The 123131-nt window shown below is 40.4% G+C and overlaps 2 protein-coding genes across 6 annotated transcripts; both read right to left on the bottom strand.

Moving 5' to 3' along the window:
• Positions 1 to 49636: 49636 nt before the first annotated feature.
• On the bottom strand, positions 49637 to 118027 carry LOC147449451 (uncharacterized). Of its 5 annotated transcripts, none has more exons than XR_015189434.1 (4): positions 116868 to 118024; positions 112560 to 112694; positions 110402 to 111136; positions 49637 to 50153 (listed from the first exon to the last, which is right to left on the bottom strand). XR_015189434.1 is itself a non-coding variant. In XM_086521900.1 (3 exons), the coding sequence occupies exons 1-3, from the start codon at positions 117839 to 117841 to the stop codon at positions 110491 to 110493; spliced, it is 1755 nt and encodes a 584-aa protein (XP_086378026.1). In that variant the 5' UTR covers positions 117842 to 118024; the 3' UTR covers positions 102837 to 110490. The 5 variants fall into 5 exon arrangements, 1 of the variants encoding a protein (XP_086378026.1); XR_015189433.1 differs by lacking the exon at positions 49637 to 50153 and adding an exon at positions 65714 to 66877; XR_015189435.1 differs by lacking the exon at positions 49637 to 50153 and adding an exon at positions 102001 to 102357.
• LOC147449452 (uncharacterized) lies at positions 71218 to 73078 on the bottom strand. The gene is made up of 2 exons (XM_086521567.1): positions 72653 to 73078; positions 71218 to 71280 (listed from the first exon to the last, which is right to left on the bottom strand). Exons 1-2 carry the CDS (start codon positions 73076 to 73078, stop codon positions 71218 to 71220), a joined length of 489 nt encoding a protein of 162 aa, XP_086377693.1.
• Positions 118028 to 123131: the final 5104 nt, after the last annotated feature.

A 123131-nucleotide genomic window follows, 5' to 3' on the forward strand; every position in this document is an offset into this window, starting at 1 on the left:
AGGAGGCCCATGGAATAAACAATATCATTGGAGTAGATAATATCATTTATAGATTGACTTGGGAATATATAGGTCATGTTTCAAGGAGATTCATAGGAAATTATGCAAAAGAATTGTAGATGACAAACACTGATAGTGCTATACACAACGTACCTTCACAACCCCAAAAAATGAGATCAAACTAGAGCCAAGCAATCTTCATCCTAGCTCATGGATAAAACATTAGTGATCACTGTAGAGAGGGGGATCTACAAACCCATCAAGCTTAGGTAGTGTACGAGGAATTGCAACATCACTTAAAAGCCCTAGAATTTCTAGCCAACCCTCTTCAAAGCAAGAGCCATCAAAAGATCATATGGTTATTGAAAGCTATCGATTGACCCAGATTCCATCACAATCTGGTGTTACAAATGCCTATATGAAGAATGTCAAGCATTGGGGCAAAAAATGACTCAAAAAAGGCTATGTAAGGAATTGATCGTTCTGGGTATTTAAGCATATCTATGCTATGTAAAGTGTATCTAAGTACATATCTCTAAATATTCAAAAAGATGTCATTTTCAAGCTATTCTGTTGCGGCTCACCTCGAACTTTGTTCTCATTTATTGGACTTGGTAGCAAATAGCTGTTTCCACTTTTGAATGACTCAATCCCTTTTTTTTTTCTCTTACTCTCTTATGACCTTTCACGAGCTTTCTCTCTTCTTTTATAATGCTAGCAGCTTTGATAGTACATTATCTCCATTTTACTTTCTATCTGCTCTTCACTACTTACAATGAGTAATACATCTTCCATTAGTGATAATCATAAGTTTCACTTGAACATTAAGCTAAGACAAGAATATGCTACTACATGGAGTGACCAGCTACAAATGCAAATGAAGCACAACAAATTCACAATGAGGGTATGAAACACATTGATCTATGGACATATCGGATCTTGTATCTACCGGATCCCAGCACTAGAAGGTAACTATCTTCTCACACACCTCATGATTTGATGAGATTGTTGGAGATGGGGCTGATGCCTTACTAGCATATCCTTCTAGGCTATCTCAGTTACACATTACATTCAATATCTCCAAAGCTCTTTGTCTTCAAATGCAACAAGAATTTTAGAACTTGAAAACCAAATAGCGTTTGTAAAACAAGAAAATCATCAGCTTTAGACTTTAAAAGAAACTCCAATATGATTAAGAGCATCAGTAAAATGAATGAGAGATGTAGTAAACTTAACAAAAGGATCTGAACAAAAGAAAAAAAGGTTAAGGACTGCCAGAGAACATGTTATCAGTCTCTTAGGATTTGGTATGTCCAATGCTATGAAAAGGGTGAGATTCTTGAATGAGGTAATGAACAAAAGTGACATTTTGAAACTTCCCAAAAATCAAACCAGAGTTAGAAATTGGTATCTCATAATTTACTGAAATATATGGATTTACTTGTTCAACCTTCTCAAATGCAAGAAGTTTGTGACACAGTGGGAGTGAGTAGAAGGGTCTATAGGGCCATCTCTAAAACTTGGTTCCAGGTCCTTAAGTATTACAAGATTAAATCTTTTGTATTTCCTAAACCTCCTCACAATGTTGGCAAAGTAAGGACTTTGCTAAATAAAAAAAATACCCAAACATTTTGGAGAATACTATCATATAGAGAGAACGATGCCACATGAAAAACAGAAGAAGAAATCTTCTTTTGTATATAACATTTTGGATGAATATAAAAAAAGCTCAATGTGCTATTGTGAGATACTATAAATTATGAAAAGTAGGTTGTGAAGGAAAAATTATATTTGTTATGGAATTGGATGAGGCTCAAATTAAGAAATGTCAAAAAATGGAAAGAGTATCTATATCCCTAATGAATATAGCATTGGATTATAGCCAAAGATAAACTAGAGTCCCCATACCACAAAACTAAAACAGAGATGGAGCTATGGAAGATTGGAGCAACTTAAATACCAATAGAAAACCATGATAGATTGAAATGGCTCTTTTTGCAGACCAACGTTCCTTTTGTTATATAGGACCAAAATGCAGGTGAAAAAGTCCATGTAGGTGGCATGGGTCACTTCATTGTAGAATGGTACTTGACTACCAAACTTAAGGCATTGAAGTGCATGTTTGGTGTATGTGGAGGTACCAATACCAAGTATCCATGTATGTATTGCATGGGAAGCACTAGAAACGAAGGATGGATTGCAAAACATGAAGTTGATAAACCACCATGGAGAAATAGCGTGAACGCCATTAACTAACCATTGTCTTCTATGATTTGGGATCCAGCTCTAGCAATAGATTTAAAAAATCTACATCTATGTTCAATGCATGTAGAGATTAGAATCTTGGACACATTGCTTCTACCTCATCTTGATTATACATATTCTCTTAAGCCGAGTACATTTGCAGATGAGTGCATAGAAAAGTGCAAGGCTTTTCTCTCGCAAATGGGTTTTCATGGTGGTCAAGTGCATCTAAAAAAAGATCCTACTCTTTCAAAAGGAACGGCTGATGTTTTGCAAGATGTTTCAATGGGTGGAGTAAAAGTCAAAATATTTTTGAGCAACCATGACAACAAGTGGATGTTATGTGGAACTGCTGGAAGGATCATTGTGTAATAACAACCAATGTAAAAAGTAGACCAGATGTAGCCAACAAACGCATGAAACTGTGGAAGAAGCCCGACAGTGTTTTGAAAGACTTGAGACAACAAGTTATCTCAACTACTTATGCAAATGACTTTAAGAAGACAATAAAGCTTTTAATAATTGCTATCACAGATGCTTGGGGAGAAAAATACATCACATATTTTTTGGTGAGTATTCAATTACTTCTTGAAGTCTGGATAGTTTTTTACATTACATCCCATTGAGTTCAACCAACATTTTAATCTTATTTTTTAGCATATTCTCTATGTGCATGGACCATATTTTGCAAAACAAGGACCCCTTGCAACATGGAATACTCAAGGAATGGAAAAATCTCACTATCAAAGCAAGGACTTCCTTTTCAGAGGGGGGCAAAGAAGAAGCAATGCAATAAATGAATTAGTCAATTGGTTCTATAGGAGGCATTACAACAGATGAGATCAAACAACCATGCAGCTCAACCACAAATCGAGACTAATTTCTCATTTTGAAACTTTGTACCGAGTCTTTTCAAAAGGATTCAAATTCAAAAAATATATCTTTACCCAAAATATTGTCAATTTTACATCAGTTTTTCATTGTTTTGGTATCACTAGGCATGTCACCCCTGTATCTCAAAAACTTTCTTCTTTATAGCCCCCAAGAAGGTTGACATTTGTCTCCTATAGTAACTAGAATAACAAAGAAAGTATCCCGCTCTTAACGCATTGAATCTTGCAACATACCCAAATACTCTATGTGTTGCATCTCTCTCAAGTAGCATGATCTTGTTTGCATTGATTTGAAGGGGAGTGTACCCCAAAATCCGTGACGTTATCTTCAAGGAAATATTGGAAACTTAGGATCTTCAGAATACTACATGTGAAAATCACAAAAGGTGGCACTATCCAATGTAGGCTTGGAGTGCATCGGACTAGAGACATCCCTACTAGAAGTGCCCTATGTTGCTTTCCCTCTTGAGCCTTTAGCTCTCCCAAGAAAATTGTCCTTGTAATGTGTCAAGGAGTTCAATCTGCAAAACAAGAAGTGATAATTAAATTTTCAAAACTTGAAAACAAAAAAGAAGATTGTAGGAAGAGAGATCAAGGTGAAACTAAATCTACCTTGTGCAACTCATCCTTGGAAATGACTTTTTCTTGAAGGGGATTGCATGATCCAAACTCTCTTTTGTCAAATGTCCTTTTGAATCTCCTTTAACTTAAAGTCTCTGCCAAAAGACTAGATACCAAGCTCAACAAGTTTCCTCTCAAAATCCTCGTAGACTTAAAGAGTATGTTTCTCCTCTTCCACTCTTTTCATGCATAGAGCAAGTGCATCAGGAGCAGGAAGAAATAAGTTATTGGATGTACGCAGATCAAGTGACCTCTTGTGACTCTTCTTCTGTATCAAGGAAGTCATTGGCCACCTTAGAAGCTTCAAAAATGGTTGCAATACAGTAGTCCTCCCTGATATTAAACAGGCATTGAGTATGGTGGAGAGGGATATACTCTTTCCATTGATATAAAAGTAGGGAAGGTGTAAGATCCCCAAATTTTGGGTCTCTTTAAAAAAAAGAGAAATAGATTCTAATGTATGTTTTACCACATTTTGATTTAAAAATGCTTGTTTGACAGTATTGTAAGGTTCTAAAGTGAAAAGCAAAGTCGTTTCCAAGTGCAAGTAAGTCAGACGGTTCAGTTTTGGAAAAAGCCATTTTTTAAGCTTTTTCATGCTTTTTATGCTTTTCGGTGTCTTTTTACAAAAAGCAGGCCCGGATCCTTAGTCTATGACCTTTCGGGGAAGCTATGGTTCAATTTTGTAAAAATCTGCTTTACGAGCGCTTTTCATGCTATTTTTAGCTTTTCATGATTTTTAGTGAAAAGAGTCCACTTTCTTATTCAAGTGGAATGGGAACATGTGGTTTATTTTTAGAAATTTTTTCTTTTTACTCTACTTTTTGTTTTTCGTGCTTTTCGATGTTTTTGAAAAGGAACGTGCTTTTTGGGATGACCTAAACATAAAAATATTATTTCTAGTCTGCGTTGGATTTAAAAATGACCACTCGGTGAAAAACAAGATTAAACTAAATTTTTATGGGAATTAGTTTTAAAAAACCAATACTAAATACGTCGGGGTAGTACAAGAAAGTCATAATTGTGTCGGGGTATCATGGTGCAACATAGTCTAGTCTTGGTTTCATGAATTGCAAGCATACTAGCCGGTTAGTCAATTTTTACTGCAAAAATTGAAGGGTAAGTGGAAAAGTTGACCAGGAAAAGCCAAGCCATGTTTTTAGCAAAAGTTCCAAAAAGTAGAAAGCTAATCCACGCTGAGGAGGGGGCACTAGCTACTGGCTTGGGACTCACTCCAGCTTTTTGCAATGCCTATAAAATCACATGCAAGCCTCAGTTTTCAGTGCCGTCAGTTGTATCCACTACCGTAAGGCTATACATACCTATTATATGGAGTGGTGCAAGCTCTTTATCACCATCTCCATAAGCTCTTATCTTTCATTTACAAGAAGAAGAATACTCTTTCTCTCTACTTGCTTACTATTTCGTCTCTCGTTTCACTGTGTACGCGTCCTCTGAAGGCTCTCATTGTGAGAAACTGTAAGTAGCTCTCATCACCGCTCTCTTGCGGAAAAGCAAGAAGCCTTTACACAGTCCCTAATCAATTCTAAAGCACGGTGAGAAGCTCTAAACTCCATAGCCATAATCTCTCTATCTCTCTGTATGTTGTTTTTCTGAGTACATACCCTCTCGGTGGGCATTTCATATAGGAGTGCATGTATGGACTTTCCAAGTGCGTATGAGTTTCTCCATAATTATTGCATCATGTTTAACACACTGCATAAAATGCACTTTTCGTTTCGCGTTATGTAAGTGGTAGAAACAATGTTTTGGTCATAACTCACAAACCGTTATGAATCAGCCCACTGAATCCTTTAAACCAAAAACAAAACACATCATTTTCAACATTTTCTCTCTTGGGTGTCATGTGAAAATCACGCACGAGCTAAGAGTTATGATAAAAAAAATAGCTTGCTGCCCATTACACTTAGTCAAATTTTTGGACCCTAGGCTCCTTGAAGGACCACTATATAGATTCACCGGATGAGAAAATCCACTTAACCAATTAAATCTTGATTCACATTTATGATAAATGTATTGAGGTCACCGTTATCACTTCGGGAATGCAAGTTATTAACTATTCCATAACCAGGTTTACCTAGGCGTGTAGAGGTTCAATTGAGGGGGAGTACCATATGACATCGTGAGTTGACCGAGCTATTTATATATGATTTATGGTTTATTTTTGTGAGTTTATTTCAAGTATTAGATGTCTATAAACTTATGTGAGGGTATATGGTTAGTCAACCCAAACCGTACAGGCAGCTATGAATAAAGTGGCTTTCTTTTTGTGTTATTGTCTATTGCATGAGTATTATATGGGCAAAGCAATGTGGTAAGGTGTTAGTCTATAATATGGAGCTGAGATTGATGCATTGATTTGAGGTTTAAAAAATTCATTTTCATGTTATGTATGGATCCTTAGATCCAGATGCCTCATGTGCATGTGAGGTCAAACCTAGCTCTATGTGCTAGAGGAGTGCTTTTTGCAAATATGATGCATCAATTATACATGATTTTATGGTGTCAAAATTGGATTTTGATATCATTTTTAGTTAATGGTTGGACTTATTTTATGCATAAAAGGTTCATGTCTTAAGGGCCATGTGTGTTGGGATCAGTGTGATTGCAGTGGATATGACAAACTCCAAGTGTGGGAGTTGGTTTAGTCTGAATATGGTTGAGGGTGGAGATCCCTCATGGATTATGGTTGTGATTTTGATTGTGAAAGCATGTGTGGCTCTTGGATTTTTTTATGGATATGGTTATGCTGCCAAAATTTTTACAGCCATGTTATGTTCTGAAGTGGTTATGGAGGATTGGTTGTGCCTCACCCAGAGTTGGGTAGAGTGCTCACCCATATGATGTGACTGGATTATGGTTTATGGTTTTGCGATTGGATCATGAAGTGATTTGGATGGTTTATAGTGGATGTGTAAGGGTAGAGGCCCTATACAATTTGAATGCTTGGAAAAGATTGTTTGTGCATATGGAAGATGCTATTGTGATTGGACTCATGTGTTATGTTTCTCATGGTAGCGTCGCTACAAGACTAGGATCACCTACATTTCTTAGCCTTAGAGAAAATGGTCATTGATGGCTTTGATGGATCGGGGGTGTTTCATAGGTCTTCTTTTTTGTTAGTCTCATCTACACGGCTAGTACATCGGGGGTTAAACAACCTACGCGGTATTGGGCTCAATTTTGACACCTTGGTTTTTGTAAATTTGTACATATGGACATGACGCTTGATGTTGAAAGGATATGTGTGATTTATTTTTGTGGGTTTTTTATCTTACTTTAGCAAGCACAGGTACATGCATGGCACTTCACTAGCATAACGCCAGCTGTCAGTTTACTATAAGTGCGCGGTAGTAAGTTTTTTGAATTGAGACTTTTATAGGAAAAACTCATGTACAAGAATTAAAAATTTCATCCAAAGTCCAGATTTTTTTAGGGTCTCTCTTGTTGTGCCTCCTTGATGGTTTCTGATGCAGCCCTCGCCTTGCCTTCTATACATGTAGTCATTCTCGGACATCTGTCTCTTTGCGTCAATTTTTCATGTAGAGGCCAATTTTTGTCGTCTTTAGATTTCTCGTCAATCATTTTTCAATATTTCTTTTAAGCTTTAAAGTGCCCCAATTGGAATTGTGCTCTTCAAGCTCTGCCTAGTTCTCTATAGGGTTATGGCTATGGTAGCTTAGTGTAAAATTGTGTGCAGACAGATTGGGAGGGCATGTATCTACTAGTTGTGGAATTGATGTTGAAGTTGTGTATTTTTTATGTTCAATTGTGAAATGGGAGTCCCTTTTCTTCATATGCATGTTAGGAAATAGGAAGTAGCTAAAGAGATAATTGAGTAGCTTACTTAATGGAGAGAGAGAAAGATTTTCACACACAAGAGATTATAGAGTAGAGACAGAGAGAGAGATAGAACACACAATATACATGGTTCACCCAATGTGGGCTACATCCATGGGAAAGCAGCCACTCAATGGCTTTAGTACTTCAAACAAGAAGTAGGTTACAAAGGAATTATACCCTTAATAGAGCTCCCACCTTGCTTCACTCTTACCACCTCACATCCACCTTGTTGCATCAACTTCACACTCCACCACAATGCTTCAGAATCCGTTTTTGTGTGTAGAAGAGTCCTCCTTTTATGGGCCAAAAGGTTTGTCCTCTCTCATGACAAGCAGCCACGTGTAGAAGCCCTTGTGTTGACAAGCCCGACTTGGACTCTCCAATGTCCCATGTGTGGCTGCCCTTGAGAAGACAAGTCCCCCTTTGAAATCGGCCACTAGCCATTGAATTGGGCCATCGACCACTGGCCATTGACTTCCGACCACTGGCTATTGACTTTTGACCACCGGCCATTGAGTTCCGACCACCGGCCATTGACTTATGACCACTAGCAATTGACTATTGGCTATTAGCCAATCGGCCAAATGACTAGCCGTTTTCCAACCTCTTTTTAACCGCCGTCCGGCCATAATATTCCGATGAAAAGGAGTATTCTGGTGGCTTCTCCTCATAACGGGGGCCTTACAAATGTGCGTTTTTTAACACAAAAAATTATATGGGTAAATCAGGCTCCATACTTAACACTAGGTTGGTAACCTAAAAGGACATAAAAGTGTCCTTTCAAGGTTTTGAAAAAAACCTCCAAAACCATAGTAGATCCACTCATTTTGTAAAATCCTTTCATGAGGTTATAGTTCAAGGCCTACTACAGATGGAAAAAATAAGAAACTTGTAAAATTTCTCATCTTTTGGTCACACCAAGCCTCCAAACTTGACGGATTTTCATCAAAACAGTCATTTCTTATGTTTTGTTGCATAAAAATAAGATTAGGGATTTTTGTAGGACTTGAGATAAATTCCCTAGTTAACTTCAATGGGTTGGTGATCAGAACATATGATTGCTTCTCACTCACTATTTTTTGTTTTGCCAAAAGAAATAGGTACCAAAAAGTTGAATTTTTACCATTCTGCAAACCTATCATCAAAGTTTCTATAGCCACGCTCAATAAAAATAATATATGCATGTTTTCTTAGTTCCCTATTTTCCTTTAGGTTCATAAGGAGCCATGGAGCATGTCAAAAGAATAATACATCTCTTACCACGGGGAATCTTGGGGACAAAGATGAAGTGCTAAATACAGCAAACATGAAAAAACTGGGAACTATTCAATATCTAGCCAAATTTGATCCTTATGACTAGATATGGTTACTACCTACAAAATGCATGTAGCTGTCACAAGAAACTAACAATATTAAAAAATCTATACTTGATATACTAGAATGTTTCGTTTTCTTCTATATATAATTGAAAAAATCAACCATCATTGTCTACTATGCAAAATAGGGTATTAGGTGCCCCAAAACTCAAGGAATATTAGCTTTATGTCACAATATGCGACATAGAAAATCAAAACTGCATTTGGATATCATGAAAGCCACCAAAAAAATCATAGAAGAGCTAAAATTGGCTAAAAAACAGGATTTGACAATTTTTGTAATTTGGTCATAACTTACAACTTTAACATTTATTTCTCCCTAGAAGCACCAAGACATGCTGAGGACTACTAAAGATAGCTCTCTAGCATTATAGACCTCACAAACATGAATTCTAGAGTGGTATAGTTGCAAAAATTTGAAAAAAAGCCAAAAACAGGACCCGTTTTTTCATACAGTTTAGGTTGTGAAATGTTGTGCAAGGACAAGGTTAAAGATGGAATTGATATTCCAAAAAAATGACGAGTTTTTTTCAGCTCATGAGACAACTTTCTAGATAGATAGCACCTCAAAATCCATTTTGAAACTCTTGACATAATTCAAGGAAAATGGTCACTTAACATGACATAAAAGTGTCCCATTACCAACCTAGTGTTAACAATCTCCCACTTGGAGACCAATCTCGAAACCAAACATGTGACTACTTTGCATCCTGGCTTTTTATCCTTGAATGCCGATTAAAGATGATCAAAAGCTCAACTTCTCCTTGCTGAGCACCTTTGTAAACATGTTTGCAGGATTTTCACTTGTATGCACCTTTCCTAGCTTTAGCTGTCCCTCTTCCAAAAAAGTGCATATGAAGTGATATCTCACCTTAGTGTGCTTTGTCCTTGAATGAAAGGTTGAGTTCTTTACAAGATGAAAAGCGCCTTGGCTATCACTCTACAAGACACAATTGTCTTGTTTGAATCCAAGATTTTCTAAGAATCTGTGAAGCCACATAATTTCTTTGCTTGCCTCTATTATTTCTACATACTCTCCTTTCGCGGGTAGAATGTGACACCACTTTCTACAGCTTTGAAGCCCACCTTATTGTTGTGCCTCCAACCATGAATACATAGCCAGTAGTGCTCCTTTGAGTATCTTTGTCACATGCCATATCAAGATTAGCATACCCTTGAAGAAAAATATCAGATTCTCCAAAATACTAAGAATTTGTTGTTGTCCATTTTAGATACCTAAGTATCCACTTCACAGCTTGCTAGTGCTCTTTATCTGGGTTGTCCATGAGCCTACTTACAACTCCCACTTCATCCAGACCAAAGCATACATAAGAGAACCTACTGCTGCAGCATATGGAACTATAGACATATAGGCTATCTTCTCTTGTGTCTTTAGACATATATCTTTGGTTAGTTTAAAGTGACCAGCCAAAGGTGTAGAAACCATTTTTGCATTTCTCATTTCAAACCTTTCTAGTACCTTTTTGATGTAATCCTCTTGAGATAGATATATTGTCTTCTTCGTCCTATCCCTTCTTGATATCTTCATACCAAGTATCCTCTTTGCAGCACCTAAATCTTTCATCGAAAAATATTCAGACAGCTCCTCTTTTAGGTCTTTAATGTCCTGCATGTTAGCACTTGCAATCAACATGTCATCAACATACAACACTAGGATGATGAACTTCCCATCTCCCAACTTCTTTGTGTAGACTCAATGATCTGAGTTGCATCTTGTGAATCCATGATCCAACATCCATTGATCGAACTTTACGTACCAATGTCTTGATGCTTTCTTTAAACCATACAAGCTCTTCTTTAATGTGCAAACCATTTTCTCCTTACCTTTTACTTCATACCCCTTTGGTTGAAGCATGTAAATTTCCTCCTCTTCTTCCCACCTTCTTCTTCCTTCAATTTACACACCCATTTCTTATGCAATGTCTGCTCACCTTTAGGCAACTCAATCAAGTCCCATGTTTGGTTGTGATGTAATGAGACGATCTCCACTTGCATGCTCTTTATCCATTCTTCTTTAGATTCGTGATGCATAGCTTCTTTGTATGATTCTGGTTCTCTAGAATCTGAAATCAAGAGATGGTTGAGGAAGGAATAAACCTTTCTGGAGGTCTACTTGCTGGTGTAGATCTTTGGGGAATAGGTTGAGGATCCTCATTTGATAACGTTGTTGGACGTTGTCACTGTTTGCACTCCTTGAGTCTTCACCATTCTCAAGCTCCATGTACTCTCATTACCTATTTCTTTCATTTGTTTTTTTTCTAAGTAATCTTTGTACATATTTTGTTCATTGAAAATTACATCACTACTTCTAAAGATTTTACCATCTTCAGGATTCCATAGGCGATACCCAATAAAGAAGTACTTTTTGGACTTTGCATCTAGCTTTGATCCTAGTCTTCTATCTATGTACATGAAATCCTCACACCCAAACACTTTGAGGAATGAATAGTTCATCAATTTACCTATCCATGCCTCCTCTCGAACTCCCCCATCCAATGCCGTTGAGGGTGATCGGTTGATCAAATATGTAACTTTTTTTGTTCATTCTTTTGGAAATGCCATTTTGTTGAGGTGTCCTTGGGGTTGTTCTTTGCCTCCGAATGCCATTGCTAGCACAAAAGCTTTCAAAATCTTGGCTGCAATACTCACCTCCATTGTCGGATCTGAGGCATTTAACCTTGGTACATGTCTCATTCTCCACAAAGGCTTTCCACCTTTGAAATATGGAAAACAAATCAGATTTATTCTTCATTAAATAAACCCATGTTTTCCTAGCTGCGTTGTCAAGAAGTGCGTAGTGCGACTAGGAAAGCACCGGGCCTCTGAGTGTCTGTGAGGAGTCGTAGCAAAATCAAGCAAGGAGTAGATGATTTGAAGCTGAAAACACACTAAAAAAGAACAAAACTCCAGCCATGAAAGCTCCACATTGAAAAAGAACGAATACTAACTCAAAACTCTTGTGTGTGTGAAGATTAGGTGTAGCCTCGCTCCCAATTGCACAGATGCAGTGCTCATTCGACCTATTAAAAACCCTAAATATATGCTTCGATTCTTTGTCGTGACCATTTCATGGAAGCTTCAATACTTCATTGGAGAAGCCCAAGTAGTTGTTTGAGGAGGGGAAACCCTAATTGGAGGCCTCACAGCCTCAACCATGTACTAGAAGCAGCACGGGACTACACTGGCACCCTCTAAAGGAATGGCTGTATCTCCTTGCCCATGTGCCCAAATGAGCTCATTCTTGGCTCTAAAATTTACCGCACAGATTGAGAAATAACACCAAAGTCATTGATGTGGAATTTTGAGCTATTTTGAGCATTATTAAGGCTATTTTTGACCATTTTTAGGCCATTTTTTGCCCAAAAATGTCACTTTTTGTCCGTAAATAGCCCAAACGGGCTAGGAAAAATCCCTACAATTGTGGGAAAATCCCATTGGGATCAAATTTCATGTTGAACCTCATTTTCCCACTTCGTAAGTACTTTGGGCACGTCTTTTATGCCAACGCACGAAACCTGCTATTTTTGACCGAGATGGCCCGCATTGAACTTTCTAGGCAAAACGAGCGTGCCACTTTAAAACACTTGACATTTGTATATTAATAAAGAAAATTAGGCATATATTGATGTGAAAAAGCATTACATAGTGCCACGTGTAGGGTCTCGCCCGCCCGACAAGGTATGTATACGGCTGCAACCGTGGCATTCATTTTTGCATATATCACACTATGTACATTATAGCATTTGGTCCCACACATCATAAACATTAAGAGTGAGGTATATAATTTAATTTCACATTATGAATGTGCCATGACACGACATCCACCCCCTCTAAACCTGCACATTCTCCGGCATGTGCCACACATATCTTTTGCAGGTTCAGTCTTCATTTAAGTCTACATACATATCAATTTAGTTATCACTTGCAACGAAACCTAATGCATAATCCTCGTGTTATTCATTCACATCCATAAAAATTTTCATCAGATCCTACATTCTAACTTCTCTGTGAATCAAAGGAATCTGTATCACCTCTTCTTTTGAATAACTTGATTCTTTTCCATACGATGGGAATCTTCATTTTTGTCCCATCTAATTCATGCAAGGTATAGGTCGCATTCCCATGTACATGTTGAACCACATAAGGACCAAACCATCTCTTCGAAAGCTTTCTTATTGTTGAATGATGGTTGTGAAGACTAATGTCACACACCAACACCCAATCACCTTCCTCAATAGCTTTAGGTCTGAGCCTATGTCTCTTATCATAACTGTCTTTATTCTTTAACCTTGCATCTTTCAATCGCACCACTGCAATCTCAATATCTTGGGGACTTCCCTACTCATTCCATCTTCCCAAGGCAATACATTCCATGTGGGAATTACAACCTCAATTGGCATTATAGGTTTCTGACCATACATCAACTCAAAAGGCATATAACCAGTAACTGAGCTATGAGGTGTACGATCAACCCATAAAGCATAAGGCAATAACCTAGGCCACTCTCCCATTTTACCTTTGCAGGCCTTATCCAAAGCTTTAATGATAGGAGGATGCCCACGCTCTGATTTACCATTTCCCTCAGGATTATATGCAGTAGTGAGAGCAAGTTTAATGCCCAACCTAGAGAAAATCTCCCTTGCTTTGTCAGCATCCAACTCACCCCTGTCCGCTGTTATTTTTCCAACACAGCCATAACGGCTAACTACATCATCCAAGAGGAACTTACATACCCCTTCTGTGCTTTTTGTTCTTAGAGCACGACCTTCAACTTGATTGGTTAAGTCTTTTCGTGCAAGCACTATGTATCTCGTTTGCCATAAGCCCAATGGCATTGTAACCAGATCTACTACCCACTTATAGTGCATGGCCAATGGGTAAGTAGGGTGCAACCCATCAGGATGACGTACATTTGAATACATTTGATAGGTTTCACATGATTTCACAAAGTGAGATACATCTTTATACATACCTTTCCACCAATACCTCTCTTTAATTTTAGTGAAGGTGGCCCATACACCTCTCTGTCCAGCATAAAGACTCTCATGAAACTTTTTCATAAGCTCATTTTGAGCGTCCTTATCATTCACCACTCTCATGGGCATTCCATTTCTTTGTTTTGGACGCTTCCATAAGTACGCATCTTTCAAAAAGTATCCATAGGCCTTTCTCCGTATTCTTTTGAACTCTTGATCAGTCACCCCTTCTTGCCTTGTCAAAGTGCTCAGATAGCATCCAATGAGCAACCAGTCACCTTGATATAGGTCCTCTGTAAATGACTCAAGTGAATTTGATAGACAAACATGATGGAAATCCATCTCAACATAGCAATGTTGGGAGTTGAGCAACTTGTGATCATTCCAAGAAGGGGTAGACAATCAGTCTCCACTATTACATTTGCTCCTATCAAATACTCTTTGTCACATTTCAAAGCTGTGACTACTCCCCATAACTCTCGTTTTACCTGTGGCCGATAGTTGCGTTGACGAGCACTTAGGACTTTTGCTCTAAACCTCACTACATATCGCTTGCCATCATCATCATCTTGCCTAATCGCCCATCTAATTCCTGTGGGGCTAGTATCCACTGTTACAATTACATATCTTCCACATTCGTAGTTTGCTTTCCTCAAAGTTGGAGACATAAGCAACAACTTCTTTAATTTCCTCATGGAATGTGTATGCACTTCTTCCCATTGAAACTTTTGGTTCTTTCTCAAAAGTTGATACAAAGGCTTTGCTACATGCATGTGCATAATGCGGAATCCAATTAACATAAAATACGCATGCACCCAAGAACCTGCGAACCTCACTGACATTTATACATTTCTCTTTCATTCTCTGGATTACATCAATCTTTGCAGGACAAGGCCTTCTACCATATGGCCCGCACATATGTCCCACAATAAGAACTTCATTCACACCAAACACTAACTTTTGGCCAGACAAGGTAAGGTTCACCTCTTCTAATCTTGACAAGATCTCATCACAATCATGGATATGGTTTGCCACATACTTGCGGCACCCCCTCGAGTCCATAGCAGTCCAGAGCCACATCTATATCACTTACATCACATCCTTTGATTGCCACATCATCAAGGAAAGGCATTGTAGTTTGCGGTATGAAGTCACGTAGGATTTTGTTCATACCATTCATCATATGTTCAACTGAATTAGTTGCCCCCTGAGGTAAGGTGCACATCCTTACTAAATCCAAGGGTGTCCTCATGGTAGTTAGGTCCCTACTTTCCATTGCTAGCAGAAATTGATCATACCCTGAGTACAAATCTCCCATAGAATATATTGCCCTTCCTGCAAATTCCTTTGCAAACTCATCGACAACTGGCCCTATACCCACATTTCTGATTGTCACCTTGTTTAGAGGTTGCATATCCTGAATAAAGCGTAAAGAACCATTTTTCTTCGGAACAGTGAACCACTTGTTTGAATATGGAGCACAAGAAGGCTCCAAGATACCCATCTTGATCTTTTCTTTAAGCAACTCAATGAGTTTTGGCAAATGAGCCTTTGGAACAGGAATAGGCCTCAAGTTCCAAGGTACATGAGGGATAGTGAAGATCACCATAGAAGCAACAATGGATGGATCAACGCACCCTATCTCATAAGGCTCAAATGCAAAAGCTTTTCCGTGTTTGGCAAGCATGTCTTCAAAGCATATCTTTTCAGTTTTTGTCAAACTTTCCTCGCAACCAACCTATAACTCCTTCAAAGAATCCTCTGTGAACTTGTGTCCAATCTTGCTTGGGTCACGAAGGCTAGGTTGCAAAGCAGCTCGTTCCATCTTATCCGTATAGTCCTTTGGTAGAGGTAATGCCACTGGTTTCACTTTCTTTGCCACAGACTTATACGTGTTCTCCACTCGTGCATCAACACTTTGAGAATTTTTTAAATCCTCAATGACTTTGTACATTTCTATTGAGCATACTTTCACGACCTCACTTCCCATATGCAAATTGCAATCCACTAAAGACTCCAAATCTTGCATAGTATCCACAAAAGAACACTCATCAAACACACCTACAATGCATTCTTCATCTTCTAGCAAACCATTCTATCTTCGAAAGTCTTTGTACATTATTTACATGTTTTCGTTCTTCCCGCTTTAAGTCCTCACACTCTGTAAAAGCAATAGATCCATGGTATGATAATCCTACAAAACCTGTAGAAAATGTTTCCTTTGCATATACATCATGCGACAACCTTTCTCTTCTTGTACCACTGCAATCCTGCTCTACAATGGTACATGGCCAAAACCCCTCATATCCTTGTAGTCCTTAAACTCTTTGTTTGTCTTTGGAAAGGGTTGCTCTCTAAGACCTTCACGGTTCCTTTCATGGTCCACACAAATAGTAAGGAATTGTATTGCACACTTCCCACCCCTGCTCCTTATTCTTGCATAAGCTGACCCATCATCCATCACCTTGGTTTCCATGCGAGTAGCTGTGATGTATGGCTGTCCAAGAATAAGAGGATATATAGACATCTCCTGTATAAAGAAATTTTGGTCATCTTTCACATCCCCAATAGTCACCGTTACATTTGGACAAGCTCCGTACAGCTCCCCTGATGAGTTGTTTGCTGCACGAATCATCCATCCATGATTTATATCAATTGGCCATTTTCCTTTTTGATAAAGACTTTGACATTAGGTTAATTTCCGACCCATGATCTATCAACGCAATGCATGGCTCTTCTAAGTCTCCCACTTTTACCAACGTCTCAGTAGTTGCTCTTGCCCAGTGACTATTCAAGTAGTAGCTCTTGTAAGTGGTCTCCACTTTGTCTTCATCATCCAAGAAGGGAACGTGTTTTACTCCTCCCCTAGACTTGTAGCATCCAAGAATAGTTTCATCACCTTGTTTGCCATAGACTTGTACACCCTGTGCATTTAAAGTCTCTTCTTCACCATGTACATGGATAGATTCAGTAAGAGACTACCACTTCCTCTTTATGATATCAATTATTTCTTCATGGAATTGCCGCTTTGCTATACCAAGGACCTCACCCAAGGTAAATTCCACCTTACTGTTTAAAATCCTCTCTTCCAAAACCTTTTTGAGATCCGTTGCTGCCACTATATCGGATTGGAGTTTGTAGGCCGGACCCTTTGTTTAAATTTTGTTGCTTCCTTCTTCTTGTCTTTAGAGGACTCTTGCATAGGCACTTCGAGGACAGGAATCTGTTGCGGGGAAGGTGATCTAGGAGGAACTGTGTCATTTCTACCTCCACTCCTTGTTTCCCGCTTTGAAGGACCTTCATCCCCATTTTGGCGCCTATGTTTCTCTTCAACAATGGCCTCATTTGCTTGACATTTGGCAATATATGCATGCACTGACAAAGAGTCCACAGGGTCATTCCAACCTGTTTCAAGCCGAATGCAATCTCTAGCTTCGTGTAAAACCTCTATAGTCATTTTACCCTTCATAGAAGACTCTATAGCGCATGGCCATAGCTCTCCAATACCATTAGATTCCTCTTCTCCAACCTTGACTGATCCTTTTTTCTTAATAGGATCCACCTTCAACCCATAGGCGGCTGCCTCAACCATTGAGATGGCATGGCTAGTAGCCATGTCCTCAACTAGTTTCTTCATCCCCCTTTGCCAAAGTTTGTTCCCAAGAGCTTACCTGTTTCACTTAAGTAAAATTTTCCATCTTTAAAGAAAACGAGCTCCTTTGTCAAAGCGTCTTTAAAACTTTCACAATCGCTCTTGCATTCCTTTCACAATATCATCTATGATGGATTTTTCACTCTTTGGAACCACAATCACAGGCTTTATAGGACTCTCACGGACACTTGGGGATTGAGTAGGGTTGACTATCATCTTGTCTCTTCATCATTGTCGCTTAGCTAGCAGTGAAATGGCGTCTTCGACCTCATTCCAATCATTCTTCAAACCCTGTTCTGCATCCTTATCCTCAAGTAGTAGCTCTAACTTCTCTTGAATCTCTTTACCTGCGGCTTGCAAAAAGAGATCTGTCTTCTCCGAGTTTAGAGTAGCCTTTTTAGTTCTTGAAAGTTGATCATAACAGTGTTCAAATTCCCTAAGCAGTTCGGTAGGCGAGAGCCCCTCTTTTGGCCGAACTACCCACTCTAAGAAAGTCCTCTTTGTTACCCTTTCGGAGTCCTCCATGAAATACTCTTCCTTCAAGGATAATTTGAATGCTTCCCAAGTTGCCCCATGATCATTTCCAATTCCCCTTACATGCTCTCTGATCTTAGGAACCAAAACAAGTTCAAAACTTTGCACCATCTCTACTTCGGGCACTCGATGAAGCTCCATCTCCTTTACATACCCACAAAGATAATTTGTTATATCTTTAACTTTAAGTTGGTCCAACTTCTTCACCACAGATTGAAGCGCTTTGGCTGAGGAAAGCTCCCTCCTTTCCACAGCTTGCTGCTGGTGCATAAACACTGCAAAAGCTTGAAACATTTGCATTGTGACTGGACCAAACCGCACCCCTTGTTGCTCTTGTTGCTCCATAGCCTAAAGCTTTGGTTTGAGACCTTAAATGAATATTTTGAACCCTCACCCTAGCCTACTTCGCGCTGGGTTCACCAAAAACGTGTCAAGAAGTGCACAATGCGACTAGGAAAGCGTCAGGCCTCTAACTGTGAGGATTCGTAGCAAAATCAAGCAAGGCATAGATGAGTTGAAGCTAAAAACAAAATAAAAAAGAACAAAACTCCTGCCATGAAATCTCCACTTTGAAAAAGAACCAATACTAACTCAAAACTCTTGTGTGTGTGAAGATTAGGTGTAGCCTCGCTTCCAATTGCACAGATGCAGTGCTCATTCGACCTATTAAAAACCCTAAATATAAGCTTCGATTCTTTGTCGTGACCATTTCATGGAAGATTCAGTACTTCATCGGAGAAGCCCAAGTAGTTATTTGAGGAGTGGAAACCCTAATTGGAGGCCTCACAGCCTCAACCATGTAGTGGAAGCAGCACAAGACTGAACTAGCACCCTCTAAAGGAATGGCTGTATCTCCTTGCTCATGTACCCAAATGAGCTCATGCTTGGCTCCAAAATTTCCCACAGATTCATAAATAACTGCAGCATCGTTGATGTGGTGTTTTGAGCTATTTTGAGCATTTTTAAGGCTATTTTTGACCATTTTTTGCCCAAAAATGTCACTTTTTGTTCGTAAAAAGCACAAACGAGCTGGGAAAAATCCCTAAAATTGTGGAAAAATCCCATTGGTCTAAAATTTCATGTTGAACCTCATTTTCCTACTTGGTAATCACTTTGGACACTCTCTTATGCCAGCGCACGAAATCTGCTATTTTTGGCAGAGATTGACCGCATTGAACTTTCTAGGCAAAACGATTGTGCCACTTCAAAACACTTGAATTTGTACATTACTAAAGCAAATTAGAAATATATTTATGTGAAAAAACATTCCATAGCGCCACGTGTAGGGTTTCGCCCGCCCGGCAAGGTATGTACACGGTTGCAACCGTGACATTCATTTTCGCATATATCACGCTATATACATTATAGTATTTGGTCCCACACATCATAAACATTAAGAGTGAGTTAGATACTTTAATTTCACATTATGAACGTTTCATGGCATGACAGCGTCGCCTATGAATGCTACATAGTACAATGAGCCATCAAGTGATGGTGAACTTGCAGGAACCAAAACATCAGAATGAACGAACTCAAGTTTTTTTTTCCTTTCATTTCCTGATTTTTTTTTTTTTTTCCCTCTTTTGTTTACCATAACACAATCATCACAGAACTCAACGTCCACTTCTTTCAAACCTGGTAGAAGCTTCTTTGATTGAATGATTTGCATTCCTTTGGCACTCATATGCCCAAGCTAGTAGTGCCACACTGCACTATCGGCTTTTGTATCACAAATAAAGTGTACCAACCTTTTCTCCTTTGGCAACCACCAAAGACCCCTTTGAGATCTTCCACCGTTTGTTTCTGAATGCAATGTTGTGACCTTCATCGTCCAATTGTCCTGTAGATATTAAATTCTTGCAAAGAGAAGGAATATGCCTAACATCTTTAAGCTTCCATTCATTTTCGTTAGTAGTCTTGACACAAATTGTACCTTTACCGACAATTTCACAAGCTTCATCGTCTACCAAGTATACATACTCAAAATTACCTTTGGTGTAATGTTGGAAATGCTGCTTGTGTGGTGTCGCATGGAATGAAGCCCCGTAATCTACAATCGAGGAATTAGACACATTGTTTAATGAGAGAATTAGAGTGTCTTGATCTACTTTATCTGCCACATTGGCCTCCGATGTTGGTTTGTTGTTTTCAGACTCTGAATCCTTCTTCTTCTTGGCGCAATCCTTCTTGATGTGGCCCTTCTTTCCATAGTTCCAACATTCAAGAACAGACTTTATGCGTGATTTGCTCCACCTTGAGCGATCATGACCCTTCTAGTTTTTGAATCTCTCCTTAGGCCTTCCTCTTGTTTCCACTGACAATGCAGCACTTGACGATTCTCTTGTGCTTCTCCTTCACATTTCCTTGCTTAGGAGAACAACGCCATCAAACTTAAGATTATTTGTGCCAGATATAGAATTACATAACCATCACAAGGTTGCTTCAACTATCCAGTGGAGATGATAGTATAAGGAGAGCTTGCACTTCGTCATCAAAATTTATTTTCACCGATATTGAAGTTGATTTATGTTGTTATTAAAGTCATTTAGGTGTTCTTCAACTGAACCATTCTCTACCATCTTTAGATTGAACAAGCGCTTCATAGGAAATACCTTATTGGATGCCAATGGTTTCGCGTGGACTCCGTCAAGTGACTTCATCCAGTTCTCCGTGGTCTACATCTCTAAAACATTGAAATCCATCGTTTACGCCAAGCTTAGCCGGATTGTTCCTAATGTCTTTTGGTCAAGGACAATCCATGCTTCATCAACCATTGTTGCGAGCTTCTTTGCAAGACCACCTAGTGGCAAATAAAGGTCCTTCTGGTAGAGATAGTCTTCAATTTGCATCTTCCAATACAGTTGGTATTTTTTGCCATTCAACTTCTTGATCTTGAGCTTCCCTTTCTCCAACATTACTCCCACTCAATTCAAGGAATTCTTTCCTTGAGATACTTTAGCTAACAGCAAACCTTGCTTTGATACCACTTTTTAGAAGATAGGATGTAGCTAAATAGATATTTGAGTAGCTTACTTAACGTGGAGAGAGATATTCACACACAAGAGATAATAGAGTAGAGTAGAGAGAGAGAGAGAGAGAGAGAGAGAGAAAGAGAGAGAGAAAGCATGATATACGTGGTAAACCCAATGTGGGCTACATCCATGGGAAAGCAGCCACTCAATGGATTTAGTACTTCAACCAAGAAGTAGTCTACAAAGCGATTATACCCTTAATAGAGCTTTTTGCCTTGCTTCACTCTCACCACCTCACATCCACCTTGTTGCATCAAATCCACACTCCACCACAATGCTTCACAATCCGTTTTTGTGTGTAGAAGAGGCCTCCTTTAATAGGCCAAAAGGGCTAGCCTCTCTCATGAGAGGCAACCATGTGTAGCCATCCTTGTGTTGATAAGTCCAACTTGGACATGCACCCATGTGTGGCCGCCATTGAGAAGATAAGTCCACCTTTGAAATCGGCCATCGGCCATTGAATTCGGCCACCGGCCACCAGCCATTGACTTTCGACCACTGGCCAACCGGCCAAACGATTGATCTTTTTCCGACCACGTTTTGGCTGCCGTTCGGCCATAATATTCTGACGAAAAGGAATATTCAGGTGGCTGTGTAAATTTTGTTTTTTGATGAGTGATTTTTCTTCACGCATGATCGCTTCTCTTCATAACAGGGCACCTTACAAATGTGCATTTTCAACACAAAAAATTACAAGGGGTAAATCAAGCTCCATACTTAATAATGCATTGGTTGGCGTGTGCTGTAAATCCATGCTTTGAGCGGGTTTTACTCATATGTGCTATGGTCCTTTGGGCGGACGTGTGCTCGGAAATTCCCAAGGGAGCATAGGCCTTTTGGTTTGGATTTAGTACGAGTGGTTTGGTATACTTTTTGGTGATGAGGTTGAGGGTTGAACGGTCTTGGGCTATAAATTTATAGAGGTGTCCCACTTTTCCTTTTACCCAACAGTGTTTTGGTGCCCGCCGTTGAGGAATTACTGTAAGATACCTTCAATTTATAGGTTTTGGAAGACATGGCATTTAGTTTTTTAGAATTTAGTGGGCAATCAAATGAAAGTGCCAAAGGTTTGATTGAGCAAATGGAATTTTCTTGCCTTCTTGCTTACAAGCAAGACCCAACATTGGTGCTCCAAATATTCTACTTCTGTTTGAAGGAAGATTCTAGGAAATGGTTGGAAGGCCACAAAAAGGAGCTACAATCAGCCCAACCTCCTCAAGTTATGACTTATGAATTGGTAATATGTGCTTTTGTTGCACACTTTCAATAGGTGGGAGACCCACACAACGCATGACAATTTATGCAAGACTTGATATAGGGTGAAAGCCAGACAAACCATAGAGGACTCTGTGAAGGCATTCAATGCATTATGGAAAAAGTGGTGTACATATTTGGGGGCTGAAATTCCTCCATCCATGTTGAAGAAGGATAGTTTACTTGCAAGTTTGAGGAGTAGTATATGCTTGAAGGTAGAGATTAACAGCCAATGATCTTTGAGGAGGTAGTTGAAATTGTAAAGATAATGGGTAGAAAGTACAGTGTCTTCATCAACTTGGAATCAATGTCAATCCAAAGGTTGAAGTGAAAGTTGTAGAGCAACCAAGTGTCCTTATCATGGATCCAAGCTATGATCCACAAGCTTCTCATGATGTGAATGCTTTTTGCAAAGAGATACTAGAGGTTGTAGGTCTTATGAAGAATCTTAGTCTACCTATGATGGGAGGTGAAGGAGGTCAAAGCTATGGATATGTATATGGCTATGGAAGCAAGGAGGGGTTTACAGGTGGTAAAGGAAGAGGCATGGCTAGAAGAGGGATATGTTTCAATGTTATAGTTGTGGTGAATGGGGTTATAAGACCTCCATGTGACAAGCCAAAGATATTGGGTGGTGACATATTTCCTCTTCCTTCACAAATTCCTTATCAAGCTCACGATTATGGTATTGAGATTAAAGGGGAAGCAGGGCCAAGTGGTTTGAAAGTTGAAAAGAAGGGCAAAACAAATGTGGTAAGCAAAATCCAGTTGGAGAAGAAAGAGGATGATTTGGGAGCTATGGTCATGCCAAGGGATCATGACATGAGTGATGCTAGTCCCAACTATAAAAGAGGGAAACAGGTTGAGACAGGTACAAGTAAAGAGAAAAAGAAGAGAAAACCCAAGCAACACTACAATGCATCCGTGAAAGGGCAAGGGAACTGGAACATGCTAATCTCCACCCAGCCATGCCCTATATAGGCCCTTGGCCGTGACTGGTCCTACCCTTGTCCTGACATTACTCCCCCCTTGGAGAAGCGTTTTCGTCCGCGAAAACACAAGTGATGGTATCTTCATAAGAACACTAATGTTTTCTACCGTAACATCCCTCATGGATCCAACGGTTCATTTGAGCGGAACCCGGTTCAGTAAAAGGTTCAATGAAATCAAGAGTAACATCTTGATTTTCTACATTGTTGTCCATTTGTAACCATCTGATGGTACCAGTTCCTATCCAAATATAGTGTAGACTCCATTTAGAACACTCATCAGCATGGTAAATGAGTTTATCACAACAAAGGTGTACCAGAAAGAGTACCTCTTGTCACTTTCCATGAAAGTAACTTGCTGACATAACTCATCAGCCAAGTTTTAAGTCCTTGACTTGTTCCCAATTTTCATCATCAGTAAACAACCCCAACCTAACGAGTGTGCAAGGTTGAGAACCTGAGTTATACATGAGAGACTACACCTAGTTGCAAACATGCTTTAACTTATAGTAAGCAAACTCTAAGTAGAGCAATAAATGCTTACTGATTGAATCGCTTGGTGCTAACTTACGCACTTTGCATATCCTTCAACACCAGATTACACTTTATAATCTGTCTATCCCCTTGGATAACTGATAGTATTGAGGTGTGTTCCCTTACACTTTGTAATCTTCCTATCCCCTTGGATAACTGACATTACTGAGGTGTGTTTCCCCCACGATTTATAGACAGTCTTCCTGGACGACTGGTAAACGGGGAATCACAATAGCGTATAACATTGTTGAGGAATCAACAATGTCCAGAATAACCATCGTGGTTAACTTGAAAAATCCACAAACACCCAAACCGAGACATGACCTCTATTGTGATTAGTAGACCCAAAAGTAATCTCATAGAGATACTGCACATAGAGTGAAAAATGCTTCATAAGCAACAACTTGAGGAATATGCATGCCGTTCCAAATTAGGCTTTGCTAAACACTAGGGCCCATAACACCTAGTGTGCATGCATTTAGCAAAAAACAGATCCAAACCTATATATCCATGGTAATCCTTGCCAATACTTATGGCAAATGTGATGCGCCTAGCACACATTAAAAAGGAATGTAAATAGTTCTGAAAAGAAACTAAATACTTTCAGTTGCAATCTTTTGCAAGCCTTGCTGAAATGTCTGAACCATAATAGAAGGTGAAACATTGATCACTTCTAGCTACAAACAATGAATTTTTTTATTAACAACCTAGAGCCTTTCTATATGTATAAACAACCATCTGCAATGTTGTTTAGCAGTACTTGTACCTGAACAAGTCATTCTAGGTATCCGAAAATTTTTGGCCACCGAAATTGCTCCTGATACGTCATGCTGAAAATGGTCTAGAAAACATATTTGACCAGCACCTAGGGACTTTGTCGTGACACATATTGAAATAATGGGCGCCAGTGTCAGTCCAGAGACTCATATTCTCCACATGTGGAATATGTCTCATGTAAGGATGTTTAAAAAAGAACATCCTGCAAGTACAAGATGTACTTATGTGTGAAGGTAACTCTAAACACTCCATGACAAGAGTGACAAGGACCCTCATTCATTGCTCCACACTGGCATAAACCGAACTCCTTGAGTTCCTAGACCATGTTGTATCCCATGTGACAACATCTGCCAGCGCGAACCCGACAAGTGGGTTCATAACAACATAATGTATGCTGGACACTACGGCCCCAAAATACTTTGTTCCGACATGCCCTTGGCATGGCTCAAAAATATTCAAGCAGACTTATACGACTTGAAGAAACCAAGCAAAGCATACAAAAAAATGGAGTAACACCAAATCAATAGATGCGTACCTGCAGATTTGAACTTAATGGTCACTTACCCGTATACAAATGCAGAGGAGCACGTTGCCCACCTGAGAAAAAACCAAGCAACATTGCACTGGAAACCCTGGGTGTTGCCTTCGCAACTCAAACCCATTGGTTAGAATCTACGTAGTCCAACCCCTTGGTAAGACCCTTTGTAGAAACTACTCAATGAGCAGATAATGGTAACTAGCATAGTCAACCGTGTAGAGAATGATTGGAATCAACTTAAAAAGGTGAATTTTTCCGCTACCGCATGGTATTTTATTGCGGACTTCTTTCCTATATAACGAGAATAGATCAAAGTAAATCACCCGCTGGGTTTTACCCCAAAACTGTACTACCATAGACACTCATAGTGCTATAGCGAGAGCAAGAGATCTACACAAGGGAGATGCCTAGCTCTTATGGACAGCCATGCTCGCTCCACTGATTGTTGCATGTATACTCCGTGGTAGAGATCAGCTGATGTGAGTTTAAGATTATCAAAAACTCAATTCTAGCATCGCACTAAAAACATGTAGTGCGTATAGAACACTCAAAAGATCTGGAATGGCAAGACTCTTGATTGGCCATTACATCAATGGGAAATCCATGGGATGGATTTGTTCAAGCTAGAGAACAATCTCCCAAGAAATACCAGCATTGGGTCTTACCCTAGGTCTGACAATGGCTCTTAGCCTGTGTGGCTTATAGCCCTTATGCCAAAAACAAATTAATGTCAATCGAGAAATCGATGAAGACTAATTGCACTGGCGTCTTGGGAGCTTACTTGCTGAGAGTTAGAGCACCTTGGCTCAGGTCTGCCGACTCACGAGCAAAACATGTATCAAAATATTATTAGCAAGTTTTCATTATCCTTAGAGAGAAAAAAGAAAGAGACATAAGAAGAGCATGCTGGGCTAAGGAACTTTCCTTAAATTTCTAGAGTGTGTGCCCAACTATGTTTTACTCATCTTATGCCTGACTTGTAGCTTATCCTATAAGCATTCCACAGTTGTCTAGTATGACTCTCTCACCAAGAGAGGGTAAAAAACACAAACACATCTTGACCTACGTACCGTGCTGGGGTCGTGATTGTATGAGAATGACTTAGCATTGGCACTTTTGCCTAGGAATGAAGTCCAAATTTTAGGTTCCTTTTAGTGTTGTTGTGTGTTGACAACAGTCAACAAGCATGTTAACACTAGAATTGCAACAGGACACTTTTATGTCCTGTTAAGTGACCATTTTGCTTGAATTATTTGAAGAATATGAAAATGAATTTCTAGGTGCTATATATCCACAAAGTTGCCTTATGACCTGAAAAAAACATAGCATTTTTTTGGATTATCGATCTCACCATTAACCTTACTCGTGCACAACATTTTTGAACCTAAATTGTGTGAAAAAACGGGTCCTGTTTTTGGCTTTTTTTTTTCAATTTTTGGCAACTATACCACTCTAAACTTCATGTTTGTGAGGTTTAGATGGCTATAGGTTAGGCCTTCATAGTTCTCAACATGTTTTGATGCTTGTAGGGAGAGCTAAGTGTTAAAATTGAAAGTTATGACCAATTTACAAGAATTGCATAATCCAGTTTTTTGGCCAAAATTAGCACTTTTATGATTTTTTTGGTGGCTTTCTTGATATCCAAATTCAATTTTGATTGTGTAAGTGTAATGTATAACATAAAGCTAATCTTTCTTGAGTTTTGGGGGACCAAATATGCTATATAGCATAGTATATGATGATGGTTGAGTTTTTTGATTTGCTGAAGAATACGATACATTTTAGAGTAGCAAGTATAACTTTCTCAATATTGCTAGTTTCTTAGGCCAATTGTGTGTATTTTGTAGGTATATCTAATCATAGACTACAAACTTGGCTAGATATTGAGTAGTTTCTATGGGTTTTTAGAGGTCATAATGCTAAACCCAGTTTTTTCGTGTTTGCTATATTTAGCACTTTATCATTGCCCCCAAGGTTGCAATTGAAAGAGATCCATTATCCTTTTGACATGCTCCATGGCTCCTTTCGGATCCACAGGCCCAAAGGGAACTAAGAAAACATGTATATAGTATCTGTATTGAGCGTGACTATAGAAACTTTGATGATAGGTCCGCAGAATGGCAAAAATGCAACTTTTTTGTACCTATTTTTTTGCCCAAAAAAATTAGTGAGGTAAAAGCAACCATATTTTGGTCACCAACCCATTGAAGTTAATGAGGGGTTATAAGCTGGACACACCCCACGGCATCTAACTACTCGGTGGATTATTATTTTTTTGTAATTAGTCATTCATTGAGGAAAACCCGGTTTTTCACCTTGTAAATATTGGGACTTATAGAAGTTTCCAGATTGTATCCCAGTTTTGATAGTTAGATGGACTAAATGGATGATTTTGAAACTTTAGGGTTTGAGAAGTTGTAAGGTATATATATCACTTTTTGACCTTAATGAAAAACCTTTTGTCATTTTAAACAAGTTTAAGTTTGTGAGTGAGCGTACTGTGTACGTGAGAGAGAGTGTGAGCTTTGTCTTGACGCTACGTGTGCTACGGTGGTCGGAATTGAGTGCGGAGAAGTGCAGCATGTTGCCCCCGACTAGAGTTACGAGTCAATACCAACATTGCGCGTGTACAGCCCGGCTTTGGGAGCTCCTTCTACGAGCTTTATCAGTTGTTTGGGTGAGCATACGTTGTCCGATTTTGCATTGCAGCATATCCACGCGTTCACATTGAGTAGAAATACACATTACGCACTTCATATTTCGAAAATGAAGACCTGCAGATTTCGGCCAGACATCCTACGTATTTCTGAACCGGGTGTTTTGGGTCGTGATTTTGGTGCACAGACCTTAGGGAGAGTGGCCTATAGGTATTAGTAGGGTCTCCTTCAAGTTCTATGGTGTTTCGGAAGTGTTTGATAGGTATTCGGCTCTAGCAAGCGTTGTAGGAAGCATCCTCTTTCGTTCTCTTGAAGACTGTGACTTAGACAAGTGGTAGGAGCCTCTGTAGGAATTAGTTAGGAGTCGGTCGAGTGTAGGTTGACACCTTATGCTTTCTTCCACGCGCCTGCGGGTCGAGCTTCGTCCTTAGCTGACATTACTTGTTAGGTGAGTTCTCACTGTGCTGACGTCCGTCGCGGCGTACCCGTCCAACATTGGCGCCGCTGCCGGGGACGAAAACCTTAGGTAGGTGACCGAGACTAATCCTTGAGGATTGGGATTTTTGGCTTGTCAAGAGTCTCGCTTTACATTTAGATAGGATCAGAGGGTGGAGGACTCTCTAGGTCTTAGAGAGAGTCTAGGAAGCGTGTGTCTGGCCTAGATCCTTCGACTTATGTAGAGGAGGTAGACTTAGGTAGTTTTAGGTAGTACTCAAGTCTAGAGTAGGAGTGGGAGTGGTAGAAGCGGTGAGAGTAGAGCTTGAGAGTCCGGAGAGGCCAAAAAAGTAACCAAAAACACCATTATCACCATTTCCTCATGGTAGGTAGGAGTAGAGTAAGTAGAACATCATGATTCAGATGTAGAGCATTTCATGCATGTATACTTGCTTGGTAGAATCATTACAAGTTTGTAAAAGACGCAAAAAGATGCAAAAGCGTGGTTGAAAGCCTAATTGAAATCCAAAAGTTACTGTGAGTGTTTCTGATAGGCCTACAGAGCATCATAAGCATTTCTGTCCAAAAAAAAAAAACTTTAATTTTAAGGCAGGAGACATCCTACGCGTAGGACGTCTACAGGCCAATCTGGGAGGGATTTTGGGATTTTGAGTTGACCAGTGTGTTCTGAAGGTAGGGTTTACCCTAATTTCAACTGGAAAGTGGAAACTTGGCCATCTCTTGACAAGATAAGGCCAGATAGACTGAAATTGCTAGACATCCTACCCAATTAGTGCCAAAAAATCAACTTGAAACCAAAACCATAAGATGGTTGCATGAGTGTGTCTTTCATGATATATTCAGTGACTGAAAGGGGTTTCACCTCAGTCGGGTAAGAAAATTAGGTTCAAAGTGGACTTTAGCACTTTTGACTGAAAAAGCAAAAACAGCTGAAGTTTAGGACTTTTGACATCCAAATCAAGATCTAAGCATACCACTGGGATACTGACATCAGGGGGAAGCTGTGGAACGAATCTGGGGTCAAACAGACCAAATAGACATCCTACGTGTAGGATGTCTTCTGAGTGATTTGGGACTCCAAACTGAAATCTGAGTATACCAAGGTGATCATCAGCTCAAGGAGAGCTTAAGTCTTGAGTTTAAAGCCATTCTGATAAAAAAGACATCCTACGCGTAGGATGTCTAATGCAAGAAAATGAAGCCATAATTGGACTTTGAGCATTGTAAGGTGTTATATAGCCTAAGGCAAGCCTGCTAGTCAATTTTGGTCCAATTTGGAGTTGATTAGACTGATCAACACCATCACCAGGCCATCGGAACAAATTTCTGACTCATTGACCAGCTTCTAGAAGTCTAAATCAAAAAGTAAAAACAACTGTAAGCTCAGCACAACGAGGGGAAAATACAGTGCATAAATCCAGGCAAAATGCAGCAGGAGACATCCTACGGGTAGGATGTCTATTGGGGCATTCTACAGGGAAAATTTGACCTAGCCTAGACAGTGAGGCTCTATTTGGCTTACGGGTTCCAGAACTCCTTTCAGAAGTAAAATTGGACCTTGGTTGCCCATTTGACAAAGCAAAGACTAAATTCAAGCTTTTTTGCTTAAATTGGCCAACATCAGAGAAAAGTACTGTTTCAGGTTAGCAACCTAATCCGGAACATCAACAGTGTATAAAATATAGTAGTGATTGAGATTAACTCTCTAGTTATACCAATCGTTACTAAGATAACCTCTAGCAAATAAGAGCAGTGATTCAATTGCCGAAATTAAAACTCTTGTATACAGGTCTATTCGGCAGCAAAGCAAGAAGTTGTGCAGAAACTGATCCATTGCCAGGTTAGTGGTTGAACTTGTGATAAGTTGCATTGATAAGTTTGATGAATTTGAGATCAGGAAGATACATTGTTAGAGACTAGAATGTGGCAGGTGACCAAGGTAGTGTAGTGTCCACCGAAGAGAGTGTAACTCAGGCAAGGTTAGATCCGCTAGCACCGATTATTGAGGAAGGTAGTGATACTGACACTTCGTCAGACAAATCTTTCTTCATGATGGGTAGCCAACAGCCTGGAGGTTTCACCTATGATGGACCTATGCGAGGAGGAAGTACCTCCCAAAATCCTTTGAATGATTCCAGGCTTACGGTGATCTTCTTGGAGGGAACAAACTCAAGAGGAGCCCTAGTCTATTCTGACTATCGAGGTCGCAAGTGCATTTGCATTGAAGAGAAGCCAGCACAAAGATTGGAGATAATCCACGTGTATGATGATGGAGATAGATTCAGAGACGAAAAGGGGAACCACTATTTAATAGTTAGCAACCCTGAAGATTAGAATAGATATGGAGACAACATGGCTAAAGGGAAAATGGTTTCAGAAACTCAAGAGCTGCCACCAAACATTGATCGGCACGGAGCTATTTTCATGTATGATAAGAAAACAATCAGGGTTCCAACTTATAACGAGAATGTGGGAATCTACAAACACGAGAGCGAGGGTATTGTCTCTTACTTTCGTAGTAAAGAACCATACATAGACGAACTAAGAAAAGACAAGGTTCTTTACTTATTCTCTTATGAAACTGCTATGGGGAAGGGCATAGTTTTTGTTGATAGATATGGGCGAGAATACCAACGTATTCTTCCAGAGGAAGTAGAAAGAACAACAGGTCCAGGAGCATCAGCATACGCCCCTGAGGAAATACCGAGAGCCGTCCACACCCCAAGCAAGTCAACAAATCCGTTTTCAGATGAGTATGATGCTACATCACATTCCACCAGACCACAAGCATTCACCAACTAAGACCAACCAACAAACCAGCCATCATTGCAGGCATGGCTTCGACAAAGTGCAACAATGAAACCAGACCAAAACCGAGAGGGTTATCCAGCTGCACGAGGGCTCAAGGATTTGTAAGAACCCCCACACTATTCAAGGTATCAAGCAGAGAGTAATCCAAATACATAAGGGTCGATCGAGCTTGGAGGACCACCCATGGAATGAGTTCGAAGAGAAGGACCACCTCCGGCGAGAACCGTTAGAAATTATGGCTTAGGAGCACCGTTGGGCGAGGAACCAGCCTATTACAGAAGGCCTGAGCAGGGGTATAGACTTGGAAGGGGTGATCCAATGATGATGTTTGTAGACCATTGCAGAATTAGACCTTCTCAAGTGCAAAAATGGGTAAATAGGAAATACACAGAAAACAGAGACCCAAGAGATCATGTAGCAGCCTTTGTACGTGTGATTAGAGCCGAAGAGGTGTTAGACTTTCCTACCCAATTCGCAGGGTTTGGACTAACCCTAGAGGATGATGTTGCAACTTGGTTTGACTCTGTGGAGCGTAGAGACTTTGAGTCGATGGAGGAAGTGTTTGACGAGTTTATTGAGGAATTCTCTCAAAGGGGAATAGCTCATAATACCGTCTCACAAATCCATAAATGCAAACAAAAAGATGGAGAATCTGTACGGAAGGCAGCCCTAAGACTAAAGAGATATGCTAAGTTCTGTCCTGTTGAAGAACTACCAACTCAGTCCAGACTTATGCTGATATTCATCCAAGGACTAAGGAATGCAGATCTCCAGAAAGACTTACATATGAAGAGGAGCACTACATTGAATGAGTTGACCAAGTAATCTTTGTACCTTGTGGACAATTGTGTTGTCTACAAAGAAGGGGAGTTCAAGGACCTTGATGACGATTCATCTTCACAGCAAAGTGGGAGCAAGTCCTCCAAGACAAGACTGAAAGGAGAAATAGCGGTAAACCAGGAGCAACTCGTAGATGAAGTGCTAAAAAAGATCAACTTGTACGCCAAACCCCAGGCTAAACAGCCCAAGTGGTGTGCTATTGAACAAAAATGGACAAACCATGGGACCGAGGAATGTCACTATAACAAGGGATATGTGAGTGAGAGACCTTATGCTCCCCAAGCTCCTGTAGCTTCCCCTCAAGTTCCACCTATGCCTAGATATCAAGTAGGCAACTTACCAGGACCTATAGGTGTAGAGAGACCACAACCAGTCTTGGGGCAACAACCACCCCTACCAGGATTACGACCAGTAGGTGTAAGATACACCCCAACGGTAACTGAATCAGAAGAAAAGGCTTTGGTGCCTATGCATGCATATTATGAGGATCCCAATGGATATGCAGCAAACCCTGTCTATTATCCGCCGGAAGAACCCTCGACACCAAATCCATGGAGCATGATAGGGAATCAAGGACCTCCAACTGCTGCACACGTCGCAGGAGAAGGAAGATATAGCTTAGATGAACGAACACTGTTGTTCATAGCCAATGGAGGCATGGGCGGACAGAGATAGACTTACCAGCAACGAGGAGCTCAAGGAGCACCTCAACAACCCAAGGGCCCCTGTTACAAGTGTGGCGGAGACCATTGGCTGAGAGACTGTCCCCATGATGAAATCATTAGAGTCAATGCGTATTGCCCAGAATGTGGGATTACTCATTTGATTCCGGATTGCCCTAAAAACCTGAGTAAAGGAGTAAAAGCCACCTTGAACCTGTTGGAAACAGTACCCCCCAATGGAGTATCAGAAAATGAAACAGTCATACCTGTTCAGGCGGTGACACGGGCCCAAGCCCAAAGAAGGACGAACGAACCCATAATAGAAGAACCCAAAATAGATGCCCAAAGTTCAGAAACGAAAAATCCGAGAAGCACTTGGAAGGCAAGAAAGGCGCGTAGGAAAGCCAGGAAAGAGCGAGAGCAAACAGCCCTATCCGATGAGTTGAAACATACAAAGAACAGGTTGGAGCGGTTAGAAGATCTAGATAGCCTAAGCTCACACACCACAACAGCCATAGCACCAAAGGAATTATCTGAGCCCAAAAGTGCAGGATCAGGAGGATTTGTGCTGGCAAACAAGGTAAATGAGCAGATGGATGCGCTTCTAAAAGCCTATGAAGCTCGACTTAAAAAAAACCAGACCCAGGAGCAAAGGTGGATGACATATCCATATGCGGAAATAGAAAAACAAAGGTTGGATATGTGTAAAAAGATGATCGAGACGACTCAATCATTGATGGAAGACCCGTTGGGAAAACCGGCAAATTGCCATGATGCACCAGCTCCAACCCCTATCCAACCAACATTGGAGAAACATGAGGAAACAAAAGAAAGACTCACTAATAGATATGAATCCAGGGGAGAGCCTATCATAGTGCCCAATACCACCGATGAGGCAAGTGACGGGGTCCATCCTAAAATATTGGCAGAAATGGGAAAGGACGGTAATGGTCTAGATGATCTGTGGAAGCAAATCCAAGAGGCCAATGAGGCTAATAGGATGAATGACCACATGAATAGCACGAGAAAAGAAAAGAATGTGATCCTACCTCCTATTGAAGAATTTGAGGCAAGATCACAAATAAACTTTGAGATACATTCACAAGGGGGAGACCAAGGATCTATTAGTTCGGGGAACAGCCAACCAGACTCTTTGAGAACCTTACCCTCTTACCTAGGAGAATATGAAGCTAAGTCGGAAGTGAGAGCAATCCCATCTCAAAGACTTTCGTCTAACAAGGTGATGGATTCACAAGGATTGATTGAGCTGTTATCCACCCCGGTGGCATGCACAATCACGTTAGCAGAACTCCTAGGGCTAAGGCCAAACATGTGGACCACATTAGGAAAATGCCTAGAAAAATTTGGAGTGAAGGACCCCACCTTGACACTACAAGAAGGAATCAGGGAATTGGACAGACCTAACCTAAACACTAGGCCAGTACCATTGAATAAGGTTGGAGAATATTGTGAGGGAGAAGACGAAAATACGACGCTACCTGTAGAATTCCAAGGAGTAGTTTCCAACGCCATTCTTGACAGTGGAGCTGGAGTTGCTATCGCCACCAAGGAAATCTGGAAAAAATGGGGAAAACCAGCTCTGAGGGCTACCAGAATGAAGCTGCAGTTGGCAGATGGTTTCATGGAAAAGCCTCTCAGACTCTTGGAAAAAGTAATTGTCACTTGAAAACATTAGGGTGGATTATATTGCATATACAGTTACATCAATATATTTACCCACACAAATTCTATGTGGTGACAGATGAAAGCACACAACAACCAATGATGCTAGGACAACCTTGGCAAAAAGCATACAATGTCCAAATAGACTGGAAAGCACAGGCGGTCAAAATCCAGCACGAACACGAACAGCAGGTGATAGCTTTTGCTCAAAAGGACCATCAGGATCAAATGCAAGCCATGAAATCACTGGCAACAAAAACAAAAGAACACATACCACCAAAGATCAACATGAAACCTGAGACAAACAACCAGGTAAAGGCCAACCATGCTCATCACAGACAGCCGAAATCACCAGCTACACTGCAAAAATCTAGGCTACCAAAACAAGGTAAACAAGTATGGCTGCGGAAGGATAGAAAAGCCATGGCGGGAAAAACACAATGTGACAACCGGATTCCAACAAAGCAGATGGTGCAACCCAAAACCAAGGTAACCAAGCAGATATGGATTCAAAAGAAAATGCTTAGCCAAAACCCTAATATCACTCACATTTCGATACCAAAGCAAAAGACAAAGCAAATACCTACGGTACAAGCAACAATGGAAAGCAGACATCTGCAGGTCAACCGGGAAAACAGATATAAGTGGGTGCCGATGATAGAAAAACCAGTGGCAAAGTTGGCAGCACCAAACTACCAATGGAAAGCCAAGGCCATACGGCCCATAGCTATCACATCCCAGCCAATTCCATCCTCAGAAACAGCTACGACTCCATCAACAGTGTCGGCAAAGCACTTGCCTCTGGCCAAAAAGACCATTAAACAAAGAGCAGTAGAATTACAACTGCTACTTGCAAAAAAAAAAGGTAACCTCGACGGTGAATGCCAATAAGCATCTTGCTTATTCCCTTCTCTTGCACAACATTAATTTTTCCATGCATTGACCGAGTATGAATAAAATAGGGCCACATTAATCGGCCAGGCATTAGCACGACTTTTTCGACCTATGCATGGCACATACTACGAGGTGAGACCTTATCGTCCGAGAGGACTCCGACTAGGAGGGGGGGAGGCATTCTCAATGAGGAACCAATAAAAGAAACAACAAAAAAGGGCATGATTTTTGACTTTTTAAAGGGTTGACGTTTGATTGCGAAATTTTCTAGAGTAACCCAAGTATATATGCCCTTATACAGGATGAAGCTACAGGTATATGGGGCCAAACGCCAAATCAAGCCCTTAGGTGTGTGTATATAAGTAGAAATAGTCATTTTTCAGGCAAAATACTGGTAAAACGGAGAAATCCGGCCATAAAAATTGCATGTGAGTGTATATAATGTTTTGCGGCGATGTTTGTGATCTATTATGAATTCTGGGGATTTTCTGGGTTTGATTTTCTATTTTCTTTTTAATTTTTCTAATTTTCGGCAGAAAAACTTCAAAAATACAAAAAGCAGGTGAAAAACAGTCGTAATGAAAAACAAAAAATATGGGGATGACCAGTGACTAAAAGAGAACCTATGGTACGGTGGGGGTGCAATTATGAGACTAGAGCGGAAAGCGTGTTTTGGCCAGGTTTTGACCGAAATGATAAATTTCTGGTAAACAGAGCAAATGGAGTCCAAATCAAGAAATTTTTGAGCCTAAACCGCATCTTGCAGAAAGATAGGAGCACATGTCAAATTTCATGAAAAATGGTTCAGGGACCTCCATTATAAGAATTTTTCACCCCATTTTTAGCTCATTCTCACTATTGACCTTGTGGAGAGAGCTTCTGCCACCTAGAGCGGATCGATCTTCCAGCAGCTTCTACGACGTGCACGGCTACCCGACCAGCTCCACACATGAGAGGTAGGCTTACCACCTTGAGCTTTTCGCGCATGTTTGTCATTCTGTCGCGAGAACTAGCCTAGAAGTCACACATAAAGCGGGCGGTAGAGACCTGCAAGTAGAAACGGCGGCCAAACGGCTAAACCAAAAGCAACAAGACTTCATAGGCAACTTACCCTAGTCTAGGAGACCAGTCGTGGATAGCCAAAGGCAGTGGGAAACCATCGGGAAAAACCCTAATTTCCAGAAACCCGCAAGAGGCCACCAAATGGGAAATCGGCAAAACGACGACCAAATGCTACCAAAATTTATGGGTAGGAGCATATCGACATGCTCGACAAGTCCATATGACCCGCATGACCAAAAAGTGACCCGAAGCGCTACTAAACCTCAGAAACGGCATCAGACAGACAAAGCGTCAAAATGCACTTGCGGCCAAACCGCAAGTCCGTTTGCCACCAAACTTCACGAGCGGATTTCCTAGACCATCAACAACCAAGTCCTATCGTGGTGGACCACCACAAATCATCAAACGTATGTAAACGCAGCCACGGGTGCTTCTAGAGCGACAAATTTCCAAATGAAGCTCCGGTGAAGCCGAAGTAGAAAAAAACCATACGGCAAGGATCCCCAAGGGATTGGGAAGCTATGGAGACCAACATCGAGGAATTTCATCGCCAAAAAGCACTCCAAAAGTCAGAAAACGTCTCGGAGGCTCTGAAGTCCACACAGGGAGTTATACTCTATCCATTTGACTTTTTTGTTGAAATTAAGCTCAAAAGGGACTTAGGGGGGCAAAGGGCAAGCACTGGGAGCACTAACAAAGGAAAAATCACTAGGAGACATCCAACGCATAGGATGTCTCAAGGGCATTTTTTGGCACAAAACCCAACAATTCTTGTCATGCACATGTTCTGAATGACATTTACAAGCCATACCCCAAGTTTCATCACATTTGGATGAGATTGGACTTCATGTGCATGGAAAAACGCAAAGTTAGGGCATAAAAGCACTAATGGGCCTTCGACCTACCAAATCTTGTCCAAATCTCATGAAACTTGCACAACACATTCACATACACATCAGCTAACTTTCTGTGTGGTCTGGGAGTTAAAATGAGGAAATAGACATCCTACGCGTAGGATGTCTTATGGACCATCTGGGCATGAAGGAGAAGTTTTGTCATTTCAGAATTGATAACCTTATCAACAAGAGCCCATATGTCAAGCTTCAAGCCCTTCTAATCACTTTTGACCCCCAACACCTTCAAGATACACTTTTTTGAGCCCAAAACACCTCACAGAGCCCTACAAGCATCAATTATTATCCAAATGCAAATCCAAGAACATGGCTATGTTCCATAGGTCAAGGACAACCCAAAAATCAAGTTTCACGCAATTCTGATGAAAAAGACATCCTACGCGTAGGATGTCTTAAGCTTAGATTTAGACTTCTGTGCAAGAAATGACATCATAGGAGCTAATACCATGATGCATTGAGCCCATATACCAAGTTTTAACCCATTTGGACATCAATTGCTTCCCATGATGGACAATCTACCAAAATTGTGACCTAAAGCCTAAATCAGCCCAAAAATCCACTTTTTGACATCCAAATTCAAATCCAAGCTTATAACCATGTTCCATGAGCCTTACACTACCTACATGTCAAGTATGAACCATTTCTGAAGAAAAAGACATCCTACGCGTAGGATGTCTAGATGGATTTTTTTGGTCAAATTTGCACTGTGAGCACATGCACAGCTTCACAAGTTCCTTTTAGGCTATAATTTCAATTTTCAAGTCATTTGGATAAGTAAAACTCAGTTTAGCAGCTGATATGGAAAAAAACGCTAACTTCGGATTGTTGAGTGCAACAGGGTCTATGGCAGCCTCGAAGTCATCGGAAAAGAAGAAGAGAATGACAATCAAAGACTATCTGGACGAGGTGGAACCATTTGTCATTCCAGAGGGAACATTAAAGCCCACAAGCACCTGGATACAGGAAGATCTACTAGAGTCAAACGACCTAAAGATCTACGAAGGTGTGTTCAAGGACAATGACGAAAATGTAATAGAGCTGCCAATGCTGCCAAGGGAGCTCAATGAATTTTTCTAAAGCAAAATGGCCGGCTACTTGGAGAAAATTGACCTCCATAACTATTTCGAAGCAATCCCAGCAGGGGTGGACGTCAAAAGGGTATGGGAGTTTGTGACCAGCATTAAAGAAGATGGAGTGGCCAAGGTGACTGATTTGCATGGAAGACCCAACATAGAGATCATTATCACGAAAAGGGTTGTTGCCCATGCACTAGATCTCTCCAATCAGGTAGACAGCGTGACAAAGAGAAGGGATGAAGTAAAGGTGTACAAAGAGAAAAAGGCTAATTACACTTTTGAAGACATCACCAACCCAAAGGTGGCGATTATGAGCCAATTGTACAACTAATACTTCCACATGTGCACGAAGAGGCCGCAGAAGTACAGGATGCCGCCAGATGCAATTGCCACAACATTTACTTGGGCAATGACGAAGGGCACCCCAAAGATAATCAATTATGCGGCATACATACATGACAACCTGGTGAAGATGGGAAACAAAAAGCCAACCTACATAGTGCCAGGAGAGATGATAACCAAGGTAGTTTATGCAGCACTGCACGCCAAGGGAAGCTGGCCTGACCCCCCATCTCAGAATGACTAGCTCAGGGTGAAGGAAGACAAAGAAGATGAGCCACAAAGAGCACCAAGGGTGGCTACAAGGTTGAAAAGACGACTAGAGCCAGTGGAAGAGGAGCAACCTGAGCAGAAGAAAGGCAAAAAACAATCTGCTCAAGTGCCGGTCAAAGAGACTCGATCAAAAAAAGCGGCTAGACTCCAGAGGCTGATGGAGAGTTTTCGAGCAGAAAGAGCCCTCAAGGGCGATTTAAACGAATTATGGAAGTCATCCCTCGAGTCTATGTCCGGATCCTCAAGAAGAGTGCAGAGGGACCACTTTGAAGACTACATCAAGAATTTCGAGATTCTTGATGAGGCAGCGGAAAACATTCCCCACATCCCTTTCACCGAGGAAGAAGTGGAGTAGATACGACAGACGTTGCTAGATGAACAAGAAAACCAGGAAAGGGAAAGAAAGACGAAAGCAGATAGAGATATAAAGGGCAAATCTACATCTTTACCAGATAGCCCTAAACCTAGCCCACAGCCATCATCATCACCATCACCACCTCCTAGCAGCCCTCCACCAGAAGATAAGGAGGCTGGAGACAATCAAGAAGAACACCGGGCTGAAGAGCAAGAGAAAAAGCCAAAACCTGAGCCCAAGGAAGAGGCCAAGCCTGCATCTGAGCAAAAAGAACTTGAAGAAGCATATTATGCATTTTTGGACCTGCTAGCTGCAGGTTATACAAGGGAAGAAGCCGCCACAACCGCATTCAACTTGGCAAGGACAGGGCATGAAGAACAGGTCCTAGGCATCCGGCTAATTTAGCTAAAGGAGATTTCTACTGACACGGTAGACCTGCACCCACCCTCGAATGATTGGGATGTGGTGATGACAATGCTAGCTGGAATAAGGGCACAATCTGTGGCATCAGACGAAGAATTGATAACTCTAAAGGCCACTGAAGTAAAGACCAAGATGGAAAGAGATCTACTGCAGACAAAAAGCCAAGGACACAAAGAAAGAGAAGCTGACCTCCAGGCCAGCCTGGCCACTGCTCTACAAAACTGCCAAGCAAAGGAAGAAGCAAATGAGGCAGTGGCAAAGAGATTGCAAGCAGCTGAAGAAGAGTGCCTGCAACTCAGCAAGTCATTGCGAGATGCAGAAAAAGAAAGTGATAATCTGATACTTCAGCTAGCAGAAGAAACTAAAGAAGTAGAGGCCTTGAGGAATGCTAAAGAGAAGGCAGAAATAGAACAAGAAGCAAGCCTGGATGAAGTCCTTGAGCTCAAGGACCAATTAAAAGTCAAAGATCAAACCATCCAGAGGCTGAGAGCATCACTTGTGAGAGTTATAGCTACAAGCTCAACTCAAGTTATTTCGGAGAGTCAAATGTATGAAGAGCAGATGCAAGAACTCCAAAGGGAGTTGACTCTTGAGAAGAAGCAGAGGGTGATCATGGCTGAAGGTTCTATCGCAATGCAAACCAAATTGAAGGACAGCCAAAAGGCCCTACAAGAAGAGTTGGAGAGCCTAAAGATAAATCTTGAGGAGGCTGAAAAAGTAAATGCTGAACTCAATGACCTCCTCGTGACTATGGGCGAACAAGCCGAAGTGGAAAAGCAGACGCTCCTCAAGAAAATTAAGGAGTGGAAAGGCCGACAACAAGCAAAAGCAGAGAGCTAAGGGCCAACTGCCAATGAGGGCATCAACCTCGCCAATGTGGCAGATCCTGTGGACACACCCATGCCAGAGAAAAGCATAGCAGGCTCCTCTCAAGAGCCCTAGGATCTAACACAAGAAGAGGAGGAAAAATTGCAAAAAGCAATAGAGGTAGAGCTCAGAGAAAGCACCAAAGAGGCCTTGGAATGGGAACAGAGGGTTTTCAAATCAATGACAATTCAGAAAATCGACGTGAGCGATCTCAGGCGTCAATGGCTACAACCCTCTCTCCCATACCCATTGCTTAAATATGAAGCGGCAACAATAAACCAGCGGATCAGAGAAGAGCCAACGGTCCCTCTCTACAATGTAGACACCTTGAGGCCAGAAGGAGTAAGGCTGATAGTGGATTCTTAGCCCAAGTGGATGAAGGCTTGGCTTACCAAGTACCAGCAATACCTAATACACTTGGTAGAGGCACCTAAACACATCAGAGACAACCTCAGCTTCTGCCCTCTACCAAGGGTTAGGACGTGGAAAGCACACGAACTCTTACAGAGAAGCCAACCCACTTGGCTGAACTACCCAAAGCTGCCAGGCGTGAAGGCAGGTGAGAGAATAAGTGTACAATACATGGTGAAAACCCTAACGGGCGCCATAAAGTTGTTCACTGGCTCACCTGACCTTACATGCATCATGATGAGAAAGATCTGCAGAACCATCCTAGCAGTGTTTGAAACCTTCAAGCCAGGACAGGTGACTGACAGCATATTTTTCTTCCAGGACACATACAAATGTGCTTATGATATGTCAGGTCCGCCTACCAAGGAGGTGATACATGCATTATACCAAAGAATCATGTTCCTCCCATCTTATCACCTCCAGGCGTTTGAAGAAGCTTTCTACACGGGATTCTTTACCATGCATACAGACATCTTTGGACCAACAATGCTAAATCTACATGCACGGTACGAATCACTGCTAAAGATGCGGGAGACCATAAGGTGAAGCAAAAGATCAAGGCCATGTCGGGGACGACATGAACAAGGAGGGGGGGGATGTTAGAAGCTGGACACACCCCACGGCATCTAAGTACTCGGCGGATTATTATTTTTTTGTAATTAGTCATTCATTGAGGAAAACCTGGTTTTTCACCTTGTAAATATTGGGACTTACAAAAGTTTCCAGATTGTATCCCAGTTTTGATAGTTAGATGGACTAGATGGATGATTTTGAAACTTTAGGGTTTGAGAAGTTGTAAGGTATATATATCACTTTTTGACCTTTATGAAAAACCTTTTGTCATTTTAAACAAGTTTAAGTTTGTGAGTGAGCGTACTGTGTACGTGAGAGAGAGTGTGAGCTTTGTCTTGACGCTACGTGTGCTACGGTGGTTGGAATTGAGTGCAGAGAAGTGCAGTGTGTTGCCCCCGACTAGAGCTACGAGCTGATACCAACATTGTGCGCGTACGGTCCGGCTTTGGGAGCTCCTTCTACAAGCTTTATCGGTTGTTTGGGTGAGTATACGTTGTCCGATTTTGCATTGCAGCATATCCACGCGTTCACATTGAGTAGAACTACACATTAGGAACTTCATATTTCGGAAACAAAGACCTGCAAATTTCGGCCAGACATCCTATGTATTTCTGCACCGGGTGTTTTGGGTCGTGATTTTGGTGCACAGACCTTAGGGAGAGTGGCCTATAGGTATTAGTAGGGTCTCCTTCAAGTTCTATGGTGTTTCGGAATTGTTTGATAGGTATTCGGCTCTAGCAAGCGTTGTAGGAAGCATCCTCTTTCGTTCTCTTGAAGACTGTGACTTAGACAAGTGGTAGGAGCCTCTGTAGGAATTAGTTAGGAGTCGGTCGAGTGTAGGTTGACACCTTATGCTTGCTTCCACACGCCTACGGGTCGAGCTTCGTCCTTAGCTGACATTACTTGTTAGGTGAGTTCTCGTTGTGCTGACGTCCGTCGCGGCGTACCCGTCCAACATGAGGCATTTTATCTCATGTCCTACAAAAATCCCCACTCTTATTTATATGCAATCAACCGTAAGAAATTACTGTTTTGGGCAAAATGCACTGGTCCATCAACTTTGGAGGCTTGTAGTGACCAAGGGATGAGAAAAATTACAAGTTTCTCATTTTTTCCATATGTAGTAGTTATTGAACTATAAGCTCATGAAAGGATTTTTCAAAATGAGTGGATCTACTATGGTTTTGGAAAATTTTCCCAAAACCCTGAAAGGACACTTTTATGTCCTGTTAGGTTACCATTCTAGTGTTAAACAATCTAAAACGTATCTTGTCCTTGACAAAGTGTTTGGTGTTTCGCGAGGCAGTAGAATTGAATCAACCTAGCTAGCATGCCTTGCATGCGGAATTGTAAGCCCTTGATGAGAGTGATGGCCTCAAAAGTGAGTGCCCAAAACAAGAGTGCCTTGCACAGTAGCTTGTACTACTAGGGAGACATCCTAACTCGATGCCGTCCCACGGAAAATTAGAGCAGATATTCGTATTTTACCAGTTTCGCAAACGTGTATACCAATGCCCTTGATTTGAAGTGAATAGGTTGTATCCGTGTACCTGTCAGAAGCCTTGCTTCAAGTGAAACTGTCAAAGCACTTTGCTTTGCACATCATACACTATTTTCCAAAATAAATGTGAAAACGTGGAAAAAACAAGAAAAACTTAAAATTGTCTAACTTGGTCATCCTGCTATTACCAGCTACCTTGAAATTTTGAAGGACAAATGTGTTGGAAGATGGCTCATAGCCATAGTTGCTGTGTGAGAGAGAGTTGTCGCATATATCATATACACCCTTGTTGCATGTAATGAAATAACACGCAGACAAACGGACAAATTTCTCCAAGTTTTTTATGCTCATAGCATAAGCCAGACGGGAAAATATCAATGCAAGATGCCCAACTGGAAGTCGTGCTTCCCTTAACAACTTATGGAGTTCCTAAGAGCTCATAGTCAAAGGATATTTATGCTAACAAATAGATGTCATAGCAAAAGAAAGTCGACCGTGTTGATCATTCACAGATAATCGACCTTGTCAAATTGTACTCTATAGTATAAAACCAAAAAAAAAAGATACTAGCAAGAGATCTACCTTGTATCTGCTTGGTGTGATTACTGGTATTCTGAGGATTTGTAGATGGAGCCTTGCTCCCATGATGTCCAATGAAGCTTGTCTGATTGTATGAATGGTAGACAACTGGCCTAGAAGTCAAGCTCGAGCTAGTTGCTTGATATCTGCTTGGAATTGCGGTTAATGATCGGTCTGGCCGAGTACTTTGATCATACAGTCAGAGGTGTATCATTCAAGCCACATGTTGTGCATGTGCATGCATGTACTACTAAACAACTATGTTGGCACTTAGGGTCGGTCATACTTACACCTTGACGTTTGTCCTTTGACAAACATCTCTTGGAACAACTGTCCTTCCACCAGAAACAATGTTCTCGGAGCTTGTGTTGACTAATGCAAAAGCTTCTACAAAATTGAAATGAATAAGAAACATCAATTTCAACTTTATTGTACTTACCGGCCACTGGAAATGTCTAGAGCGCCATCTCCATCAGATATGAAGCGATTATTGATAAGAAGGTCATGGCTCCACATTGTTGGCGATGGTGGATAACCAAAAGCCTTGCTTTCCTTGAAGCCAATGTTGGGTTGAAGCTGATAATAATTGTCTCTGCATGGCCAATGCATGCCACCTTGATGGTCATCACTCTTACATGAACTTGAGTGGTTGTTTGCCGCCATGGTTGCCGACCATTGAGCATTAGCCTTACAATCCCAAAAGCGTCAAAAGTTTTGTGTTCTGTATTGCACGAAAATTTTTCGTATCGAGCTCTGCCGATCAATCAAGAAGAGAGTAGGGGGCCAATCGTAGGCACCTCCCTTAAGTGTAAGATACCCTAATTTTCTCTTGGGCAGCCCAAGTGGGTTAAAAAAAAAAAAATCTCGAGCTGCAGCGATGGCGGCAGCGAACGTAGCAAAATCTCATCCTAGCACGCATAAGAGGCCGCTAGGGCACATGTCAATGTGTTGAGTCTTTCATCCCTCTGCAATGAAAACCCGGCAAGCCCAAGTTGGTGCGATTTTGTTCAACTCGATGCTACCCCACTCCCGGCTAACCTCCCCTACACACATCGTTCTCAAATTGGCCTCCCCGCCTAGCAAGGGATTTTGCACATGCATTGTGCCTCGACCCCGATCTCCTGCTTAGCCGCCCTGCATACCACATGCAAGACCATGCACCCCAAATTTTTCAAACAAGGGAGAGAGAGAAGACTCCGAAGTGAATTTGACGCCATGTCTCGTACTGCATTCCACAGAGAGAGACCTAAAGAGAGAGAGAGAGTTCCTTCCCCTCCTCCATAGCTCTCCCCTCCTCTGAGCTTTGATACCAGTGAAAGGGCAAGGGAACTGGAACATGCTAATCTCCACCCAGCCATGCCCTATATAGGCCCTTGGCCTGCTAAATATAGGGACCCCCTTGACTGCATGTCCATCTTGGCCCTTGGCCGTGACTGGTCCTTCCCTTGTCCTGACAATCCAACTTTCCTTTGGGAGAAGGGCAACCAAATTATAGTCTAAGGGCTGATTTGGTCAGTAGAAAGGATGATATTACCTTTGGGAAACTCATGGATATTTCTTCTAAGTTAAAGAGGCAATGGAAGTATGTAGTCAACCCCATGAAGAAGGAGCCTCCAAGGGTTCAGTGAGAGTCCTGTCTTTGAATGATCTACTTGATATATGCCCTACTATGGATGCATGTCATAATAGAAAGTGCATTTTAGAGGCATATATTGATGGAGGTGCACAAATATGTGTTATTACTCAAGCTTGTGTATCAAAGTTAAGACTCAACATGAGGAAGAATTCAGGGTTTTGCAAATGTTATGCCCATGGGTATTGGTGCTTTCCCTCTCATCCTGGGATGACCATGATTACGAACAACAAAAGCTCTACAGGATTGGGGACATGGTATTATCACTCTCTACAATAGAAGGGGTGATAAGAAGAGGTTTAACATGGCTAGAAATAACTCTTTGGATGCTGATTTTGATGATCAAAGTGAGTAAGAGTACACAAGTGAAGAAGAATAAAATGGGGATGATGGCAGCAGTGAGGTGGAAGATAGCATAGATAGTGATCTAGATGTTTTCTCCATTGTTTCTTAAAGAAGAGCATGATGAGAAACAAAGATTTCTTGTCCTTATGGAGAATGAGGATATCTCTGGTCCTTATGAAAAAATTTAAGATATGATGCAACCCAAAGTTCAACCTAATGTGAAACAGGAGTTGATACAAGGTATGTTGTCTCCTGACTTGACTAGTCATTAGAAGGGTGAGTACCTACATATGATACAATAATTTTCCAATTTATTCATCACTTCTTATGAGGAAATAAGAGTCTTCAAAGGCGAGGAAATCCACATTCCAATCAATGAAGGATCTCAGCTCGTACGCCAAAAGTTAAGGAGAATGGGACATATACAACTTAATGCCACTAAGGAAGAGGTAGAAAAACTTCTCAAAGTAGGTTTCATATGTCTTGTGAGTACTGTAGAATGGGTAATTCATATTGCTATCACACCCAAGAAGGATGGAAAGTGGAGGATTTCTGTTGGCTTTAAGCCTCTAAATGCAGCCATGAAGAGGGATAAATACCCTCTTCCTTTCATAGACGATATACTTGATTCTATTTCAAGGCATGAGATGTATAGTGTATGTGATGGATTCTCTGGATATTTTCAACTCACCTTGGCTTGAAAATATTGAAAGAGGACCACATTTATCACACCATGGGGATGCTTTTGTTATTGTGTGCTTCCTTTTGGTCTTATGAATGGTTGTGCACGGTACCAAAAGCGCGTCAATAAAGTGTTCTCTCCCTTTCTTGGCAAGTTTGTGAAGGATATTATTGATGAATTTTGTGTTTATAGCTTTAGAAAGGATCATTGTGCAAATCTTGGGATGGAATTGAAGCAATATGATAAAAGTGGAGGTCAAATCAACCCAAAGAAGTGTCACCTTGCTAAACCAAGAGTGAATTTCTTGAGGCATATGATCTCAAAGAATGGGATTGAAGTGGAAGGATACAAACCAACTTGTCACTTTTATTCAAAAGTTGAAGTATCTTTCAAGGTTCATTCCTTTTCCTCAACTTCTTTATCCTCTACAGAAAGTAGCAAGGTTGAATCCTCTACAATGGACACATGAATGGCACGTGGACAGGTCTCAAAATGAAGAAGCACAAGGTGCAACACAAGCTTCAACTGGCTAATTGTATGTGATAAAGGATGATTCTGCTCTTTACTTGGGAGGAGAAGCTTTGGAGAGGGAGGAAGAGTTTCTATAAATAGGTATGTTTCCATCAGAGTAGGAGAAACTAAAGAAGTATGCCTTCCTTCCTCGTGTCAAAAGGTATGTGCTACTTGGTGATGCCTTTATATGAAGGGGGCTGATCTTGTGATGATGAGAAAAGTGCCTTGGAAAGAGTAAATCTATAGAATTTTGGAGGAGAATCGTGAGGGTTCTTGTGATGGTTACTTTTCTTCAAAGATCACTTTGCATAAAGTCTTGCAGGAAGGATATGTGTGGCCAAGCATTCAATGTGATGTTCATCATTGGCAAAAGTCATGTAAAGAGTGAAAGCATGGAAAATAGGGTTCTCAAATCAAAAATTAGAAGCACCATTGTGGATTATGATGAGTTTGAGAAGTGGTGTATTGATGCAAATAGGTTCTCTAGTTATGAAAGCTAGTGGCAAATGTTACATGCTTACTGTTGTTGACTATCTATCTAGGTGGACCGAAGCCAAAGTTGTTAAGAAAATCACAAGCAAAGAAGTCTCCCAATTTATATATGAAGATATTTTATGCAAATTGGGCATTCCATTAGAGTTACATTTTGACAAGGGCCGGTGAATTATCTATGTGAGAAGCTTCATGTGCATCACAGGTTTACTACTCTATAATATCCCCAATGCAATGGAATGAGCTAGAGGTCTAATGGAGAGCTCATAAGGATTCTTACAAACATAACAATTAAAGACTTGGAATTTAGAGCTATCTTGTGCTCTATGGGCTTATAGGACTTCCATCAAATCAGCACCTGGTTTCTCTCCCTTCCATGTAGTTTTTGGCAAAGAGGTTTTACTTCCTGTTGAGGTGGAGATATCAGCTTTGAATCTCATCTAGAGCTTGAAGAGGAGCCTAATGATGCACTCAAGGAGAGTCTTTTATATTTTCAATGTGTACAATTAGATAGGTTGTTGGATTTTGATCATTATGAGCATGTCTTGAAGAACAATCAAGCAAAGGAAAAATGAGAACGTGAAGGATAAAGACATCAAGAAGGGTGACATAGTTCTTTGTTACAATGAAAATATTGATAACACTTTTCAAAATAAGTTTCAAACCAAGTGGTACGGTCCTTTCTTGGTCTTAAAGAAGTTTCCAAATAGCACATATCAGCTTGTTGACTTGGATGGTACCCCACATAAAGCATGTGTGAATGGCTACATGTTGAAGAAGTATATTGCAAGGCTGATGAGTGTGATTTAGGATGAGCCTTCTTTTGAGGAATGTTTTGATCATGTGGTCAATGATGAAGAGAAAATGAAGACTTCCTCATCTCGTTTATAAGATCTCTTTTTTGTTGTTGACCATGAATGATCTAGCAGGCTGGGGTGTGGCACACTATGTTGGTCTTGACACCCCATTTTTTGTAAATTTGTACATGTGGACATGATGGTTGATATCAAAAGGGTATGTGGAATTTCTTTTAGTGGGTCTTTAGCTTTCTTTAGGCAACACAAATACATGTAGAGCAAATCACTGGCATAGCGCCAGCTGTTGAGTTAATGTATGTGCTCGCTAGTGAGTTTTTTGAAGTGAGACTGTATATAGCTAAAACTCATGTAAATTTTTTAAAAAGTTCATCCAAAGTCTAGATGCCTCCTTGATGGTTTTTGATGCAGGTTTTGCCCTCGCCTTGCCTTCTCTACACGTAGTCGAGCCACGATTAGTTCCCTGTTTGCGTCAATTTTTCATGTAGCACTGTGTAGATTCAATTTTGGTCATCTTTATATTTATTTCCATTCATTTTTAATCTTTCTTCCAAGATTTAAAGTTCCCCAATTGGAGTTGCTTTGTGTCTCACAGCACGCAGGGATAAATTTGCCTCTCTTTTGCAGTTGTGTGCATGCCGTAGAGCAAACTAGAGAGAAAGGGCTTTTTCCCTCCCCCCTCCTCTACAGTCGTCCTTCTTTACTTGTTCCTGCACCTTATTGCTACTCCTCCCTCCTTCCCTTCTCATGCCCTTTTGCCTCCCTCAAAGGGACACACAGAGAGAGAGAGAGGGGGGGGGGGGGGGGGTCAAAATGGCGATCACTAAAAATGAGAGGGAGAATACACCCATTGACCATGAGCAACATAGATGATGCACACTGCAAACAAAAACAAAACATGCTAATAAGAGCATATAGCACCAAAAACATTTGATTATAAGAACTTCACTTTTGCATGGGCATCTACCTATAGCTAAATAAAACTACCAAGTATCCCCACATGTTTTTAATTATTGTGGTGAAGAACAGAGATGTGACAAGTAATTTCCATGTATGAGACTCTGCAATATCTGTTGTGGTATATTTTACCAAATCTGTCTGTTGTGGTATATTTTACCAAATCTGGTTTAACTCTGAGCATGTGGTAGATTCTTGGTCTCCTATGAATGACCACATGCTCAGAGCTAGACCAGACTTGGTAGAGTATACCACAACAAACACATATTCTATGAATTTCCACATTCTTAGAGCTAGACCAATCTTTGGTATTCTGTACAAATTTTCTTCTAGCTCTAAGCATGTGGTCATTCATAGGAGACCAATATAGATTCTTCCTAGAATCTTGAAATACTATTGCACTGCTGACATAATCTCACACTAGTGGGATCAAAGGAGTGTCAAAGGTAGGTGTAAAAGTAGACAATGCACAATCACAAGTGGACATAATATAAAACTTTTTGTAGTGACATTTTTTCACGACCGGAACCTTCGATCTTTAGAGTCATAAGTTGGATCTCAATATACCTACAAAAAGGTTCAAGTTGATTTCTAGTCAATCATAAATAACATAGAAGCTACTACCTAAATCTGAGGGCAATGAATCATCACCGATGCTACCCTCAAGACTTCCTTCCCTTTGCAGGGATCAGGATCCCCTAAAACATACAAGGACATGTAATTTTAGAGTAGTAATAATAAGCTAATGTGCTTCAATGTCTATAGCATACTTACGATGATATCCTATGATCAAGTATTTGTAGTATTTTGCGTCCGTGTAACTGAAGGTTCCATATCCCGAGTGGCCCTTTCTTCATTTCATCTTGAATCTTTCTTTCACGAGAACGAACATGGCCACAAATTATATCTATCCACCAAGGACAATTCTCCATCTCCCAAGGAGTCAATTTACACAATATAGAGTACATAGTTGTATCCTTTGTTGTGGCAAGTGTCCAGTGCTTTATCAGGAATAGCATAGCAAGCAAGAAACCCCTGGTCAATAAAAAAATAGAAAACTACCAATGAAAAAAATTCATTTAAATTCCAATAGTCAAACCAAAGTAAAATCTAACAGTGATTAAAAAATGTATATCTAGAAGAGCGTGTATACCAGCCTCTTAGTTTCCATACGCATTCCATCACCTTCCTTAAGAGACTACTTTAGCATGTCTACCTATGTCCTTGTGGCCTACTTGAAGCCTTGTCTTATAATCCATCTCCTAAATATAGTAAGAAATTGTACATTCATGAGTGAACACAATCCCCTTGGGTAAATCAATAAATCTAGAGACCAAACTTGTATCTCTTTCCTAAATATGAGAAAGACTACCCTCTTGAAAAAATCTAACTTCCATTGAGAAATTCATGTTCCATTATTAATCCAAACAAAATTATGTCTCCCAATGGATCTACTACAAGAAAATGACACACTTGCAACATGTGATCTCTTTTTGTAAGTTAATACATGCAATGCCCTTATAATAGTACCTGCCTCAAGCAAAGATAGCTAAATGATCTTGCTTCCAATTGGGGCCTCATAAGAAGAAATCAATTTAAGATTTTCTAAGCATATCCCAACATTTCTCTCCCTATTTCAAGGACAATACCTTATCCATCCACTTAGACCGCAAGTTAGGATCCGTTATATTTATCAATTGCACATCAAACAATGAATCTTAACTTTTCTCTCCCCATTTCAAGGAAAACACATTATCCATCCATTCATACCCCAAGTTAGGATCCATAATACTTATCAAATACACAAGCAAGCACAATGAACATAATTATACCAAAACTGCAATTGATTACTGCAGAATAAGATACATTTTAGAGTAGCAAGTATAACTTTCTCAATATTGTTAGTTTCTTAGGCCAATTGTGTGTATTTTGTAGGTAGTAACCATATCTAATCATAGACTACAAACTTGGCTAGATATTGAGTAGTTTCTATGGGTTTCTAGAGGTCATAATGCTAAACCCAGTTTTTTCATGTTTGCTGTATTTAGCACTTTATCATTGCCCCCAAGGTTCCAATTGTAAGAGATCCATTATCCTTTTGACATGCTCCATGGCTCCTTTTGAATCAAGAGGCCCAAAGGGAACGAAGAAAACATGTATATAGTATCTGTATTGAGCGTGACTTTAGAAACTTTGATGATAGGTCCGCAGAATGGCAAAAATGCAACTTTTTTGTACTTATTTTTTTTGCCCAAAAAAAAATTAGTGAGGTAAAAGCAACCATATGTTTTGGTCACCAACCCATTGGAGTTAACAGGGCATTTTATCTCATGTCCTACAAAAATCTCCACTCTTATTTATATGCAATCAACCGTAAGAAATTGCTGTTTTGGGCAAAATGCACTGGTCCGTCAACTTTGGAGGCTTGTAGTGACCAAGGGATGAGAAAAATTACAAGTTTCTCATTTTTTCCATATGTAGTAGTTATTGAACTATAAGCTCATGAAAGGATTTTTCAAAATGAGTGGATCTACTATGGTTTTGGAATTTTTTCCCAAAACCCTGAAAGAACACTTTTATGTCCTGTTAGGTTACCATTCTAGTGTTAAAAAGACACATATGAAGTAAGAAATGTCAACCTCTGAAGACCCCCTTCATCTATTTATCAAGTGCCCTACTTCATGGGGGGTTGGCCACTAAGCAAACAAAATTTAAAGAAAGAACTCTTGTTCCTAAACTCTAGTTCTAAAAAAGAACTAAGGACACAACCAATATACATAAAATTCTATCACAATGGCTCCATAAAGTGCAAAATGCATGCTATTTCAAAAAAGTAACACAATGTTTAGCAAATTTTTGGAGCTTTATGGGTAGAAGCATGGATGTGATTGCTAGCCCCCAACTCTCCCGGCCTCCTTTACTTGCAAAGATAAACATAGCTATTTGTATATTTACATTCTTGTCGTACAAGTCCTTGTGTTAAGAGCTTTGACTATTACGATGAAATAATGTATGCATATTTGAGCAATCAAAATATTTTGTATTTTTTCCTATAATAGAGTTCAGTTTTGATTCTCATCCTTTGTGTGCTCGAGTACCTAGCAAGTGTCAAGGGAACTGACACTTTGTATCTTTTCCTATAATAGAGTTCAGTTTTGATTCTCATCCTTGGTGTGTTCAAATATCTAGCAAGTGTCAAGAGCACTGACATTTTCTCTAAATTATTTGGTATTTGCAATTTTCAAGAAATTCAGATGTTGAACGATGTAGGGGATAAATTTTTTATAAGAATAGGGTTTGCATTGAGACCTATTGGATCATATTCATCTTTATTACCTAGAATGTTTAAAGATTTATTGTGCATGAGTTGAACGTGGGTGTGCATGATTGAAGATACACTTGCTAGTCTGACCATCCCTTTCTCCTCACTGTCAATGGTGTAGCTACACTTTTATAAAAAGAAAATCCTGGACATCTTTGCCAAACTCTCCTCCTAGTTGCTTAACTTGCTCCTATGCCACTTGCTACCTGCTAGTGTTGTTGCTCGACTCATACCGTCTGCATGCCTTCTAATCTTTTACTCTCCACGGCACCCCAGAAGGTTAGCTCAATTGTGGCACCATACTCTCTTACTTTTCAAAGTATTGAAGGTTTGGTCTCTTTTTCAACTTAGTCAAAGCCGTCTAAAACTAGCCACGTTCATAGGGAAGATTTGGGATGGGCGGTTGAAACAAAATGGATAAAGCTAATATCTAAATAAAATCCAATCTAAATCCACTGTGTCGACACGAATACTTTTGGCCAATTCACACAATCCATTGAAATCATAATGGGACAAAGTCCTTGCTCATCTGCACTTTTTTAGTTTGAGAGAGACTAATATCGAGTGTACATCTGTTTGAAACTTGCCGTGTCGGTACATATATTTTGGGACGATGGAGAGAAGCCATTGAAACCATGCTTGGGAAAAATCCTTGCTCAACCACTAAAGTGTGAATCATGTGAACCTGCTCTCTCTCTCTCTCTCTCTCTCTCTCTCTCTCTCTCTCTCGCTAAAAACTCTCTCAAACTGCGGACGTCAACGCTAGCAATTTCAAAGAGTCTCTAGAGAGAGAGAGAGGACTCTAAGAATATGCGTAACAATGTCGCCTGAGACTCCGAGAGAGACTGAGAGACAGAGAAGTTGAGTATGAGATACTCCTTCCATGCAACTGGTTGTGGAAGAGGTTAGGGGGGCAAGCCAGTTGTGTGGTTGAACAAGGACACAAGGTGTGAGAACCCCTCTAAGGCCACTCCCTTGCTTTCTGTTCCAAAACCTCGCCACCCCAAATAGCACGGATCCGGGGCCCAGAATGCATCGAGCTCCTTGATGTTTCTCAGTAAAAGAGTCGACTCCTGTGAGCATAAGCAGGAGGAGAAGGCAAATGGATTGCCTATTGTGAGCATGCATCTATGAAGACAAACCCGCTTCTCTCTCCCTCTCTAGCACACAAAATAACTCTTTTTTGTGTGTGAGATCTGTATATGGAAAAATTTCCAAAATATTCCTATAATTTGTGGAAATTCACAAATACCCCTCAACTGTCAAAAATACCCAAAATACCCCCAATAATTTGTCATAAATTCCCAAAATGCCCTTCAAATTTTCCAAAATTCCCATAACGCCCCTTGTTGTGAGATTGAATATCTCCAAAGATAAAAGAATTTGTAGCTTTTCATAAGAAGACTCATTGTCTATAAATACAAGATGCTAAAACTAGAAGTTGAGTTGGTTATGTAGGCTTTGGAGATGAATTGCTTCATTACCTTTAGAATAATTTCCTTCTAAGCACCCAAAAAAGGATCTCAATTGTAAAAAAGAAATAAAGCTTGAAAAATCTTGAACAATCCAACCAAAATAGATACAAGGGTATTTTGGGAATTTTTGGAATTTAAGGGGTATTCTGGGAATTTTCACAAATTATATACATATATATATATAGTATAGATATATAAATGTATATATAGTGTATATATATGTATATGTCTATATATATATATATATATATATATATATAGAGAGAGAGAGAGAGAGAGAGAGAGAGAAAGAGAGTACTTCATCTTCGTTCTAGAAGAATCACTGCTTCCATTCAGCGCCTCACAATCACCTCAGGCCCACCTTTACCCTTCATGTTGGAAATACCTCCATGATCTTCATTGCCTGCCCGGCTATTGCCCATGACGTCCTCGTTAGTAATTGTCTCCTCTTTTGCAGTTTCCCCTGAAAACACAAAATGAGGACTTTGAAAGAGTCTGAGGTCTTCTAAAAATTCTCACAAATAATTCGCGCCGGTGTGGTAGAGTTTTGAAATTTGAAGAGTTTCGTTTTAAGGGTTTTGTTTATAGTCACTGGTCAAAATGAAGAAGGTTGACCTTCTTGCTTCAGATAATGTGCCTCCAACATGCTTTTAGCCACAAGATGCATTAATTACTACAAATAGGGTTAGTCAACGGATGTGGAAGAGGGGCGTGAAATCAACTCGTCACAACCACAGGCTACTGCCCAGTCGCTATGTCTTTTCAATGTCTTCTCAGCTAGAATTCCACAGTAAAACCAAAATGTCGATACTTTTCAGGGTATATGGACAAAAAATCTTGCCTTTTCATGAGATTTGATGGGGTTGTAAATGCCCTATTCTCTCTCTGGCTAACCGGTTGGTGACCTGCTAAGGTGCAGGATACCATACCATGTGATTAGGTCCTTTCCTTGCCCAACCAAATCCAATGAGTATGGACCCTCATATTTGCCTTCCTTAGCCAAACCATTGTGTCAACGTTATTGGCTGTAGCAGCCAATAACCCAATGAGCCCTTGAAGGGGGTACCCCATGGGATATGTGCTGAGGCAGGTGCACACTGGGATTTCCCTTTGTTCAAATTTTGCAAAACAAAACACCACCGAATAGGGGTGGGACAACTCCACAAGGTAGTGGAGAGGCTCTAGCATGATTACAACAAATGGGTTAAAGGAAGCCGCATGAGGGAAGCCAAGTTGTTTTATATTGGGGGTCACAATCTTGTAAGAGTCTCACAAGAAGGGAGGGGACGGTGCTCAAGACCTCAGGGCATGGCAGATTATCCTACATTTGAGAAGATAGAGATGTTAATGATGCGGGTATCGCTTTAAGCCCTATTTGAGTCGCCTTCTACCAAAGGATCTACCAAAGATCTATCAAAAAGCAGCTATCTCATGTAAGTATTGTTCCATGAAGCATGAGTGTAACTCCAGCCAAAATGCTAAGGAGCCAAACAATGAAGATTTCATCAAGGACTCTGAAGCACTCTCTTTGGAAAAAAATGCTCTATGATGGTACATAAATATACCATCATCCTGTGGAATGGCTAATGATACTCGTTTTTTGGCTCTCTGTAATTTCCATAGTGAGTTATCTCACCCTACCAAAATCAACTAAACATTGTGGCTATTCTTACATTTTCACTATACATAGGCGTGTGTGAGTTAGGGAATTTTTTCCATATCTTCTTAAAACCCTCAGCTAGCTAGTCACTGGGCTAGTTGAGCCAAAAAATAAATAAAATCAAAAAATAAAATATATATCATGGCCCATTTGTGTATAAATATTTCATTGTATATACGGCTTAAAAATAGAGAATTTTCATAATTATTTTGGTATTTATTTAAATATTTTTACCTAAGTGTGCGTTATTTTCTTAAGTATGCTATGTACATTTACTCACCATTACCATAATCTTTCTTACCTATGTATTCTATAACAAATTATTTCATGCAAGCTTTTCTTATTTTTGGGTGTGAATCCACTCCAAGGGAAAACTTCAAAAATACCTTTCACCATCAGTCATTGCCTTTCACTAAATTCCTATTTCCTAGAGGTATTTTTTCTTTTCTCTTGTAAATAAATATACTTCAATAAAACCAAATGAAGGTCCCTTCATTTCATTCCTTATATTTTCATATATCTCTTTTTTTCATTTTATATATATATATAGCTGACACTATTTAAGATTCCATGATCGTTTATATATACTAGCTTGTTTTTTCCCATCATATCCATGTATTATATTTATGCATAATCCACAACCATGCATATTTTCAAACCCCTAAGAATCAATTAGGTCATGCTCTAATGCAAGGAGGGGCTCACCTTTGGAACCATATGCAAATTCAACAAAAGAGGGGCCACTGAAGTCTTTTTTGTGAAGAAAAAACAGGTATCTTTGTGGGATTTTTACATCTATCTCCATTCCCAATTTGAAGTGATGGTCAAAAGAAAAAATGTGGACCAAGAGCTTAATAATCATCTCAAACATTTTGGTTATTTTTGTAGCAACCATCGGTGAGCTAGGATTTTTTGAGTGGACCCCAGTCTGCCCACTTTTCTCACAAGTAACCCATAGTCTTCTCTCACCTCTTTCCACACTTCTACACTTCTTTCCACAATTTTACACACACACACACACACTCATGTCTCTGAATCTCTCACTCAAACTTGTACCTTCCATGGTTTCTTTTACCTTCTTCACCATTAACCTCCCCTCTTACTTCCATAGCTCTCATATGAGCTCTACATATATATACACCATCTCTATGCCTCTCCCTCTATTACTTCCATAGTACAATTCCATCTTATCCCTTCTCTATATGAATAAAATTCAGCATGTAAACCATGCTTAACCTCGGAAAATTAAGAGATATCATCAACCGAGTTGCGATTTTCATCACGATAATCAACCTTGGCGGTGTTGGCGTAAAGAAGAGAAGACGAAGAAGAGGATCGATAGTCATTTTGAGAACCTCCATAAGTAAGTCAAAAACATCTTCAAGATTCACCATCACAAGGATTTCCTCACTTCATTCAACCATCTTACTTCAACCATCCACCTCATTCTACCCATTGTAAATATATCATGAACTTTCTAGTGACTACTAACACAAAATAACCATTGACCTAACCATAAAAGACACCTCACCTCAAGACATGTGCATAGTAACTCTCTCTCTCTCTCTCTCTCTCTCTCTCTCTCTCTCTCTCTCTCTCCTTCCTTTCTTAAAACTCTACTTTCACCTTATCTACCATCAATAATGCTCTCTTTTGAGCCCACATCCATGACTCAGCAGACAAAGAAGGCCCGCAATGTTTTGATATTCAGAAAAAATCATAATCCTTATTTGTTACCTTGTAAATTAGTATTTCCAAATAAATATCCTTATTTGTTACCTTGTAAATTAGTATAAATAAATACCCCTCTCCTTCTTGTAAAACAACCTCCAATATCTCGCATAGCACCCCAACACTCTATGCGTGAGGAGAGACTTAGGAGTAGCAACCACTTTGTGAGCTTCACTTTTGGTGTAAGAGAAGCTTTCAAGCTACACATTGCAAGTGAGAGAGCGTGAGTTCAAAAAATCTCAAAACCACTATTATAAATGCTCCTTCATCATCAATAAATTGAGGTTTGGTGCATCAAAGTCGTGATTCGACGTTCAAATCTTCGTCCTTCTACTTGTGCGATACGGTTTAATGAATTCAAGATGACTTGTGTATTTTGAGCTTCTATCATATTTTTTTTCTTTTATAAAGTGTTTTAGTGTGTTTTCATTGCCAATTTTGTGTCCATTGTAAGAGGGTATTGTGGTAAGAGGTCTCCCACACCCTAAGACAGTATGTGTGTGTGTTAGCAATGTTTCGCATTCACTAAGCATTGAGTGAGTTTTGTACAAGCTCTACAATAGTATCATAATGAACCATCTCCATTTGCAAGTCACAAATAAGGTATTACGCAAGATCCATTCCTCTCTCTCTCTTCCCTTTGCTCTAGCTCTCCTCTAATCCATTATGTGTGTGTCTTGGTGTGAGGTTTCTTGTGTGTGTTTTGTGGCGCCTCTTCTTGGTTGTCACAAAATCTCTCTTGCATCCTAGTTCGCATACCATAACTATGTGGTGCCCCTATCTTGTTTGGGTTTGGTTGTGGGTTTGTTGTTGTGTTTGTGCTTGTGGCTGCCCTAGTCTCAGTTGAGCAGCACGGGAGGCTTGAGGGTGTTTAGAGGTCGCCTCTCTTGTTGCCGCCCCTGACCGCCTCAACACCTCAGCAAAATGGTGTTTCTGACAGGAAAACGGATCACTTACGGTAATGGCACGATATTGTATGGTCGAAAGTCAAGATTTGCCGCATTCTTTTTGGCTTGAGGGTATCATGTCTGCCACTTATGTACTAAACAAGTGTTCTATGAAAGCTTTGCGGACTATTACTCCATATGAAGCATAACAATATAGAAAGCCTTCTATTGAGCACATGCGTGTTTTTGGCTATTTGGTATATGCTTTGGTGCCACAAACACATCGTAGAAAATTGGATGATAAGGCTGTCAAATGTATTTTTTTTGTTTATAGTGCTGAAAGCAAAGGTTACAGGTTGTATCATCCACACAAAAAAGCGTATTCTGGTTTCATGGGATGTTGTGTTTGTGGAAGATTCTATTCAGTCCTTGATGTCATGTACTAGAGACAGTAATGTAAGCTCACATGACATTTATGATAATTTGCTGCCTCTTTTCAGTGGTGGAAGTACTAATGTAAATTTTGATGAGGCAAATGTACAACCGATGCGGGTTTCTGAAAATGTTACAGATCATCCTATTACTGATGTAGATGTACATGATGTACTTGATGAGGAAAAGCCTGAAATTAATAGGCTAGAGATATGCCTAAATGGTTGGTAAATACTTTGCGTGATAGTAAATTGGATGCACCTTTGTCTAGTTGCACTCATTCAGGCTCTCGCCATGCATCTTATGCATCAGATTGTTATGCCTTGGTTGTGTCTAGCTTACATGATGGAAACCTTTGTCTTTTGGGGAAGCACAATATTCAAAAAATTGAATGGATGCCATGCAATCAGAACATGATGCACTTATAGAAAATGACACATGGATTTTATATGATTTCCTCCTTGCAAAAAGGCCATTTGTACATAGTGGGTTTACAGGATGGTGAGATTATAAGGCTCGACTTGTTGCAAAGGGTTATGCATAGCAACAAGGCATAGATTATGAAGAGGCTTTTGCACCCACTTGTCGTATGATTATTGTGTGTTTTCTATGTGCATTGGCAGCTCATTTTGGTTGGGATGTACATCAATCAGACATTGTTACTGCTTTCTTGAATGGTGACATATTTGAGGAAGTTTATGTAACGTAGCATTGCGGTTTTGTCAAGAAAGGACAAGAGGATAAGGTGTGCAAATGTAAAAAAGCTTTGTATGAGTTGAAGCAATCTCCTCATGCTTGGTATGAGAAGCCTGACACTCATTTGGTCAAATGAGGCTTTCATAACAGTCCAACAGAAAGCACATTGTATGTAAAGTGTGAGGGTATATTTCTCATTGTGGTTCTTTAAGTAGATGATTTGCTAATCACTGGACCAAATGAGAGACATATTGCTGAATTTAACCTGATTTGAATGCTTTTTTCAAGATGAAAGATTTAGAGCTTTTGCATCATTACTTGGGTATACAGTTTAAGCAGTGTGATGGTGGTATTGCCTTGTGTCAGAGAAGTTACATAAAGACTTTTCTATGTAGGTTTGGACTTGAGGATTGCAAACCTATTGCCACTCCCATGGAAATAGGTCTGGAATTCAGTCTTCATGATGTTGTTGATCTTGCAGATGTCACTCTTTACCAAACAGTTGTTGGATGCCTCATTTATGTATGCAACACAAGGTCGAATATCCAGTTTGCAGTCTCACAGGTCAGCAAATTTATGCATAGCCTAGGGTCTAAGCATTGGCAGGCTATCAAGAGGATTTTTCTCTACTTGAGTGAAACTTTACATTTTTGCTTGTTTTATCCCAAAGGGAGATCATTGCCACCAGACTTACATGCTTTTTTAGACTTAGATTGGGTTGGCTATTTGGACACGTAAGTGTCCACAAGTGGTTTTTGTTTCATGCTTGGAAGTTCATGTATATTAGGGTTTAGCAAGAAGCAGCCCACTCTGGCCACTTCTAGTTATGAGGTTGAGTACAGGGTAGTCTTCACATCTACGATTGAGTGTGTATGGCTCAAATGCCTTTTGGCTGATTTGGGTGCTGGACAGAACACTGCCGACACTATCTACACTGACAGTCAGAGTGCATTTGCAGTTGTGAGCAACCCAATTTTTCATACTCGCACAAAGCACATTGAGGTGCAGTACCACTATGTCAGGGAGAGGCTCTTAACAGGAGAGATCATCTTGGCTTATGTGCCAGCACAGGAAAACCTTGTAGATCGTTTCACAAAGGCATTGTATCGTGAGAAGCTCAAAGCTTTGGGCTTACTCCCCTTTTGTGGACTGATCATGTCCTCAAGGCATGGGACTAATCTTTACTCATGTGCCAGATCTCGTTCACCACATCACTTTAGGAGGGATTTGTTACCATATACATGTGATAGTGATGTGTATGAACACAGTAGGACCTTCAAGGCATTTTCTCTCTCTTTAGCAGGTTTTCCCCCGTGCTAGGGCTATCTATCTTTCCATTGCACACTAAGTAAAGAGTCTTGGTTGTGTGCCTTGAGCTTCCTTCATCTGCTCCAAGTTGTGAACGTTTCCGTGCAACCCTAATTCCAACAAAAATATCACCACTAAAAGTAGGAAGCACCCGCCCTAGCATGGAACTACAACACATTCCGACCAATGCACTTGAGGAAAAGAGCTTCCCCCTTCACCAAATGGTTTTTCAAAATCACAGTTCTGAATTGTATACACATCACCAAAACAAGTGAGCTTCCACAACTCACTCTATATCCAACTACTTGCCGACTGCCATATCCTGTACCTTCCCAAACCATATCTCTAACAGGGATTCTTTCAAGCCTAAAACATTCTCTGCATTTTTTGCAACAAATTCTTTTAAGACCATAAATTTCATATCTATGCACCTCTATGTGCAAAATTGGCGCGAAGAGCCAGATGCAATGGCCTGACTATACATAGGAAGGGCTTATTGAGGGAAAAACACTCCATGAGAAATAATGAAGAAGGAACAACAATAAAAAAAAAAAAAAATTGTTATTTGGCTGAAACTTTCTATGTTTGTACATGAGTTTTTGTTATATATAAGTGACACTTCAAAAAACTCACCTACGAGTACCCGAGGCAACTTGCCGACAGTTGGTGCTACACTAGCGACTAGCACTACATGTACTTGTGCTTGACAAACAAAGATAAAAAATGCACAAAAAAAAAATCCACATACCCTTTTGAAATCCGGGTGTCCAAAATGCGTGCAACATAGTTTGCCACACCTCAACCTGCTAGATCACTCATGATTCGCAATAGAAAAGAGAAGTTGTAGGCCAAATGATGGTATAATCAGCCACATGATCATGTGATTATAACACTGGTGCTCAACCACAGTCATCAATCTTGCACCACACTTCTTCGACATGTTGCCATTCACACGTGTTTTGTGGGGTACCATCCAAGTCAGCAAGCTGATATGTGCCATTTAGAAACCTTTCTAAAACAAGGAATTAAGGATCTAATTTCCACTTTACTTGAAACTTATTTTGAAAATCATTATCAAGCTTGATATTGTAACGAAGAACCATGTAACCCTTCTTGATGTCTTTGTCTTTCACCTTCTCAGTTGCCTTTGCTTGATTGTTCTTCAACACCTACTCATAATTCTCAAAAGCAAGAAACCTATCCAATTGTGCATATTGAAAATAAAAAATCCTCTCTTTGAGTGAGTCAATAGCCTCCTATTTAAGCTTTAACATCATCCTCAAATCTAGTATCTCCACTTCAATAGGAAGCACATACTCTTTCACAAAACCTAGGTGGAAGTGAGAGAAGTCGGTACATGTAAGCCCATAGAGCATAAGATAGCTCTAGCTCCAAAGTCTTCACATTATTTTTTCATCTTTGTAAGCATATTTGTGATCTTTCCATTAAACCTTTCATTCATATCATTGTGTTGGGGATAATAGGAAGTAGTAACTACAATGCACACGAAGCTTCTCACATAGATAATCCACCAGCTCTCCCCTGACACATGAACCCTTGTTAGAAATTAGCTCCAATGGAATGCCAAATTTGCAGGAAATATCTTAATATACAAATTGGGAAACATATTTTCTTTTGATTTGCTTAATAGATTTGTCTTCTGCCCACCTAGATAGATAGTCAACATCAAAAGCATGTAACATTTGTCTCTAGCTATTATAGGTAGAGGAACTATTGCATAAGAATCCCACTTTTCAAACACATCATATGCAATAATGGTGCCTCTAACTTCTAATTTAAGAACCCTAGTTTCCATTCTTTGGCATTCTTCACAATACCTGCAGAAATGATGAACATCACATTGGATGCTTGGCCACACATATCCCTCCTACAAGATTTTATGCAAAGCAATCTTTGAAGAAAAATGACCACCACAAGAACCCTCATTACACCCTTGATTGGTTTGCAAGCTTTAAAAACCTAAATTATTCAACATCTTGAGTCCCAACTTTGATACACAAGCTTGAGTGATACTGCATACCTATGCACCTCCATCAATATAAGCCTCTCCACTGCACTTCCTCTTATATCAAGCATCCATAGTAGGGAATATATTGGATAGCTCATTCTAAAATAGGACTCTCGGAGACCCCCTACAAGCTCCTTCTTCATAGGGTTGACCACATACTTCCATTTTTTGTTTAACTTAGCACATCCCCATGAGTTGCTAAAAGGTAAGATCATCCTTTCTACTCATCAAATCAATCCTTAAACTATAATTTTACTTCCCTTATTTCAAAGGAAGATTAGATGCCGTGTAATGTTGCTTGGGTTTTTTCTTCTTCTTCTCTTTATCTTTACCTATTTCAACCTGGTTTTCTTTTTTATGGTTGGGACTCGCATCACTCATGTCAAGATCTCTTGTAACCCTCTTACCTACACGCATGGCCATAGCTCCTGAATCTACCTCGTTCTTCTCCAAATGGATTATTCTTACCGCCTTTATCTTGCCCCTTCTCTTCACCTATCAACCCACTTGGTCTTGCTTCCGCTTTCACCTCAATACCATAATCTTGAGCTCAATAAGGAATCTGTGAAGGAAAAGAAAATATTATACCATCCATTCTCCTTGATTTGTCACATTGAGAGATTTTATAACCCCATTCACCACAATTAGAGTAATGAAGCATAACCCCTTTTCTAGCCATGCCTCTTCCTCTACCACCCACAAACCTCTCAATGCTTTCATAGCCACATCCATATCCATACCTTTGACCTCTTCCACCTCCCATCATATGTACACTAAGATTCTTCATAATACCTACCGCCTCTTGCATCTGTCATGCCAAAAGCATACCCAAGGGGGGTCACGAACCCGGGCCAAGAGACCGGCTGCCAAGGGCTATATATATAGGAGGTTGGGTGGTGAATCCTAGACGGCAGTTCCTATCACTGGTATCAGAATTCAGGGGAGGGGAGAGCTATGGAGGAGGGAGGAAGGTTTTTCATGGAATACAGGGCGTTGCATGTGCTCTCTCTATCTGTCTCGATCCATGGTACACTGCCTCTGCAAAGCCAATGCTAAAGAAGAAGACCATGGGAAGGCAAGCTTAGCGATGGTGTGGATGGAAGTCGGGATCGAAGTCGAGGTGCATGAAATTGGTTGCGCTTTGGCTTGCTGGGTTCAAAGGGCAGAAAGCGATCAAGTTAAACACTAAAGTGCCATCATTGGGTGCCTATGGCGGGCACTACAGGCTCACCTTCCTCCTCAGCAACTGGCAGTGCTGCACAGGCTTTTTGGGGAGCCCCTTTTCACACCACAAACGCCCAAGGTTTAGGTTTTAATCAAACAAGGGGAAGGAAGGGTGCCCACGGTTGACAGACCCCCCATTCAACCCTCTTGAACTCGCCATCGGTAAACTTGAATGGGACGGCCAAAGCGGTCCATGGGTCAAATCAAATTAAATGTCTGTCATTTCTCAAAAATTGCAGAGATTTTGAGTGGTACAATTGGAGAAACTCATGCAAAGTAAGCCATGATGGGTACCAAGGAGGGCATGCAAGGGTTGCTTTGCCATGGGTCGAGACAAAACCTGCATGTTTTTGACACCATATTCGGCAAATTGAGGAACTGATGAGGGGTTCAAAGCAAGTCGACAAGGCCAAAGTGCAAAGTTTTCAAAAAATTGAGGAACATGCAACGTAATCTTCTTGGTTACAATAAGCATGCAACAAGGGAGTAATTGGTGGCAAGGGGTTGTTTCACTAACTGCTTCAAGCAATCTAGATGAGAACATGTACCTCTGACAAGAAATTTCTCCAGTTTCTAGGAATTCTCCAAAGAGGTTCAACATTGGCATGGCTACGAGCCAATACACCGGATTTGTTGATGCTATTACATACATTACCGTAAGAATCTTAAGCAAGTTGATTTTAATGTTTTAAATTATAGTTTCATGGAATCTTGTAGCTCTATCCACATTCCACGCACAAAAATCCAAGGTTGCCTCCGTGAGGCAAGTGTCTGCGGTTAGGTAAACATCCAAAGTCGGGCTATTATATTATATCATGCAAAGGCATGGCAACTTGGTAATATTATAGTATATCATGAGGAGTAGAACAGCCTATTTCTAGACTTGATACTACCGCAAGAAGAAACTACTCCAAAAGCAAGGTGCAATATGGAGTTGTTAGTTCATCGATTGCGTAATAAGACGCGCAAGGGCTGTGAGCCACAATAAAGAGAGGAAAGTCTCTGGGACCACTTGTTACAGCAGCTTGAGAAGCAGTAAGGGGTTTTTCTCTGCCATATTCTAGATTTGCAATTTTGCTAGGACATGGTTCCTAGGAAAACTATTTTTACACATCTGTCTACAAATATTATATTTCCACCTATTTGGAATATTCTATTAGTATACCAACTTGGGGGGAAACTTGCCAAGATGTCTGCAGGTTTTTAAATCACACGAGGGTGTATATGATACATTTGCTAACTCCCTCAAGCAGTACATATGGATATGAAAAAAATTCGATCGAATTACCAAAAATCTGACCACAAGTGGGTGACAAGGTTAGTAAATGTCAAGTTATGTTTGTTTTATCTAGTTTTTACTCTTCACTTTGCAAAACACCTCTCTGCTCTGCAAAGCAAAGTGCTTGGGTAGACTCCATACGAAGCCGTTGTACAAAGCAAAATGATTTGCCAGACTTCATGTAAAGCATGACTTCTCTTATGTGCAAAGGTATTAGCGATTCACTTTAGATCAACAATAATGGCACACATCTTCAGCACTACGTGTATATAAGCTCACAATTTACGCAACGACGCACTGTGATGTATCCATGTCAGTGTAATCATGCAAAGCACGTATACCAACGGCTCACATGGTTGAGACTGTCATTGAAGCCAAGGGATTATTACTCTATTTTTTTCTTTGTATGCATGAAATACTAGTATGTTGGTTGTACAACACCCATCATTGCATACACTTCCGCTATAGCACTAGCCACTCTATCCAGGACGCTCTCAGCTATGGATATTTTAAAACATTTTGAGTTTATGTTTATTCACAGGCAAAGTGCCATACATATGCACCCTGATACAGTAACAATCACATACAAGGTAAGACGGTCAAGATGTAACTTATGATACCTCTCTCCATGAGGGCATGGTTCAAGTACATTGTTGTATGCTTATAAGATAACCTATGACATAGACATGGTCTAAACTAAAGCCTCTGCAAGGGCATATAATACATTAGCATCCGGGGTTTTTCCTCAATCCAGCATTCTCTCTCTCTCTCTCTCTCTCTCTCTCTCTCTCTCTCTCTCTCTCTCTCTCTCTCTCTCTCTCTCTCTCTCTCCAAATTCTATGCGGGAAAGGTGAACCTAGGCATGATTTTATTGACATCTTTCTATGTCAATTTGATAATAGAAAGGGCTATGAGACAACATGAAGGCGGTAATAGGAAGGGCTACGAGCCCACACGAAGGGCTAAGCGCCATCTATTGCCACCAAGTCATGACTCCCTGATGAGGACCCATTGATGACCCTTGATTTCTCGGCTTTCACTTCAGCCTTTGGTTCTACATTGATTTCATGTTGATTAAGATTCTCTCCACTCTTTATTCTTGGCAATTTCAACCACCTCTTTAGAGGTCCTTGGTTGATTGAGGTCCATCTTCAAGTGTAGGTCTCTTCTCAAGATTGCAAAAAACCTGTCCTTCATTAACATGGGTGGAGGAATTTAATCCCACAAAGATGTACACCACTTTGTCCATAACACATTGAATTCCTTCACAAAGTCTTTTATGGTTTGGATTTCACCTTCCACTAATCTTTGAATCGACTATCAGACCTTCAACGGGTCCTCCACATGTTGAAAATGTATAAGGAAAGCATGCCTTACCATTTGATAGGTCATAACTTGAGGATGTTGAACTGATTGCAACTCTTTTTTTATCCTTTCAACCACTCTCAATTATCTTCCTTCAGACAAAAGTAAAAGATCCGAAGCACCAATGTTGGGTCCTGTTTGTCAGCAAGAAGGTAACAAAACTCCATTTTCTCAATGAAACCTTTCGCACTTTTGTTTTACTTTCCATGAAACTCTGAAAAACTGAATGATATGGCTCCCAAAACCTGTAAACTGAAAGTAACTTGAAGCAATTCCTCGATGGCGGGTACCATAACACAATTGGAAAAACAAGATCAAGGGGCATCTCTATAGCAATGTCTCCCAATAGCGCTGAAGACAAAAATTCAGCACCACAAACCATGTCAAGATAACTTCCACAACTCAAAATTAAGTGATCCCTTGGGAATTTACAAACACACCCACCCAAAAGACCACCACCAAAACTAAGAAGCACATGCCCTTGAATGGAATTACAACACATACCGACCAATGCATTTGAGAAAAAGAGATTCCCCATTCACCAAAGAGTTCTTCAAAATCACAATTTTCAAGTGTATACACACCACCAAAACAAGCAATCTCCTACAACTCACTCTATATCAAACTGCCTGTGGGCTACCATATCATGTACCCTACGGGAAAAAGACTATATTTCCCAAACCTCTACTCCCAAATGGATGCTTTCAAGCCTCAAAAATTCATCTCACTTTCTAAAACAAAGTTTTAAAGACGACAAATTTTCAAATCTACACATCTCCATGTGCAAAACTGGTAGAAACAACAACCTGCTATGGCTCGACTACACATAAGAAGGGCTAATCGAGGACAAAAAACTACATGAGAAAAGCATGAAGAAGGAACAACGAGAGAAAACCTACGAATTTCTTCTATTTGGATAAATGTTTCTATGTTGTACATGAGTTTCTATTACATATAAGTGACACTTCAAAAAACTCACAGCCACCCAAGGCAACCCGACAAGTGACGCTATACTAAGGACTTGCACTACATGTCCATGTTCTTACTAAAGAAAGCTAAAAACCCCACAAAAAGAAAGCTCAAACATGTTTTTAACCATGTCCATATGTATAAATTTACAAAAATTGGCGTGTACAAGATGCGTGCAATAACGTGTCTACTCTTAAGCATCACTTTGAGATGTTAAGTGAGTCCATGACTCTGCAGGGCAGTCACAATACAAGTCTGTCGGGAGTAACCTAAGAAGGCTTGAAAGTTGAAAGCTGGGTCTGTCCTACACAGGTCCTACTGCAATGCCACAGACTAACCCTGCCCTAAATTTACAGGTTCCTTTCACCTATCCGTAAGAGCCGTCGGCCCAACCACAGCAGGATTACCCCCACGTTAAGATAGTCAAAAGGTATCACCTTGTAATTAGCTTCGACACGTTCTCTGCATGGCTTTTGGCTTGTCATTTCTTCTTTTCAGTTGCCCTGCTGGCGGTATAACCTATCAGCCTTCGAGCCGCCACCCTTATACGGTGTAGCAACAAACCCTCGCACCTTAGCACATTCACCTCCCTGATCTGGCCTGGCCAGTCGGATGTCCCCAACCACACTATTACTAGAGGCAGCTAATCGGCCTGACTGCGGTTTTGTGAATCCACCCATGAGGTCAAAACCCGGCCGGCATTAGACCTGCAAACAATACCTTCAAGCTAAGCCACGGAAGCCATCCGCCAGAATAGGCAATGTGTATTCCAACCCATTCTTCATCAAAGCCGCATATGGCTATCTCACGGTTGCCAAATATAAGATCAGTCGTGGAGAATTAAGGGAAAGGTAACGACGCCTTCACGGGGACGAGCACATGCTCATCCATTGCACGGATCATGGCATCAACATTGTCGAGTAAAAAACCTGGCCATCAAATCTACGCTTCTTGTCTGGGCCTGCTTGTGTTCGAAGCAAAGAAATGTTGCTATTTTCAGAATAGTAAAATTGGCTTCTTCTGAAGTAGGTTGAGGGAGTTCTAGAAACTCTCTCTCTCTCTCTCTCTCTCTCTCTCTCTCTCTCTCACACACAGCATCCACATGTGGGTGATGGCTCCACCCTCCCCCTCCTCTTCATCTTCTTCTTCTTCTCTTCTCTATCTCTCTTTTGTTTTTGGGAATTGTTCTTATATTACATCATCTCATATATTACATCAATTACATCATCTCTCCTCCACCTGTCCATCAGATACTTTTACCGCGTCAACAGACGAGTGCTGGCTCCACCCTCCCCCTCCTCTTCATCTTCTTCTTCTTCTTCTCTCTCTCTCTCTCTCTCTCTCTCTCTCTCTCTCTCTCTCTCTCTTCTTCTTTTCTTTTTGGGGGGGATTGTTCTTATATTACATCAATTACATCATCTCTCCTCCACCTGTCCATCAGATACTTTCACAGCCTACTCATAAACCGACAGCATCTTTCTCTCAGTTGTCCATCAAATACACTGACACAGTCATTTTTTCCTTATAATCTCCCATTGAATAGTGACTCTACACAAGGAAACCTTATCAAAGCAAGGATAGTTTCTGGCATTCCAGACAAAGAATACTAACCAGACTCTCAATGATTGTAAAGAAAAGTCAATTGCTTCATCAGGAACATAGATAGACCAAATTTCATAGCGTACATAGTCAGTTTCACAGGCATCCATGGCTATACATGTTGAATGATCCTAGTAACTTTGACTAGCTGAAAGAGTCTTCGGAGAGCAGTTGCTTGTTCTCCTACTATCATTTGAGTCCGAGGTCCTTTACTGCTGAAAGATTAATCTTCAATGATGTCATGCACCCTCTAATCCAAAATTCCTCTAGCAATTTTCATAAGAAGTAAAACTTCTTTCAGTTGAGTTCTAACCTCCTTCATACACCTGTATGTAGGTCTGTTTCCTAGCAGTAGATCCAGTTCAAGAGCTAAAGAGTGTCGGGTCTGCAGTGGACTTTCACTGCCAATGTGGATTGATTGTCATATCATCAAAAGTCAGCTTCCACTCAGGTACTCTTTTCAGTAGCTGGATTCTACACGAATGCTCAGGTAATTGACACAGCTCTTGATCATGAAAGGCAGTTGATTTTCAATGCTGAATAGTTTTTTGGCACCTATATACAGCCTTTGAAAGCGTTCCAGGTCAGAGATAAGTGTCATCTCCAAATACTTCCTAGTAATAGGAGCTTGTTGATGTCTTAATCTCTTGTTCAGTGTGATGAGATGTAAGGATTGCTACTCATCAGCCTTTAAGGATTCAACCACAGCTTTACCTTTTCCTTTGCCGTCCAGACTGTGTCGTGATTGGTGTACTAAAGAACCTCCAGTGTTTCCCTTCTATCCACTGCCTTACTGTTGATCATCAGAACGCTGGCCCCTCGATTGCTGGTCTCTGGCTGGTCATTGTTGCATTCACTTCCCCCTGTGGCAGCTGATCCACCGGCTCCAGATCTTGAGGGTGGGGAAGGAGGAATATCATCATTATCATCAGGTTATCTATTGGGTTGTCCTCACCTTCCTCATCCTGCTCTTCTTCCCTCGTAGAATCCTCATCAAGGTCATTTTGCTTATCAATATAATCCATAATGGCTTGATTTGCTAAAGCGATGTTGTATTCAGAGAGCTTGTCTTGCAAATCACTCTGCATGGTCTCCATAAGTGCCTTCAGATTGTCCATATTCAGAGTGATGTTGCCTTCTAGAGTCAGAATATCAGCAAGGTTATTATAGATATATCTTTCTGTAAGGAAAGCCTTCAATGCAATGTGGGTTGTCAGCAGCGTGTTGAAGTCTACCCTCTTCATTCTCTGCATAGTCTAAAATCTTTCAGCATGTCTTATAGCTTCTGTCTTGTCTTCATTTAATTGCCTATTCTCTGTTTTGAGCTTACAAAGCTTTGCTTTAGCTCCTTAATTGTTCATGATGACCGGTTTTCAACAATACTATGCCTAAGAGATTGTGTCCCGATATTCTTCTGAAGTTTCTGAATCTGTTGATGGCTGCTTCTTAGTTCTTCTTTCAGCTTAGACACTTTATCAAGGGAAGCTGATGCATCCATCATCTGTCCCAAGGCATTGACAATGGTGTTCCATGATGACTAGATAAGCACAGAGCAACCATCAGCTATTCTTGCCGGGTCAGATTGGACTAACTCATAAACCGTAACAGGAGCCACGTATGGTAATGTTGTCAAATCAGGTTTTTGAAGAATTAGTTGGCCTTTGAGAGAGGGATGTTGTAACTGCTGCAGTCTATTCTTCTTAGCTATGGATAAAGTCAATTCAGTGAAAGGAATTTTGTTGGTTTGACTGGTAGTGCTAAGCCCTTTCCCATGCTATTGACCGCCACCAGTTTAGCGCTTGACATTTCTTGCTAGCTTGTTCCAACACTAGAGTTTTTTTTTCAAGTATGGACGAAGTTTGGCCTACTGAGGACTTTTCAATAGGCAAGGGCTTGACTTGATGCTCCAGTTGCTTCAGTAAAGCACTGCTTTTGGCCAAAGTAATCTTTGATTTGTTTGAACCACCGGCCACCACCTGTGTGGCCTTCCTCTTCTGTCTAGTTAGAGCCAATCGATTGCCTGGAGCCTCTTCGTCTGAAGAGAGCTCAACATTGCTAGTGTCTGAAATGGGCTTCAGATTCCAAGCCATCCTTACTTTGTAATTAGATTCTAGAGCAGTTGCTCAGTATAGAAATCGCCAGACATGCCAAGCTTTGAATGCATTCTGAGATTTCAGCTTGACAGTCTGCTAGAGCACATTATGAGATAAGATCTGAAATAAGTTGGTTTGAGTTGTAGCATCTAATCTTGTTGCAAGCAACATGGCAAACAGCTTTTCTAGCACATATGTGGGATTGTTCTTCAAGCTAACAGCCTCAGCAACAAACCTGTAGGCTGAAGGGACATCTAGTCGTATTGATGGAACCCCTTGTGCACTAGCCTTTCATTTCTTCTTGGCTGCTTCATCCTCTTTCAGAGTCGAACTTATCTGTTCTGCAAACGCTATGGTCGGCTTTGGCTCACTGGGCATTTTGAAAGCATATTAAGCAATGGCTTCGGGAGTTGCTTTGACTTTTACACCATTGACAATAGCACTACCGTCCTTGGCAGTAAAAGAATCAAGAACCTGCTTGATGATGGCCATATCAAAATCTATCCTTGTAGCTTGTACCACAACATGCAAATCCCATAGATGCAGCAACGCTTCGGCCGGCTTAGTAAACACATACCTTTGTATCCTGCTATGTGGGATAAGTGGTAGAGAAGCTTGAAGGGAGTTGATGATTGCTGCATTTTCATATATGGTATCCTACATCTTCTCCGACATTTTCGTTCTACCCATACACTGTGAGAACAGTAAGTCTGTAGAGGAAAGAAGACTTACTTGTATATTCAAAGCCACAGCAAAGTGTGCCGGGTAGGGATAGACAGTGATCGACAGATTCTTCTGTAAAGGAGATTTGTGGTTGTAGTGAAGAATCCTAAGAGCTAGCTTGGCGATGGCGAGTGTGTAATAGCAGGTAGGCGTCATGTAGGAGATTTGTGAGGAAGAATACCCACTCGTCTTATTGTTATACGCCTATGCGCCATAAAAGCTCCACTACTTACCATTCCTAGAGTTTTGTGCACCACCGACGACATGGCATACATGCATTGGCTAATCCTTCCCATGTCCCCTTTAATGATTATCACATGCATCCCCACTGGACCTTTTTTCCATAAGAACTAGTACTGACTCTGACATTTTATTGACTCTGCCACTGGCACTATTTTATCACACTAAGACTTTTCTGGCATAGTCACTGGTTTTGGTACTGTTTGTACATGGAAGAGGTTTAGAATGGCTGGTTATGAAAGTTCCTGGTCATCAGTACCCAGAATGCCGGTATCTTCTTCTCTAGAAGTTTATTTCTCATTAGAATAATATAGCTTGATCTTGGCCCCATTGTAGACACCTAGCATTAGTAATCGAGATAAATCCTTCAACCTTATTGTGCCATTGGAAACCACGCAATCAACTTTGTATAGACCAACCCAAGCTATCTTTAAATTTGGTTTCTTAGGTCTTAGTTTGGATTGATAAAGCAAGACCAAGTCTCCCTTTTGGAATTCCTAACCTTGAGTCTTTGACCATGCCAGTGCTTTCTTCGTTGCTGAACAATCTCCTGTTCCAGCATAGCTCCTTGTCGTAACTCATCCAACTGCACTAATTCCTTTTGTCTATGTTTGAGATTTTGATTAAAATCCAGTCCATACTCAACCGCCATTCTGAGAGTGGGAATCACGAATTCAGTAGGCACTACAACGTTAGTACCATATACCATTCTGAAAGGTGTGATTCTAGTGGTGACTTTGTAAGCTATTTTGTAGGCCCATAGAGCAGTTTTTAGCTTAAGATCCCATTGATGTGGTTCCTTCTGAACAATCTTGGTTAAAATATTCTTGATGGTTTTGTTACTGCTCTCTGCCTGACTGTAGCAGCGAGGATAATAAGGAGTTGACTTTATGTGCTTAGTTGAGAGCATTTCCATCACAATTTCCATAGTATCATAATAAAATGTGTCCCTTGATCATACACAATCTCAACGGGACATCCATAGTGGCAGATAATATTTTCAAATAGGAATACGGTAGTGGACTTTGCAGTGTGAGTGACCTTCTTGAACGATCCCATGAAGTCCAAACCCCATTTCATGAATACTCCCAGTGGTTGAACTGGAGTAAGAGGAGTCATATCAAATGTTGTTGGTCTGTCCATTCTCTGACATATATCACAAGTTTACAAAAACTTCAAACATCAGATACTAGAGTTTGCCACCACAATCTAGCCTGCAAAATCTTCTTATAAGTAATATCAGTGCAGAAATGTCCTCCAGAATCTCCATCGTGTGCTTCAAAAATAACTTGCATTCTTCCTTCCATTGGCACACCTTCGAAGAACCCCATCTACTCCCAGTCTATAGAGCAATCCTCCTATGATGGTGAACTTCAGACTCTTAATAATCAGAGCCTTCTTCTGATTCTGAGTCCAGTTTTTTGGGAATCCTCCTTTGGAAAGGACCTGATATACATCATACCATTCTGGATATGTGTTTTCCTCAGTTGTCAACTGAAACATCTCTACATCTATTGGCTCATCTTGCAAGGATAATTTTGAGTAACCGTCAGTACTTCTGGACAGGAAATCAGCACCGCAATGAGATTTATTGGGCTTGTGAAATATGAAAAATTTAAACCCCACCAGGAACATCATTCATCTAATCAATCTTCCTTATATAATAACTTTGTTAATCAAAAATAATAATGTCTGATGATCCACATAATAATAAAATAGGTTGCCCACTAAATAATGTCAAAACTTGGTGGAACTGAAAACCATTCCTATGGCTTATTTCTTTGTGGTATTATATCATTGTTCAGCCTGACTGAATCTCTGACTGACAAAATACATTGGATAATCAATCCTCCCTTCTAGTTGAGCCAATATTTCTCCCATCGCTAGTCCCAAAGCATCGACATGCACATAGAAAATAGCATCCCAATTCGGTTGTCGGAGTACTGGCTTACGGATAATGGCATTTTTAAGACATTGGAAGCTCTCCTCACATTCAACAGTCCAATTGAACTTGCTCGTTTTCTTGGGGAGCTCATATAAAGCTAATGCCTTGGAAGCAAACATATGAATAAATCTTCTATAAAAAACTGATATATCGCAAGAATGAACTTAACTCTGATGTTGTGCGGGGTGCCTTGGCCTGCTGGACACACTAGATCTTATCATTGGGCCATCTCTATGCCATTCCTGAACACTATATGTCCCAGTAGTTGTCCCTTCCAGACCACGAAAATATATTTGAATGGATTCAAACAGATCCTCTTCTACTTATACCACTGAAAAACCATTTCCAAAAAGAGAAAATTCTTCTCCTTAGTTGACAATACAATGAAGTTATCCATAAATATGGCAAAAAATTGGTACAAGAATTCACTAAATATCTCCATCATACATCGAACATTGTTGGAGCATTGCAAAGACCACATGGCATGACCAAACACATGAATGCACCCCATTCAGTAATAAAAGTGATTTTACTCTAATCTTCACGAGGAATATTTAGCTGATTATAACCACTATAGCCATCCATAAAGCTATACATCTCATGGCCTGCAATCTCATCCAGAAGCATATCCGTAAACAGAAAAGGATCTTTAATGGTTTGAGCATTCAGCTTTCAATAATCCAAACAAACTCTGAGCTTTCCATTCTTCTTGGACACTACCGCAATAGGGAATAGCCTGTCACTACTGGGGACTTCTGTGATGAATCCAAGCTTCAGAACGTTGTGAATTCCTTCTTTGACCTTTTTAGCATAATTTGGATTTATTATATAGCGTACACACTGGTCTGGCATCCGACTTCAAAGGTATTCTATGTTGACAGACCTCTAGATCTACACCTTTTAGATCGGTATGTTCCCATGCGAATATGTCCTTGTACTTCTGGAACATGAGTCGGGCTTTTTCTTTCAGTCTTGGGTTTAGATGCTTGTTTACTTTGATCAATCTAGAGCTTCCCTCAGAACCTAGGTTCCATTCTTCAATTTCCTGATCATCTGGAAGAAACCAATTAGGCCCACCTCCCTTCCTTTTAGTTGACTTCTCAGTATAACCCCAAGACAAACCTTTTAGTTTTGAGCTGTTATTCTGAACTTTAGCAACTTCTTCATAGTGCACTCCTTCAGTGACCGCTGGTTTACTAGAATCTTAGAATTCTTCTTTGGAGGCAACTGGTTTCTTTGGTCGTTCTCCACGATTCAGTTAAGTGAACTGATTTGGAAATTGCTTCCTTTGCTTTTTAGCCTAATCTTTGTCAAATAATACTACATTTAGGTCTATCTCGGCTAACAAAAAAATATTCATTGCTGTCAGCATCCTCTCAATCTTCTTTACCCCATACTTCTGGCAAATCTCTTCTGGTTGCACTCCCCTCCTCCAGCTTTTGGTATTGTTTGTCTGGATCTGAATTCTTCTACTGGTGCCCTGTATTGTCAAATTTTGATTGGCATAGTCATGAATAGGCTGTGCCGTTCATAGCCATAGGCATCCCAATAGCATCCCATATGCGCCTTGCACATACAGTACTAGGAAGTGGTCTTGGACTTTTCTTTTCCCACCCTTATCTGCATACTTTTGATCATCCCGGTTGCCTGCACAACTCTGTGATTGGCCATCCGAACCTTAAAGGGTGCTGGTTTCAAGTTTGTGATACCCATTCTTCGTTGAAGGTGTGTCCTCAGGATGTTTACGCCTGCCCCTCCATCCAGTATGACACCTGATAGCGGTTCCCATTGTTTCCTAATTTTGTAGTCTACCTAAATCACAGGCACTTCATCATCTCTAACAATAGCAAGGTCAATTGCTCTAGCATCGGATTCAGCCTTTCTTCGTTGTCTAATGAATTTTGTTGCTTCAGGCAAAGTTTTTCTGATGTCTTCTAATTCAACTGTTAGTTTCTGAATTCTTTCACAGATTTTTACATGAATTTTTTCTCTCTCTTGATCATAGTTATTATGAGAACTTGAGTAATCAGGACTATCTTCACAGTGCCAATCCTTTGTTTTGGTGTCTGCTTTGCCCACTTCTTTGTTTCCCATTGCAGCTAGATCTGATTTAATGTTTCCTAGATCTTCCACTAGTCCTTGGATTGCAACGAGCATACTCTCAAAAATCCTAGATCCTGACTGATTTGGTTGTCTTTTCTCAAAAGACTGGGCTGGTATCTTCTGAATGACCCGAGCATCAAAACTTTCTGGCTGCTCTGGTAGCTTCTTGGCTAGATCTTTTGTGATCTTAGCCACCAGTTCTCTTTGCTCCTACCATTCATCGACTACCTTCTCTTTGCCCTTTGCCTTCCATACCTCTCTCTGTTGAGCCCGTTTATTAGTTTCAGGACTAACTGGTTTTACCGGCTCATATGGGATTTCCTCAATGACTACCCCTTTACTAGTGTAACTGATCGTACTAAAACTAGCTATGGGGCTTTCGCCTCAGTAGCCGTAGTGCTAGGTGCCTCTAGACACTGAGCCGCAAATTGCCCATATATACTTGCCACAAGTATAACAATTAAACCTTCGATTTTGAAAACTACCACGACCCCAGCCTCGGCCAGTACCTCCCTAGTATGTGCCGCACCCAGTCCAGTGCCATTGGTACCTGTTTTCTCTTCTTGGGGTACAGTGGTTGTCTTTGCCTTAGCTGGTTCAGCATTGGTAAATGCCACTAGAGACAAATCCTTTCCCTTCTTGAAGTGATGAATTCAAATTCCACAATTGTTCCATAAATGACCATACACATTGCACTAGATACATTGTGGACATTCATTAGAAACATGATCTTTAGATTTGCACCTTGAGCACCAAGTCACTCCATTCTCCTTAGTGATTGTCTGGTCTGGATGATTTCAGCAATCTGCCAAGCCATTTCATCAATATTTCTGGACCAAGACCCCGTCTTAGCCTTGTCCTTGCTCTTTTCGTAGGAGCTGCTGTCAGAGCTGTTGGAGGTCTCACTAGAATCAGAATTCTTAGTGGAAAAACTACTACTGTTGGACCTCCTCTTCTTGTGACTTCTCCCCTTCTTAGCTTGATGTTCAAGATTTAGATCTCTTTGCACCAAATCATTAAATTTCTTTGTTGGTGCAGGTACCTCCTGTTCTTTGAGCTTCTTACTACGGAACCCATTTATAAACCATGCATGTAGCCTCTTTTCTGATGGTGGCTCCTGCAACTGCCTGGTTAACTCCTTGATCTTCTCTACATAACTTCGTGGTGACAACTTTCCTTTTCTAATCTTATCTAGCTCACAGAGGATGTCCTCATTCCCCCTGTTGTATGAATACTCCAGTCTGAAATCCTTGAGTAGTTTGTTGTATGATCTGAGTTGGCAAGCTAGGTAATGGTAATACCATTTCCTTGCTACATCTTTCAGTGTCTGAGGAAAGTATTCTCCCCAGTCTCATCTTCATCAATATTCTTCAACTCAACATACTGTTAAAAAGCTTGAATATGAACATATGGATCATCTTTCTTCCCTCCTTTGAACACTGGGAAAGAAATATTCAATGAAAGAGTATAATCATGCCGATCGGTCTCGTCTCTACTTCGTCTAATCTTGGGAGCCTGACTTCGTCTTGAAGACTTCTTGTAGTGATCTGTGTCAACATCCCAGTCAACTCCTTATTCAGTTTCAGTCATTTTCTCTTCTCTGGCTTTCCTGTTGGAACTGTGACGACTGCCCTTGGCCTCAACTGCCTTGTGTATGGACCGCGAACTCCTGGTTTTTCATTCTTCCCGCTTAGTCCTTCTACTCCTGGAATGACTAGAGTGCTAAGAGTCCCTAGCCTCTTCAGCATGACTGTGCTCCTCCTAAGCCTGAATCTCACTCTTAGGTCCTTTTGGGATCAGAATCTCTTTCTGCTACCTCAGGAATAGGGTCAACGCAGGTGGAATCAGTGCCTAACCGGGTTGTTCGTTTGCGACTACGGGTGGCATGTGTACAACAACTGAAAATTCTAACTGGACGATAAGAGTTTTTTGGTCGAAGAGCGAACAGCTCTAACCACCGTGATCGCCAAAATGGAATTGGAGCTGGTCTCTTCAGACAGTTGATTCCAGTGTTAGAATTTAGAGCTACTGGTTATGTCATCAATTCAGCTAGTGAGATTGGAACAAAGTACTAGACTGAAATAGAAAACTGAATTGGAATGTTATACTCAACGAGAGACATAACTAAAAGACTGGAAAGAGTATTTGCAGATTCAGATTAATAGCTCAAGGATAACGAGTACATTGTATAATGGATTTAAGCTTAGATGGTTACAGAAGCAATGATTACAGGGTGAAACTATAGGCGAAGAACTCGTGAACCTGAAAGTGCTTAGAAATATAAAGCCAAAAGACCAAAAGTCAAAAAGCTAAGAATCCAAGAAGGCCAATTACAATGTAGTGGGTCCTATTTATAGCTCCCAAGAGTTACTGCAGTAACTGGCTGTGATAATTACTGCTAGTGTGACTGCTCTCAATGTTCGGGCTTCTAAGGGGTAGTTCCCGCCTGCTGGTACTGTCCTCGCCTTCTACAATGTACCGTGTTCTTGAAGAAATCTTTAAACTTGGGATCCAATTTTGTACCCTAGTTGTGTGTAAATTCTAGAGTAGCCTTATACTTGAAAATCCATATAGCTTGCTTAACCGGCTCATCTAGAGCAGCAACTATATTCTCAAATCCAAGAGAGTACAAATTGAACTTCATTTTTGGAAAATCGAATCTAATAAATAACTTGATTCTTGAAATGCAAGAATATCTTACCCATTTGATAACCTACATTTAGTTGTGGAAGCATAGGAATATTCATTAGGGGAGAAGAGATGCACATGGAGGTTGTCAAATATAGTCTATTGGAGAAAGACAATTTCATGAGGAGTCCACTATGTAAAACTTTCATATAGCACATGCAAACATGAGGTATTTAAATAATCTCTTACCTGTATATTTTCAAGTATTATGTGTATTCCTTATGTATACATTTTGTTAAATACACTAGCCCTTATGTATGAAATTTTCACTTTCTCAATTAAAAAACCCTTTATATAAGTACATTATTTTGTAAATATACATAATTATAAATCCCTTATTTTGTTCGCATTTGCTATCTTACATATTTCCTGGTGGACGTCTCGGGGACAATTTTAGATGGATATAAAGCCAAACGTTCTTGTCTTCATAATCTTGCTTACAACTTATAATCATCATGAAAGTTTGGTTGAAGAGGGTCAAAGGCACATTGATATTGTCATCTCTCTCTAGTCCATTAGGTCTTCTATAGAACACTTGGCTTGCTTGATTGACATTTTCCGTCATTCAAGGCTCTTAGGTAGTGTATTTAATGTGATTGAGAGAGCTACTCATAAAGCCTTTCTTCTATTATGGCTAACTTTCAACTTTTGTTGGGATGCTTGCCAAAGTTGTCTAAATATAGAGCTTGATAGGCTGATCATTGATTTTATTGTGTAGTTAGATGCAAATCTTAAGCAACGTATGCCAACAACTCCATATACATTGCTCATATTGAGGAAAAATATTATATATATTGAATTATGAACATTTAACTAACCTTGAAACCTCTCATTATTAGCTTCCCTTTTTATTATACAAGATTCATACTTTCATTCTAGTGATTTGAAACTCATTCCTACCTTCAAAAGATATGATGGTAGGTGCCTATAATCCTTTGACTTTGGACAGTCATAAAACTCAACAAGGTATAATAATTTTGACTTATTATGTTATACCATTCTAGAGGTTAAGACACATTGTTATTATTTTTACGTAGTTAAATGACCTGTATTCATTTACCTTAAACAGGATGGTACCTCTTTTAATTTCATGCTCAATTATTAACACCTTTTGAAATTGTTAACTATACTTTAGTATAAGTTTGATACTAGTAGTCCTCTTCTACTCGTATCTCTCTCCACGCACACATTTGTACATGTAATTTTAGATGCAACATATCCTTCACTTAATTTGGGGATGATCGTCAATATCTGGTACATCCTTCAACATCAAATATATCCTAATTTGGTACCAAGTAAATGTTTTGTACATTTTATGCCTTGTCTAGTCCATTGGTCCTGTGCACACGAATTTGCCGATTTAGGCAGTGTGTAAAGACACATCCAGGTGTAAATTTGTCGATTTTAGCAACACCGGGATGTGTCTTTAGGTAGTATACCAAAAAATTACAGATTCACTATTTTAAATAATACTAAACGCAGATTCGCCGATCTAGGTAGCAAGTCTCATTCATGTAGATTTGCCGGTTGAGGCAACACCGATCACAAAATCATGCTGCAGTCTGACCACCACTGTTTTTAGTATGATTTGTTACTTGGGTATATGATGAAAGTGATTGGAATTTAGAATTATATTTGAACTTGGATTTGGACTTAGTATATGATGATTTTTTGTTGCGACAGTGTTTATGAAATTGGACTTGAGACTTTTTTATTGAATGATGAGTGTGACCAATGATATCTTGATTCATTAGGGTGTAACATATAGTGCTTATTCAATTGGTATGGGATACTAGAATAGGTAGTATGTGGATGATGACATGCATAAACAATGTTACTTAAGTTTATTTTGTTTTCAATATGGAATAATTTTGCGACAAAATACTAACCATTGTTTTCGACAAGCATAGTTTGCAGATTCTTATCTTCGCAATTGAGGACATATGCTTTCATTTGGTGAAATTTGGACTCACAAAGGGGCCCTTTAAGGAATTTGGCTTTACCTCGCTACCAAAACGGGAGCATCACTACAAGAGGTCACTTGAATTCCGGCGCCACATTACCGGCGTCACTGGCGGGCGTCGGCATATGTGTGTGTATTTATGGAGGGAGCCAAGTTCTTTTTTTTAATTTGATTTTCAAAATTCCGATGCCTATTTTGGCAGGTGTTCTGACGCCAGTGCGAATGCGCATTGCGACGCCCCTTCCGTTGGCTGTTCCGATGCCTATACTGACAGTTGTATCGTCGGTACCTGCAAAAACCAAAACCGCAGGCTTTCTCTGCACATTTCTACTAATTTTTGCGCCACATCTCAAGATCTCCTCTTCACCCTCTCTCACAGATCTGTTGCGATACACGCCATCGAAGGTGCTAATTTTGCTTGTGGGTTAGCGCATAACACTAAGGTAAGATTATTTTCATGTTTTCTTGTAGATTTAGGGTTTACGATTTAACTTTGTGTTTGTGTTTGTGTTTGTGTGTGCATTTTTGCAGGTTCTACGACTTAGGCGACAACTTTCATTGCTCAAATAGGACTAATGTGAGTGCTCAAACCTTTAAATGCATATTAAGTTTATATAAATTACGTCGTATATTAAAAAAAAAAAAATCATACTTTAAACTTTCAATGCTTTAAAAGAAATTAGGATTTGTTATGTGAAATTTGATTTTAAATTATGAAAAAAATTGTTAATGTTTATGATAAAATCTTGTTTTGAAGAATTTTTTTATTGAATTATATCGTTTTCTAAATTATGTAGTTGATGGGGTTTATATTTTACGTTAAGTTTAAGTTATAAGTTAAGTTAGATTACGTTAGGTTATGTTAAGTTAAGCTACGTTGTTATGTTAGGTTATACGTTAGGTTAAGTTATGTTATCTTGTACGTTAGGTTAGATTAAGTTAAGCTACATTACATTAAGTTATATTAGGTTAGGTTAAGTTAAGCTACGTTAAGTTAAGTTAGGTTATCTTATATGTTAGGTTAGGTTAAGTTACGTTAGGTTAGGTAAAGCTACATTAGGTTAAGTTAGGTTAAGCTACGTTCGACAATACGGAAAGCTATAGAGCTTACCCACAACGCATATTAAAAACAACACAATGGCGTTCCGTTCGTCAATACGGAAATCCATAAAGCTTACCCACAACACATATGCATTGTGGGCAAGCTCTATGGCTTTCTGTATTGCCAACAGCTCGCCATTGTGTTGTTTATATATCCGCCAGCGGATTTCAAGTCCTAGAATAGCACCATGGCGAGCCGTTTGGCAATACAGCAAGCCATAGATCTTTCTTACAATGCATATGCATTGTGGAAAAGCTTTATGGCTTGCCGTATTGCCAAACGGCTCGTCATGGTGTTGTCTATATGTTTGCTAGCGATTTTCAAGCGCTAAAATTATCTCGTGCCCCTAAAAACAACACAATGGCGATTCGTTTGGCAATACGGCAAGCCATAAAGCTTGCCCACAAGGCGTATGCATTGTGGGCAAGCTCTATGGCTTGTCATATTGCCAACGGCTCGCCATGGTGTTGTCTATATGTCTGCGAGCGGTTTTCAGGCCATAAAATCGCTTCGCAATTCTAAAAACAACACAATGGTGAGCCATAGAGCTTGCTCACGTCGCATATGCATTGTGGGCAAGATCTACGGCTTGTCGTTTTGCTAAACGCCTCACCATTGTGTTGTTTTCATGTTAGGTTAGGTTATGTTAGGTTTAGGTTATATGTTAGGTTAGGTTAGAGATATCGACAGCATAATAGTCGAGAAAATACAAACGGACTTCGAATATGACGCATGTAATTCAAAAAACGCAATCAGACTTCGAAGTGACTCGTGTACTTCTAAAAACGCAAATGGACTTCGGTTAGGTTAGATAGATGTTATAAGATAGGTTAAGTATAGGTTTTATGTTAGGTTAGATTATATTATAGGTTAGGCATAATGATTATAGGTTAGATGAGCTGGCGTCAAATTAATAGTAGTAAAAATGCAATCGAACTTCGATGATGACTCGTGTACTTCGAAAAACACAAACGGACTTCGGTAGGTTAGGTAGATGTTGACTCGTGTACTTCGAAAAACACAAACGGACTTCGGTAGGTTAGGTAGATGTTATAAGTTAGGTTATATACATCAAGTTAAGTTAGGTATAGGTTTTACGGTAGGTTAGATTATAGGTTAGGCATAATGATTATAGGTTAGGTTAAGTTTAAGTTAGATTAGGTTAGGTTATGTTAAGTTAATCTACGTTGTTCGGTTAGGTTAGGTTAGGTTAGGTTATCTTATACGTTAGGTTAGATTAAGTTAAGCTACATTAGGTTAAGTTATATTAGGTTAGGTTAGGTTAAGCTACGTTAAGTTAAGTTAGGTTATCTTATATGTTACGTTAAGTTATGTTACGTTACGTTAGGTTAGGTTATGTGATGTGGGCAAGCTCTATGGCTTGCCATGTTGCCAACGGCTCGCCATGGTGTTGTCTATATGTTTGTGAGTGATTTTCAGGCCATAAAATCGCTTCGCAACTCTAAAAACAACACAATGGTAAGACGTTTGCCAAATTGGCAAGCCATAGAGCTTACCTACATCGCATATGCATTGTGGGCAAGATCTACGGCTTGTCATTTTGCTAAACGCCTCACCATTGTGTTGTTTTTATGTTAGGTTAGGTTATGTTAGATTTAGGTTATATGTCAGGTCAGGTTAGAGCTATCGACGGCATAATAGTCGAGAAAATACAAAGGGACTTTGAATATGACGCGTGTACTTCAAAAAACACAATCGGACTTCGAAGTGACTCGTGTACTTCTAAAAACGCAAACGGACTTCCTAATCTCCATGCACCTTTAGACCGAGGTGTGCGGGGATCGGGCCTGGCTAGAGAATGTGAGGTTGTTAGAGCAAGCACAAAATAGTCGAAAACATGCAATCGGACTTCAAAAGTGCACACAGACTTCAAGAACTTTAATATATAGTCATTGACCAATAAAGACGAGATTATTACCTTGTGGTCCTAATCTCCATGCACCTCTAGACCAAGGTGTGCGGGAATCGGGCCTGGCTAGAGAATGTGAGGTTGTTAAAGCTTCTAGTTATAACAACTAGAGTGTTCTAATTATTTGTTTCATCATTGGTAGATAAATTATGGACGATAGGATGGCGTGTCCTTGTGCGCATTGCAAGCATCAGATCCTCGAAAACAAAAAAATTGTGACCAACACATACGCAATCACGGTCTCTTTTTGATAGAGCAAGTACAAGACCTGCGTTATCGATCTCATGGTCTAGAGATTGAAGGTCAAAGTGTGTCAGTAGATATTGCTCCAACTTCATCCCAGAGAAGACGATTTTCAAACGAGCAGCCATCGACTGGGTCCTCCCAACCAATACCGGAAGCGGCATTTCAAGAAGTAGAGATGGAGCAGATGTTGGATGCGTTCTTTGACATGGATTCCAACATAGAAGGCGACAATATTGAATGAAATATTGTGCACCAACCTCAGCCATCCCATTCATATCGATGGCATGATAGCAACGATGAGGAGGGTGAGATGATGCAAAGTCTTGCATGCATGTCTTTCTACACTGGTGCAAAAATCTCAGTTCTCTGTACCGCATTGGCAATGCTTAATTTGCAATCTGTCTACGGTTGGTCTGACGCCTCAGTCTCACAGAGCTTTTCAGATAAACATATTTATCCTAAGCATGGTAAGGTGCAAATTACAGTTCATATAAAGTGATCAAAGGGCTGACTTGTTCATGTAACGCCAAGTTGCTGAATTATCAAATCTTACCAGAAGGCAATCACATGCCCCCTACCCGTCCAACCGCTAAAAAGCTTCTTACTAAATTGGGCTTGGATTATCAGAAAATACATGCATGTCCTAATGATTGTATACTTTCTCGCAATAAGTATGCAAACTTGGAACAGTGTCCCAATTGTGGATCAAACAGGTACAGGGAGGACACACAGGGAAAATTTATCCGAGCAAAGGTCCTTCAACACTTTGCTATTATTCCAAGAATAAAGAGCATGTTCAGGTACAAGTCCATAGCCGCCTTGATGACATGGCACTCAAATACGAGATCGGCAGATGTTGTTATGCGGGTACCTATTGACTCTCGTGCATGGAAGCACATAGAGGAAAGTTGGACTACATTTAAGAACGAGCCTCGATGTATCCGCTTTGGTCTGACAATGGACGAAGTAAACCCATTCGGATTACGAAGTTCTTCATGGAGCACGTGGCCTATTTGTCTGGTTAATTATAATCTTCCACCATGGCTCGCTATCAAGAAGGGCCATCTATTGTTGTCATTGATCGTCCCAGGAAAGTACAAAGCAAAGGACATGGACGTCTATCTGGCACCACTTATAGAAGAGCTCCAAATCTTATGGAGAGGAATTGATGTGGTTGATATGTCCCAACCAATCGGACGACGGAATGTACATGTGCAAGGCATTCTCATGTGGACCATGCACGATTGGCCAGGGTTCGGTGAGTGCTCAGGTAAGTGCCTTTAAAACCATCACACGCATGTGATTCATGGCTATGTTAATGCTTTTAAATATTAATATGTGATGTTTCAAGCTTGAGTTACTCAGGCAATCATGCATGTCCGAAATGTGGTCCTTGACTTGGCTTCCACCGCTCTGAGCATTTGAGCAAAATAGTTTACGAGGATCATGGTAGATTTTTGCCTGAAGTACATGAGCTACGTGGACCAAACATATGCAAACATGATATGCATCCACTGAAAGTGAGCGATTGGAAAAACATGTGGCTGGAGAGGGGAGATTGGATGCCACATGGAATGAAAAGACTTTCTATTTTCCATGATCTCCTGTATTGGAGTGACCTGCTGATTAATCATTTGCTCGACCCAATGCCCAACTTCAAGAATGTGGGGGAGATCATCTGGAAGACCATCACTAGAAAAATGGAGAGCAAGGCCCAAAGAGATGACCTGCAGGCTGTGGGTCGAATTCCAGAGATGTGGCCTCAACTTAAAACCAATGGAGAGTGGTCTATACCAAAAGGTCCATGGGTTCTAAGTCGCGCAGAAGAGCAACAAGTGAAGAAAACTTTATCTTCATTCAAGACTCCCATAGGGTGCATGCGATGTTTGAAAACGGCTTTTACGGATAGATGAAAATCTCAGTGGTCTTAAGTCCCACGATTGGCATAAATTTGTACAGTTCATCTTACCAATTGCCATAAAGGGTTGTTTGACAGATGACATTAGAAGAACAATCTACAAAATTAGTTGGTAAGCTGGATCAGTTCAAAAGAGATAAGAGAAGACAGCATCGATGCAGCACGCTTAAATGCTATTGAAGGAGTGTGCATGGTGGAGAAGTACTTTCCAACAAACAATCTTACAATCCAAATACATGTACTTGTGCATGTGGTTGATGAAGTTGCAGTTGCTGGGGTGGTCCATAGCAGGCAGATGTTCTTCTTGGAGAGATTTATGAAGACTTTAAAGGGGTTTGCTCGTCAAAGGGCTCGCCCCGAGGGTAGCATGGCTGAAGGATGGCTTGTACAAGAGTCTCTTGTTCTCATCAGTGAATTTTTGGTCTTAATTGATCTAGAGATTCCCCGAATGTAGACTATTGAGGTCAACGTCAAGGTGACAGGGGACGAGCCGCGGGGACAAGGCATCGTTAGGAAGATAGACATCCCAATGCAAGAAAAGGTTACGAGATTTTGCCTTCTCAACTCAGACATCATGCAAAAGTGGCTAGAGAGGTATGAAGGGAAAAAGCAACAACGTTTGATAGATCGCCTTCAATTCAAGTGCAACCGTGCAACTAGAAACCTTCCTTTTCCAGACCATCTTCAGAAATTGCCTGACTTTCCAACTAGGCGGTGGTTAGATGCGACACTCTTAGAGGCAAAGAGGAGTGGAGTGTTGATTACTGTAGAGGAAGAGGAGATGTCAAGGGGTTGTGATTGGCATGTACATTTCACAACTCCCTTTTCGAGTTGTACATGAAAATTAGTTTGCTTTAATAACTTTAGTCTATTTCAATTTTGTGGCTGCTGCAGTATCACAAGTATGGAGCTTTGTGGTCACATGGGAAGCACTTCAGAGTGAAACAGATCGATGAACAAAGGGTCACTTTCGACAGTGGTGTTAGGGCAAGTTTTGTCCAAGAAAGTAGTAGTGCTAGGGATGCGAATACAGAGACTAGTGAGCTTGAATACTTTGGCTACATCCAAGACATCTTGAAGATTAGCTTTAGAAAGTTTGATATGTTTATCTTTGAGGTCAAGTGGTTTAAAGTTATTACCAGCGGCCCTAATGCAACTGTGCGCAAAGACAAGAGTGGATTGATTCAAGTGAACTCTAGGCGGGTGTGGATAGATGTGCGGGATACATTCATACTTCCGCAGCATTGTGAACAAGTTGTGTTCATACACGATCCACTATGGACAGAAGTTGATGAGAATGATCTGTCTAAAGCGTGTTGGCTCTATGTCGTTCAAGTTGCTCCACGTAGCAAGCAAGTGTGTGAAGGATTGGATGTTGAGCTCAAAGAGGTAATTCATGAAAAAAGCGCAGGACCGACTCCACCTTTAAGTTTAGATTTTGAGGTTGATGTCAGCATTGAGCAATTGTCTGAACCTAGAGATGAGGTGTCAAATAATGAAGCTGATGCGAAGAGCGCCAAAGAAGTAGAGTTCGACGATGAAGATACAGAAGTACAGATTGAGATAGACATCTTTGGTGCATCAGATCTCATAGAGGATGAGAGATTAATTAATGACTTTTGCTAGGAAACCTTTTGCATGGCTCTTTTTATTAGTCTACAATACACTTTAGATTTTGGTCATTTATGTAGCAGTTTCATTGATTTTTTTCATTTGTGTAGCAGTTTCGTTGATTTGTTGTTTGTATTGATTAAGCATTTCTTACGTAAACTAACGTATTTTGTGTGTTTTGTTTGTGTAGGATTAGCCATGGCCGATGACGATGAGCCTACTCTCCTAGTTTTAGTTTTCTAGTCACTCCAGCCGGCATGTCACCCGAGCATATGGGCTCGTTTTTGTCTCAGTTCACACATGAGAAGATCGCCATGGCATAGCACCTTTAGGGTGCAGGTGCAGGTACCTCTAGACCTACTACTGCCGACCCTACGCCCGGGACTAGTGTGGTCCCTACACCAAGCGGCCCCACACCTCAGTCTAGTGTGCCCCCAATGCCTAGGACTCGTGTGCCCTCTACACCGACGGGTGGTTGATCCTCGAGATGACATCATCGTCGTTATGAAGGTGGTGATGGTTGTGGTAGTGGTTCTACCGATGCGTCTACACCATAAGAGAGCGCCCACCACTCTCTTCAGTAGATAGTTCACCGATGGGCACACCATGTACACCTTGCGGATCACACGAGCATGATCCTAGCAAGGTGTACAGGAGCAGGGATGGGGCTGTTGTGGTGGATAGTGTGGAAAAGGGAATGTGACAGAGGATTCAACAGCTCTGTAGGATTCAGTTTGGTCATACTGTGATGGAGATTTGGAAAAATCTTGATCTTAAGAGAAAGAATTACATTGTCGATACCATTCAGAGAGAGTACAGGCTGACAGAGGGGTACGACAAGGTCTCGAACGCCTGGATTTTGAGTGTGGCGAGGTCCACAATGTCACACCGTCGGTCAGAGGCCAGAGACAGATTCAACAACGGCGATCCCAAGCCGGCATGGTTGGACGCAGAGGAGTGGATTGGGATTGCATGAGAGACGAGACAATCCCAATAGATTCAGTAGCAGAGAGATGCAACCAGAGCACGTTTGGAGTCTGCTGGAGCGTCACATATTGGGAGTGGAGGCTACGATACACTTCGACATGAGTTTGTAAGTATTATACTTATGCTTTAAATTATTGATAGTATATATGTTATTTGAAGATTTATCTAATGGTTAAACCATAATTTTGCAGGAAGTTGCCCTGAAGCGCCTTCCGACACGCCAAGAGGGGAAGTATGGGTACAAGCATGGACTTGTGGCCCTTTTGACCCAGCTAGAGGAGGAGGGAGAGGATGTCGATTGAGAGGCATTACCATGAGGGCTTCTCACTCAGTGACCTCTTGCATATGTACAGTTTTGTAGTACTTATGTTTATAGTTTATGGTTATGTTTATGGTATGTTTAAGGTTTGACATTCAACTTATGTTTATGGTTTATGGTTATGGTTATGGTTATGGTTATGGTTGTGCAAGGTTATGGTTATGGTTATGGTTATGGTTTTGGCAATTGTGCTATGGTTATGGTTTTGCTATGGTTATGGTTATGGTTATGGTTTTGGCAATTGTGCTATGGTTATGGTTTTGCTATGGTTATGGTTATGGTTATGGTTGTGCAAGGTTATGGTTATGGTTGTGCAAGGTTATGGTTGTGGTTTTGATTTTGGTTCAGGTGATGGTTATGGTTTTGCTATGATGGTATAGCAATCGTGCTATGGTTATGGTTATGGTTTTAGTTGTGCAAGGTTATGGTTATGGTTATGGTTATGGTTATGGTTATGGTTATGGTTATGGTTATGGTTATGGTTATGGTTATGGTTATGGTTTTGGTTTTGGTTCAGGTGATGGTTATGGTCTTCTATGATGGCATAGCAATCGTGTGATGGTTATGGTTATGGTATGGCACACAGGTTATGTTTATGGTTTTACAGTTTTCGACTCATGTTAACAAGTTATGTTATTCTTACCAATTTTGCTAATTGCCACACACTCGCTCTTTAGAGTCAGCATGTAGGTGGAGTGCGGTTGCTTGTGCACTCTTCCTTTGGGCAGAAAGGGCTGTTTTCTTTTGCTGCAGTACATGCAACATTAGTTCCCAACCCTCTTTGACCAAAAAGAATTTGCAGGTTTTGGTCGTCGGTGTACAGATTATGGTATGAACATCGGTATGCGTCACAGAATAAGCGTCGAAATTTGATTTATTAATACCAAGGCTTATACCGTTGATTCTTCCGACGCTTTTTGACAGGCCTATTTCGACGCCCGCTACACCAATAGTTATACCAATGCTACGATACTGGCGCCTCTTTCGAAACTTATTTCAACACTTTTAAGTTTAAAACTTAGCGCAACTTCGTCGGTTCCTGCACCGAATTCTGCGCAACCTCTTGTAGTGCATGGATAATACTTTGCAAACAAACTCCAAAGCTGACGGAGGTTTGACAGTTAGAATGTCCTCTTCAAGCTCTATCTAATGATGTAAAGCACACCATGAGATTCCTCATATTTTAGAAGATTCTTTTTTTCATTCACCTATGATGTGACAACTCTGTCGGAATCTATGTGAATCAAAAAAAGAATCTTCTAAAATAATATGAAGAATCTCATGGCGTGCTATATATCAATAGATAGAGCTTGAAGAGAACATTCTATTGTCAAATCTCCGCCAACTTTGGAGTTTGTTTGCAAAAATTTATCCATGCGCCTGTTTTGGTAGAGAGAGGTATAGTCAAATTGCTTAAAGGGCCCCTTTGTGAGTCCAAATTTCACCTAATGCAAACGAAAAGGTATGTAAATTTGGAAATTGGTTATTGTTTATTTAATGCAACTGATAGTTGAAAAAGCTAAGGCTAGCCGAGGATATCATAGTTCATGAAAATTTATTATTTAAGTGCTCTTTATTAGCTATGACCATTTATGCCCGATCCACCACTGTGTATTCATTTTTTAGTATTGAACAATCTATAAATAAATACGTGCAAGAGAGAAATGCTCACTCTTGCACGGGGGGAGATTGCACCCAGTGTTTGTGTTATTATTCTCTTCTTTCCTCTCTTCTCTCTTGTTGTGTCAGTGTAGCACTCCGCTCTAGAAGGTGCACCTACACGTGCTCTCTCGCTCTATGTCTCTCTCTATTTGTGTGTAGCTTGATTATGCGCTTGTGGGATTTCCAGGTATGTTGATTTGTCGGTTTATGTTGTGTATTGTGTTATTTTTGGTATTTCTCAAAGCTTTCCATGCCTCCATTTGTAGCAGCCACCAGATAGTGACACTGTTTTGATATGTTGGTGTAGGAGACAATTACCACCAAAATCGTAGCATTTTAGAACGTGCAGGGCGGAACCTTTTTGCCGACCTTGAGCGTGAGCTTTGATTATACCACTTGTACGGACACTACGAATATGGAAGTATGAAGTGGAAGAGAGCCATGGAACAAGTGTGTAGAGAGAGAGAGAGAGAGAGAGAGAGAGAGAGAGAGAGAGAGAGAGAGGGAGAGAGAGAGAGAGAGAGAGAGAGAGAGAGAGAGAGAAAATTATTCGACAACTGCTCAGTTGCAAAGGCTTGGGCAAGCTAGGTCTACGCATTTGAAAATATACTTCATGTACATTTTATTATTCAAATGCTCTTTACGAGCTTCGGCCATTTATGTCCGACCGGCCAGTTTGTACTCACTTTGAGCATTCAAGAAATCTATAAATTAAATACGTGCAAGAGGAAAATGCTCACTTTTGCACGGGGGAAGATTGCACCCAGTGTCTACGTTGCTCTTCTCATCTCTCCTCTCTTCTCTCTCGTCGTGTCGACGTAGCACTTCGCTCTAAGAGGTGCACCTGAACGTGCTCTCTCAATCTCTCTCACTAGCTCTTTGTCTCTCTTTGTTTGTGTATCTTGCGATCATGCGACCACGTGATTGTGCCAAGTATGCCGATGAGTCTGATTATGTTGTTTATTGTGTTATTTCGGGTATTTCGCAAGCAGCCACGTCCTCCCGTTGCAATGTAATGGAATTGATATTTTTGTAAATTATTATAGCTGACAGGTGGAAAAGGCTTGGGCAAGCTAGGCCTACGCATTCCGAAATATACATGTACATTTCATTATTTAAATGCTCTTTATGAGCTTCGGCCATTTATGTCCAGCCGGCAAGTTTTTAATCACTTTGTGTTATTTTTTAAAGCCCAAGTGGCCTCTTATACGGATATGGACGCCCGCCCGCCTAACTCACTTATCACTAACTCTTTGTATATACTCACTTATACTTTTGTGGATGATAAGGTTTTGGGAGATAACCCTTCAAAACGAATTCTCTACGTACTGTGTAAGCTCTCTGTGTATTTATGTGTGTGTGTGTGTGTGAGTCAATCCACGCTCCGCTCCACGACTTTAATTGGTATCAAAGCTTGGTTCAGTGCGGTTTTGCGTAATCGCTCGCGCACGCACTTTTCAGGCAGATTCTGGATCCGGAGCTTGGAAATTCACACTCGACGTTCTGAGAGCATTTCCATCAGGTATCCTAGGGTTTTACCCCCCTTTCGAAGCCGTTTATGCCCTCAGAATTTCATTCTGAGCACTACATCAGAAGATAGGTTTCAGCCGCAAAGAAACCTGTCTTGTGTAGATTGGCAAGCAGGAGGTGGTCGGCATCAATATCGGCATCGACATACATCACTCATTCGTCTTCAAAGCATCATCTATAGACCACGAACACATATATATCATCAGATATATATATTGCAGTCTGCATTGCTACTTCTTGTGCTTGCCAGGTTCTAGGGAAGGTGTGGCCATACGACGGCTTGACACCACTGGCATGTATTGCAGATTGATATACTATGATTGTGGGTCTGCTAGTTGTGAGTCACGCTAGTAGACAGACCGCCGCAGCAGTCATAGGACAATGATTGGTCTATTGTAGGATGTATGCTAGTTCTGGGCAGTTTGTTGAGCCATCTGTGAGAGTCGTGTGTGAGGTTTTTTGAAGCGAGGCACTGGGGGCTGGGTTACCCAGTGTGAGGTGGATTAGGTTGCTGGAGTTCCCCTCTACACACATCCTCTTTGGCGACTTTTATCCCATAGGATGTATGACTTTGTGTAGACACTGGATTGCATCTTATGCGTTAGGCGGTTGAGGCATTGTTCAGGGTTCAGTCTTGAGACAGATACAGGTTCTGTGAGCGCCCAAACAAGAGATAGTGTATACTTACAGGATAGCATATTACAGAGATTCTTAAATTTGTCAGTGGTCAGCTATTTATGGTTGTTTTTGAGCTATCTTTTGGTTTCCAGAGCTTAGTTTACATGGGAGACTCTGTCAAAAATTTTCAAAATACTGACAGTTCTTGAGGAGAGGTGTTCAGCTTGTTGTTTACAGCTTGTTTATTGTGTACAGAGGCCACTTTACACGGGAAACTCTGCCGGATTTTTCCCAGGAGTAAACAGTTTGGCAGATATGGCATCTTCTTAAAGTGAGACTCTTTACAACAAAAGAAGCTAGATGGCACAAACTTTCCATTCTGGAAGAAGCCGATTTGGCAGGTTTTGGTGCAAAAAAAACAAGTGAAGCCACTGAAGCTCAAAGGGGAGAGACCAGAAGGTATGGCTGAAGATGAGTGGGAAGAGCTTGACGAGTTAGCTTATTCCACAATCATGCTACCACTGCAGAAAATGTTTACTTCAACGTAGCAGAAGAGACTACAGCGTATGACGTATGGCAAAATCTATGTGGTATATACGAGAAACAAAGTACTGCTTCTCAGATTTACTGACTCAAGAAATTGGTGGATTTGAAGATGAAGGAAGGGACAGCCATGTCAAATCATCTCAATGAATTTCACATAATTTTCAGCCAGTTAACAGCACAGGAGATAGTCTTTCCAGATTCAATGAAGGCTATGTTTCTCTTAATCACTTTGCCAGACAGTTGGGATACTTTTCGTACAGCGTTAAGTAATTTTGTCGCGCCAGAAGGTCTTACAAGTGCCAATGTAGAAGGTAGCTTGATCATAGAGGAATTGAACAAGAAGAACATTGACAAAGGCAAAGGCAATAGTGCTTTGGTCGTTCGAGGGATACAACAGCCTAAAGAGAAGAAGGGTAAGAAGGCACAAAACCGAAGTAAGTCTCATGACTCGAAGTCAAAGGATGACATAAAATGATACCATTGTGGCAAGAAGGGTCACATGAAGAGAGACTATACGAAGTGGAAGCAAGAAAAAAGCAAAACAAAGAGTTTTGAGCAAGATGAAAAGAAGAGTTTGGTGAAGATTGAAGAGGTGAATGTCACAGGATCTGGTTCAGACAGTGATTCTGGTATTGCAGCTGGTGACATCTTCCTCACAAGAAATCTTGATTCTGTTTTCTTGACTGCAGAGGATGGACATGCTATGAGTGATTGGATTATCAACTCAGGGGCATCTTTACATGTTTCTCCGCACAAAGAGTGGTTTACATCATATGTGACTACTAAAGATTATGTTAGACTTGGCAATGAGCAGGTTTGTGACATACTTGGAGTGGGAGATGTGCAGTTGAAGTTTCAGAATGGCTCATCTTTATGGCTCAAGAATGTCAGTTATGTTCCAACAATCCGAAAGAGCTTGATCAGTACAAGGAAGTTGGATGATGCGGGTTATGTGACAGTTTTTGGGAACAGCGCTTGGAAGATCTCCAAAGGTTCGATGACTGTAGCACATGGCATCAAGTCAGAAACTCTATACACTTTACATGTTTCAGAGGTTAAAAGCCATGTAATTAATGTGATTGAGCAGCCAAGTGTGTCACTGTGGCATCATAGGCTGGGACATATGTCAAAAAGAGGAATGGAAATACTTTCTCATTATGGTTATTTGCCTGGCTTTTCATTTCAAGATTTTGATTTTTGTGAGAATTGTGTTTATGGTGAGCAAACACAGGAACTCCACAGATCAAAGAGGAATCGTAGGGACGAACGGTTGGCTCTTGTGCACAGTGATCTATGCGGAACAATGCCTAGTTTGTCATTAGGGGGAGCAGCATACTTTTGTACATTCATAGATGACTATTCTCACAAAGTATGGGTTTACTTCTTTAAGCACAAGGATGAGGTGCTCAAGGTCTTTAAGACATTCTTGCAGCTTGTGGAGAATCAAAGTGTTCAGAAGCTGAAGTGCTTAAGGACAGACAATGGTGGAGAGTACGTTTCCAAGGCTTTCCAAGACTTTTGTGAAGCAAAAGGGATAAAGCGGGAACTTACTGCACCATACAATCCTTCACAAAATGGAGTTGCAGAACGTGTGAATAGGACCATACAAGAGAAGGTCAAAAGCATGTTGTCAAATGTTGAATTGCCTGCTGGATTTTGGGCGGAAGCAGTGGCTACAGCAGTCCATTTGATCAATAGGTCTCCTAGTAGGGTTCTGGATAAGAGTGAAGTGGCCAAGATGCTACGAAAAAGCAAGGCACCTTCATATAAGCATCTCAGAGTCTTTGGTTGTGAAGCTTATAGCCATATTCCTAAGGAGTTCAGGAATAAGTTAGAACCAAAGAGCAAGAAGTGTATATTTCTTGGCTACGGAGGATCGGGCGAGATGGGTTACCGGCTTTGGGATCCTGAGTTCAGAAAAGTTATTCGTAGCAATGATGTGCATTTCAATGAAGCCAAGTTTCACGCTAAGCCAGAGAAGGCAGAGGAGATCATAAGAGTTATCTTCAGGGAAGATGGACCTAGTGCTAGCACATCAAGACAGCATGGTCAGGCTCAGAAACGGCCTTAGTGGCTAGAGAGGCAGAATCAGTTGTGGTGAGACATTCTGAGCGTGTCTCCAAACCACCTGATCATATGTGCCATCTCTAGATTATGTCATGCTCACAGATTGCGGAGAACCATCTTGTTACAAGGAAGCATTACAAGTGGTTGACTCAAAAAAATGACAGATGGCCACGCAGTCAGAAATGACATCTCTGCATAAAAACCAGACATGGAAGCTAGTCTAATTACCACAGGGCAAAAAGGCTCTACCTTGTAAATGGGTTTACAGGTATAAGATCACCGCTCATGATAGTTTGCCAAAGTACAAAGCAAGGCTTGTTGCCAAGGGCTTTAAGCAAGAACAAGGCATTGACTTTGATGAAGTCTTCTCTCCAGTGGTCAAGATGACTACATTGAGATTATTTCTTGCATTGGTTGCCATATTGGATTTGGTGTTGCACCAAATGGATGTCAAGACAGCGTTCTTGCATGGTGATTTAGATGTGGAAATTTACATGCAGCAGCCAGAAGGGTTTGTTGAGAAAGGCAAGGAATATTTGGTATGCCAGTTGTTAAAGAGTCTTTATGGCTTAAAACAATCACGTGGTACCATAAGTTCCACCAGTTTATGCTTTCTCAAGGCTACAAACGTAGTGAGTACGATCACTGTCTATATACAAAGAAGGCTAAGGATGACAGTTGGCTGATCCTTATTTTGTATGTCTATGACATGTTGATTACTGGAAAACACTTGGAAGAAATTTCAGCTTTGAAGTCAAAGATGGCAAAATCGTTTGACATGAAAGACATGGGTGAGGCAAGTCATATACTTGGTATACGCATTGAGAGAGACAAATCAAAGAAGTTGATTTGGTTATCTCAAACAGAGTATATTGACAAGGTTTTGCAACATTTCAATATGGAGAAGGGAAAGGCATTGAGTGCTCCATTGCCACCATATGTGAAACTTAGCAAACAAGATTGTCCTGTGTCTGAGGAAGAAAAGGCTGAAATGGATAAGATTCCATATGCGTCTGCAGTGGGTAGTTTGATGTATTCAATGATTGCTACATGTCCGGATATTGCATTTGCAGTGGGAGTGGTTAGCAGATATATGTCAAATCCCAGCAAGAAACATTGGGAGGTAGTGAAAGGTATCATGAGATACTTAAAACATACAAAGAGTATGCGCATATGCTATGGTAGTCAGGATTTGAGTGTCAGAGGATACACTGACTCAGATTATGCAAGAGACTTGGATAAGATGAGATCTACATCAAGCTATGTCTTTACATTGGCTGGAGGTGCCATATCATGGCGATCTCGATTACAAGACTGTATTACATAGTCTACTACAGAAGCTGAGTATGTTGCAACAAATGAGGCATGCAAAGAAGCTATTTGGCTTGGTAGATTGGTATCAGACTTGGGAATCAAAGTAGATATGCCAGAGTTATATTGTGATAGTCAAAGTGCTATACAATTGGCAAAGAATCCAGTGTTCCATTCAAAGACTAAGCATATTGATGTAAAATATCACTTCATTAGCGAAGTACTTGAAGACAAGCAGATACAACTACTGAAGATCCACACCAGGGACAATCCTGCTAATCTACTCACAAAGGGACTTCCAGGAGAGGGCTTTGTGCATTGTCGTGAGTTATTGGGCATTGGATAGATGGCAACCATGTAAATCTTTGTACATTTATGTTCATAGATTTACAGTTACTTAAAGTGCCACATTGGACTTTAAGTGGGAGGTTGTGGGGATTAAAGCCCAAGTGGCCTCTTATACGGATATGGCCGCCCACCTGCCTAACTCACTTATCACTAACTCTTTGTATATACTTACTTATACTTTTGTGGATAATAAGGTTTTGGGAGATAACCCTTCAAAACCAATTCTCTGCGTACTGTGTAAGCTCTCTGTGTATCTGTGTGTGTCTGTGTGTGAGAGAGTCGAGCCACACTCCGCTCCGCGACTTCACTTTGAGCATTCAAGAAATCTATAAGTTAAACACATGCAAGAGGGAAATGCTCACTCTTGCACGGGGGGAGATTGCACCCAGTGTCTGCTTTGCTCTTCTCATCTCTCGTCTCTTCTCTCTCACTGTTCCGGCGTAGAACTCCACTCTAGGAGGTGCGCTTGTACGTGCTCTCTCAATCTCTCTCGCTCTCTGTGTCTCTCTGTTCATGTATCTTGCGATCATGCGACCACGTGATTGTGCCAGGTACGCCGATTAGTTTGTTTTATGCTATTTATTGTGTTATTTTGGGTATTTCACAGGGCAGCCACGTCCTCCCACTTGCAGCAGTGGTATCAGAGTCATGGATATGTTCCTGGGCACACAACAATCATAGCTGTGGAGATGACTGATATCAAAGATGAGTCATGCTTATCATAAACTTAATTATCTTTCTCCTATTTGAACTTATATGTAGGTGATTATTTTTTTTAATTTCAAAGTTTGCAAACATGCTTGGATTGTTTAATAATTCTTTCACTATCATAGTTTCATTACCACCTAGCAAGTACAATGGATTTTATGACTGGTATGATTAGGAGCCTAATTATGGTGACTTTTAGTATAATAATCAAGCAAAGAGATTCATGCAATTTATCTCATGCCAAAAAAGAAATATTTAGACTACCATATTTGTCTGTGTCAATGGGATTTAGAATATAGATAGAAGAATAAGGAGAAGCAAGGAGAATGGTCATATATGGTGAGGGTAGATTGGTACTTTGCAAGAATCCATGGCATGTTTTTCTACCTCACAGGAAAGCAAATTTTATCCTTATAAGCCCACATTGTGGGTACACGGAGTGAAGCCTCGCTCAGACACACAAGAGACTCTTGGCCATCCACGTTGGTAGGCTACCACTCACTTTGCCTCACCGACACATGAGCTGGCACGCCTTAATCAAGTGCATAGGACCCAAAAACCCAATTAGAGAAAGCGCAAGGGGTGGAGACCCGTTTTGCCCCGTAGCCTGGGGAGCGGTAGGCAGATATGGAGCTAGCTATACGCAAAGCACATAGAGAGGACTATTCTTGCAAAGTAAATTGGCGAGCAAAGAAAGCGAGGTGAAGGGTTAGGGCCGGACCACAACTCCAATGATAAAACCAGTCGATATTGTCCAGTACAAACCAGCAAACACCGTCTTATAAGGCTATGAATAGCTTAATATCATCCCTAGGTAATTGATGGACGTGCAGGGAACTACAGCCAAGTCCCTACGACAAGAAGTACTTGTTCGAGTTCCAATTACTCTCTCTTTCACTTTCTCTCTCAGCCGTCCACCACCTTCTTTGCGTCTTCACGAAGTGGCTGACGATGACATGCAAACAATCCCTACCCATAACCTCCCGTGGGTAAAGTCAAGGTCCGTCAACTGTGTTGATACACGAAGTTATCCACCACAGGACGTCGAATCACCAGCCAGGGGGCGCATATCACTGTCTACCACACACTGTCAACCCACCAACCAAGGGATGCGAAGAGCCAGTTCTCCCACCATCTGTGCATGGTTTTTACCTCATATCTCTTTTACTCGCTCTCTTTTTCCCCACCCCTTGTGCGGCCGTGGTTTGCCAACCACACACACACACAGTGCCTTCCCGCTCGCATGGCGGCACCAACCGCTGCACCAAACTCCGGTTCCCTCTCCCTACTTTTTTGGCCCTGCATAAACATGCACACTGCAGCCGCTCTTTCTCTCATCCTCTGTAGTGCCGCCACCAATTTGGCTGCACAGTAAACCACCGCCTGCGCGATCTCGAGCAGTGCCATCTGCTCACTTGAGCGTCCTCCCTGTCGCCCGCAGGAGTCCCTGCTTTCTGTTGCGCATCGGGGTTCTCGCCTGCGACCCGCGTCCCCTGTTGTTGCAGCCAGCAAAGTCGGCACTCATCACACTATTATTCTTTTTGAAATATGGAATTCTTTTCTTCTTGACAGGATACTGGAGAATAACTCTTGGATGGGACTTTTTCTACGAACCTGTTGACCCACAACGCTTTCCTAGCAACACAATCAATTCTGCTATTGTAAGATAGTGGAATTCATTAACTAGTCTATCAACTGCACAAAAATTCACTAAGGCTTCTGATGGCATGATGGATTCTTTGAGTCAAGCCCTCCTTTCTTTCCACTGTATTGAGCATCAATAAAACCCCACTCCCACGATGCAACGGACGGCCGCTTACGCGTTGTGAAGGCACCCACCCTGCACGTTACAAGAAGGGGCCTATCTCTTCTTCTCCCTCTCTCCCCCAAGTCTCACTAGCAACCAATCTTCGGTGACTCTTGAACACAATTGCTGACGACCATGATGTTTTGATATCTTTAGACGAGCTGAGGCAGTTCTTTGTCGAGCTTGTCCTCGTGATTCCAAACACTCAAGTGAAGTATGATGATTATTTTTTTGCTACACCCTAAGCACCTTAAGCACTAATACCCTTGTTAATGTTGTACCTTCCACCTATCGCGGCCTCCTGCAGTAGTATTCATTGCCAAAGCTCTTCCGTGCCAACCATAGACGACGCTCTTGCAGCAATCGTCATTGACGAAGCTCTTCGGTACTATACTCTGTGGACCGGGTATCCTCCGACCTTGTGACACGACCCTTCAGTCGGTGGAAACCCATAGATTCTCAACCTTCCGCCGCCCCCTCCGAACTTTCTTCATCTCACAATGACCCTTTCATCACCGACACTAATCTGTCTCTACAGGAACAACTCACTCTACTCCGACGTGACTATGACCGCTTGGAACACCGCTTTCGCCGGCTATGTCTTCGATTTTTGGACATGCAAAATTCTGTTTGCACATTCCAAGCCATTTTAACCGACCTCACTGAACACGTCCTCGACCGCCCATCCACCAACGAAACCACCACACCCCATGTGGACACTCTCTAGCTCAAACCTTTTTTTTTTTATTGATGTAATAAGCCTACACTAGCGGCACTCGCACCTTCATTTTTCATAGCTCTTCACTATAGAAATTTATTAATCTCGCAATGTTGGTCTTATTTTTAGATCATCAAAAATTTTGACTTCAGATTTTAATTATTGTCTATTTTCCACACTGCTCCTGGCACAAGCACAACACCTTGTTTAAAACAGTAGGTGCAACCTATGTATGTTCGCATTTAACACACTATCATGACCATCGTGCACATACAGACACATACTGTCTAAATAACCTAAACATGTACAGATTGGCATCCCTACTTTCGCAAAATCGTGTTCTTCTTCCCAAATTTCTACCACATTTACATCACTCAAATCTTACGTACTACACCTAGTATACTGAACAATGACATATCCCTTTAACTTGGCACATGTATTGTGGCCTCTGCTCGTATCCCTCTCCCTTGATCCCTCCCCCTCTTTCAATTACATTGGCAATACACCCGATCACCAAATACAATGTGGCTAGATAATACTATCCACAAATCTAACTAAAGCATAGTGAGGCCCATTAAGGAATCATACAAATTTGTAGTAGGTAACTACACAAATTTAGGTAGCTAGTATTTCTAACACAATGCTGGAAACACAAACAATCAAGATTCATAAAGTAAACTTAAGGTCTAAGCTCTGTATAACTCCAATATCCTCAATGGATTCTATCACACTATTTGCAAAAATTTAATTTTACTTCTAATCTTTAGATATTTATGGCAAGACTTGCATGATTTTGGGTACGTAGCACAGTATTTAACCTTTGCGATTCCTAGCAATGCTATTCACATTTTATTTTAAGTTGGTTAATATTAACACACGTTAGTTCATGCTCATACTACTACTGCCAGCTTGCTCGGTGGCCCCTTTTTGCAACTTCATCTAATTGCGACACGGCTATATTGCATGCTCTTTTTGTGATTCCTTCTATCGACCGCGGCTGTCAATGTCCTTCATTCTTCATTAGGGACTTGAAATTTGTAGGACTTACCAAATTGTGAAGATTTTATAGGTTTCTCTCCTCTTTGAATGGCTCATTATTTAATGTACAGTAGCACTACTCAACCCCCATACCTTATTCGTTTTACCGTAATTGACAGGAAATTAAAATTATTTGTCTTGCTTGACTTTAATCAAATGATGTTTATCATAATCTTCACTTGTTTTTGTTACATTTCTCTAACTCATTAAGGATCACAAAAACCGATGCAGACCATAATGCGAGGATGTCAGATAAGTCATGTTTTAACTTTATTTTGCAAATTCATTCTTACGGCTTTCGTACTAATCTTCTCACCATATTTTATCGAGTTTCATGATACCCCCTACTCTATTATCGATCCAATATCTATCCTCACCTAAACCTTACTACCTCCTACCTGATTATACTAACTCTGTCTGTCTACTGATACTATTCCAAGAGACAACACAGCTCTCTCGACACGCATAATCAAGTAGGTACTCTGGATCCTGCTGGTATGTACCTCGAGTACGTCACTCCTCTTTTCTTTGCATTTTATTTAAGCTGAATACTCAAACACTGCGAAGATTATGCCCTCTAATTGAATTCAAAGAAACTTTTGTGAGATAATTTTATTGAGATGCTTTGTTAGTAAGCTATTCAGCTACTCATGCGAGCTAAGGTGCTCTGGGATAGTGCACAACCATTTGTAAGTGCTTTAATATATTGCGCTGTAATGTCGGAAACATAGTAAATATATTTTCTCCTTTATGTCTTGTCTAGTCCATTGGTCACAAGCACACAGATCCGCCGATTTAGGCAGTGTGTAATGCTCCTCCTTGTGTAGATTCGCCAATTTAGGTTACACCAATTTCAACAGCACATCGATAAATTACAGATTCACAATGGTAAATGCAGATTCGCCGATTTAGGTAGCATTACTGCAGATCCGCCGATTTAGGCAGCACGTCTTATTGGTGTAGATTCGCCGATTTAGGCAACACCGCTCATAGAACCATGCTGCAGTGGCTGGCCACCACTCTCCTTCGCATGCTTCTGTTCCTGGGTTTACAGTTCAAAGAATATTTTAGATTTACATTGTATGTATATTGGCAGATATTTGGATTTGGATTTTGAATTGGAATTGCTTTGAAATGGGATATCTGATGATTTTCTGTCGCAACACTGTTTGTGGACTTACACTTGAGATTGATGGGCATTGATTTCTTAAATGATGAGTGTGACCAATGATATCCTGATTTATCAGCATTTTAGAACGTGCAGGGCGGAACCTCTTTGCCGACCTTCAGCCTAAGCTTTGATTATACCACTTGTATGGACACGACGAATATGGAAGTATGAAGCAGAAGAGAGCCATGGAACAAGTGTGCACAGAGAGAGAGAGAGAGAGAGAGAGAGAGAGAGAGAGAGAGAGAGAGAGAGAGAGAGAGAGAGAGAGAGAGAGAGAGGTATTCGACAAGTGAAACCAAAAGGACCATATTGTAATGGAATTGATATTTTTATAAATTATTGCAGCTGACAGGTGGAAAAGGCTTGGGCGAGCTAGGCCTACGCATTCGAAAATATACTTCATGTACATTTTATTATTTAAATGCTCTTTACGAGCTTCGGCCATTTATGTCCGGCCGGCCAATTTGTACTCACTTTGAGCATTCAAGAAATCTATGTGCCGGTGTAGCACTCCGCTCTAGGAGGTGCGCCTGCACGTGCTGTCTCAATCTCTCTCGCTCTTTGTCTCTCTCTGTTCGTGTATCTTGCGATCATGCGACCACGTACGTGATTGTGCCAGGTATGCCAATTAGTCTGTTTTATGCTGTTTATTGTGTTATTTTTGGGTATTTTGCAGGGCAGCCACGTGCTCCCGCTTGCAGCACATATGCTATTGAGCCCCTCTTACATGGTATATACATGATTATTATTGAGGCTCTCTTACATGAGATATATAAAATGTCTGGCCTAATATTCGTCACTTATTTTTACCATGCAAACTCCACACTAATTGGTGATGTGCATTAATTACCTGACAAGGTATGATCCCACAGGTTAAGACCACATAAACAAGGGCTTGAAATCCAACACTAGACAACATTAAAACTGAGAACTTATTACAAGCAATGCTCAAAAAACACAAAATTTGTCTTCTTGTGGTTGACTTTCTAGTGGCATAATAGAACCCAATCGTTTGTAGGAACTTCTCTTATGAGAAAAAATTTTGGGAGCTCCTTTTAATCAATGAACAATGACATGTAAGAAAATTATGGTATAACCCTAGCTCCTTGTCCTTGCATGGAGCTACTCCACTTTATGGATCTTTTATCATTCTCTTTCTTACATCCTTGGAAGAGAAAGGAAGGATGACTATAAGCAAAAGTAATCATGCAGCTGGTGTTTTGTAATTTGACTTGCCTACCATCTGCACAACTATGGTACCCCCACATGGAGGGGGGTAATCATAAAAGAGTTGTTGAATTGATTGATGTGGCTTTGCCCGTCTCATGTATATGCAGGTGCCGAGTGGAAGTAATACATTTTTTCGCAATTGTAGTTAGTGGAGGAGGGAGGAGGTAACCCAAAATAGTTACCCCGTTGTGTGTGAAAGTTCCCTATGGTTAAAGATGCATGATGTGGACAATCAACAACAGTGCTCAAAATAAACTTTTTACCAAAAAATGGAAATATCTACACATGGAAAATTTAAGGATAAATTAGCTTTTTCAAGGCTTAAGTCTTCTCACCTTGAAATTTAAAAAAAAATTTCAAGTTACACTAAGGATGGTGCAAATATGTGGTTACAGAGAGAATCTTAATTTTTTGTTCATAGGAGCCCACATATATTAGCTTCAAAAAATTTAGTAATAAGCCCATAAGAATAACTTAGAGAGCCACATGTCTCTCTCATGTTAATGCCAACCAAAATACTTTTTGAAGCAAAAGTATAAAGGATTTCACGCTAGTCACCAACTATTGTTTATACCTCCCACCTCTTACATTTATGATTAGAAATCTAACGTTGAACCTTGGGGACTATGCTACTGCATCTATGCAATGGCCTTGCTTGCCATGCTTTGCTCCTTCTTAAGATTGTTGCCCAAAAACAAATTCTTTGAAGGTGCACTCCATACTACTCAATGTGCCTAATCAATATCGCCAACAACTAATATTATTATGAAACTTTCAATTATCCCCAAAGTGTACTTTTCCAAATGCATATCTACAAGAATGATTGGATTGCTAAGGATGTGATTCTCGAGATCGTGTTAGATCTCTCTTTCCTTAAGCTATCAACAAGTACTTCTTCAGACCTAACTTTCTCTAAAGCATATGAATAAAATTTGAATAACAAAAATATTCTCTCTCATTCTTCCCCTTCCAATAGAATGTATTCTTTGAGACCTCCAAAGATACAAATGGCATATTTTCATGATTAAACTTCTTGCTACATCACATAGAAAAATTTTCACACAACCAATCTATTTATCCCATTAACATCAATGGGTTCCTAATGTTAGTATAAGGTTTCTATAGCCCCATAATTTTTTTATTGTACAACAATCAAGTACAAAAAAATTTTATTATTTGTATTTTGCGGACCTATCATTGATGTTTGCATGCATGATTACACCCATATGTACACACATACATGCTTTATATTGATACACCTTGGTGACCCACCTTCATAATAACACCCACAAAGAATAAAAAATATCCAAACATGTTTTCTTATGGCAATTCTAGACATAACTACAAAGCACAAAAACTGCAGGAATTAGCCATGTTCATTGAATGAACTGAGAAATATTGGTCATAATACACATCTAACTTAAAATGACTCCGATTTTGGTAAAATGACTTTTTTTCCGACTATGAATTGTTAGCTATTGGGGATATGAAGTGTCCCAAAACTCAAGAAATATACAATATATAGTGATGAGTTAGACTTCCTTGTCTATTTCATAAACATTACAAAAAAATCGATCAAAGTGTAAAATTTGTCCCCAAAGCTACAAGACACAATTTTCAAAAATAGCCCATAACCTCAATTACATGGAGTATCCATGCATTAGAAGCATTAGAAGACCTGTATAATGATCAAGGATACATATATAGCACCCTAGAACTCACTAAGAGGCATTTTATGGTAACCTATGGCCAATGTTATGAAAAATGGATAGAACTAGAAGACATTTTTTGGCAGAGTTTAGGTGGGAAAGTGCTTATAAAAGGCAATTCTAGACCTGGAATCCATAGCCCTAGAAAATTCCAAGTGTTTTCTAACTCATAAGCTATCTTTGTGGATACGAAACACTGTAAGACCTCTTTAGCATCCCTTGTAATAATTCTAGGAAACTGATTGGTTAAGAGGACATAAAAGTATCAAAGGACATAAAAGTGTCCTATTAACAATCTAGTAATAACTACTATATGCATTTAATGAACTCCTTACAAAATACTATCTTCGCACTGACATGCCTCTACTGGCCTTCTAGGTCTCTTAGCTGGTGGATCCTTTTGTGGAGATTCAGGTTGTTGCTACTAAAAGGTCCAAGATACTAGAGGGTGTTTCACAAGGGGTGTCTTATTTAGACATCATTCACAATCTGTATGAGGATGAGCATAAGTAGGTTTTCATTATTTCACAAGAAATTGTTAGTTAAGAGTCCTAATGTTCTAGAAACAAAGGGCATGAAAATATTGAGTGCAAACAGGTGTTTATGGTTCATGTAAAAGTGTTTGGAAGGATATCTATGACAATTGATTTGGAAAGGGAGATCAATTCCATTCTTTGACAAGTACACAGAGGATATATCTTGTGAAATATCTAAGGTTGGTACATGTAGGGATGTGATGAAGAATGTGATGATATTCATACTCTTCAATGCATGACCCAAACGTTTTGACACACAAAAACAATCTATTGACAAAGAAAAAGTTATTGGTTATCTTGTATAGCAGAAGTCAACTTTGATGCTTGGAATCATGTGAAGCATAGCTTGGTTTATGGTATGTATGACAATGATATAGAGGTACACACAATTAAGGGAAAATAAATGAATTTTTAGAGTAGATCTTGAGTAAGGCACATGCTATTCTTTATATGCTAGACACAAACAATGGTTTTACACTTTCTGACAATATCTAAGAGTACTTCAAGGATTTTCGGAATATGGGATCCAAGAAGATTGGTCTTTTGAAATGGGAGCTCTATGAAGTCTATAATTTTTCCTTTGATCTAGGTATTGGAGTCAATACTATATAGCTAGGCTATCCTATCAAGAGTGTTGATGATTTTTTTAACCTACCCAGGTGACCTTGGAGGAGGTTTTGGTGTGATAGACGATACAACCAATGCAAGAGAGTATGAAGTTAGCACATGATGGAGGATGTGCAGGTTCAAAGGGAGTGGATGTCGTGCCGTTTCATATGTATAGGGAAAAGTGTGGCTCACCTTAATTTTGAGCTACTAAGAAAGGAGAATGAAAGGAAGAATACCACTTGAGTTTTATAAGGAAATAATATATAAATATATAGTTTCGATTTGAAGATTGACTTAAAGAGATGTTTATATGCTCGATGTAAAGTCTAACCTCAAGAGATAATCTACCCATTGGTGTCTTGCTCCTTTTTAATGCAACCTCAAACTCAAACTCAAGCAAGATAATGAACAAATGCACTATCCTAGCCTTGTTGCATGGTTTATTGAGCAAATACAAGCGGGCATCTTGATGGTTGATAGAAAAGACAAACTTATTTACAAGAAAATAATTTTAAAACTTGCAAACTAAATATATCATAGAAATCTACTCTCTTTTGTAATTGTATAGTTCTTCTGAGCTAGATTCAACTCATACCTGACATAGGAATTAGAAAAGTCCATGCTGCCCTCTCTAGGTTGAGCCATTATGCAACCAATGGTGTAGGCACTGGCGTCAATGTAAACGTAAATATTTCTTCCCATTTAGGTAATTTTAGTATGGGATCACTCATTACAAGTGCTGACCAACATCTCATCTTAAATTTCACTCAAAGGAAACTATCAAAATGGTACAGAGATTTGGCTTTCTCTTTGTATATATAAGTAAATTTCAAATAATATCAAAAATGGCACATGAAGACTTGGCTAGCGTCAAAAAATCTAGATTATATCAAGATTTCTGATGATTTCATGTTTTGACACAATGTCACCATGAATCTTTGCGTGCCTTAACACTTTTTGTGTTTAGGAAATTTTTTTATGTGCATTATTGTTTAAAGACCATTATGAGGTGGTGAGTATAACGTGCATTTCAAATGGTATTTAAAAAAACCACCCTTCTACTTACATACTTAAGATAAAACAATGACCCCTTTTTCTTTAAAAACGTATGGGTTGTCTCTAAAATCAATTAAAAAGCCCTTCTATTAATATAATTTAGTTCAAATATTAAAATTTTGGTAATTAAAAAACCCCCATTTATTTGAACTCACGTCATAACTTACATGTCTAAGAGGTGAACCCCCCCGAGTATAGGCTTGAGATTTTAAGTTCTTCTCGTCGAGATCTATTTGATGATTTATGGATCAATAAGGTTTGGAAGTGGGAGGTGGGTACTACATGGAAGTCTATTTTGATCAATAAATAGACCGAGGTTATATTCATAGCCAAATATCATAGGGGTATGAGTGTTGGTAAAACTGTATCTCAACTTATAATTGTGCCATTTTGAAATGCACGTCAACTAAGACTAAGAGAAAAGGGAGAAAATCCTCCTACAAATTTTATAAAATAAAGTGAGTGTGAAAAATAAGTTCACTTTTGTAAAATTTCTTTTCAAGTAATTAGCACTAGGATTGTGTAATTTTTTAACAAATCTTCTTCTCATGAACCACAACCTCATCAAAACCTTTCAGGGATTTATTCTCAAAGCACATAGACAATTGATTTTTCGTAAAGAAATAGTTCATTTCATGTAATATTCCCATTTTTCAAGAATTGACACAATCAAACAAAAATTGATAAAAAGTTATGATGTTCAATGTACATCCCTTAAAAACTTTCAAAGCACATTGAAACTATTTGAAATATACCTAGATATATATACTATGAGATATCGTAGTAAATATATAGCTATCAAAAGAAATGCAAAAATGATTGTAGGGACATACTCGTGCATACACTATTTTTAGGGGCTTCCAACTTCTTTTAAAGCTTAGAGGTGTGTATGCTACCAAATTCAAAAGCCAATTTTTTGGCTTTTTCTTATTTTTAAACAACCATAGTTTTCATTTTGAACTTTATTTATAATACTGAAATATTCCTCTATGTAATAGGACCTCAATCATATACTATGCTCATGGATGTAACAAATACTCAATGTTAGAGCCAATTTTATAGAATGGGGTGCCAAGGCACTATTGTGACTCAAACCACTTAAATGGATCAATCAAAGATGTAGTGTTAAGAAGAAAAAATGATGTATGCTAAACGAAAACATTTTTTGTCGATCGAGGGCTCAAGCAAATAAACAATTACTCATTTTAGAGTAAACACGGCCAGCTATTTAGGGCTTCCACATGACGACTTTGTAAACTTGCCAAAAAAATTGATGTTGCATTCTCATGTAGGTTATAAATTTCTAAGGAAGTTTTAGTTTAGACCATGGCCACCATCAATTGCACGAGTGCTAACATGGTGCTAACATGCTGTACATAAATATTTCTAGATTGAAAACTGAAAAATGTTTTGTTGTAATTTGGACCTTAATTTTCAAGGTTAAAAGGTAGGCAATTCAGTTATATGCCATGGCAAACATATTCGGTTTTTGCCTAAATATAGATTGTCTCATTGCTTTGACCTTACAAAGCAAAGGCGCCGGCCAAGAAATTGGTTTCTTTTGTGCGGAGAGAATCACACAAACGTAGCAAGAGATGTGCATTCAAGTTGCTACACATGCTAGGAGCTTGTTAGAGCAAAGTCCTACCGAAGGTTAATGGGGGAAGAGTGAGAGGGGAGGGAGAAGACATTCCATTTTCAAAATAAAAGAAGAAGAAGCCAGAATTCTCGAAAGCAAAAGATAACCCTGCTAACAGTCTATAAAAGGTAGGTAATAAGGTATATTTTTGCGAGCCCTTTCATCGCCTCTTCCGTAGGCTGCAGCCTTCTAATTATAAGCGTTCACGTTGCCATCGTCCACTCCTGCAGAATCGCTCCCACAGACTCACCAAAGAGGTGCGACCGCATCTGTCGCCTTGCCCGCACTCCCCCCACAAGCACGGGCTGGACCCATCTCTTAGAGGGCGTTCCCGTAGCCTTCGGAAAGAGCCTCTAAAGGCGCCCCCGATTGAAAAGGTCTCCCCATAGGCTCGTTGCAAGAGCCACTGAAGCGAAAAGAGTCCCCCAACTTGGAGGGTGGTCCAAAAAGGCCTCCTGACTCTAAGACAGGAGATTCCCTGTTTAAGGGTTGTGTGCTCAACTGACTCCCAATGAAAAGGGCCCGTTAACCGGATAGTACCCTACAGTCTTCTCTATGGGATTGCCTCGCCACCACTAACGAGCCCTTTCGTGTAAGACGGTCATTTGTTCTAGCTGCACTTTTAGCATAGCTACGAGGAGGCACTCTTATTTGGGGATATCCTACACTATCTGGCAAAGACAATGACTTAGGCATTGATCACATTATGCATAGTTGGGCATAGTTAACACTTACTTTTTGAAATAAAGGTGTTTCATGCATGGTCACAAGCACACCAGCTATTTGTCTCTCTTCTACTATGCAGATTTTTATATGCGGCCATGCAAAGTCTTTTTGTTACTATGCTGATTTCGGCATGGATAAAGATGTCTCATGCATGGCCACAAGCACACCAGCTATTTGTCTTTCTTCTACTATGCAGATTTTTATATGCGGCTATGCAAAGTCTTTTTGTTACTATGCTGATTTCGGCATGGATAGCTTGGCTTGTCTCTACTTTTCAGACATCAGCTGCTGGGCTGCTAGAACGACTATCTATATATATTGCCGGCACTTTTCTTTTGAGCTCAAGATATTATGTTTCAATGTTTAGAAATCGAAGAAAACATTCAGATAATGTTCAAATGATAGCATACCTGTTTGTGATCGTATTAACTGCACCAGACGTGCAGCTTGCTGGATGATCATTAACAGAAAGGTAGGCCAACGCAGACGATCATGTCGATTATGTCGGCGGTGACTGTGATGCATTTGGCACGCATGGTCGATCTGGAAGCATGTCATGAAGCAAGCCTTTATCAATGTGAGGGGCCTCGACTGTTGTAGAGGCCACAGAAGGTGACCTACCATGACTAAAGCTCTGTGAACGACGACAATGATGATGATCAGATGCATCAATTGCTTGCATGAGATCATTGTGCCCTGAGTTGATTACATTGCCTTGGGCACCCGCGCCCTGCGCAATTAGCAACTTTTCCACATTATCTCTGCCTACGTATACTGCACCATTGATTGGCAAATGGCGTACTAGTGAGGGGAAAGGTAGAGAGGTGCTGATTTGTGGAAAGCCGTGGTGCACGTAATTAGCTGGCGACTGAAACGGATTACGGATTAGCTGGCTGTGTGCTAAAGTGCAGGGAAAATGGAGATTAGGATTGACGGGAGACGATTGACAAGGCTCAAAGGTAATATGATCAGCGGCGGTGGAAATAGGATAATTAGGATCTGGCAAGATGGAACCCCTTAAAAGGGCAGGGCTATGGTGGGTATGCTGACCTTCATAAGTGGTGACTACAAGGGAAGGATCTTCAGTACATCTCTCTACTCTCTTCTTCACAGAGCACTTGCTGTTTGTGCACCTGTAGTAGCTCCTGCACAGCATGCACAATTTCCTGATTAAACTTTTTTGCATGAAATGCAAGTTGACAACATGAATGATACCTCTGTAATACTCGAAAAAAATCTATCTATAGTAGACATGAGAACTTTGTGAGCAATTATTATCAAATATATCAAAAATCTAGCTTCTTTCTTCCCGATTCTGAATCATATCCACGGAAACATTGAATACTCCTCTAATAAGTCAAAGTACAATATGTGGAGCACATGGATGAGCCGGTATTAAAGAGACGGTCGACCCACAGACCATCTTTACCTGGGACATGTTGTTATTATTTGGAAAACCCACGTGGCTTCACTATTGGTCAAGACCAGTGTTCGGGCAAGATGTGTCTCAGCTTAATATCGTGCCGTTTTCAATTTTAAAAAATGCCGGTTGAGGACACGGGAGAAAGGAGAAATGCCACCCCAGAATAGAAAAAAAAAGTGTAAAAATCTATTAAAAAAAAAGCCTAATTTTTCGAAATTTCCTCTTGAAATAAAGAAGGAAAGGAATTTTTTATGTCTGAAAAAATGATTTTTCCCGAACACTGGGTCAAGTGGTTGGCCATATGCTGAGTTTATACCTCAACTGCAATTTTCAGTTGTAATTACCTGATCAACTTGCAGACGGAAAGTGGATGTGAAGGTGGCTGGTCGTTGTCCATGGCCACAATTGCATGGGCTTTCTTTTCACCATAACAAAGGGGCAGAAAATTACGTATATTACATAATACATAATGCACAATAATGCAGATAACAGAAAAAGACCTATGATATTTCACCCTTTCTAAACAGTCTGCTTTTTGTGAGAGGCCCCAAAAATTTTCAATGATTTTGAAGCCCCTTTTGAGATGATTAAAGAGGTGGAAGGTTCAAACTTCAAAGTTCAAAGGTAGGAGGGTAGACTAAACTTCCTAAAATGACTCCGCGTCCCGCGTGCTCACTGCTCTGCCACATGCACTTGTGATTTCATAGGCGCCAGTTCTGCTTTTGTGTATGATTGGATGCACTCTAGATTTGCAAATGGCCCATCTCTCTGTGTGTGTGTGAGAGAGAGAGAGAGAGAGAGATAGACCGTGACACGGCAGTGAAGCATGTCCTGATGATGTGCATGTGCAATAGTGACTGAATGGAAGTGGTCCAGCCTGTCCAGGGCCCTGTATTCGGTGACCCCGTGCATGACCATATCACGTCCCCATCACCATCTCCTTGCAGTACAAGCCTCCATGATCAGCTGTAGGCTAGAACAGGTTTGAACGATATTGCTACAGCGTGAAAGGCGCGAGCACGTGACCAATTTTCTAGACCCTACACGTGGCGAAATTTTGACACGTGTACGGTGGTGCGATACAATTCGACAGCAGGGCTATATGAAAATAAGGTTGACGGAGTAGCTGCAGGGTAAGGTTGTACCTTGGGTGCGGGCTGTTCTTGACGGCCTTTTGACCATATTTGCGCCAGCGGTAGCCGTCCTCCAGGTGCTCCACCTCGCTCTTGGTCAGCAGCGCCACCCGCGCCTCTCTCACCCTCTTCTGCCCCTTCCTCCTCCTGAACGATTTCCACATACAATTGTCTCTCTCTCTCTCTCTCTCTCTCTCTCTCTCTCTCTCTCTCTAGCACTAAAGCAGAAAATCTCTCTTTGATGCAACCACTAAAAAAATGCAATATGGCGCGCTGCCATTGCCTACTTGCAAGAGTACTTTCTGCTCTGCTGAGGGAGTGTTTACTAGACAGTCATATAACACTGGCTATAAATTACCTTCTTGATTGGATGAGTCTTTTAACAATGATAATGCACCATGTAAACTCAATGAGAAAACTTTCGATTTCGAAAAATGGGGGTCGTGGGAACTTTACTAGACATGGGAACTTTACTAGATTAAAATCTAATAAATTGATTTGGAGGATGAAAGATCAAAGCAAAAGAGTCTATTTATACAATACTCGGTACATTATCTATCTATCTATACATATTTAATGGGGGAAGGGATTCTGGCCCTCCCCCCCTGCCCACAGCTCATCGAGCCATGCTTGCTCCGGCCCCTCGGCGATAGAGAGAGACACAGGCGACTGCCCAAGACAGGGAGGCGGGCGAACTAGTATGTAAAATGCGACTTGGTAGATATTAAACCATGAGCATGAAGTGTAACTAACCTCACCACCATCTTACAGGAAAAATGATTAAGGTTTCACTCGCACTTTCAAATATAATTTGATTGTACCTGGCATAAAATTAGTCATGATGGCCAAATATCTAGAAATACAAAACTTTACAAATTAGTCTCATTTCCATATGAATTATGCATGCATACACCCAACATTTGTCTCTCTGTCCGTTGATATATTTTCGTTGATAATATATTTACACTTTGGACAGAGTCAAACTACAGAGAATGCTTATCTTGTGTATTGAATCTAAATACCCTGCACAAGTTCAGGATGAAGATACGTAATGATAAAGATGAAAGAAATGAGATATATAGCAGGCAATTCGGGAAAGATAGTGTTAGGGAAATACTAAAAGGCGACTACTCGAAGGGAGGGGAGGATATCCCCATTATATAAGAGCTTGGCAGAATTGAAGGTGTAGGGAATGGGTGTTGGGAGCACCATTCTAGTAGGTCAGGCAACCGACAGATCTGGGAGCCTTCGTCGGTCGCGTGCTATTGGAATGGTGTGACCAGCACGCATTCCCGGCCATCATGCATCACTGGGAGGGTTATATTCAATGAAATTACTGTCCTATTCCAATCAGAAAGTAAGTAAAAGAGATTTATTGTCACCGTTCCATAATGGATATTGGCTGTCGCCGGTTGCAGCCACTAAAGTTGGCGGAATAAAGCCGACCAATGACCATCATGGACCATTTCAAATATCATGACGTACTGCACATGCATTAAATCGTTTACAACATTATTTCATACTTGATTTTCTAAACAATTTGCAAGTTTCCAACGAGCTAGATCTATATGTAAATTAACATGTATGTTGTCACATGCATTTAGCGCCCTATTTTAGGAAACCCCAATTATGAATAACACATATTGCATACTGAAAACGGCTTTTTTGTTTCATTTTGGAGAACACCAGTAAGTTCTTAAGAATATCTTATTGCTTCAAGTAGGAAATTTCTATAAGACGTAGCCACTGAATCCATCTACTGTGTATTATTTTCTATAGAGGAACCATCAAGGCAAGCTGTCCACCTTGCAATATTAGAAGAATCATTTTTATACTCTTAGATAGGGTACAAATATGAGTACCCTACATGAACCTCTCATCCTCTATCATGGATTTGAGGCCCATCGATATCTTCCTTGCTTACAACAACCAAATTTGTCTTATAACATGGGTAAATGAATGAGCACTTTCATCTTTGATCAAGCTTTCAAAGAGATTTTCCTTTAACTGAGAAAGGTTTCTACTGTTAAGTTTTTTTAAAAGATAATGTTAAAATTAAGTGTTCAAAAGTGATTGTTCCTATAAGTAGAGTAGAGGATCAATTTCCAGGAGATTAGCTTCAAATTGGGAGAGTTTAAAGGGATCAAGATGCACTCAATCCCTGATTGACGTCTTGCATACAGATAGTAGATTCCAATATTCTAAAACAAAATACGATGAGACTTTGAAACTGTACTCTATTATCAGTCTCATTTGGGGCCCTAAGCGCCGACCTATGTTTTAAGTGTTGTGGGAAGGTTAAAAAGCTAGTCAAATTGGTGAGTTAGTGAAAGTTAAGCATGAATACCCCCCATGTGTTCATGTAATAGTTTACTGCAATGCGATAAGGATTAGAGAAATGGTAGAATTAGGCCGTTGCATCCTTATGGAAACCCATTTGTAGATACAAAGATAAAACATGTTATAAGTTTCCCTCAAAAAGTGAGGGTAGATAAAAGATACTATAAGTGGTTCTTCAACATTGGTATCACTCGTAAAATATGTACGCATAGCACGTGGATTTAATAGGAGTTTTCAGAATACCTATTTTATGCCATTTTTACATAGAGAAGGGACACATCTAGCTGCGCTATAAGCTGAATACGAAAAGGGTGTGATTTATTCGTGAAAAATTTATGGATAAAAGGTTATCAAAAAAACCCTTGCATGCATGATATTGAGGGTTTACATATATAGTGAACCCATGTAGCTCAGTCATTGTATGAACTATTGTAACATATCTCTAGGGGTCATATGACAATGCTTGATGTGTTGAATTAATGTTACGATAGCTCCGGGTCATATTTGTTCTAATTTGTATCTCCTAAGCTCTTAAATTACACATAGACTAGTTGTTTAAAATGTTATTCAATCGAATGACTAGTTTGAAGCCCTAGCTAGGTTTAGAAGTATGAAAGGCTTTTTGCCCTTACATGAACATGCTCTCCTTGTCCCTCTTCTAGCTCTTACCTGTACCATAGCTTGTAGGCTTGAATTTGTATGAAAGATCACGTAAATATGAAATCCCTGGTTTCTCCCCTTCATCATCCTCTTGTCCTCTTTAGCGCGAGAAGTTTCTCTTTCTTTCTCGCATTGTGTGTGTCTGCGCGCGTGTGCACATGTGTGTGTCCAAAGAGGGGGTGGGGGGGGGGGAGATAAGGACAACACAAAGTAGAATTAACAATTTGCAAGGAGACAATAAGATCAAAATTGCAAGTAGGAGACCTTGTCCAATGAAACACCATCATATGAAAGAAGGTTTTCTCAAGCATAGCGTGTGACACTTGTGCACACTTATCCATGTGTTGGGATGAGTGCTCTATGAAATGCTTGTGTGGGCACTCTCTTGTGTGTCTATACATGTGCATTATTTGTGTACATTGCATTCTTGATCGATGAGTATATGTGTATGCATTGTTGATTAGGATTATGGATTGAGTGTGTAGATTTCAATATGTCTCGGGGCTCACCTCAATATATGTAGTTCTAACAAGTGAGTTCACCTAGAGGGGTTTTTTGTATACTAAAGAGTTACATAATTACATGTACATGAGAGGCTTAAAAATAAAAAATTGGAAAGAAATTACAGGATTATGAAGGAAGATGGGTCTTTTGATTTATGATGAAATGTGTGTGTAGATGGGTATTAAAAATAACTCTTGAACGCACGTGCTATAGGTATTTTTTAAAGGTGGACCCCTTGGATCAATATGTTGGGTTTAATAAGAGTGCCGTTTGCATGTGTGTGGTGCCCCCATGTCCTCACCGAGTTTAGACTCAATTGTAAATCTCCAATGATGGATGGATTGTGTTTGATGGGTGTATCCCACTTCCGCATTGGGGGAAGCTGTTCCAACATATGGCTCCTTGAGGGTGTAATGCACATCAATGTGCAATTGTAAATAGATGCATATGTATAAAGTTATCTCTACTTCCTTCCCTCTCTATGATGGGAGCTGGACAAGAGAGGTGGGGGGATTAGGCACAACAAAACAATTTGTATGCCTATACGCTTCTCTTCAGGCATATTTTAGCATGCCAAGAAGAAGGGGCATCCAATCATCTTTCTTAGACAGAAATGGAACCTGAGGAGTTACAAGCTCACAAAGTAATAAAAAAAAACCAGTTTTCGCACTGCATCGAAAACCTTTTACAAACACGTGCCCATAGCCATACAAATGAAGCTAATGCTTACAGGAGTGGTGGGTAGAGATTATATGCATGTAGTCGAAATGGAATGCATTGTTTCACAATTAAACATGTCAGCAATGTTAGTCTTACTGTTTCTTGAGAGGTGGTTGGCTGTCCAGGGGAGCTATAGCTTGGGAAGCCCCAACGCCTTCATCAGTTGTTTCATGCACAGCTACGTCGGAATCTGGGCGTGGTGTGAGAGCACTTATATCGTCACCCGCAGCTGACGTGTTGTGCAGCTCGCTTGCAGACGACGAGGGGGAGGAAGGGGCTGCGCCCTGGTCGTCGACGCGGGATGGGGGGCTTGTGGGGGCTGATCCAAATGGACGGTTCTGATCAACCCCAAGAGCTGACGCCTGCTCTGATCCCGCCATTCGATCCTCTTCGTATGTAATCCTGACCCTAGTATTACCCATGTCGGGGGTTCCTGAGGCTTCCTGATACCGTTCTTCCGCCCAGCTCATAAGCCAAGGCGAGTAAGCGTGCGCTGGAAGCAACCCGCACTGATCAATCATCATTTCATCCTCGATTGCAGCTGACTCTAAGTCATCGTCCACCTGATGCTCCTTCATTGGCTGCGCAGAGTTCATGGGACTTCTCTCTACCAATCCGCTGCTAGCTATACTACTGGTAAAGCATCTGGCCATTATAGTGTTTTGCTCTGCGTTCTTAAATCTGCAGCTTCCTATCATCTCATTAGGGTGATTAGCATGGTACTGCAGAGGATTAGTGAGCGAATTAGATGCCCCTCCACACCTAGGGCTAGCATTAGCTGTACTAGTGTTAGGGCTACGTCCGATAGAGTTAGGATTAGGGTTTGAAATGAGGATCGAGCTAGGGCTTCCCTGCAGATGATCTGAGATAAGCTGCGAGCTGAAGAAGGGCAGCAGAGTAGAGCTGCTCAGATTTGAGGTTGGGGGAGACCTCATAATTAAAGGCCTACCAGCAGCTATATTATTACCCTTGGTAGAAGAAGCAGCAGCGGCATTCATACCTGCCATGCTTTCACATGAGATCTTGAAAATCTCTGTCTCTTTCTTGGGAAAAGGAGGTCTTTCCGCCATAATTGTTTAAAAAAAATACGGCTCTAGCTAGCTCTCACCTTGCGCTTGATTTAATTACGCCTGATTTTGATGAGCGATCCAGGACTAAGGGTCTGAGATGCAGCACTAACCAGTGACGAAACGTAGGGTTAGTGGGAGCTTCGAAGTTCACCGCTGCATAGGCCCCTCCAGGTAAGGTCAAGAGGAGCAAAAAGCTAATCCCTGGATCCCATTAGGAGTTTGAAAGAGAGAGAGAGAGAGAGAGAGGAAAAGATATGGAATGTTCTCTGTTCATAACAAAGTATTTTAGAATGGTCTTCGGGCTTGGAACGCAAGAAAAAAGAGGCCACTTTTTTCCACCTTTCACACACAGTTCCAAGGTTCACACTTGCGGCTGATTTGTACCCGGCCGTTCTCACTTTCCACACCTTTCACATTTCACATTGGCCCAAAGGGCTTGTCAGCCCACTATATCAATTGAGTAAAACCACCGACGCTATTTTAAAAGCCAACATTCCATCAACTTTCAGCCAATGGATGTTCATCATGCAAATTCCCTCTCCACGCTCTTCTTTTGTGCGTTCTCTCCACATGAATGGAAGCACGCCTTAGTGCTCACCAAAAGCACGAGGTACATATTATAATGGTTGGATTTATGGCTAAGTGAGCCCCAGAACTTCCTATTGGCTTGCTCCACGCATAATTGGTGGAGAATTTGATCTTTGAAAAGGCATTGATGTGGTCTTTCGACACAGTTAAGTGTGGAATTCTAATTCCCCACTATGAGGAAAAGGGTTGTGGGAAGGGCCGCATATCAAGCATGCATATGTAAGGGGCTCTATATTAAGCTATATAGAGGTTGGTTGAGTGGAGACTAGCATGGAAGGCATCCCATAAATTTATATTGGTATCAAAGCTCAAGTGATATAGTGAGGAGGGGAGAAGGTCGTAGAAATCTTTCCAAAAAGAGAAGGTCGTGGGAAGGGCCACATATATATCAAGTATGCATATATATGTAAGGGGCTCTTTATGAAGCTATATAGAGGTTGGTTGAGTGGAGACTAGCATGGAATTAGGAATCTCATGAATTTACATTGGTATCAAAGCTCGTGTGACATAGTGAGGGTTGTGGGAAGGTCCACATATCAAGCATGCATATGTACGGGTCTCTATATGAAGCTATATAGAGGCTGCTTGAGTGGAGACTAGCATGGAAGTCATCCCATGAATTTACATTGGTATCAAAGCTCCAGTGATATAGTGAGGAGGGGAGAAGGTCGTAGAAATGTTTCCAAAAAGAGCCTTTGCATGCAAGCAAAGCGGAGAAGGATTGTGTGTTCAAAGCTTGGTGGTGGGTAGAGAATGGCCTCAGAAAACATAGCTTACAGACAAGTGCAAGTGGTGTTTGACGAGCTCAAAACTAGCGATGATGGAGCTTGTTGGGAGTGCCTTGAGAAAGGATATAGAGTTTTCTTCATGCTAGACATTGGTCCGTCCCCCCCCCCGCTCTCTCTCTCTCTCTCTCTCTCTCTCTCTCTCTCTCTCTCTCTCTCTCTCTCTCTCTCTCTCTCTCTCTCTCTCTCAGCTCCTTGCCGCCATGCGTTATCTTCTATCGATATTAAGTAAACCTTTAAGCACCCAAGAGTGATTGACCAGCACTACAAGGGACCCTTCTCACCCCACTTGCAAGCTACCAAAAGCTTCAAAGGAAAGGCCCTTGGAGAAAATCCATGCATGGTTGCTTCAAAGCAAGAATATGGCAAAACTAAACCAGCAAAGCTCGAGATCAGGAAAATTCAATGCACAAAAAGGCACATAGTTGTGACTTCAAACCAAACTAGAAGAGCTCAAGCAAGCTCTAATATGTTACAGGAAACTAAGGCTTTCCTAAAGTAGAGAGTGCAAGGCTAGTCTCAAGCAAGGTTTTCAAAGGATTCCACATATCCAGTGGAAGGTAGATTCAAAGCAAGGTTTCTCACTCTAATGCAAGAATTTAAACAAGAATAAGGATTCAACACGATGTCTTTGTGACATTGGACTCGAGATGTGACAATTCAACATGCTCAAAGTTACCAATGAGTCTCAAGATCGACAATTACAAATGCTTTGATGTAACATGCAAAGTGGATGAAGGTCTACAAGAGGGTGTCTATTCTTCCTTTTAATGTCAAAGTGATACTCTAGCTATCAAGCATGGCTTGTTACTTTGATACAACAATACATATGCTATTCGCAGAGTCCTCTATTATGGCACATATTTTTTGATCTAGGAGATGCAAATTTTACAAGATTTTGGATTATTTTCAAGAGAATGCAAGGACTAGGTAAGTTCCTTGAGTTCTAGCCTACATGCAATCATGCATGATTTCATTTTAGTTTTCAGAGAAAAGCAAAGGTGTGTTTCTTTTAATTATACAAAGGTGATTTTTTTTTTTTTGGTAAAGCTATGCAAATGACTGCATTGAATAGTATAGAGTTCACAACAATTTGCTAACTGGCAAGGTCGATTAAAAGGTGATAAAATTATTTCCCTATTAACATATGCAAGGCATGCACAAGAGTGTATAAGTACACAATGCTTTAGCTACGAATTTTGACATGAGGGTGCTTATGAAATTATGCATATGGGTGCACATAGGTTTCTGATTGAAATTTGCTGTTCCCTATACATTGGATGTTTTCTTCTAAGAATTTATTTTTTCTCTATGGACAAAAAAATTTATGATTGAGTCTCCTCATTTTTATATGCATGCAATAGATGACATCATTATATGAGACATATTCCACATGTGGACAATATGAGTCTGGATGGACTATGACAATGGCACCCTACTTTCATATGTGTCATTGTAGGTCGTACAAGGATGGTTGCTCTCATTCTATGAGGATCATTATAGCATTCCCTTTTTAGATAATTGTGTGGCCAACATTGTCTATATGCTTATCATTTTTCTTGCAAGATAACTCAGCATGACAACCTTATGGTGGTTGTATGGTAGAACCTATGGATGGAATTTTGTACGACCATATTATGGTTCTCTCTTTTGTAATGTTGTTTTTCATAAATAGAAGAAACAATGCACATTTTGATTATCTTTATCTATTATTTTTTCTAGCAGGTGCATCAGAGCATTCAACTTATGAAGTGTTTATGCCATGAGCATTCCTCAATCTGCATGGCTATTGGTGGAGAATGTGTTTTTACAATGTTTCTAAATTCTTTTGTCAAGTGGAAGGACAACATAAGGAAGATTCCACTTGGGAGAACATTAGTGGGATTAAGAGACAATTTCTAACTTTTCTCTATGGATGAAAAATATTTTCAAGGGGGGAAGAAGTGTGTACACAAGGGTCTTGTGAGCAAGGTTGCATGTTAGGAGTCTATATAGAGGCTATATAAAGAGGTTGGTTGTGTGGAGACTAGCATGCAAGACATCCCATGGCTTCACATCTAGTATCACTATATGTGTCAAAACTAGCAATGCAATAAAATCATTGACTGTATTATCTTCGATCTATGCGTCGATATCACTATTGCACTTAGAAAATCTCAAAACGTTTACCGTGACCTTTTACCGTATTTTGTAGAGGGAGAGAGTCCAAAATGGGCTGGACAAAGAAGAAAGAGGGGGGTGGATGAACTTTTTTGCATTTCAAATATTACCATGTATAGTATCGCGAAACTTATCTCAATTATTTTCGCTTATATTGTCGCGCTCATTATCGATCCCCACTCTGGTACTTAAACATTCAAATTTAGGCATTTCCCTCCGTTTTTCTTGTGAAAAAAAACATTAAAGAAAGTTATTTAGAATTTCAAAAAAAAGAAAAAATAATGATAATAAAACATGAAACAATGGCTATGTGGATAAACATGAAACTATGAAGAGGAAGGTCCATCCTAGACTTATGCATGCGCCTCCATCATGTGAAGCACCAAGCACTGTCAAAGATGAGAAGCCAAACATGGACAACATCTTCTATCGAGGCATGGGTACTACTTTCTCGGGCTTCACATATACATATGCATACATACATGTGTTTATATATGTGTGTGTGTAAATGCCACCTCCCCACTAATGATATTGCTAACGGGAAATTTTAGGAAGAGAGAGCAGACGGGGGGAGGGGGCCACACACACACACACACACACACACACACACACACACACATAGAGAGAGAGAGAGAGAGAGAGAGAGAGAGAGAGAGAGAGAGAGAGAGAGAGAGAGAGAGAGAGAGAGGCCCGGCGGGATGGGGGGGGTGGGGGGGGGGGGGGGGGGGTGTAGCAAAAGGAATATAAGGTGGGAGGGGGAAATTGCAAAAGACATTAAGTGAGTGGGAAGAGAGAGAGAGAGAGAGAGAGAGAGAGAGAGAGAGAGAGAGAGAGAGATAATTCATTGAATGTGTGGATGTATAATAGTTCACAAAGCAAAATCCTAATTGAAGAAAGTACGAGAACGTTAAAACTCTCAAGCATTCGTTGGCGGTAATTACACTATTTGGTTTTGGCATAACATGAGAAAAAGGAGATCAAGAGAAAAAAGTGTTGGTGTGATCATAGAGAGAGAGAGAGAGAGAGAGAGAGAGAGAGAGAGAGAGAGAGAGAGATTGTGTGTGTATGGGTTTGTGTGTCTTGAAGAGAGAGATTGGATGTTTTAGAGACATGATGTCCAAGAGACTACCACTCCAGCCTTGTGTGTGTGTGTGTGTGTGTGTGTGTGAGAGAGAGAGCGAGAGAGAGAGAGAGAGGATTCTATTATCATCCTCAAAGGTCAAATGTGACCTATGGGACCAAAGATACATGTGATGTACTTTGTATGGGGTTGATAAGTGATTCTTAAAGCCTCGGGGGGTTCACTATGTGTAAAACTACCATACCACGTGCGTTCAAGACATGTTTGTAAAACGCCTTATCTGTGAATTTTGTTAAGAATATAATGTACCCTTTTTTTTTAAAATCTGTAAGTTTTTTTCAAATTTGAAAAAATAATTCCCTTAAGAACTTTAAATACCCTTCTATTGAACTCATGTGATAGGTTACATTTTTATTAGGTGACCTCCTCGGGCTTAATGCTCCATGATCATAGTGATGAGAATCGCATGGAGATCCCACACTGTGATTTGGAGATGAAAATGTGTAGGTCTAAGTCATTGCTGAAAGTATGAGGAAAGCAAGTTCAGATGTCAGCAAATGTTGATTAGTCTACTAGCATATGGTACTTATACTCTCGAGCTTATAGTAAGCATAGTGTACATAGTCGATGTGACTCTTCTCCGTTTCCCCAATGCTCCATCTCACATCAAAGAGAG

The sequence above is a fragment of the Adiantum capillus-veneris genome, chromosome 10 (assembly GCF_014529385.1).
Source record: "Adiantum capillus-veneris isolate H3 chromosome 10, ASM1452938v2, whole genome shotgun sequence".
Lineage (NCBI taxonomy): Eukaryota > Viridiplantae > Streptophyta > Polypodiopsida > Polypodiales > Pteridaceae > Adiantum > Adiantum capillus-veneris.

Coding starts and splice junctions, on each gene's coding strand:
- LOC147449452 (XM_086521567.1), bottom strand. CDS start 73,078: ATGGAAATTGTGATGGAAATGCTCTCAACTAAGCACATAAAGTCAACT. Junction 71,281..72,652: donor GGCATGGTCAAAGACTCAAG/GTTAGGAATTCC, acceptor GTGCTCTAGCAG/ACTGTCAAGCTGAAATCTCA.
- LOC147449451 (XM_086521900.1), bottom strand. CDS start 117,841: ATGGCGGAAAGACCTCCTTTTCCCAAGAAAGAGACAGAGATTTTCAAG. Junction 112,695..116,867: donor CAACCACCTCTCAAGAAACA/GTAAGACTAACA, acceptor GAAATCGTTCAG/GAGGAGGAAGGGGCAGAAGA. Junction 111,137..112,559: donor AAGAACAGCCCGCACCCAAG/GTACAACCTTAC, acceptor CATGCTGTGCAG/GAGCTACTACAGGTGCACAA.